General features: G+C 46.1%; 1 protein-coding gene across 1 annotated transcript; it reads right to left on the bottom strand.

The window, feature by feature from the left end:
- Positions 1 to 73845: 73845 nt before the first annotated feature.
- Positions 73846 to 138278, bottom strand: lactb2 (lactamase, beta 2). The gene is made up of 7 exons (XM_070891253.1): positions 137941 to 138278; positions 130504 to 130664; positions 117505 to 117628; positions 99319 to 99497; positions 89137 to 89285; positions 77858 to 77939; positions 73846 to 74344 (listed from the first exon to the last, which is right to left on the bottom strand). Exons 1-7 carry the CDS (start codon positions 138060 to 138062, stop codon positions 74304 to 74306), a joined length of 858 nt encoding a protein of 285 aa, XP_070747354.1. The 5' UTR covers positions 138063 to 138278; the 3' UTR covers positions 73846 to 74303.
- Positions 138279 to 144179: the final 5901 nt, after the last annotated feature.

Genomic DNA, 144179 nt, shown 5'->3' with positions numbered 1-144179 from the left:
GGGTAGCATTAGGGAAACGAAAACCAGAGTGTGACAGGAAGGGACAGAATCTATAAACATAAGAGTGTATTAGAAACTGGGGTCATAGCAGGAGAAAATGGTAAGAAAACACATTTAAAAGCTCTTTATCTGAATGTACGCAGCATTCGTAACAAATTAGATGAGCTGTTGGCACAAGTAGTTACAAATGGCTATGATCTGGTAGCCATAACAGAGAAATGGTTGCAAGGTGACCAAGACTGGGAACTAAACATTCAGGGGTATTTGACAATTTGGAAGGACAGACAGAAAGGAAAAGGAGGTGGGGTAGCTCTGTTGATAAAGGATGGAACCACTGGAATAGTGAGAAACGATATTGGCTCAAATGATCATGATGTTGAAAGAGTTTGGGTGGAGATAAGGAATAATAAGGGGAAAAAGTCACTGGTAGTCTATAGGCCCCCTAACAGTAGCAACTCTGTTGGTCGGAGTATAAACCAAGAAATAGTGGGGGCTTGTAAAAAGGGAACAGCAATAATCATGGGTGATTTTAACCTCCATATTGATTAGACAAATCAAATTGGTCAGGGTAGCCTTGAGGAAGAGTTCACAGAGTGCATGGATGGTTTCCTTGAGCAGCATGTAACGGAACCAACCAGGGGCAGGCTATCGTAGATCTGGTCCTGTGTAATGAGACAGGATTAATGAACAATCTCCTAGTAAAGATTCCTATCAAATGTGTGACCACAGCATGGTTGAATTTCAAATTCAGATGGAGGGTAAGAAAATTGGATCTCAAACCAGCGTACTAAGCTTAAATAAAGGAGACTACAAAGGTATGAGGGCAGAGTTGGCTAAAGTGGACTGGGAAAATAGATTAAAGTGTAGGACGGTTGATAAACAGTGGCGTACATTTAAGGAGATATTTCATAACTCTCAAGAAAAATATATTCCAGTGAGGAGGAAAGGGTGTAAAAGAAAAGATAACTGTCTGTGGCTAACTAAAGAAATAAATAATGGTATCCAATTAAAAACAAGGGTATACAAAGTGGCCAAAACTAGTGGGAACACAGAAGATTGGGAAACTTTTAAAAGCCAGCAAAGAATGACTAAAAAATGATTAAGAAAGGGAAGATAGACCATGAAAATAAACTAGCAAAAATATAAAAACAGATAGCAAGAGTTTTTACAGGTATATAAAAAGGAAAAGAATGGCTAAAGTAAATGTTGGTCCCTTAGAGGACGAGTCCGGGGAATTAGTGATGGGGAACATGGAAATGGCAGAAACTCTGAACAAATATTTCGTATCAGTTTTTATGGTAGAGGACACTAAAAATATCCCAACAGTGGATAGTCAAGGGGCTATGGAGAGGGGGGAGGAACTCAGTAAGATAATGGGACTAAAGGTGGATAAATCCCCTGGGTCTGATGGCTTGCATCCTAGGGTCTTAAGAGAAGTAACAGCAGGGATTGTGGATGTATTGGTTGTAATTTACCAAAATTCCCTGGATTCTGGGGAGGTCCCAGCAGATTGGAAAACTGCAAATGTAATGCCCCTATTAAAAAAAGGCGGCAGACAAAATGCAAGGAACTATAGACCAGTTAGACTAACATCTGTGGTTGGGAAAATGTTGGAGTCCATTATTAAAGAAGCAGTAGCAGGACATTTGGAAAAGCAAAATTTGGTCAGGCAGAGTCAGCATGGATTTATAAAGGGGAAGTCATGTTTGACAAATTTTCTGGAGTTCTTTGAGGATGTAACGAACAGGGTGGATAAAGGGGAACCAGTGGATGTGGTGTGTTTGGACTTCCAGAAGGCATTTGACAAGGTGCCAATAAAAGGTTACTGTACAAGATAAAAGTTCATGGGGTTGGGGGTAATATGTTAGCATGGATAGAGGATTGGCTAATGAACAGAGAGCAGAGAGTCAGGATAAATGGTTCATTCTCTGGTTGGTAACCAGTAACTAGTGGGGTGCTGCAGGGATCAGTGCTGGGACCCCAACTATTTACAACCTATATAAACAACTTGGAAGAAGGGACTGAGTGTAACGTAGCCAAGTTTGCTGATGATACAAAGATGGGAGGAAAAGCAATGTGTGAAGAGGACACCAAAAAATCTGCAAAAGGACATCGACAGGCTAAATGAGTGGGCAAAAATTTGGCCGATGGAGTATAATGTTGGAAAGTGTAAGGTCAAGCACTTCGGCAGAAAAAAAATCCAAGAGCAAGTTATTATTTAAATGGAGAAAGACTGCAAAGTGCTGCAGTACAGCAGGACCTGGGATACTTGTGCATGAAACACAAAAGGATAGTCTGCAGGTACAGCAAGTGATTAGGAAGGCCAATGGAATCTTGGCCTTTATTGCAAAGGGGATGGAGTACAAAAGCAGGGAAGTCTTGCTACATTTATACATGGTATTGGTGAGGCCACACCTAGAATACTGCATACAGTTTTGGTTTCCATATTTAAGAAAGGATATACTTTCTTTGGAGGCAGCTCAGGGAAGGTTCACTGGGTTGATTCCGGAGATGAGGGGATTGACTTATGAGGAAAGGTTGAGCAGATTGGGCCTCTACTCACTGGAATTCAGAAGAATGAAAGGTGATCTTATCGAAACGTATAAGATTATGAGGGGGCTTGACAAGGTGGATGCAGAGAGGATGTTTCCACTGATAGGGGAGACTAGAACTAGGGGACATAATCTTAGAATAAGGGACCGCCCATTTAAAACGAAGATGAGTAGGAATTTCTTCTCTCAGAGGATTGTAAATCTGTGCAATTCGCTGCCTCAGTGAACTGTGGAAGCTGGGTCATTGAATAAATTTAAGACAGCGATAGACCATTTCTGAACTGATAAGGGAATAAGGGGTTATGGGGAGCGGGCAGGGAAGTGGACCTGAGTACAAGATCGGATCAGCCGTGACCGTATTAAATGGTGGAGCAGGCTCGAGGGGCCGTATGGCCCACTCCTGCTACTATTTCTTATGTTCTTATGTTTGGCTAGCTGCTGTTTCTCTGTTGAACTAGGTTTACCGTTCTACTGGTTTTTCAGTCTTGTTGGCTGCTGGCTAGTGGTTTTACATTTCTCCGCCGCTTCTACAGTGACTTCCAACTTCGCCATCATCTTTCTGCACCGCAACCAATTCTCATGGCAATAACTTCCATCCTCCAATTCTCTACCCTTAAATAGCTTCTGGATTTCACTCGCCCGCTACACCTGTCTCCAAACTTGGACAAAAGTTTGTCAATGCTCCATGTTGACTTCATCCTACCTATGTCAACTTTATCCTTCCATGGGACCTCTGACTTTAACTCTGGATTCCCTTCTATTGTCTCCAACCTATCCCGTTACTACCAGGAAATACGTATCCCAATAATTGGTACATAACCAGGTCTATATCTATGTAACTTGAGTTTTCCATGTGCCCATTCACATCTGCATTTTGGCTGCTGCTCCCCCTTTTTCTTTCCCTCTATCCCTCTCTGAATACTCTCTCCTGTTGTCATGTCCCCTTTCATTTTGCCCTCCCAAATCCCTACCCTTCATTAATCTTCGAACTTCCTATTCCCTTGCCGCCATCCCAGGTTTGACTCCCTCTTAGATAAGCCTACAGCTTCCCTCTGTGCCTCTCTTGGCATCCTCCGAAAGGCTCACCATGGCACTTGTCACTGCCTCCTCACGAGCAGCAACTCCAACTGTCCCATCCTATAATCTCGCCAACCTTTGCGCCCAGCTTTGGGCTATTCTTGCCAATCTCTGCCCCGTCCAACTCACCATTCCGAGTGCTGATCCTGTGGATGCTGGCAGTGGATCAGCCATCACCGACCCTCCCCGCATCTCCCTCCAGAATGTCCGTTCACTAGCGAACAAGGCTCTTGCCAGCCATAAGCTTATTGTGGATGATTGCATCGACATCAAGGCCCTAATAGCAACTTGATTGAGGGGTGATGACATACTACTGCTAAATGAAGCCTCCCCGTCTGACTATACCTTCCACCACTTGCCCTGCCAGACTGCTGTGGTTCTCATCAACAAATCACAATGTGGTCTGTACTCCTCTGGCACCTTCTCCTCCTTTTAGTATCTCACCTTGTTCCACTCCTCTCACCTCTGATTTAAAATTCTCATTCTCTACCACTCACCTAAGCACCATAACATTTTTATCACCGAGATATCTTCATTGCTTTCCTCACTCAGCCTCTGCACCGAGCGACATCTCAACCTTCATCTCAATTCATCATGCTCTTTCTTCTCTGAGTTCACTACCATCCTGTCCTCCCTTGACCTCTCCCTCCATGTAAACTCCTCAACCCATATTCACAGCCACCTCTCGATCTTGCCATCTCTCGTGGCCTCACTACTCCCATCGTGTCAATCGCAGATAAGGCCATCTCTGACCATTTCCTTGTATCGCTCTCCACCCACATCCCCCTTCCCCCTCCCCGCGCCCCCACCACCCCCGGTCAATCCTACCTACTTCTGTATCCACCCCAGGAAAAAACTCTCTCCCAACTCTCTTACAACTGCTCTTATGAAATCCCAACTGTCCAGCCTTTGGCCCTCCATTCAACACGACATTTCAGCAGCTGCCAATCTGCTCAACCACACCCTCACCACCACCTTCAATGCCCTAGTCCCTATTAAAACCATTACTCTCTAACCTTGGCTGTTACTCCTGGTATGTCCCTCATCTTTCAAGGGACGTAGACTTGAATGGATGTGGCGGGCAACTGTTTAGCCATTCACTACCAAATCTGGCTGGTCCGCGTAAAGCATTATCGGGTCCTGCTCTCTATTCCATGATCATTCTGGAATTCAAAGACAACCCCTGGCTCCTATTCTCTACTGCAAACAGTCTACTTAAACCTCTCTCCCCTGTCTCTTGCACCCTCACCTCCAACAAGTGCGAGGAGCTCATAGACTTCTTTGTCTCTAAGATTGTGACCATTCGATTAGCTGCCTCTGCCACCTCCTGCCTTCCCGTAGCCCACAGGGCCAAACTTCCTCTAAGTTTCCCCTCTGTGCTAGCCCCGAGCTCGCATCTTTCTCTAATTTCTCTCCGATCTCCCCTCTTGACCTCTCCACGCTCACCTTGTGCCTGAGACCCACTTCCTGCTCCCTCGACCCTATTCCCACTTAACTGCTGACCACCCAACTTCCTTTTCTAGCTCACGTGTTAGCTGACATTATTAATGGTTCTCTCTCTTCAGGTGCTGTCCCCCTCTGCTTCAAATCTGCCGTCATCGCCGCTCTCCTTAAAAAAACAACTCTCGACCCCGCCATCGTTTCAAACCAGTGCGCCATCTCCAACCTCCCTTTCCTCTCCAAAGCTCTCAAACATGTTGTCGCCTCCATAATCCATGACCATCGCTCCCGGAATTCCATGTTTGAATCCTTCCAATCAGATTTCCGCTCCTGCCACAGTACCAAAATGGTTCTTATCAAAGTCACAAATCACATCCTTTGTTACTCTGACAAAGGTAACCTATCCCTCCTCGTCCTTCTTGACCCATTTGCAGCTTTTGATACAGTTGACCACTCCATCCTCCTTCAACGCCCCTCCACCGTCGTCCAGCTGGGTGGGACTGCATTCCCCTGATTCCATTCTTATCTATCTAATCGTAACTAGAGAATCACCTGCAATGGCTTCTCTTCCCACTCTTGCATCGTTACCTCTGGTGTCCCCCAAAAACCTATCCTTGACCCTCTCCTATTTTCCATCTTCATGGTGCACAACATCCAAAAACACAGTGTAGTTTCCACACGTATGCTGATGGCTTCCAGTTCTACCTCACCACCACTTCTCTTGACCCCTCCATGGTCTCTAAATTGTCAGACTGCTTGTCCGACATCCAACACTGGATGAGCAGAAATTTCCTCTGTTACGTTTAGAATAACTCCACAAAACTGTATAGCTTAAGCTCAAACTGTTGTGTCCTTGGTCTCTTTATTGTAACTCCAGAGTGAGGAGGCAGCATGCTAGACTGCCTTTTATACCTGCTTGCCCAGGGTGTGCAGGTGACCCTTGGGTCTCCTACAGGTGCGCTCCCTGGTGGCAAGTCTTACACATTGGTAATGTTTACATACATAACATAATTTCCCCCGCCCCCCCCAAAGTCTTATGTACAAGTTATTTACAAGTTGAGGCGATCCGGCACTCTGCGTTCCTGGGTTGATCGCCGTAGTTGAAGTCCTGGCATGGGTGAGTCGGTCAGATCATCGCTGCACTGCAGCGCAGCTGGTGTGATCGGACTGTCGGGCATGGTGGGTTCATTCTCGTGGTTGACCGCGAGGTCGATTGCTGGTTGGGTGTGTGTGGGTGGATCAATGATGGTAATGTCCTCTTCAAACTGTTTTTGGTTGTCAGTGAACCGCAGTTTGGTCTGATCCAAGTGCTTTCTGCACGTTTGTCCATTCAAAAGTTAACAACAAACACTCTATTCCCCTCCTTGGTTAACACAGTGCCAGCAACCCATTTGGGACCATGTCCATAAGTAAGAACAAACACAGGGTCATTAACTTCAATGTCGCATGATACAGCCGCGCGATCGTGGTACATGTTATGCTGGTACATGTTATGCCAGTTTCTACATGATCATTGAGATCCGGGTGGACTAAGGAGAGCCTTGTTTTGAGTGCTCTCTTCATTAGCAATTCTGCAGGGCGAACCCCGGTAAGCGAGTGGGATCGCGTGTGGTAGCGAAGCAGAACCCAAGATAGCCGGATCTGCAAGGAACTGTCTGTCATGCGTTTCAAGCTCTGTTTGATGGTTTGGACTGTCCGTTCCGCTTGACCATTGGATGCGGGCTTAAATGGCGCAGACCTGACATGCTTGATGCCATTGCGGGTCATGAACTCATTGAATTCCGAGCTGGTGAAGCATGGTCCATTGTCACTAACAAGGATGTCGGGCAAACCATGGGTGTTGAATAATGACGGGAATTTGCTTAGCACTTGGGCGCACGAGGCGTCATCCTCCGAAGACAGTGCTTTGATGTCATCCCAGTTCCATCAGATCTTTCCTAGCCAGCTTCTGCCGAACAGTTATCGTTCGTGGACATAAAAGCCTGGGCTATCGTGATGGCCTTGCTCAGATCTAGGGATTCGGTAGACAGCAGTTTGCGAAGAATGACCTCGTGGCCCATTCCAAGCACGGAAAAGTCCCGCAACACTTCCCCCAAAAATCTGGCAAATATGCACGGTCCCGCAAGGCATCTTAGGTCGGCGACATAGCTCGCCGTGTCCTGGTCCTCGGAGCGATGGTGCGTATAAAAGCAATACCTGGCCATCAAGATACTCTCCTTCGGCTTGAGGTGTTCCCGAACCAGCGTGCACAACTCTTCCTATGTTGGTTTCATCGGTGCTAGCAGATTTTTGATGAGGCCGTATACCGTGGACCCACAAACGGTGAGGAGAATCACCCTGCGCTTGATCGTGGTTTGTGTCTTTTCCAGCTCGTTGGCCACGAGGTACTAGTCAAGACGCTCAACAAAGACTTCCCAATCATCACCCTCAACAAATCTCTCAAGAATACCAACGGCAGCCATAACTGCATGAAAGTGCGTGATCTGTTACTCGTCGCCAATTGTTACGTTTAGAATAACACCACAAGACTCTATATCTTAAGCTCAAGCTGTTGTGACCTTGGTCTCTTTATTGTAACTCCAGAGTGAGGAAGCAGCATGGTAGACTGCCTTTTGTACCTACTTGCCCAGGGTGTGCAGGTGTCCCTTGGGTCTCCCACAGGTGCGTCCCCTGGTGGCAAAACTTACACATTGGTAATGCTTACATAAATAAAATCCTCCAATTAAATATTGTGAAGACTGAAATCACTGTCTTCGATCCCCACCACAAACATAGTTTCCTAGCCACTGACACCATCCCTTTCCCTAGCATCTGTCTGAGGCTGAACCAGACTGTTCGCAAACTTGGTGTCATATTTGACCCTGAAATGAGCTTCCGACTACATATCCGCGCCATAACTAAGACTGCCTATTTCCACCTCTGTAACATTGCCTATCTCAGCCCCTGCCTCAGGTCACCTGCTGCTGTAACCCTCATCCATGCCTTTGTTACATCTAGACTTGACTATTCCAATGCACTCCTCTCCGGCCTCCCACATTCTACCCTACATAAACTTGAGGTCATCCAAACTTCGCTGCCTGTGATCTAACTCACACCAAGTCCCAGTCACCCATCACCCCTGTGCTCGCTGACCAACATTGGCTCCCGGTTAAGCAATGGCACAATTTAAAAATTCTCATGCTTGTTTTCAAATCCCTCCATGGCCTTGCCCCTTCCTATCTCTGTAATCTCCTCCAGCCCCACAACGCCTGGAGATATCCGTGCTCCTTAAATTCTGGCCTCTTGAGCACCCTGATTTTAATTGCTCCACCATTGGTGGCCGTGCCTTCAGCTGCCTAGGCCTTAAGCTCTGGAATTCTCTCCCTAAACCTCTACGCCTCTCTACATCTCTTTCCTCCTTTTAAGAAGCTCCTTAAAACCTACCTCTTTGACCAAGCTTTTGATCATCTGTCCTAATTTCTCCTTATGTGGCTTGGTGTCACATTTTTATTTTTTGCCTTTTAACACTCCTGTGAAGCACCTTGGGTCTTTTACTGCGCTATATCAATACAAGTTGTTGTTTTTGAAGTGGTTGTTGATAATCCACATTCAAAAAACGTGAAAGTGGGTCAGGATAAATAAGACAAGGTAAAGAAAGACATTACAAATAACAACTCCACACCATGGTCTATGTCCTGTTCCAGATCCAGCTCATCCAAGAATGCTGTGTGCTCTCCTTAAATCTTTTTTATTTATTCAGCTAGGTATCTGACACACATGGAAACCCCTCACCTTGCTTAAGAGTCTATGAAGCAAGCTACTGAGAAAATCACAAGGGTGGAGTTTTGTTTTTTCTGATATGAAGTGCACACGCACCACCCATAGAGACACACTCCACTTAGCTGATTCCAGACAGCTTAAGCAGAGGTTACTATCAGCTGAGGATTAGGAACTACCAAGTGTACATAGAAGTACTGTTAAGAGTTTAACTGCATAGCTTACCAGCACTGAGTGTTTACAAGCTTCCTGCTGTTTGTCCGGATATATGACCCTATCTATTATGTTCAGAATAACTCCACAAGACTGTATACTGTAAGCTCAAACTGTTGTGACCTTGGTCTCTTTCATGTAACTCTAGAGTGAGGAAACAGCATGGTAGACTGCCTTTTATACCTGCTTGCCCGGGGTGTACAGGTGACCCTTGGGTCTCCAACAGGTGCGCCCCCTGGTGGCAAGTCTTACACACTAGTAAAGTTTACATACATAACATCACTTCCCCCCAAAGTCTTAGATACGTTATTTACAAGTTGAGGTGATCTGGGGCTCTATGTTCCCAGGTTGATCGCCTGAGTTGAAGTCCTGGCATGGGTGAGTTGGTCGGATCATTGCTGCACTGCAGCGCAGCTGGTCTGATCGGACTGTCGGCATGGTGGGTTCATCCACATGGTTGATAACGAGATCGATTGCTGGTTGGGTGTGTATTGGTGGATCAATGATCGTAATGTCCTCTTCAAACTGTTCTTAGTTATCAGTGAATCGCAGTTTGGTCTGATCCAAATGCTTTCTGCATGTTTGTCCATTCAAACGTTTGACAACAAACACTGTATTCCCCTCCTTGGCTAAAACAGTGCCAGCAACTCATTTTGGACCATGACCGTAATTAAGAACAAACACAGGGTCATTAACCTCAATGTCACGCGATACAGCCGCGCGATCGCGGTACACATTATGCCGGTGACGCCGGGTTTCTACATAATCATTGAGATCCGGGTGGATTAAGGAGAGCCTGGTTTTGAGTGCCCTCTTCATTAATAATTCTGCAGCGGGAACACCAATAAGCGAGTGGGGTTGCGTCCGGTAGCTGAGCAGAACCCGAGATAACTGAGTCTGCAGGGAACCGTCCATCAGGGGTTTCAAGCTCTGCTTTATAGTTTAGATTGCCTGTTCCACTTGACCATTGGAAGCGGGCTTAAACGGGGCAGACCTGACATGCTTGATGTCATTGCGGGTCATGAACTCGTTGATTTCTGTGCTGGTGAAACATGGTCCATTGTCACTAACAAGGACATCGGGCAAACCATGGGTGGCGAACATGGCCCGGAGGCTTTCAATGGTGGCAGTGGACGTACATGATGACATTATTATACATTCAGTCCATTTAGAGTAAGCGTCCACTGCTACTAGGAACATCTTTCCTAGAAAAGGACCAGCAAAATCTGCGTGGACCCTGGACCATGGTTTGGAGGGCAATGACCACAGACTCAGTGGGGCCTCCCTTGTTGCATTGCTCAACTGTGAGCAAGTGTTACATTGGTATACGCATGACTCCAACTCCGAGTCAATGCCGGGCCACCAAACGTGCGACCTGGCGATAGCCTTCATCATGACTATGCCTGGGTGGGTACTGTGTAGGTCACGAATATACATTTCCCTGCTTTTTTTTGGCAAAATCACGCGATTCCCCCATAGGAGACAATCTGAATGGATGGACTGTTCATCCTTGCATCGGTACAATGGCTTAATTTCATCTTGCATTTCCCTGGGAACAGTCGACCAGCTCCCATTTAAGATGCAGCTTTTTACTAGTGATAGCACAGGGTCCAGGCTAGTCCAGGTCCTGATCTGGCGAGCCATGACGGGTGTCCCCTCACTCTCAAAAACATCCATTACAAGGAGCAAGTCTGCGGGTTGTGCCATTTCCACCCCAGTGGTGGACAATGGTAGCTGACTGAGGGCATCAGCATAGATCTCAGTGTCTGGTCTGTGGCGGACTACATAGTCATACGTAGATAATGTTAGTGCCCATCATTGGATGCGGGACGAAGCATTGGTCTTAATACCTTTGCTTTCTGAGAACAGCGAAATGAGCGGTTTGTGGTCCGTTTCGAGCTCGAACCAGAGTCCAAATAGGTATTGGTGCATTTTCTTAACCCCGTATATGCATGCTAATGCTTCTTTCTCAACCATACTGTAGGCTCCTTCAGCCTTAGATAAACCTCTGGACGCATATGCAACCGGTTGCAGTTTGCCTGACCCATTGGTTTGCTATAACACACAACCGACCCCGTACGAAGATGCGTCACAAGCTAGTACTAAACGTTTCCACGGGTCATACAATACAAGTAACTTGTTGGAACATGGCAGGTTTCTGGTCTTATTAAAGGCTGTCTCTTGAGCTTTACCCCAAATCCAGTCGTCACCTTTGCGTAGCAATAAATGCAAAGGTTCCAGCAAAGTGCTCAACCCCGGTAGAAAGTTACCAAAATAGTTGAGGAGTCCCAGGAACGAACGCAGCTCCATCACATTCTGTGGTCTATGTGCATTCTTGATGGTCTCCGTCTTGGAGTCTGTGGGTCTGATGCCGTCCACCGCAATCTTTCTCCCCCAAAATTCGACCTCTGGTGCCAGGAAAACACATTTGGAGCATTTCAGCCTGAGTCCCACTCTGTCCAGTTGCTTTAGAACCTCTTCCAGATTGTGCAAGTGTTCGGTTGCGACCAGTGATCAGGATGTCGTCTTGAAACACCCCGGTGCGCGGAACCGACTTCAGCAGACTCTCCATGTTCCTCTGGAAGATGGCAGCAGCCGAGCGAATCCCAAAAGAGCATCTGTGGTGTATGAACAGTCCTTTGTGCGTGTTGATGCAAGTCAATTTTTCGAAGGTTCTGCCAGCTCCTGTGTCATGTAAGCAGAGATTAGATCGAGCTTGGTGAACGACTTCCCCCCTGCTTGCGTTGTGAACAGGTCATCCACTTTGGGTAGTGGCTACTGGTCCTGTAACGAGACTCAGTTGATCATTACCTTGTAGTCCCCGCAGATTCTGACCGTTCCATCGCTTTTCAACATCTGAACAATTGGACTGGCCCACTTGTTCAACTCGACTGGCGATATGATTCCCTCTCGTTGAAGTCTGTCCAGCTCGATCTTCCCATTACTTATCTCATGGTTTTTATCGTCGGAGTATCCTCTCGTTGAGCGGATGCAACCCAGGCAAAAGAGCCCCATTTTTAAGATGGAAGGACCACTTGCACTCATCGGACATAAGTATTCCTGCTGGACAACAACCCAATATTGAGTGCTCTAATCTCAGCTTGCTGAGGCTGTCTGAAGTGGGGGCCAGAAGCAGGAATACTTCCACGGAGGCTCGGTCTGGATGTCAGTACAGTACTTAGAGATAAAATTTCAGTCTCCACTTACCGAGGCTATCTGGATTGGAGTCATGCTCAAACCCTTCATCTTCTGACTGAGAGGTGGAATGAAACCAGTAAGCCAAATGTTCACTAAGGATGCTCTTTTATGGATGGGAATTTTATTAGATCAAGTACATTAGATTTAGATCTAGTATTGTGTAATGAGACAGGGTTGATTAATAACCTTGTAGTAAAGGAGCCTCTGGAGAGCAGTGACATGATATGATAGAATTTTATATTCCGTTTGAGAGTGATTTAGTTAAGTCCGAAACTAGGGTCTTGAATCTGAACAAAGTAAACTATGTAGTTATGAGTGGCAAGTTGGCTAAGGTAGGTTGAGAAACTAGATTAAACGATATGATGGAAGATAAGTAATGGCAAACATTTAAATCAATAATTCATAATTCACAATGAATATACATTCCCTTAAGGAACAAAAAACATGGGAAAAATGGTCCAACTGTGGCTAACAAGAGAAGTTAAAAATAGTATTAGATTAAAGGAAAAAGGCTTATAATGTTGCCAAGAAGAGTAGCAAGCCTGAGGATTGGAAAGATTTTAGAATTCAGCAAAGGATGACCAAGAATTTGATAAAGGGAAAATAGAATATGAAAGTAAACTATGAAGAGACATAAAAACAGAGGAACTTAAAGAAATTACTATTCGGAATGAACTAGTACTGGAGAAATTAATGAGACTAAAAGACAACAAATCCCCTGGACCTGATTGATGGCCTGCAACCTATGGTTTTAAAAGAGTTGGCTACAGAGATAGTGGATGCATTGGTTTTGATCTTCCAAAATTCCCTAGATTCTAGAGCGATCTCCACAGATTAGAAGCTAGTAAATGTAACCCCGCTATTCAAGAAAGAAAGGAGAGAGACAACAGGGAACCATAGACCAGTTAGCTTGACATCAGTAACAGGGAAAATGCTAGAATCTATTATTAGGGACGTGGCAACAGGGCACTTAGAAAATCAAAATATGATTGAACATAAGAAATAGGAGCAGGAGTAGGACATTTGCCCCCTCGAGCCTGCTCTGCATTCAATAAGATCATGGCTGATTTGATCCTGGCCTCAACTCCACTTCCCCGCCCGCTCCCCATAACCCTTGACTCCCTTATCATTCAAAAATCTGTCTATCTCCACCTTAAATATATTCAAATACCCAGCCTCCACAGCTCTCTGGGGTAGAGAATTCCAAAGATTCATGACCCTCTAAGAGAAGAAATTCCTCCTCATTTGTGTTTTAAATGTGCGACCCCTTATTCTGAAACTATGCCCCCTAGTTCTAGATTCCCCCATGAGGGGAAACATCCTCTCTGCATTTACCCTGTCAAGCCCCTTCAAAATCTTATATATTTCAATAAGATCACCTCTCATTCTTCAAAACTCCAGTGAGTATAGGGCCAATCTGCTCAACTTTTCTTCATATGACAACCCCTTCATCTCAGGAATCAACCTCATGAACCTTCTCTGAACTGCCTCCAATGCAAGTATATCCTTCCTTAAATAAGGAGACCAAAACTGTACGCAGTACTCCAGATGTGGTCTTACCAAAGCCCTGTACATTGGGGTAGGATATTCCTACTTTTATACTGCATCCCCCTTGCAATAAAGACCAACATTCCATTGAGCAGAGTCAACATGGATTTATGAAAGGGAAATCGGGTTTGACGAATCTAATACAGTTTTTTGAGGTTGGAACTAGCAGGGCAGATAAAGGGGAACCAGTGGATGCGGTTTATTTGGATTTTCAGAAAGCATTCGATAAGGTGCCACACAAGGTTATTACAAAAAATTTGGGCTCATGGGATTGGGGGTAATATATCAGCATGGAATGAGAATTGATTAATGGTCAGAAAACTGAGAGTAGGAATAAACGGGTTATTTTCGGGTTTGCAGTTTGTAACTAGTGAGATACCACAAGGATCAGTGCTTGGCCTCTGGGTTAGATTCTGGGAGCATATTTTCCCTGGCTGAGGAGTCTAGAATTAGGATGTTATGTATGAATAAAGAGTCTGACTGGATACTATGAGCTCAAAGTAAAGTGTGACCGTAGTCTTTTATTGCAGGCCTCCAGAGTGCCTCTCCAGCCTGTGAGGCCCCCTTAAGTACTGTGCTCCCAAGGGATTGCGGGATCCCTTGGGACTCCAGGGGATGAGCCCACTGGTGGCTTTACAAGGTATATACGAGTTTACATATATAGCAACACCTCCCCGCCTCCCGCCCCCCCCCCCCAAAGTCAACAGTGCAACTATTTACAAGGTGAGTCGATCTGGGGCCTTTCTTTCCCTGGTTGATCGTCTTGGTGCAAATGCTGGCTTTGGTGAATCGTTTGTTGGGCCCTCGCTGTGCAGCTGGCTTTGCTGGGCTGCCTGGTGTGGTGAGTCCTTCTGGACTGCTGCGGGTGATGGATTCTGCTTCGTGGCCAATCGCGGTGTCGGTTGCCATTGGTGTGTATGTTGGGGGGGGTCAAAGAAGGTAGGGTCCAAAGTGGGTTGCTCAGGATAGTCTGTGAATCTGAGTTTGATTTGGTCCAAGTGTTTCCGGTGAATGAGTCCATTTGAAAGTTTGACCCGAAATACCCTGCCCCCCGGTTTGGCCATGATAGTGCCGGGAAGCCACTTGGGACCTTGTCCATAATTCAATACAAATACAGGATCATTGATTTCAATTTTGTGTGACACATTTGCGCTATCATGATATGTACTTTGTTGAAGCCGCCTGCTCTCTACCTGTTCATGTAGATCAGGGTGAACTAACGAGAGCCTTGTCTTGAGTGCCCTTTTCATGAGCAGTTCAGCAGGTGGAATCCCAGTGAGTGAGTGGCGTCTCGAGCAGCAGCTAAGCAGGACTCGGGATAGGCGAGTCTGCAGTGAGCCTTCAGTTACCCTCTTCAAGCCCTGCTTGATAGTTTGCACTGCTCTCGCTGCCTGACCATTGAATGCTGGTTTGAACGGGGCAGATGTAACATGTTTGATCCCGTTACGGGCCATGAACTCTTTGAACTCGGCACTGGTAAAATATTGGCTGTTGTCGCTCACAAGGACATCAGGTAGTCTATGCGTGCCAAACATGGCCCGCAGGCTTTCAGTGGAGGCAGCGGACTTGCTAGCCGACATTATCTCACATTCAATCCATTTGGAGTACGCATCTACAACCACAAGGAACATTTTACCCAAAAACGGGCCTGCATAGTCGACGTGGACCCTAGACCACGGTTTGCAGGGCTAAGACCATAAACTTAGTGGCGCCTCCCTGGGTGCATTGCTTAACTGCGAGCATGTGTTACATCTGTGCACGCAGGACTCTAAGTCCGCATTGATACCGGGCCACCACATCTGGAATCTGGCTATTGCTTTCATCATTACGATGCCTGGGTGGATACTGTGGAGGTCACGGATAAAAGTGTCTCTGCCCTTCTTGGGGACCACTACCCCACAGAAGGCAGTCTGCCTGTATAGACATTTCATCTTTGCGCCACTGGTACGGCTTTATCTCTTCCTGCATTTCCACTGGGCCACTGGACCAACTCCCGTGAAGCACACAATTTTTTACTAGAGACAGTAAGGGGTCCTGGCTCATCCAGGTCCTAATCTGTCGGGCTGCGACAGGTGATTGCTCACTCTCGAATGCTTCCATAAGCATGACTAAATCTGCGGGCTGTGCCATTTCCACCCCCGTGGTGGGCAAGGGCAGCCTACTGAGAGCATCGGCACAGTTTTCTGTGCCTGGCCTGTGGCGGATGGCGTAGTTGTATGCGGACAATGTGAGTGCCCATCTCTGGATGCGGGCTGATGCATTCGTATTTATCCCTTTACTCTCGGAAAACAAGGATATTAGTGGCTTATGGTCAGTTTTCAATTCAAATTTTAGCCCAAACAGATATTGATGCATTTTCTTTACCCCATTTACACACACTAATGCTTCTTTTTCAATCATGCTGTAGGCTCTCTCAGCCTTAGACAGACTCCTGGATGCATAAGCCACCAGTTGCAATTTCTCAGAATCATTAACTTGTTGCAATACACACCCGACGCCGTACGACGACGCATCACATGCTAACATGGATCATACAACACAAGCAATTTGTTTGAGCATAACAATTTTCACCCTTTTACAAAGGCATTTTCTTGGCTTTTGCCCCATACCCATTCGTCTCCTTTATGCAGTAAGGAGTGCAATGGTTCCAACAGTGTGCTGACACCCGGTAAAAAGTTACCAAAGTAGTTCAGGAGTCCTAGAAATGACCGCAGCTCCATCACGTTCTGTGGTCTCGGTGCGTTCTCCATTGCCTCCGTCTTCGAATCGGTGGGTCTGATGCCGTCCGCCGCGATTCTTCTCCCCAGGAACTCCACTTCAGGCGCCAGGAAAACGCACTTCAAGTGTTTTAACCTGAACCCCACGCGGTTGAGTCGACTAAAAACTCCTCCAGGTTCTGCAGATGCTCGACTGTGTCCCGACCTGTAACCAAGATGTTTCCTGGAAGACCACCGTGCACGGGACCGACTTCAGTAAGCTTTCCATGTTTCTCTGGAATATTGCCGCGGCTGATCGAATTCCAAACGGGCATCTGTTATAAATGAAGAGACCTTTATGCGTGTTGATGCAGATGAGGTCCTTCGATGATTCCTCCAGCTCCTGCGTCATGTAGGCCGAGGTCAAGTCCAGCTTCGTGAATGTCTTTCCTCCCACCAGCTTAGCAAAAAGGTCATCAGCCTTTGGTAGTGGGTATTGATCCTGCAGGGAGAAATGATTGATAGTTACTTTGTAATCACCACAGATTCTGATGGTGCCGTCTCTCTTGAGGACTGGAACAATTGGACTGGCCCACTCGTTGAATTCGATCGGCGAAATGATGCCCTCTCTTTGCAGCTGGTCTAGCTCGGCCTCTACCCTTTCTCTCGCCTTGTGATGGATGGGTAGCGCCCCCGGATTTAGGTGGATCTGCACTTTTGCTCCTTGGAACTTCCCGATTCCTGGTTCAAATAGCAAAGGGAACTTGTTTAAGACCTGGGAACACGAAGTGTCATCAGTGGACGAGAGCACTCGGACGTCGTCCCAGTTCCAGCGTATCTTTCTCAGCCAGCTCCTGCCGAGCAGCGTGGGACCATCGCCCGGTACCATCCAAAGTGGTAGCTTATGTACTGCTCCATTGTGGGAGACCTTTACAGTAGCACTGCTGATTATGGGAATCAATTCCTTTGTGTAAGTTCTCAGTTTTGTGCGAATGGGAGTCAAGACTGGCCTTGAGGCCTTGATGTACCACAATTTTTCGAAAGTCTTTTTGCTCATAATGGACTGGCTCGCACCCGTGTCCAGCTCCATTGACACCGGGAGTCCATTTAATTCAACCTTCAGCATTATCGGGGGCACTTTGTGGTAAATGTGTGCACCCCATATACCTCTGCCTCCTCGGTCTAAGGCTCTGGTTCCTCGTGATCTGCCGTGGATCTGTCTTCCTCTGCAACATTGTGGTTTGCAGGATTAACAGGGTTAGCAGCTCACCTGCACATAAGTTGGAAGTGTCCCATTGTTCCACAGCCCTTGCAAACGTACCCTTTGAAGAGGCATGAATGGAAATGAAGATCACCCCCACAGCGCCAACAAGATGTTAATGGCCTTGCATTCATCACCCTTGATGGTGGACTCTGAGACATTTGCGGACGTGCAGCTGCAGGCATGTGGGGCCTGCCCTGTACGTTGCGATTTGAAAACAACATCACTTTGTTCACAGTACTTGTAGCAGCACTCGTGTGCTGAGAGATTTGCTTAGTATTGTCACTGGTGGCAATGAACGTCTGGGCTATCGCTATGGCCTTACTCAAGGTTGGGGTCTCTACAGTCAAAAGTTTGCGAAGTATTATTTCATGGCCAATGTCAAGTACGAAAAAATCTCTGAGCATGTGCTCCAAATGTCCTTCAAATTCGCAATGTCTTGCAAGGCGTCTTAGCTCGGCAACATAACTCGCCACTTCCTGGCTTTAATACCTTTTGTAGGTGTAGAACCGGTACCTCGCCATCAGAACGCTTTCCTTCAGGTTCAGATGCTCCCGGACCAGTGTGCACAAATCATTGTATGAATTCTCTGCGGGTTTCGCTGGAGTAAGCAGAATTTTCATGAGGCCATATGTTGGTGCCCCGCAGACGGTGAGGAGAATCGCCCTTCGTTTGGCAGCGTTCGCTTCTCCTTCCAGCTTGTTGGCCACTAAGTATTGGTTGAGTCGCTCCACGAAGGTTTCTCAACCATCTCCCTCCGAGAATTTCTGCAGGATGCCCACTGTTCTCTGCATCGTTGGGTTCGTCATCTGTATCTCATCGCCAGTTGTTAAGTATGAATAAAGAGTCTGACTGGATACTGTGAGCTCAAAGTAAAGTGTGACAGTAGTTTTTTATTACAGGTCTCCAGAGTGCCTCTCCAGCCTGTGAGGCCCCCTTAAGTACTTGTGCTCCCAAGGGATTGTGGGATCTCTTAGGACTCCAGGGGATGAGCCCTCTGGTGGTTGTATAAGGTATATACGAGTTTACATGTATAACAGTCTCAGTCTCAGAATAAGGAGTCAGTCATTCAGGACTGAGGTGAGGAGAAATTTCTTCACTTAAAGCATTGTGAATCTTTTGGAATTCTCTATCCCAGAAGGCTGTGGATGCTCAGACATTTGGGTATATTCAAGACAGAGATCAATAGATTTTTGGATATTAAGGGAATCAAGGGATATGGGGATAGTGCTGGAAAGTGGAGTTGAGGTCGAAGATCAGTCATGATCTTGTTGAATCGCAGAGAAGGCTCGAAGGGCCAAATGGCCTACTCTTGCTCCTTTTTCTTATATTCTTATTAGAGGATGAGGCTGTTATCTCTACAGATGGTTGTCACATGGTCAGAACAGTGGGGGTGGGGAGGGGGATGGGTTAGTAGTGCATGTCATTGAAAGCATCTGTGTTGGCAGCATTGTTCTAGGAGATTTTAATTACCCACTTATTGATTGGGACCGGGAAGGAGTAAATTAAGAAAAGAGAACGGAATTCCTAAAATTCTAGTGGAAGGATATGTAGGGTTAGAAGAAGTAGGGTGGGAGGAGGCTCACGTGGAGTATAAACTCCAGGATTGACGTTGGGCCGAATGGCCTGTTTCTGTGCTGTAATTTCTATGTAATGTCATTCTATGTAAAATGTGTGGACTCATTCCTCCAGCAGTATGTTGATATGCCTACAAGGCAGAGTGATGCTAGATTAAGTTATGTAACACAATAGATAAGGTAGATAAGGTAAATATGGGTGAGCATCTCGGGAGTAATGAAATTAATATATGGTTTGAGGTCCAATTAGAAAGGGAAAATGCAACTACCTAATCAAGGGCCCCAGATTGGAATTGGGCTAATTTAACAAAAGTGAGAAGTGAGCTAGCTGAGGTGAGGTGGAAAGATAAATTGGCACACGGGACTGTAGATCAACAATGAGGTACTTTTAAAAGGAGATTGCAAAAGTACAGAATAAATATATGGTATTAAAAAAGGAGATTACTTTAACTTTCAAGGGGCTCAATTTTCCCTAACCCCTTTTTTCATAATCTCCTTTTTTAATACCATATATTTATTCTGTACTTTTGCAATCTCCTTTTAAAAATACCTCATTGTTGATCTACAGTCTCGTGTGCCAATTTCTCTTTCCAAGCTCACTTCTCACTTTTGTTAAATCTCACTATTCCAATCTGGGGCCCTTGATTAGGTAGTTGCATTTTCCCTTTCTAGTTGGACCTCAAACCATATATTATGGTCATTACTTACCCTAGATATGCCGACTTTGTGCGCTGGAAACAGCGCGTAAAACATGTGCCCCCATCCTGGCCGCTCTGTCGAATGTCCCGGATCCTGGCGCGGCGTATATAGTGCAGTGGGGGGTGGAGCTACAGCCCTGCGCCGAAAACAGTGCCGGCAGCTGCCCGCATGCGCAGTGGTATTGGGTCCGATGTGTGTGCGTGCTCAGTAGTGCCGAAACTTGGCATTCGGCCATTTGTAAAGGTAACCGCAGCTGGTTTTGTTTTCGTGCCAGAGGAGAGCTCTGAACCGAATTAACTGCTGAATACAAGCAGCAGTGTCCTGCCTGAGTTGGTTCCTCAAATTAAATGCTGCATGCCTGGAAAAGTGACAGAAGGTGCTGTTTGTATGCAAATTATGGACTGCGTTTGGGATCATTGCAAAAGTGCTGTTAGTGTCTCAGAGCATTGCAAAAGCGCTGTAAGTGCCTCAGAGGACTGTGTGTTTTGAAAAATCACTGTGCCTAAGTGCAGTGGAAAAGTGTCTCAGAGCATTGCAAAAGTGCTGTTAATGTCTCAGAGCAGCTGCAGCAATAATGCAGCAACGGACACCAAGAACAAAGAATTTCTTGCATGACAAAGTCGAGTCACTAGTTACTGTCATTGAGAACAGATGGCAGGAGTTGGATACCAGCAGAGGTCACACAAAAGTGCCACCCAAAGAGATGAAGAAACGCTGGAACCAAGTTGCAGAAGAATTCTGTACATTGGTGAACACCAAGAGATCTGGAAGTCAGTGTAAAAAGAAGTGGAAGGACCTTGGTCAAGTAGTTAGTGTAAGTAATATTTCCATTTATTCAATGCAATTTTAATTGTAAATGTGACCAGCTGTATATGTCCCACCCAGCAGAAAGACAACCTCTCTAAAATGTTGCATTTTCATCTTTGCAGCAGAAACTGTCCCACAACAAAAGGGAAACAACTCGAACAGGAGGAGGACCGGCAAATCTGCACCCACTGACACCCTTGGAAGAGAGGGTCGCTGCTTTGATGGGTCCTGCCTGGAGAAAAGCCATCAGTACTGCACAAGCTGGGCCCACACGCAAGGGAGAGGGTAAATCATGAAAATTCATTGTGGCCATTTAAATCAACCTGCTGCCTGGCCTGCGATGTGTGAGCCTACTCATGCCACCCATCCTGTTCCCTCCTCTGCTGCTAACCACTTGACTGTTCAGTTATATTTTGCAGAACTTGAGGACAATCTTGATGATCCAAAACAAGATTCAGACGTGGACGAGCCTGAAGAGGAGATCAACCCCCCAGACGAACATGAGCGTGAGGGGCAATTTGAGTGGATGGGGGAAGGGTTCGATGATAGGAGAGTTCTACTGAATCTTGAGGTCAATATATCTGACTTGCCAGGCCCTTCCGTGATTAGTAGTTTGACATTCTATGGTTTCCCAGCGTCCGAAGGTGCAGGTTCCAGTGGTGGTGGTGATGTTGTGCCGCAGCATAGCACACCCGTGGCCCCACCGTCCGAGGTTGCAGGTCCCAGTGGTGGTGGTGGTGGTGTTGTGCTGCAGCATTGCACACCCGTGGCCCCATCGTCCAAGGTTGCAGGTCCCAGTGGTGGTGGTGGTGGTGGAAATCAGCAGGGAACACCCAGGGTCCCAACGTCCCAGTCTGCGCCTCCCCCTGGGGTGCCGCGAGCCAGATCCAGGGGAAGGAGAAATCGACCAGGCTCTCCTGAGATGCAGGATGCAACAGATGTGGTTCAGATCATGGCATTGGGTGGGGAGGGCATTGGATGGGGAGAGCATTAACCTTACCCGATCACTCCTGGACACCATAACTGGGGTGAGTGAGGAGGTAGCTGGACTGTCGGGAGAATAACAGTAATGGCACGGGAAATGGGAACCATGTCCGCTAACATCAGTGAGGGAATAGTGTCTATCAGTGAGGGAATGGTGGCCATGAGGGATGGAATGTCAGAGGTAGTGGAAAAGACGACACTGACAATGACTAAGGCCATGAGGGAGGGAATGTTTCAGACCGCTGAGACACTGTCAGGATGCATGAGGGAGGGCATGTGTGAGCTAGCTGCTGCAATAAGGGAATACACCCAGACCCCGTGCCCATTGACAGAATCAGCTGCCACTCCCACTCCATTCCCCGCACCAAGCTCTGAACAGCCCAAAGCCGTGCCCTCCAACTTGCCGCCTGGGCTCTCCAACTTGCTGACGTCACCCCCCCCCCCACCCTCAAGAGGTGCCCAGCGGCCGAGATGTTAGAAAGAAGAATCTTGGTGTGTACCCCAGAAACACTGCCCCACTGCCTGCGGGTAGGGGTGGTGGTGTCCAAGACCAAGCGCAGCGGGCGGTGTTAGACTAAGGGGATGAGAGATGGGTGCAGCCTTCCTTTGCTGCTGCTGTTGGTTTTGTTTTTGTTATTTATGTCACTTCACTCACTGTTCTAACTGTTCTCACATTGGATTTTTTTTGTAAGTTATATAAATTTACAAGTTTATGGGCCCAAGTTTCCACAGGATAAAAAACGGGCGCCCCTCCGAGCTGTCGCCCGTTTTTCGCGCCTAAAATGGCGCCAGAAAAAAAACGCGCTATTCTCGAGCGCTTTGCAGCTCCTTGTCTGTTTGGCGCGGCGCCCAGGGGGGCGGAGCCTACACTCGTGCCGATTTTGTAAGTGGGAGGGGGCGGGTACTATTTAAATTAGTTTTTCTCCTGCCGGCAACATTGGCACTCGGCCATTTTTGTAGTTCTTTGTAGCTGTTTAATTTTTGAACATTTTTTAATAAAAGCACATTGCCATCAGCACATCAGCACTGAGGCTTCTTACAGCCTTCTCACTGTCTGCTTTCCCTCCCCACCCTCCACGGCAACAAACCGCTGTCTCCTTCCCCTCCCTCCCCTCCGCGGCAACAAACTGCTGTCTCCTTCCCCTCCCTCCCCTCCAGGGCAACAAACCACTGTCTCCTTCCCCTCCCTTCCCTCCACGGCAACAAACGCCGGTTTCCTTCCCCACCCCCCGCGGCAACGAACGATGGCTGAAGCACTTTCACACAGGTAGGAAGATGGTTTATTTAATCTTTTCTTTGCTTATAAATGTTTATTCAGGTTGGATTTATTTGTATAATATTTGTAGAAGTATAAATAAGGATTGATTGTAGAATTTAATGACTTCCCTCCCCCCCCCCTCCCCCCCACCTCGTTCTGGACGCCTAATTTGTAACCTGCGCCTGATTTTTTAATGTGTAGAACAGGTTTTTTCAGTTCTACAAAAATCTTCACTTGCTCCATTCTACTTTAGTTTGGAGTACGTTTTCACTGTGGAAACTTTCAAATCAGGCGTCAGTGGCCGGACACGCCCCCTTTTGAAGAAAAAATTCTGTTCCAAAGTAGAACTGTTCTACCTGACTAGAACTGCAGAAAAAAAAATGTGGAGAATTGCGATTTCTAAGATAGTCCGTTCTCCACCAGTTGCTCCTAAAAATCAGGCGCAAATCATGTGGAAACTTGGGCCCTATAAGTGAACTTAAAGTTTAAGTGATCTTAGATTGTAAATGTTCTCACGTTGGATTTTTGTTGTAAGTTATGTAACTTTAGAAGTTTATAAGTGATCTTAACGTTTAAGTGATCTTAGATTATAAATGTTCTCATGTTAGATTTTTTTAATAAGTTATGTAACTTTACATTTTTAAGTGATCTTCAAGTTAAGTGATCTTAAAGAGTAAAGTTTGATACAAGAATAATTTTATTACATTAAAGTTAAGTACATTGCAAAGTTTTGAATAAAATCTATTTTACATTAAAACTGAATCATGTTCCATTAACACAACTCAACATTATGGAACAGCTCCAAAAAGTAAACATGTCCATGCGGAATAGTTGTCGTTAAGCCCATCAGCAAAGTGTTCACGGATGAGCTGCTGGCGCAAGGCTCGAGCAATCGTTAAGGGGGCCCGATGGCCCGCCCTCCTCCGCCATCATGCTCCGGCCTCAGGCACTTACATGGTTCCCTCATCCTCGTCATCATCCTCCTCCTCGCCACCTGCATCTTCCACATCATCATCATCAGCCACTCTCACCGCAGGTGGGTCTTCTTCCACTAGCAGCTGCTGCTGCCTCATGATGGCAAAGTTATGCAGCATGCAGCACACAACAGTGAACTGACCGACAATCTCAGGGGAGTATAGCAAGTAGCCTCCGGAATGGTCCAGGCATCGGAAATGCTGAATCAAGATGCCAATGGTCCTCTCTATAATGCTGCATGTCGCAATGTGCGACATGTTGTATTCACGGTCAGCTTCCGTCCGGGTTACGCGTAGGGGCGTCATGAACCAGGTGGTGAGGCTGTACCCTTTGTCTCCCAGTAGCCAGTTCTTCCCTTCTGGCTGCTGCTCAAACATTTCAGATCTAAAGCTGTCGGACAGGATGAACACATCATGGGTGCTGCCAGGGTATCTTGCATCGACTGACATGATGTGATGCATGTCTTCACACACGAGCTGCACCTTAATGGAGTGGAAGCCTTTTCTATTCCTGTACATCTCGGCATCCTCTGAAGGTGTTCGCAAAATGATGTGGGTACAATCAATGCAGCCCTGCACCTTTGGGAAGCCAGCAATCCTTGAGAACCCCACAGCCCGCTCATACATTGCTTGGCTGGTCATTGGGAACTTTATGAAGTCATTCCTCTGCGCATACAGTGCAGCCGTGACTTGGCGAATGGAAACATGTGTTGCATGTTGAGAGATGGCACACACATCCCCAGTTGTGGCTTGAAACGATCTGGAGGCATAGAAGAAAAGTGCAGCTGTAACCTTCACTTCAACTGACAAAACAGTCCATCTGCCGCTTCCCGGCTATAAGTCTGGGCTCAGCTACTCACAGATCTCACGGACAACTTCTGTGCGGAAACGCAGCCTTCTGATACATTTAGCATCACTCAGATGCAGGTACGAACGCCTGACTCGAAATTGCCAATGTGGGTAAGGCCTCCTGCCCAGCAGCCTACGGGTTCTGATGTTCCTGATGTGATGAGCTCTAATCAATTGTCTCCTACGTAGCACAATGATGCAGAACTCTCGCAAAAGGTATGGCATTGTGAGTATTGCCTCTTTACTTAAAGTTAAACTTTCAAAGAAGGTCAAAGCAGGCAGCACAGCACAGGTTTGCAGTTCTCTCTCTCGCTCTCTCTCCTGATGGACCACACCAAAGGCCCTTTGTCCTCTCCTCTCCCCCCCCCTTGGGTCTTGTGACCTCCCTCCCCCCTCCCCCCTCGGGTCTTGTGACCTGCCTCCCTCCTCTCTCCCCCCCTCCCCCCTATCGATGCCACGTTCGGTCGCTCTGCTTCACCAACCCCCCCCCCCCCCACCCTGTTGATTTAAAGGGCAGCATCTCTTTCTCTCCCCCCCACCGCCCCCCCCACCATATCGCGTCAGTCACTCTGCTTCGTGCGCATCCCCCCCCACCCCTCCCGTTGATATCGAGGCCAGCATCTCTCGCTCTCTCTCTCCGCCCCCCCCAACCCACCGATGCCGCGTTCGGTCGCTCTGCTTCCACACCCTCCCCGTTCATTGCAGCCGCCCCTAGCCCTGGACGACTGGACTCCCGGTGCGCGTCTTGCCTCCACTATCCCAGGCCGAATGGCCTCATGCACAGGCCGGCCCGCTGCCTTCCCAAACCGACTTTAAAGATTAAGGTAGGATTTACTTGATTTCTATTAGTATTTTAATTGTTTGAGCTTTTCCTTGCAATGTTTGGTGCTTGGTTGTTTAGTTTCAGGTCCTCTCAGGTTCCCTTCCCTCCCTTTTCCCTGGCTTATTGTCCACAGATGTACTAATGTGCACCGCTTTCTTAACTGCCCGCAAGGTTTTTCAGAGCTGGCCACATACGCTGACCGAAGTCGATTTGGAGTAAGTTTTAGCTGGCCAAAGTGGCATAAATGGCCATAACTGAAAATCAACTAAAAAAAATCGTACCTAACTGATTTACTCTGGAGCAAGTTTATTGTGGAAAGTGGCGTTTTTTAACTTACGACAGAAAAAACAACTTACTCCAAAAAAATTGGAGCAAGTCATGGCCAAAATTGAGCTCAAGGAGACTACTTCAACTTTCAAGATGATGTGGATAAATAAAATTAGAATCAAATTAAAATTGAAGAGGTCATATAGAGCCTATGGATAAGATATAAATGACAAAATAAGATTATGACAAAATGAGGAAAGAGATTAAGAGACAGATAAGGAAAGCAAAGAGAGAGTATTAGGAACAAATTTCAAAATATTAAAAGGTATTGTACAAATATATCAGTAAAAAGAGAATTGTTCAGTGTGAGCTGGGACTCTGAGAGGAGGGGATAGCGAGCTAATAGAGGATAAATGGAAACTGGCAGGGATACTTAATAAATACTTTGCTTCAGTGTTTACAAAATAGGATATTGGGGAGGAGATGAATCTTGAATTGGTTAAAAGGGATTGAGAGTTATAAATAAAAGGAAAGTTTTAGAGAAATTAGTTAAGCAAAAGGAAGAAAAAGTGCCAGGACTTGACAGCATACACCCAAGGATTCTGAGGGAATTAGGGAGAGATAAATGACTAATGAATCTGTTTTGGTGGTGCAGGGTGAGGGATAATAGTTGGTTAGCTCATCATGAGAACTCCCCAGTGCTTCTTGTGAATAACGGCATGGAATCTTTTACATTCAGATAAGGTTTCAGTTTGTCACCTCATCGGAAAGACAGCATCTCTAATAGTGCAGTATTCCCTCAATGCTGCACTGAACTGCCCAGATTATGTGCTCAAGTTTCTGGAGTGGGCCTTGACTCACAACTGTCTGACTCAGAGTGCTACCACTGAGCCAAGGCTGACTCAAAGAAGAATTTACCCCATGAAGCTTAAAGGCTCATAAGGTAGTCGAACCCAAAACTGTGCACATTAACTTCAAACACTAACCGATTGAGTTAACAGGCCCGTTGTAACCAACAGGGAAGTAGACAGATTAGTGGAGGCCCAAGAAATTATATTTTGTGTTTCTCTTGAAAGTGGATGTGTGCTGGAGGACTGGAGAGTGACCAATGTCATATCCGTTTTCAAAAAGAGAGACAGAGCTAATCTGGACGCCAGTTAGTTTAACATCTGTGGTAGGGAAAATTTTTGAATCTTTAATTACAGATAAAATTACTGAATATCTAGAAGACAACAATGTATTTAGCAGCCAACATGGATTAGAGAAAGGAAGGTTGTTCTGGATAAACCTGATAGAGTTCTTTGAGGAATTAACAGATATGGTGGATGGAGTAAATACAGTGGATATGGTGTACAGGGACTTTCAAAAAGTCTTTAACAAAGTACCACACAGGAGACTACTGGAGAAGATTAAGGAGTATGGAATTAGGTGAAGAGTAGCAAATCGGATTAAAAAGTGGTTACCGGGTAGGAACAGTGAGTAGGAGTTAAAGGCAATTTGTAAGTGGCTGCAGGTATTTGGTGGTGTCCCACAAAGTGCTGTTCTGGGACGTGCTCCAGTTCATTGTGTCCATCAATGATTTGGATATAGGTCGAGAGAGACGGTGTCCAACTTTGCAGACAATACTAAAATAGGAGGCATAGTAAATCATTCGGAGGATTAAAGGAAGTTGGAAGATGGTGGATTTCTAAACAAAATAGCAGATTGAATTCAAAGTCAGTAAATCGGGGGTGGTAAAAATATAAAATTGTTATACTTTGAATGGTGGGTGAGGTGGAAGGGTGTTTTAAGAGTTCAGGTTCACAAGACATTAAAAGCAGCACCTCAGGTAGGCAACGTAATAAAGAAAGCTGATGGAATACTGGGTTTATGTGTAAGATGTAAAAAATATAAAAATTGAGATGTACTGATGCCTCTATATAAAATCTTAGTAAGACCACAGTTAGAGTAGTGTGTGCAGTCATCATCATCATCGTCATAAACAGTCCCTCGAAATTGAGGAAGACTGGGATCGGGAAAGGTGTTGAGACTAAAGAGAGGGTACAGCACAAATTCACGAAGATACTGTCTGGTATGAGGAAATACAAAAACGAAGAAAGACTTAATAAATGGCCTGTTAAAAACAGAAGCGATTGAAGGATGATTTGGTCAAGATGTTTAAAATTATGAAGGGATGGGACTGAATAACGGACTGCTTCCAGTAGTTGAGTGGTCTAGAATAAGGGGACATAGATACATGATTAACTGTAAAAGATTTTTATTGCAGAGCAGGAGAAACTTTTTACACAGAGGATTGTGAGGCTGTGGAATGCACCACTAGAGTTACTGCTTGAAACAGAGAGCACGTCAATATTGAAGAATTTGTTGACGAAGAGCGGAGGTCGGAAGTGGCGAGGAACGGAGGTGGGAAGTGGCGAGGAACGGAGGTCGGAAGCGGCGAGGAGCGGAGAGAGGGACCGACGAGTAGTGGAGGTCGAAAGCGATGAGGAGCGGAGGGAGGGACTGATAAGGAGCGGAGGTCGGAAGTGGCGAGGAGCGGAGGTCGGAAGTGGTGAGGAGCAGAGGTCGGAAGTGGCGAGGAGTGGAGGTCGGAAGTGGCGAGGAGTGGAGGTCGGAAGTGGTGAGGAGCAGAGGTAGGAAGTGGTGAGGAGCAGAGGTCGGAAGTGGCGAGGAGTGGAGGTAGGAAGCGGTGAGGAGCAGAGGTCGGAAGTGGTGAGGAGCGGAGGTCGGAAGCGGCGAGGAGCGGAGGTCGGAAGTGGTGAGGAGCAGAGGTCGGAAGTGGCGAGGAGTGGAGGTCGGAAGTGGTGAGGAGCAGAGGTAGGAAGTGGTGAGGAGCAGAGGTCGGAAGTGGCGAGGAGTGGAGGTCGGAAGTGGTGAGGAGCAGAGGTAGGAAGTGGTGAGGAGCAGAGGTAGGAAGTGGTGAGGAGCGGAGGTCGGAAGCGGCAAGGAGTGGAGATCGGAATCGGGGAGGAGCGAAGGGAGGGACCGACGAGGAGCGGAGGTCGGAAGTGGCGTGAAGGGGAGGTTGGAAGCAACGAGGAGCAGAGGGAGGGACTGATGAGGTCCGAAGGTCGGGACCGGCGAGGTCCGGAGATTGGAAGCAGAGAGGGGAGGACGGACAAGGCATGGAAGAGCAGAGAGGTCAGAGCCCAGAGGTAGAGTAGTGTGGACAAGACCAAGGGAAGGCGCAGCACAGGCCAATAGCGAGGCTGTGAGACTCACATTGCATACTATGAATTCCATGTAGAGAGAGGTCTTGTGGGAAGGAGGAAGGAAGGAGGACAGTAGGAGTATGTTTGAGTTTGTGTGTATGTATTGGCACATGCGGTGGAGCCTGGTCTCCAGTCGTCCTGGATCCCCTTGCCACTGGACAAAGACCTTGCTCTGTCAAGCCCGTGTCGTGGCTGGTGTGCAACGGCCACCCCACGTTAAAAGAATTCACGCACGGGCATCTTCCACCGTTTAAAATGAGTTAATCAGTCACCTGAGTACTCATTTTTAGTGTGGAAGCAAGTCATCCTCGACCCCGAGGCACTGCCTATGATGATGATGATTGAAGAATAGGTTAGATAGGCCGCTGAAGGAAAGCGGGACAAAGAGATATGGTAACAGAGCAGGCACCTGGGATTAGTACTCTTGCTCATATGGAGGATAAACACCAACTTAGATTGGGTTGGACCAAACACCCGTTTCCATGTTGTAACTTCAATGCAATTGCCTTGGTGTAAGAGACCTCACCAGATATGCCAAGGTTGGTGACCCACTGTAACCTTATATTAATGGTATCTATTAAATATACATGGCATGCATCGTGTCCTCCCTCTCAGTCTTGCAGTTCTTTTATCACCTTCCCACGGTTACCCATTATACACCGCAATACAATTCACGGTAGCTCCCTTTCCCACTAATAGCTCCTTTCCTAATATCAACTGCTGCTCTTACCATTTGTTATGTATTGATGTGTGTATCGTCCTGGTACCTTAAATGTAATGTAAGCACAATGCTACAGAGGGCGCTGTGGTGGGAAACCTGGAAGTACCTGCTACAGGCACTATAAAAGGCTGACCACCACATCTGAGAGGCACTCTGGAGCTAAACAATAAAGGACGAAGGTCACAGCAGTTAGATTTACACCAGACCGTGTGGAGTCAGTGATTTGTGTGCTACATACACCACATTGGCGACAAGGAAGTGGACGAACTCCACGCAACCATCGCTACTCTGGGCTCGCTGAAGGATTTTACCGTGGGCAATGATTGGGAGGCCTTCACGGAAAGGCTCGAGCACTACTTCACAGCAAACGACCTGACGGAGGACACGGACGCAATGAGAGATAAGCGTAAGGCGATATTGCTCTCCAGTTGTGGAGATGAGGTTTACTGTCTCGTCAGGGATTTGCGTGCTACATACACCACACCATTTACTGTAGGCTTCAGTAATCTCAATGCTGTTAGCGTGTTTGCTATCATGTAGATCAGTGGGTGTGTTAAGATGGTGCCCAGGAGCAGCTATAAGATATCATGAACATGGATGAGCTATCTCTCAGCACACTTCTATCATCCCTATCTAACAACTGTAAATACCGTAGGATCCCTATTTAAATATGATAACGAGGGCTTTAAATGAAACTGGCTCTTGTCCTGTATGCCTACAGAGGAACCCGATCCAATTTACGGCATGGTGCAATCGAATTTCTGGACCATAACCGGCAAGGATCGTGCATGGAAAATGGTATAAGAACATATACCATTTGAAGAAAAATAAGATCTTACAAGGAGATAACAAATTTTTCTTCTTCTTCAAGCATCTTGCAACACAGCCACAGTTGAAGCCTGTTTGATCCTTAATAATTGGCACGGGAATATTCTTGGCGAGCCCACTGGCTGACTGGGGTCCATGACATACTGCAGGGTATATCAGATCCTGGAGGAGGAACATAGGAACAGGAGTAGGCCATTGAATCCCTCGAGCCTGTTCCGCCATTAAATGAGATCATGGCTGATCTGTGACCTAACTCCATATACCCATATGCCTTTGCCCCATATCCCTTAATACCTTTGGTGAACAAAAAATTTTCAATCTTCGATTTAAAATTAATAATTGATCTAGCATCAATTGCCATTTGCGGAAGAGAGTTCCAAACTTCTACCACCCTTTGCATGTAGAAGTGTTTCCTAATTTCACTCCTAAAAGGTCTGGCTCTAATTTTTAGACTATGCCCCCAGTCCTAGAATCCCTAGCCAGCAGAAATAATTTCTCTCTATCTACCCTATCTGTTCCCCTTAATATCTTGAAATGTTTGATCAGATCACCCATTAACCTTCTAAATTCTAGGAATACTGCCCTAATTTGTGTAATCTCTCCTCGTAACTTAACCTTTGAAGTCTGGGTATCATTCTGGTAAACCTACACTATACTCCCTCCAATGCCAATATATCCTTCCGAAGGTGTGGTGCCCAAAACTGCTCACAGTACTCCAGGTGTGGTCTAACCAAGGTTTTGTACAGCTATAGCATATCTTCTACCCCTTGTATTCTCTCCCTCTAGATATAAAGGCCAGTATTCTGTTAGTCTTTTTGATTACTTTCTGTACCTGTTCATGACATTTTAATGATCTATGTACCTGGACCGCCCCCCCACCCCCCGCCCATCCCCACGTCTCTTTGGATCACCACTGTTATTAGCTTTTCACCATTTACATAGTACCCTGTTCTATGCAGGTCGGGGCCTCCACGCTGCTCCCAGGCACCACACCTCCACTCCTTTTATGGCCCCAACCTGCCGCTGGTGTTCTCACGCAGGTCGGGGCCTCCACGCTGCTCCCAGGCACCACACCTCCGCTCCTTTTATGGCCCCAACCTGCCGCTGGTGTTCTCACGCAGGTCGGGGCCTCCACGCTGCTCCCAGGCACCACACCTCCACTCCTTTTATGGCCCCTTTTTAGGTTCAAAGTGGATGAGCTCACATTTGCCTACATTGAAATCCATTTGCACAGTTGTGCACATTCACTTAATCTGTTCATGTCCCTTTGTAATGTTATACTTTCATCTACACGACCTACAATGCAACCTATCATTGTGTCATCGGCAAATTTGGATTATATGACTTTCTATGCCATCATCTAGGTCATTAATAAATACTGTGAATATTGGTAGACTGGTCTAAAGACACAACAACATTTTGCTGGATAGTTCAAAATAACATTCTTAAGATGAGGATTTTTGTAGGTTGTACCTGGTACTTTCAAACCCAGCTCCTGGACTACAGTTAGTACCTGCTGTATGGTTTTGCAGGCAGACCCCAGCATGAAGCTCTAATGAGCTGATTCTCCAGATGCAGAACTGTTGCATTCTCAGATGCATTACAACCACAGTTCCTATAAATGGTGCCTTTCCTTATGTCCACCTCTCTAGGGTAGCAATTCACCTCCGCCCGAAATGGGGCTTTTTGCCGGTCATTACCACCGCAATGGTTGCGGCGGCCATTTGATCTAAATTCAGCATTTTTGCTGGAAAAATGGAGCGGAGCGGATTTGGTGGGAATCAGCAGTTTGCAACGGTGAGGGTGCAGAGTGGCGGGCAGTGACTGGTGGGGTGCCGCGGGGCTCAGTGCTGGGACCCCAACTCTTTGCAATGTACATTGACGATTTGGATGAAGGAATTGAGTGTAATATCTCCAAGTTTGCAGATGACACTAAACTGGGTGGCGGTGTGAGCTGTGAGGGGGACACTAAGAGGCTGCAGGGTGACTTGGACAGGTTAGGTGAGTGGGCAAATGCATGGCAGATGCAGTATAATGTGGATAAATGTGAGGTTATCCATTTTGGGGGCAAAAACACAAAGGCAGAATATTATCTGAATGGCGGCAGATTAGGAAAAGGGGAGGTGCAACGACACCTGGGGGTCATGGTTTATCAGTCATTGAAGGTTGGCATGCAGGTACAACAGGCGGTGAAGAAGGCAAATGGTATGTTGGCCTTCATCGCTAGGGGATTTGAGTATAGGAGCAGGGAGGTCTTACTGCAGTTGTACAGGGCTTTAGTGAGGCCTCACCTGGAATATTGTGTTCAGTTTTGTTCTCCTAATCTGAAGGAGGATGTTCTTGCTATTGAGGGAGTGCAGCGAAGGTTCACCAGACTAATTCCAGGGATGGCTGGACTGTCATATGAGGAGAGACTAGATCAACTGGGCCTTTATTCACTGGAGTTTAGAAGGATGAATGGGGATCTCATAGAAACATATAAGATTCTGACGGGACTGGACAGGTTAGATGCGGGAAGAATGTTCCCGATGTTGAGGAAGTCCAGAACCAGGGGACATACTCTTAGGATAAGGGGTAGGCCATTTAGGACTGAGATGAGGAGAAACTTCTTCACTCAGAGAGTTGTTAACCTGTGGAATTCCCTACCGCAGAGAGTTGTTGATGCCAGTTCATTGGATATATTCAAGATGGAGTTAGATATGGCCCTTACGGCTAAGGGGATCAAGGGGTATGGAGAGAAAGCAGGAAAGGGGTACTGAGGGAATGATCAGCCATGATTTTATTGAATGGCGGTGCAGGCTTGAAGGGCCGTATGGCCTACTCCTGCACCTATTTTCTAAGTTTCTATGATTGGACCGTAAAATTCACCTACTGCTGATTTTCTGCTAATAAGCCAACTGCTCCCTGGCATTCTTAAAGGGTAGGGTTTGCAGCTAGGCCCTGAGCATGAAAGCCGTTTGAGTCAAGGACATGGCTAATGCATCAGTATCAAGGAGGGCAACCAGATTTTCCGACACTGAACTGGAGACTCTCATGGAGGCTGTGGAGGGAAGGAGGCACATCCTGCACCCTGATATAGGCAGATCGACTCGCAAAATTTTCACAAATACCTGGAGATTGTCAAGGAGCTCTCCGGGACCTTCATTCATGATTGGACCGTGACCCAATGCCGCAAAAGGCTGAACGACATCATTTGCCTGATGAAAGTGAGTACATGTTCCCCGAACTCCTGACCTTCCATCTGCGAGCCTCTCCTTCATCCTTCTCTTATTTCTCACCTTCACTATATAGTCACCGAAGCATTTGATTGTCGAGGCCTGTATATATATGTGTGTGTGTACTCGCAATGGAGGTTCCCTTTCATGTCACAGTTATAGCTGCATGTCAGGGACACACATTTGCGCACTCATTGCTGAGGCCTCATGACACTGCTACTCAACAAGCCTTCTTTGTTTTGCAGGCGAAGGTTGCTCACAACCGAGTGGAGCAACAGAGGACTGGTGGTGGCGAGGCTGACATACAGGAAAAACAGGCTGACATGAGGAAATGAGTGTTCGAAGACCAGGCCTTCAAATCTGCCACCAAGCTCATGGTCCAAAGGGCTGTAGTAATACTCGCCCTTCTGTATGGCTCAGAGACATGGACCATGTACAGTAGACACCTCAAGTCGCTGGAGAAATACCACCAACGATGTCTCCGCAAGATCCTACAAATCCCCTGGGAGGACAGACGCACCAACATTAAGCGTCCTCAACCAGGCCAACATCCCCAGCATTGAAGCACTGACCACACTTTATCAGCTCCGCTGGGCAGGCCACACTGTCCACATGCCAGACACGAGACTCCCAAAGCAAGCGCTCTACTCGGAACTCCTTCACGGCAATTGAGCCAAAGGTGGGCAGAGGAAACGTTACAAGGACACCCTCAAAGCCTCCCTGATAAAATGCAACATCCACACTAACACCTGGGAGTCCCTGGCCAAAGACCGCCCTAAGTGGAGGAAGCGCATCCGGGAGGGCGCTGAGCACCTCGAGTCTCATCGCCGAGAGCATTCAGAAATCAAGCGCAGGCAGCGGAAAGAGTGTGCGGCAAACCTGTCCCACGCACTCTTACGCTCAACAACTATCTGTCCCACCTGTGACAGGGACTGTGGCTCTCGTATTGGACTGTTCAGCCACCTAAGGACTCATGTTAAGAGTGGAAGCAAGTCTCCCTTGATTCCGAGGGCCTGCCTATGATGATGATGATACAGCAGCTCACTCCACTGGAAGAAAGGGTCTAGATGTTAGTGGCCCCACATGATGCTATCCCTGTGGCTGCTAGTCGTGCCGATCTCGCTGTGGGCAGCATGGGTAAGTGAAGGCCTTCCTTCTATGTCATCTCTCCCTGAAAGCGCCAGCTGTGCGTTTGCTTATTGTTATGTTTCAAATAAAGCAATATGACTGAGTACTGTAGACATGAGTAAGTGTGACCTTAGTCTCTTTATTCTGACTCCAGAGTGCTGGCACAGAGTGCTTATATGCAGTGCTCAACTCCAACAGATGCATCCTCTGGTGGCGGTAGAATGCTGGTTACAACATGTTGCCTACATAACATCACACACCCCCAAAGTCAATAGTACACTTATTTACAGGGTGAGACGATCTGGGGCTTTCCGCTCTCTAGTCGATCGTCTCGGTACAAACACAGGGGCAGGTGAGTTGGTTGGGCCTTCGCTGGGCTGCTGGGGATGATGAGTTCAGCTTCGTGGTCAACCGTGATGTCGGTCTCCACTTGTGTGTGTATCAGAGGGTCGAAGTTGGTGGTGTTCTCTTCAGGTTGCTCGTGGCTGTCTGTGAATCGAAGTTTGGTTTGGTCCAAATGCTTTCTGCAAGTTAATCCATTTGTAAGTTTGACCTCAAACACCCTACTCCCTTCTTTGGCTACGACAGTGCCAGCAAGCCATTTGGGACCATGTCTATAGTTGAGTACAAATACAGGGTCATTGACTTCAATATCGTGTGACAAATTTGCGCGATCATGGTACATGCTTTGTTGATACCGCCTGCCCTCGACATGATCATGGAGATCAGGGTGGACTAGAGAGAGCCTTGTTTTGAGTGCCCTTTTCATGAGCAGTTCGGTAGGGGGAACCCCGGTGAGCGAGTGGGGTCTTGTGCGGTAGCTGAGCAGGATTCGGGACAGGCAGGGGAGCCTTCCGACACTCGTTTCAAGCTTTGCTTGATGGTTTGTACTGCCCGTTCTGCCTGGCCATTAGATGCGGGCTTGAACGGAGCAGATGTGTCGTGCTTGATCCCATTGTGGATCATGAATTCCTTGAATTCAGCGCAGGTGAAGCACGGCCCATTGTTGCTGACAGGGACATCAGGCAGGCCGTGCGTGGCAAACATGGCTTGTAGGCTTTCGATGGTGGCAGTGGACATGCTTACAGACATTATTACACACTCAATCCATTTTGAATAAGCATCCACAACAACCAAAAACATTTTGCCTAGAAACGGGCCAGCGAAGTCAATGTGGATCCTAGACCACGGTTTGGAGGGCCATGACTACAAACTTAACGGTGCCTCCTTGGGTACATTGCTCAGTTGAGAGCAAGTGTTGCATTTGCGTATGCAAGACTCCAAATCTGAGTCGATGCCGGGCCACCACTCATAGGATCTGGCTATGGCTTTCATCATTACTATGCCTGGGTGGGTACTGTGTAGGTGGCGTATGAACGTTTCCCTGCCTTTCTTAGGCAAAACGATGCGATTACCCCACAAAAGACAGTCCATCTATATAGACATTTCGTCTTTGCGCCGCTGGAATGGCTTGATCTCTCCATGCATCTCCGCTGAGATGCTGGACCAGCTCCCATGGAGGACACTGTTTTTTTACAACGGACAGTAAAGGATCCTGGCTGGTCCAGGTCCTGATCTGGCAGGCGGTAATGGGTGACTTTTCGTTTTCAAGCGCAACCATCACCAAGAGCAAGTCTGCAGGCTGTGCCATTTCCACCCCGGTGGTGGGTAATGGTAGTCGACTGAGAGCATCAGTGCAGTTCTCTGTGCCTGGCCTAGTTATATGCAGACAGCGTGAGCACCCACCTTTGGATAAGAGCAGAGGCATTGGTATTAATACCTTTGTTCTCTGAGAATAGCGCTATGAGCGACTTATGGTCAGGTTCTAACTCGAACTTAAGCCCAAACTGATACTGATGCATTTTTTTCACCCCGTAAACGCATGCCATAACTTATTTTTCAATCATGCTATGGGCCCTTTCGGCCTTGGACAAACTCCTGGACACATAAGCGACCGGTTGCAATGTTCCCGATTCGTTTGCTTGTTGTAACACACACCCGACCCCGTACGAAGACGCATCGCAAGCTAGCACTAAACTTTTACATGGGTCATTTGGAACAAGCAGTTTGTTAGAACATAACAGATTTCTGGCTTTCTCAAAAGCCGTCTCTTGTGATTTCCCCCATACTCAGTCATCTCCCTTGCGTAGTAGCACATGTAAGGGTTCGAGCAAGGTACTTAACCCGGGTAGGAAATTACCAAAATAATTGAGGAGTCCCAGGAATGACCGCAGCTCCGTCACGTTCTGTGGTCTTGGCGCGTTCTTGATGGCCTCCGTCTTGGCGTCGGTGGGTCTGATGCCGTCTGCCGCGATTCTTCTCCCTAAGAACTCGACCTCTGGTGCCAGGAAAACACACTTTGAGCGTTTCAACCTGAGTCCCACATGATCTAGCTGACTTAGAACCTCTTCCAGGTTCTGCAAGTGTTCGATGGTGTCCCGACCTATGATCAATATGTCGCCCTGGAAAACCACGGTGTGCGGAACCAACTTTAGCAGGCTCTCCATGTTCCTTTGAAAAATAGCCGCGGCCAATCAAATCCCAAACGAGCATCTATTGTAGATGAACAGACCTTTGTGCGTGTTGATGCAGGTGAGGCCTTTCGAAGATTCTGCCAGCTCCTGCGTCATGTAGGCCAAGGTCAGGTCCAACTTGGTGAATGTCTTACCTCTTGCCAGCGTTGCAAATAGGTCATCTGCCTTGGCTGGCGGGTACTAGTCCTGCAGCGAAAAACGGTTAATCGTTATTTTATAGTCCCCGCAAATTCTGACCGTGCCATCACCCTTGAGAACTGGAACAATCGGACTGGCCCACTCGTTGAACTCAGCCGGCGCAATGATGCCCTCTCGTTGCAGCCTGTCTAGCTCGATCTCCACTTTCTCTTGCATCATATATGGCATGGCATGTGCCTTGTGGTGGATGGGTCGTGTACCGGGAAACAAGTGGATCTGCACGTTCGCCCCTGAGAAACTTCCGATGCCTGGTTCAAACAACGACGGAAACTTGTTCAGAACCTGGGCACGAGGCGTCGTTGATGGATGAAAGAGCTCGGATGTCGTCCCAGTTCCAACGGATTTTTCCCAGCCAGCTTCTGCCGAACAGTGTGGGGCCATTTCCTGGTACAATCCATAGTGGTAGTTCGTGCACAGCTCCATCATAGGAGACTTTTACTGCTGCAATGTCAATTACAGGGATCAGCTCTTTAGTGTAAGTTCTCAGCTTGGTATGAATAGGGCTCAGCTTGGGCCTTTGTGCCTTGTTGCACCACAGCCTCTCGAAGGCCTTTTTGCTCATGATGGACTGACTCGCACCCATGTCCAATTCCATGGATACTGGAATTCCGTTCAGTTCAACTTTTAACATGATCGGTGGACATTTCGTGGTGAAGGTGTGTATCCCGTACACTTCTGCCTCCTCGGTTCGAGTCTCTAGTTCAGTTTGATCCGCCATGGATCGGTCTTCCTCTGCAACGTGGTGGTTTGCAGGGTTTGCAGCTCGTCTGCACATTCGCTGGAGGTGTCCCATTGTTCCACAGCCTTTGTACGCATGGTGTTTGAAGCGGCATTGATGAGCTCGATGATCATCTCCGCAGCGTCAACAAGGTGTTAATTGCCTCGCATTTACACTTGATGGCGGACTCTGAGTCATCTGAGGTCGTGCAGCTGCAGGCGTGTACGTTCTGCCATATGTATTCCTGCCTAAAAATGATGTTACTTTGTGTACAGTACTTGCCGATACATCTTTATGCTGCAAAATTTGTTTGGTGTTATCGCTGGTGGACATAAATGCCTGGGCTATCGTTATGGCTTTGCTCAGGTTCGGTTTTTGCGAAGGATAACCTCATGGCCAATGCCAAGCACGAAAAAGTCTCTTAGCATTTACTCCAGGAATCCACTGAATTTTTAATGTCCTGCAAGGCGCCTTAGTTCGGCGACGTAGCTCGCCACTTCCTGGCCTTCAGACCGTTGACATGTATAAAATCGATACCTTGCCATCAGAATGCTCTCCTTCGGATTTATGTGCTCCTAGACCAGCGTACACAGTTCTTCATACGAGTTGGTTATTGATTTCACCGGCGCAAGAAGATTAGAAACATAGAAACATAGAAATAGGTGCAGGAGTAGGCCATTCGGCCCTTCCAGCCTGCACCGCCATTTGATAAGATAATGGCTGATCATTCCCTCAGAACCCCTTTCCTGCTTTCTCTCCATAACCCTTGATCCCTTTAGCCGTAAGGGCCTTATCTAACTCCCTCTTGAATATATCCAATGAACTGGCATCAACAACTCTCTGCGACAGGGAATTCCTCAGGTTAACAACTCTCTGAGTGAAGAAGTTTCTCCTCATCTCAGTCCTAACTGGCCTACCCCTTATCCTAAGACTGTGTCCCCTGGTTCTGGACTTCCCTAACATCGGGAACAATCTACCCGCATCTAACCTGACAAGTCCGTCAGAATCTTGTATGTTTCTATGAGATCCCCTCTCATCCTTCTAAACTCCAATGTATAAAGGCCCAGTTGATCCAGTCTCTCCTCATATGTCAGTCCGAACATCCCGGGAATCAGTCTGGTGAACCTTCGTTGCACTCCCTCAATAGCAAGAACGTCCTTCCTCAGATTAGGAGACCAAAATTGAATACAATATTCCAGGTGAGGCCTCACCAAGGCCCTGTACAACTGCAGTAAGACCTCCTTGCTCCTATACTCAAATCCCCTAGCTATGAAGGCCAACATACCATTTGCCTTCTTTACCGCCTGCTCTTAATGAGGCCATTGGTTGTTGCCCTGCACAGACGGTGAGGAGGATCGCCCTTTGTTTCCAGCGTTCTCATTCCCTTCCAGCTGGTTAACCACGAAGTATTGGTCAAGTCGCTCCACAAAGGCTTCCCAATCATCACCTTCTGAGAATTTCTCCAGGATACCAACTGTCATGTTTGTAACCTTCACATAACTGTAACCTTTATATAACAACACTGTACACTGTATACACCTAAGAAATGCACACCTTGACTACAGGGGGTGAACTTGTGGGAGACACTCATCACCTGGTCATCCAGGTATATAAAGGGAGGTCCCACGCAGTGTCATCACTTCTTGGTCCTGGGAATAAAGGTTCAGGTCACGTAGTGACCTTGTCTGCAGTACATGCCTCATGTGCTTCGATAGTAAGGAGTAAGGACACTACATTTGGCGACGAGAAACGGGAATCAACGACCCACGAGGATGGCCACCAGTAGCACAGAGGAACGGTACTGTGTTGGTGAGGACTGGGACGATTTCATTGAGAGGCTCCAGCAGAGCTTTGTCATGAAGGACTGGCTGGGGAGAGGAAGCGGCTGACAAGCGGAGGGCGTATCTACTGACCAGCTGTGGATCCAAGATGTATGCGCTGATGAAAGACCTGCTCGCACCCGAGAAGCCAGCGGACAAGTCCTTTGAAGAGCTCAGCACACTGATCGGTGAGCACCTCAAACCGTCGAGCAGTATACACATGGCCCGGCACCAGTTCTATACACACCGGCGTCGGGAGGGACAAAGCATCTCGGATTTCGTTGCGGACCTTTGGCGTTTGGCCAGCCTCTGTAAGTTCACAGACGCCTGCAGGGGGAGATGTTAAGGGATTTCTTCATTGAGGGCATTGGTCATGCCGGGATTTTCAGGAAGCTTATTGAGACCAAGGACTTGACTTTGGAAAGGGCAGCATTGATAGCTCAGACCTTCATGGCAGGGGAAGAGTAGACTAAGATAATTTACGCGCGCAGCCCTGGTTCCAACGTGGCGATGGACCAGGGAGTTAACATTGTAAATGCGACTCAGAACCCCGCAGGCAGGCAAGGGCAATTCGACACCGCCCAGGCAGCAACAGACTCTAGGGTGGGCCAGCAACAGAGACAATGGCAGGGGGATCGGCAATTCATGCCATCACAAGGGACAATGCGTCCCGGGATGGGACCATTGACACTCACCAACAGAGTGCTCAGGAGTAATCAAAGAGACAATCAGAGAGGAATGCCTGGTAACAGTTCCTTTGTTCACAACAATCTCAGCTCATGCTGGAGGTGCGGTGGCAGACATGCTGCGAAAAGCTGTCGGTTTCAGCAATTTATCTGCAGAAACTGTAACTTCAGTGGACATCTGGCCAGAATGTGCAGAAAACCTGTAGTGAGGCTAGTTTACGAGGCAGAGGAACCAGACAAGAGGTCTGCAAGGCAGGTTGATGCTTGGGGCAAAGCTATGGACGCTGAAGTCCAGCGGGTTCATGTGGCAGACATCCACAGCTCGTATACCAAAACGCCACCTATGATGATGAAAGTCCGATTAAATGGCATCCCGGTACGCATGGAGCTGGACACAGGAGCCAGCCAGTCACTTATGAGTGCCCAACAATTTGAAAAACTATGGCCACTCAAAGCTAACAGGCCCAAACTGGAAGACATTGACACGCAGTTACGGACGTACACCAGAGAGATCATCCCAGTACTAGACAGTGCAAACTTGGTGGTCACACACAATGGATCGGAGAACCGGCTGCCACTCTGGATTGTCCCGGGGAATGGTCCCGCGCTCTTGGGGAGGAGCTGGTCAGCCGAGATGAACTGGAAATGGGGGGATGTGCACGCCATTTCATCTGTGGAGCGAAGTTCATGCTCATAGCTCCTACAGAAATTCTAGTCACTTTTTCAACCAGGTGTCGGGACTTTTAAGGGCACCAAAGTAGTGATACGCATCACCCCGGATGCCAGACCAGTGCACCACAAAGCCAGAGCCGTGCCGTATGTGATGCGTGAGAGAATTGAGAGTGAGTTGGACAGGCTGCTAAGAGAGGGCATAATTTTGCCTGTTGAATTCAGTGACTGGGCAAGCCCCATCGTTCCTGTCCTTAAAGCGGATGGCTCGGTCAGGATTTGTGGCGACTACAAGGCCACCATCAACCGAGTGTCACTACAGGACCAATACCCGCTTCTGAGAGCGGAGGATCTTTTTGCCACGCTGGCAGGTGGCAAGCTGTTCACCAAGTTGGACCTCACTTCAACCTACATGACTCAGGAACTGGCTGAAGAATCCAAGCTTCTGACCACCATCACTACGCACAAAGGGCTATTCGTTTACAACAGGTGTCCGTTTGGCATTCGTTCAGCGGCAGCTATCTTCCAGAGGAACATGGAAAGCTTGCTTAAATCCATTCCTGGAACAATCGTATTCCAAGATGACATCCGAATCACGGGTCGAAACACCGAGGAACACCTCCACAACCTGGAGGGTTGCCGTAGACGGGATCCGGCCTACCGAATCCAAAACGGAGGTGATCCGTTGTGCGCCCAGGCCCGGCAACACATCGGAGTTGCGGTCATTCCTGGGACCCTTGAACATTGTTGGAGCCGCTACACGTACTCCTGTGTAAGGGTTGTGAATGGTTTTGGGGGGACTGTCAAGAACGGGCTTTCAATCGGGCGTGGAACCTGCTTTGTTCTAACAAGCTATTGACCTTGTACAACCCCTGTAAGAAACTGGTTTTAACGTGTGATGCATCATCCTATGGGGTTGGGTGCGTGTTGCAGCAGAGTAATGATGAGGGCCAACTCCAACCTGTGGCTTATGCCTCCAGATCGCTCTCCCAGGCAGAACGGGGATATGGGATGGTTGAAAAGGAAGCACTCGCATGTGTCTACGGGGTGAAAAAGATGCACCAGTACCTTTTCGGCAAAAGGTTCAAGTTAGAAACGGACCACAAGCCGTTAACATCCCTGTTGTCCGACAGCAAGGCTGTCAATGCCAATGTGTCAGCTCGCATACAGCGGTGGGCCCTCACGCTGGCTACGAATGACTACACCATACGGCACCGGCCAGGCACCGAAAATTGTGCTGACGCGCTCAGCAGGTTCCCACTGGCGACCACTGAGGGGGCGTCGGAGCAAAGCGCGGAAATGGTCATGGCCGTTAAGGCTTTCGACACCGCAGGCTCCCCCATCACAGCCCGCCAGATCAAAATCTGGACCAACAGAGATCACCCCTATCCCTGATAAAGAAATGTGTCCTGACTGGGGATTGGGCGCCCGCACACGGAGCGTGTCCCGAGGAGGTCAGACCGTTTCACAGACGCATGGACGAGCTCTCCATTCAAGCCGACTGCCTGCTATGGGGCAGCTGGGTAGTCATGCCCCAGAAAGGAAGGGAAGCATTCATCAGGGAACTCCACAGCGAGCACCCAGGCATCGTGCTAATGAAGGCCATTGCCCGGTCACATGTATGGTGGCCGGGAATTGACTCAGACCTGGAACATTGGGTTCGCAGGTGCATGACGTGTGCTCAGCTGGGAAATGCCCCCGACGTGTGCTCAGCTGGGAAATGCCCCCAGGGAGGCCCCACTCAGCCCGTGGCCCTGGCCCACCAGGCCATGGTCACGTATTCACGTAGACTACGCGGGCCGGTTCATGGGAAAAATGTTCCTGATTGTTGTCGATGCATTCTCGAAATGGATCGAGTGCATCATTTTGAATTCGTGCACGACATCCACCACCGTGGAGAGTCTGCGTACGGTCTTTGCGACCCACGGCTTGCCGGACATCCTGGTTATCGATAATGGCCCGTGTTTCACTAGCTATGAATTCCAGGAGTTTATGTCGGCTAATGGTATCAAACACGTCAGGACAGCACCGTTCAAGCCGGCTTCCAATGGCCAGGCGGAACATGCGGTTCAAATCATAAAACAGGGCATGCTCCGGATTCAAGGACCCTCCCTTCAGTACCGCCTATCGCGCCTCCTGCTGGCCTATAGGTCCCGCCCGCATTCGCTCACGGGAGTCCCGCCCGCGGAACTACTCATGAAACGCACGCTTAAAACACGGCTGTCCCTCATTCATCCAGCCCTGTCAGACATTGTTGAGGGCAAGCGCCAGTCCCAAATCGAGTGCCATGATCGCAACTCAGTGGGGAGATGCATAGAAATCGATGACCCTGTATTCGTTTTCAATCATGGGTTGGGACCCAAGTGGCTTGAGGGTACTGTAATTGGCAAAGAGGGGAACAGGGTCATAGTGGTCAGACTTAACAATGGGCATATATGCCGCAAACATCTAGACCAAGTAAAGAAAAGGTTCAGCATGGACACTGAGGAACCTGAGGAAGATCACGAGATGCTACCCAAACCACTGCCAGTGAATGAGCAACAAGGACATTCACCAGCATGCACAGTCCCTGCGGCCAGCCCGGACAGGCCGGAATCACCTCAGGCAACAGAGACACATGCCAAGGCTCAACCACCAGAGCCCCAACTGTAGCACTCCACGAGAGAGCGTCGACCGCCTGAAAGACTCAATCTTTGACCCAAAGACGTTGGGAGGAGGTGATGTCATGTTTGTAACCTTCACATAACTGTAATCTTTATGTAATAACACTGTACACTGTATACACCTGAGAAATGCACACCTTGACCACAGGGGGTGAACTTGTGGGAGACACTCCTCACCTGGTCACCCAGGTATATAAAGGGAGGTCCCACGCAGGATCATCACTTCTTGGTTCTGGGAATAAAGGTTCAGGTCACGTAGTGACCTTGTCTGCAGTACGTGCCTCGTGTGATTCTATAGTAAGGAGTAAGGACACTACACCAACAGTTCTCTGCATTTTCATGTGATGGTTCGTTATCTATTACTTGTCGCCAGTTGCTATGTCTCAAATAAAGCACTATAGGCTTGAGTAAGTGTGATCTTAGTCTCTGTATTCTGACTCCAGAGTGCTGGCACAGCATGGGAAGCCTGCTTATATGCAGTGCTCCCAAGCGATGCTGGGATCTCTTGGGACTCCAACAGATGTGCCCTCTGGTGGCGGTAGAATGCTGGTTTCAAGGTGTTGCATACATAACACTTATGATAGTGTGCAATTTGCAGCCTGCATGCGTCAATGCCCTACCTACCCCTCACGGCAGCCCTTGTGCCATTTATGCTTGCAGATGAGAGCCCGAGTGTGAGCCAAGGCCAGGGACATAGCGCTGAGGTGAGTGGGATGGCAAGCCAGGATGACAGCCTTGAGGGCACTGAGAGCCGAGGCCAAAGAGAGGCTCATGGGAACTGTGGGCTCAATTTCTCGGGTCATTTGGTCTTTTTGGCGCGTTTCATTTTTTCTGGCGTAATTATTTTTTTCAAAGATTCCCCCTGCAATCTGCGGCGGCATAACTAAATTAGTTACAATTTTTCTAGGTCAGGTTTTTTTGACATAATAGGGGGTTCCCTCATGTCTGCGCCAGTTTTCATAATTTTTCGCAGTTTGGCCAAAAGGTTTTCCTCCTTGGTCAGTGTATCTGGCCACTCCTGAAAAACCTTCTGGTGAGTTAGCAGAAAGCAGCACACGTTAACAAATTGGCGCTGAAAGACGCCATTGTTTTTAATCGAAGATTTTGGAGGGAGTCAAGAACTCTCTAAAAATCAATAATAAAGTTCAACTTTTTTTACCTGCCAACGTAGTATATGGAAGTTTTTTGGATTTCAGAAGTTTTCATTTTTTTTCTTACTTACACGCCACCATCGAACGTCTTCAAGCAGGGCTGGAGAATCGTAGCTTTGGCCGGCAGAATCGGCCCCATGCCCGGACACAGGGGCTCGGCTGGAAAACAAGCCCGGTGGGGAAGAGAGGGAAGTGCCGACCGATCGGAAGCCTTCTGCACTGAGCCCAGGAGTGAGGTGCCGATCGCAAGGCTTCTGAAGACTGCAATAAGTTTGGGGGGGGGGGGGGGGGGGGCGGGGGGAGGAGAAGTCACAAGACCTGGGTGTGGTCCGTTTTTACAGACCTTGGTGAGAAAGAACAAAGAACCTGTCCTGCCTGCCTTCCTGCCGTTTTGAGCTTCTTGCAAAGGTAAAACTATGCGGGCAATACTGACAATGTCATACCTTGTGCAAGCCTTCTGCACGATGGTGCTATGTAGGAGACAATTGATTCGACGTCATCGCATGATGAACACCAGAGCCCATAGGGTGCTGGGCAGGAGGCCTTATCCATGTCGGGTATATCGACACAAGCGTTCGTACCTGCACCTGAGTGATGCAGACTGTATCAGAAGGTTGCGTTTCTGCAAAGAAATTGTAACTGAGATCTGTGAGTTGGTGAAAGCAGACCTGCAACCTAAAAGCGTCAGGAGGATTACTTTGTCAGTTGAAGTGAAGGTTACAGCTGCATTTTCATTCTATACCTCCGGATCGTTTCAAGCTACAACTGGGGATGTGTGCGCCGTTTCTCAACATGTAACACATGTCTGAATTCGACAGGTGACAGCTGCACTATATACCCGCAGGAATGACTTCATAAAGTTCCCCATGACCATCCAGGCAATGCGTGACAGGGCTGTGGGCTTCTCCAGGATTGCTTGCTTCCCAAAGGTACAGGGCTGTATTGGTTGTACGCACATCGCCTTGCGAGCACCTTTATATAGAAACATAGAAAATAGGTGCAGGATTAGGCCATTCGGCCCTTCGAGCCTGCACCGCCATTCAATGAGTTCATGGCTGAACATGCAACTTAAGTACCCCATTCCTGCTTTCTCGCCATACCCCTTGATCCCCTTAGTAGTACGGACTACATCTAACTTCTTTTTGAATATATTTAGTGAATTGGCCTCAACAACTGTCTGTGGCAGAGAATTCCACAGGTTCACCACTCTCTGGATGAAGAAATCTCTCCTCATCTCGGTCCTAAATGGCTTACCCCTTATCCTTAGACTGTGACACCTAATTCTGGACTTCCCCAACATTAATAAGAACATAAGAATTAGGAACAGCAGTAGGCCATCTAGCCCCTCGAGCCTGCTCCGCCATTCAACAAGATCATGGCTGATCTGGCCGTGGACTCAGCTCCACTTACCCGCCCGCTCCCCATAACCCTTAATTCCCTTATTGGTTAAAAATCTATCTATCTGTGATTTGAATATATTCAATGAACTAGCCTCAACTGCTTCCTTGGGCAGAGAATTCCACAGATTCACAACCCTCTGGGAGAAGAAATTCCTTCTCAACTCGGTTTTAAATTGGCTCCCCCCGTATTTTGAGGCTGTGCCCCCTAGTTCTAGTCTCCCCGACAGTGGAAACAACCTCTCTGCCTCTATCCTGTCTATCCTTTTCATTATTTTTAATGTTTCTATAAGATCACCCCTCATCCTTATGAACTCCAACGAGTAAAGACCTAGTCTACTCAATCTATCATCATAAAGCAACCCCCTCATCTCCGGAATCAGCCTAGTGAATCGTCTCTGTACCCCCTCCAAAGCCAGTATATCCTTCCTTAAGTAAGGTGACCAAAACTGCACGCAGTACTCCAGGTGCGGCCTCACCAATACCCTGTACAGTTGCAGCAGAACCTCCTTGCTTTTGTACGCCATCCCTCTCGCAATGAAGGCCAACATTCCATTCACCTTCCTGATTACCTGCTGCACCTGCAAACTAACTTTTTGGGATTCAAGCACAAGAACCCCCAGGTCTCTCTGCACCGCAGCATGTTGTAATTTCTCCACATTCAAATAATATTCCCTTTTACTGTGTTTTTTTCCAAGGTGGATGACCTCACATTTTCCGACATTGTATTCCATCTTCCAAACCTTAACTCATTCGCTTAACCTATCTAAATCTCTCTGTGTCCTCTACACAACCCGCTTTCCCACTAATCTTTGTGCCATCTGCAAATTTTGTTACACTACACTCTGTCCTCTCTTCCAGGTCATCTATGTATATTGTAAACAGTTGTGGTCCCAGCACCGATCCCTGTGGCACACCACTAACCACCGATTTCCAACCCAAAAAGGACCCATTTATCCCGACTCTCTGCTTTCTGCTAGCCAGCCAATTCTCGATCCATGCTAATACATTTCCTCTGACTCCGTGTACCTTCATCTTCTGCAGTAACCTTTTGTGTGGCACCTTATCGAATGCCTTTTGGAAATCTAAATCTTTAGAGGATTCCAAGATGTACAGGAACAGAAAGCCTTCCACTCCATTAATGTACAGCTCATGTGTGATGACATGCATTGCATCATGTCAGTCGATGCAAGAAACCCTGGGAGCCCCATGATGCGCTCATCCTATGCAAGAGCATTATATCTGCCATGTTTCAGCAGAAGCCAGAAGGGCAGAGCTGGCTACTGGGAGACAAAGGGTACGGCCTCGCCACCTAGCTCATGGATCATAGAGAGGACCACTGGCATCTTGAAACAGTGTTTCCGATACCTGGACCATTCCTGAGATTGTCGTTCAGTTCACTATTGTGTGCTGCATGCTGCATCACTTAGCCATCATGAGGCAGCAGCACCTGGTAGTGGAAGACCCACCTGCGTTGAGAGTGGCTGATGATAATGATGAGGAAGATGCAGATGACGAGGAGGAGGATGAGGACGAGGAAGCCATGCAAGTACTTGAACCCGAAGCACGACGGCGGAGTAGGGCAGGCCATCGTGCCCCTTTACTGATTGCTCGAGCCTTATGCCAGCAGCTCATCCATGAACGCTTTTGTTATACTCATAATAAATGGTGAAACTGAGTACTGTGTACAATGAGCAAATGTGACCTTAGCTCTTTTATTAAGGTTCCAGAGTGCAGGTACCTCGTGGGTGGCCTGCTTATATACTGTGCTCCCAAGGGATGCTGGGATCCCTTGGGACTCCAACATGTGGGCCCTCTGGTGGTCAGGTGTAATGCAAGTTACAAAGGGTTAAATACATAACATCACTCCCCCGTGAAGTCAACAGTACACTTATTTACAAGGTGAGACGATATGGGGCTTTGCGCTCCCTTGTCGATCGTCTCGATACAAATGCTGGTGTGGGTGGGTTGGTCAATTCGTCACTGGGCTGTTGAGCAGCCGGCCCTGCCGGGCTGCTGGGAATGATGAGTTCGGTTTCTTGGTCAACTATGATGTCAGTTGCCACTTGTGTGTGTTGGTGGTGTCCTCTTCGGGTTGTTCGTAGCTGTTGGTGAACCGCAATTTGATTTGGTCCAAATGTTTTCTGTGCATTTGTCCACTGGTCAGTTTGACCTGAAACACCCTACTCCCCTCTTTGGCTGTGACCATGCCCGCGAGCCATTTGGGACCATGTCCATAACTGAGCACAAACACAGGATCATTGATCTCCATATCGCGTGACAAATTTACGTGGTCATGGTACATACTTTGTTGATGCCGCTTGCCCTCCACGTGATCATGGAGATCAGAGTAGACAAGAGAGAGCCTTGTTTTAAGCGCCCTTTTCATGAGCAGCTCAGCTGGGGGAATCCCAATGAGTGAGTGGAGTCTGCTGCAGTAGCAGAACAGCACTCGGGATAACCGGGTCTGCAGGGAGCTTTCCGACACATGTTTCAAGCTTTGCTTGATGGTCTGAACGGCCCATTCTGCCTGGCCATTGGATGCGGGCTTGAACGGGGCAGATGTGACATGTTTGATCCCGTTGTGGGTCATGAACTCCTTGAATTCAGCACTGGTGAAGCACGGCCCATTATCGCTGACTAGGACATCAAGCAAACTGTGCGTGGAAAACATGGCTTGCAGGCTTTCAATGGTGGCAGTGGATGTGCTTACAGACATTATTGCACATTCAACCCATTTTGAGTAAGCGTCCACGACAACCAAAAACATTTTGCCTAGGAATGGGCCCGCATAGTTTACATGGATCCTCGACCATGGTTTGGATGGCCATGACCACAAACCTAGCGGTGCCTCTCTGGGTGCATAGCACAACTGAAAGCAAGTGTTGCACTGGCACACTCATGACTCTAAATCTAAGTCGATGCCAGACCACCACATGTGAGATCTGGTTTTGGCTTTCATCATTACGATGCCTGGGTGGGTGTTGTGCAGTTCGCAAATAAATTTGTCTCTGCCTTTCTTGGGCAAGACCACGTGATTGCCCCACAAAAGACAGTCCGCCTGCAGGGAAAACTCATCTTTGCGTCTGTGGAACGGCTTAATCGCTTCCTGCATCTCCACTGGGATACTGGACCAGCTCCCATGGAGGACACAGTTTTTTTTTTAACTAAGAACAGTAAAGGATCCTGGCTGGTCCAGGTCCTGATCTGGCAGGCCTTAACGGGGGACTTCTCGTTCTCAAATACCTCCATGACCATAAGCAAGTCCGCTGGCTGTGCCATTTCCACCCCGGTGGTGGGCAATGGTAGCCGACTGAGAGCATCTGCGCAGTTCTCTGTGCCCGGTCTGTGGCGGATTATATAGTTGTATGCAGACAGCGTGAGCGCCAAACTTTGGATGTGGGCAGAGACATTGGTATTAATCCCTTTGCTCTCAGAGAACAGCGATATGAGCGGCTTGTGGTCAGTTTCAAGCTCGAACTTGAGGCCAAATAAGTACTGGTACATTTTTTTTACCCCGTAAACGCATGCCAGAGCCTCTTTTTCAACCATGTTATAGGCTCTTTCAGCTTTGGACAAACTCCTGGATGCATACGCAACCGGTTGCAAAATCCCCGAATCATTAGCCTGTTGTAACACACAGCTGACCCCATATGACGACGCATCGCAAGCTAACACTAATCGTTTACGTGGATTATACAGGACAAGCAGTTTGTTAGAATACAATAAATTTCTGGCTTTCTTAAAAAGCAGCCTCTTGTGAATTCCTCCATACCCAGTCATCTCTCTTGCGCAGTAGCGCATGTAGGGGTTCTAGCAGGATGCTTAACCGAGGTAGGAAATAAACAAAATAGTTAAGGATCCCAGGAATGACCGCAGCTCCATCACGTTCTGTGGTCGCGGTGCATTCTGGATGGCTTCCGTTTTGGCATCGGTGGGTCTGATGCCGTTTGCTGTGATTCTCCTTCGATGCCCTGTGCCAGGAAAACACACTTCGAGCATTTCAACCTGAGCACCATGCAATCCAACCGACTAAGAACCTCCTCCAGATTCTTCAAATGCTCCATGGTGTCCCAACCTGTAACCAATATTTCGTCCTGGGAGACCACTGTGCAAGGAACTGACTTTAGCAGGCTTTCCATGTTCCGTTGGAAGATCGCCGCGGCCGACCGAATCCCAAACGGGCACCGGTTGTAGATAAACAGACCTTTTTGCGTGTTGATGCAGATGAGGCCTTTCGAAGACTGCTGCGTCATGTAGGCCGAGGTCAGGTCCAGCTTGATGAACGTCTTCCCACCAGCCAGGGTTGCAAATAGGTCGTCTGCCTTGGATAGCGGGTACTGGTCCTGCAGCGAGAAACGGTTAATCGTTACTTTATAATCCCTGCAAATTCTAACCGTACCGTCCTCCTTGAGTACCGGAACAATCGGACTGGCCCAGTCGTTGAATTCCACAGGTGCGATGATGCCTTCACGTTGCAGCCTGTCCAGCTCAATTTCCACTTTTTCACGCATCATGCACCGTACCGACTGAGCCTTGTGGTGGATGGGTCGCGTACCGGGAACCAAGTGGATCTGCACTTTTGCCCCCGAGAAGCTTCCAATGCCTGGCTCGAATAACGATGGGAACTTGCTTAGAACCTGAGTACATGAGGCGTTGTTGACAGATGAAAGCGCTCGGATGTCGTCCCAGTTCCAGCGTATTTTCCTCAGCCAGCTTCTGCCAAACAACATGGGGTCATCCCCTGGCACAATCCACAGCCGGAGTTCGTGTACTGCTCCATCATAGGAGACTTTGACTTCTGCACTGCCAATTACAGGGATTAGTTCCTTGGTGTAAGTCCTTAGTTTAGTGTGAATGGGGCTGAGCTTGGGCCTGTGTGCCTTCTTTCCCCACAGCCTGTCGAAGGCCTTTTTACTCATTATGGACTGACTTGCCCCCATGTCCAGCTCCATAGATACTGGAATGCTGTTCAGTTCAACGTTCAACATTATTGGTGGGCATTTCGTGCTTAAAGCAACATTGATGGGGCCGATGATCACCTCTGCAGCGCCATCAGGGTGTTAACTGCCTCGCATGAACAGATGATGGCGGACTCTGGGTGAATTGAGGTCGGGCCATAGCAGCCGGCATGTACGTTCTGCCATGTACATTTCTGCTCAAAACCGACGTTACTTTATGCACAGTATTGGCTGAAACTTCTTTGTTCTGCGATCACTGTTTGGTGTTGTCGCTGGTGGACATAAATGCCTGGGCTATTGTCATGGCTTTACTCAGATTCGGAGTTTCTACAATCAACAGTTTGCGAAGGATTGTCTCATGTCCGATGCCCAGTGGAAAAAAGCCTCTGAGCATTTGTTCTAGGAATCCCTCAAACTCACAATTTCCTGCGAGGTGCCTTAGTTCGGCGACGTAGCTCGCCACTTCCTGGCCCTCTGATCGTTGACACATGTAGAACCTATATCTCGCCATCAAAACGCTCTCCTTAGGATTTAGGTGCTCCCGGACCAGCGTACACAATTCTTCATAGGATTTCTCTGTTGGTTTTGCCAGGACCAGGAGATTCTTCATGAGGCCATAGGTTGTTGCCCCACAGACAGTTAGGAGGATCGCCCTTCGTTTGATGGCATTCTCGTCCCCTTCCAGCTCGTTGGCCAACAAAGTATTGGTCGAGTCTCTCCACGAAGGCCTCCCAATCGTCCCCTTCTGAGAACTTCTCCAGGGTGCCGACTGTTCTTTGCATTTTCGCGTGGTTGTTCGTTACCTCGTTGCCAATTATTATACTCATAATAAATGGTGAGACTGAGTACTGTGTGTAATGAGCACGTGTGACCTTAGCTCCTTTATTAAGGTTCCAGAGTGCAGGTACCTTATGGGTGACCTGCTTATATACTGTGCTCCCAAGGGATGCTGGGATCCCTTGCGACTCCAACAGGTGGGCCCTTTGGTGGTCAGGTGTAATGCAAGTTACAAAGGGTTAAATACATAACAGCTTTGCTGCCTGAAGGCTCAGCGATAACTATTCTACATGGACCATGTTTACTGTTTGGACCTGTTCCGTAATGTTGTGTTGTGTTGTGTTAATGGAACAAATGATGGAAATGATTCTTGTTTACTTCAAAAGTTGTGTTAATAATCGAACAAATGATGGAAATGATTCAGATGTAAAATATATTTTATTCAAAAGTTTAACAGTTCTTTGTACTTACAAGAATAATTTTATTGAAGTTATCTAACTTTAAAGTTTTCAGTTATGATCACTTACAAACTTTAAAATCACTTACTAACTTTTAAACTTGTAAATTTACATAACTTACAAAAATCTTTTAATTTGAGAACAGTTACAACAGTAACAGTAATAATAACAGCAGCAAAGAAAGGCTGCATCCATCTCTCCTTCACCTTATTCTAAGACCATCCACCACGCTTGTTCTCGGTGACTCCACCACCCCTGCCCGGAGGCGGTGGTGCAGTGTTTCTGGGCTTGGTACCAAGCTTATTCTTTCTAAGATCTTGGGTAATGCACACCTGTTGAGGGGGGGTGAGGGTGGAGGATGGCAGGCGGCAATGTGGAGGGCCCGCCTTGGGGCTCTTCAGAGCTGGTGTAGGGATTGGAGTGGGAGTGACAGTTGATTCTGTCAAGGGGCGCAGGGTCTGGGCATGTTCCCTTATTGCAACAGCTAACTCCAACATGCCGTCCCTCATGAGCCCTGACTGTGTCTCAATGACCTGCAACATTCCCTCCACAGAAGGAGGAACTGAAGGATATCCTTATAAAGCAGGAAATTGTGTTCGGGAAATTGATGGGATTGAAGGGCGCTAAATCCACAGGCCTGATAGTCTGCATCCCAGAGTACTTAAGGAAGTGGCCATAGAAATAGTGGATGCATTGGTGATCATTTTCCAACAGTCTATCGACTCTGGATCAGTTCCTATGGACTGGAGGGTAGCTAATGTAACACCACTGTTTAAAAAAGGAGGGAGAGAGAAAACGGGTAATTATCGACCAGTTAGCTTGACATCAGTAGTGGGGAAAATGTTGGAATCAATTATTAAAGATGAAATAGCAGCGCATTTGGAAAGCAGTGACAGGATCGGTCCAAGTCAACATGGATTTATGAAAGGAAAATCATGCTTGACAAATCTTCTGGAATTTTTTGAGGATGTAACTAGTAGAGTGGACAAAGGAAAACCAGTGGATGTGGTGTATTTGGACTTTCAAAAGACTTTTGACAAGGTCCTACACAATTCCTTCATCTGAATCATTAATGTATATTGTAAAGAGCTGGGGTCCCAGCACTGAGCCCTGTGGCACTCCACTAGTCACTGCCTGCCATTCTGAAAAGGACCAGTTTATCCCGACTCTCTGCTTCCTGTCTGCCAAAAAGTTCTCCATCCATGTCAGTACATTACCCCCAATACTATGTGCTTTGATTTTGCACACCAACCTCTTGTGTGGGACCTTGTCAAAAGCCTTTTGAAAGTCCAAATACACCACATCATTCCCATTTCTCGTGAGATTGCTATTACTTCTCCCGACAGTCTTGCTACCTCATCACCCACCCCACTGATGGTGTCCAGGAGTGATCACGTAAGGTCAGTGTTCTCCCCACTCTTTGCCATCATCTGAAGCATATCTGTTAGATCCTACACCTCAGGAAAGTGCGGTCAAGCTATCCTTCCCCTCCTACGCACCTCAGCACTGGGACCCGCAGCCTGGGACGGTGGGGCCCTGGGTGTGCCTTGCTGCACCCTCCCCACTGGGACCCGCAGCCTCGGAAGGTGGGGCCGTGTGTGTGCCCTGCTGCACCACACCACTGGGACCTGCAGCCTTGGACATTTGGAAACTATGGAATGTCCCATCAGCACTCAAACCACGAGTCATGGAAGGGGCTGTCACCGCAATGAGCGGCACCTCCTCCAAAGTCAGTAAAACAGTGGGGGCTTTATCCAGCTCCATCCCCTCCCCCTCACCCCCATATCCTTGGTCTGGAGAGTTGGATTCGAAGGTCTTCTCCTGTTCAGGCTGGTCCTCCTCTGAATTTTCTTCTACATCATCAGGGTTGGCCTCGAGTTCTGCAAAATATAACAGAACAGACAAATGGTTAGCAGCAGAGGAGGGGTCAGGGTGGGTGGCATGACTAGGCTCACATAGTGCAGACCAGGCAGCAGGCTGATTTGAAGGACCACATTGCATCAACTGAAGCGTAGCTGGCGGAGACATCCCAGGAACCGAAGCATAGCTAGCCCGCGCAGTACTTAACATTTAGCAAAGCCAGTCTCTGGAATTTGCAGGACTTACCCTGTCCCTTGAGTGTGGGCTCAGCTTGTGAAGTGATGTTTGCTTTTCTCCAGGCAGGACCCATCAAAGCAGCGACCCTCTCTTCCAAGGGTATCAGTGGCTGCAGATTTGCCGGGCCACCTCCTGTTCAGGTTCTTTCTTGTTTATTGTGTGCCACCTTCCTCTGCAAAGATGAAAACATAACTTTTTAGAGAGGGTGTCTTTCTGCTGGGTGGGACATATACAGCTCGTCACACTTACAATTGCAATTGCATTGAATAAATGAAAATATTACTTACACTAACTACTTGACCAAAGTCCTGCCACTTCTTTTAACACTGGCCTCCAGATCTCGTGGTGGTCACCATTGCGCAATAATCTTACATAAGAACATAAGAAATAGGAGCAGGAGAAGGCCATATGGCTCCTCGAGCCTGCTCCGCCATTTAATACAATCATGGCTGATCTGATCATGGACTCAAGTCCACTCCCCTGCCAGCTCTCCATAACCCCTTATTCCCTTTCTAAAACTTGGTTCCAGCGTTTCTTCATTTCTTTGGGTGGAACTTTTATGTCACCTCTGCTGGTGTCCAGCTCCTGCCATCTGGTCTCAATCACAGTAACTAGTGCCTCCACTTCATCCTGCAAGAAATTCTTGGGCCCTTGCACTGCGTTGTATCTTGTATTGCTGCAGCTGCGATTTTTCCAATGCTCTCACACAGTACTCCTTCTCACACACACAACTGGCTCTTTAAAAATGGCCGATTGACAACTCAGAGCTGTACAGAGCATGCGCGTCCATTGTCACTTCTTTTGTCATGCATGCGCAGAAGGTGCGGCATCGTTTATTTGGCAAAGACAGCAGGTTCCATCCCCCGAGGCGTCGGGACACACTGTGCGGCGCCAAATTCAAATTATAGATCGGGGAAACTTTGGCAAAATATATCCGGCACATTTCTGGCCTAGAAAAACGGGCATAACTCTGGCAACACGCCAGAAAACGGGCTTGGGAAAAATTACGCCCATTGTGAGGCCAAGCTAGGAAGACAACCTTGAGGGCAGCGGCAGCCGTGGCTAAGAGGAGGCTGATGAGAACATTGGGAGCAAAAGCCTGGACAAGAGCCAAGAGGGCATTGGCAGCTATGGCCATGCATACACCTTGGAGGCCATTGACAGCGTGAGCCTGGATGACACCCTAGAGGCCAGTGCATATGTTGGCGCCATGTCCGTTGAGGCGGAAAAAGAGGGGTCACTGCTGGCAGCACCATGTCACCGCTTCCTACAATCACATGCACTAGCTCATATTCGGGGAATACGCGGTCTGATCAGTTAGAGAGAGCAGAGGGTTCTGCACTGGGGCATAGCGGGCTGCAGCATGGTGAGGGGAAAAGGGAACCTCGGGTGCCATCTCACCGGGGATTGAGTGCGCATGCAAGTTCTGCTGAAGAGGACTCAGGCGAGCCCATCGATGTTAGGGCTTATGAAAGAAGGGTGGAGGCCATGCATTCCCAGATGTTGGGGCCAATGGCAAAGGTGCAGGAGATCCTGTCGCAACTGCTCAAGAACGTGGAGGAGTCCAACTCCCGCGTAGTCGACAGCTCTGCGCATACCTTGGAGCTCATCATTACCAGTGTGCAGACAGTGTGGACTCCCAGAGAGACCATGCGGATCCAGCTGTGATGCCGTGACTCGTTGGGGATGTGGCAGCTGCCATTACAGCACAGGCGCAAGGGAACAAATGTATCAGTGCTGCTTTGGAGAGGATGGCTGCAGCCCTGGAAGCTCAGACTGCTCTTGTACACTCAGGGCAAAGTCATCATCATAGGCAGTCCCTCAAAATCGAGGAAGACTTGCTTCCACTCTAAAAATGAGTTCTTGGGTGACTGAACAGTCCAATGTGGGAATTACACTCTCTGTAACAGGTGGGACAGACAGTTGTTGAAGGAAAGGGTGGGTGGGGAGTCTGGTTTGCCGCATGCTCCTTCCGCTGCCTGTGCCTGTTTTTTGCGTGCTCTCGGCGACGAGACTCGAGGTGCTCGATGCTCTTCCTCCACTTAGGGCGGTCTTTGGCCAGGGACTCCCAGGTGTCGGTGGGGATGTTGAATTTTATCAAGGAGGCTTTGCGGGTGTCCTTGAAACGTTTCCTCTGCCCACCTGGGGCACGGTTACCATATATGAGTTCCGAGTAGAGCGCTTGCTTTTGGAGTCTTGTGTCAGGCATGCGAACAATGTGGCCCGCCCAACGGAGCTGGTCGAGTGTGGTCAGTGCTTCGATGCTGGGGATGTTGGCCTGATAGAGGACACTAACATTGGTGCGCCTGTCCTCTCAGGGGATCTGCAGGATCTTGCGGAACATCGTTGGCGGTATTTCTCCAGTGATTTGAAGTGTCTACTGTATATGGTCCACGTCTCTAAGCCATACAGGAGGGCGGGCATCACTACAGCTCTGTAGACCATAAGCTTGGTGCCAGATTTGAGGGTCTGATCTTTGAACACTCTTTTCCTCAGGCATCCGAAGGATGACGCGCAGGGGCGGTGTTGAACCTCGTCAATGTTCTCTCCGGTGGCAGAGACTGTGTCTGCTCTCAGGGTTTGGATGGAGACGACGTCTCCTGGGTGGCTGCAGACCCGCATCTGGGTCCTCCTCCTCCTCCTCAGGTGCTACTGCTGGCTCATCATGCAATGGTTGTGTCCTCATGATTGCAAGGTTGTGAAGCAAGCAGCAGCCGACCATGAATAGGGAAACCCGCTCAACTGCAACACTCCACCAGAGCGGACCAGGCAACAGAACCTCTCCTGAAGGATTTTGATGCACTGCTCGCTTAAGCACCCGGTGGCTGAATGAGTCATTGTAGGCTTGCTGCGCAGCAGTCCTGGGGTTGCGAAGGGCAGTCAGAGGCCAAGTGCACAGTGGATAGTCCTTGTCACCAGGCAGCCAGCTGCAATTTTGGTTTGGCCTGGAAAACACACCGGGCAAACCGATCTGACGGAGGATGAAGACATCGTGGCTGCTGCCAGAATACCGGGCATCAACTGCCATGATCTTGCGCTGGTGGTCGCACACCTACTGCATGTTGAGGGAGTGAAATCCATTTTGGTTGGTGAACATCTCCGCATTGGTTTGTGGCGCCCTCAGTGCGAGTTGGCTGCAGTCTATGGCGCCCTGAACCCTGGGGAAGCCCGCAATGTGTACAAATCCGGTCTGCCGCTCCATCTGCTGCTCCCTGCTCATCGGGAAAGAAATGTTTTCACCCCTTCTCTTATACAGAGCATCTGTCACTTGATGGATGGAGCAATGGGCAGACAACTGAGAAATATTTGAAATGTCTGCAGTGGCAGGTTGGAAAGAACCAGTGGCATAGAAATTTAGTGCTGTGGTCACTTTGGTTGCCTTTTCTGAGGCTGCAGCTCTGGCTGCCATCTGCAACAGCTCCAGAGGCAGCGGGCAAGGGAGGCAGCAGACATGGATGCCCAACATAGAGAAGGACCTGGAAATGGCAACAGACCTCAATGCAGAGAGGTTGCCAGGAAGGACCTGGCGTGAGGAAGAAGGTCAGGTACACTGACCCACACACCAGATAGTGGGTGAGATAGAAAGAAGGCAAGATGCACAGGAGGTCGATGCTTGGACAGCTCCCTGACGATGTCCTTCCTGAATCTAAGCCTGTGGAGACGTTGGTCATCCATAAGGTCAATGAAAGAAAACTACTGCCTGTAGACCCTTGCATGTTAGGGTCATCTTCTCCCAACTCTATGGTCGGCTCTTCCTGTGGCAGCTGGCTCATTGCCTTCTCCCTCATGTTCTTTGGCCTCTGCAGCCTGCTGCTGGCAAGCATCTATCCCCTGTGCACTTGCCTTCTTTCTATCTCGAGCACTATCTGGTGTGTGGGTCAGCGTACCTGACCCTCCTCCTCACGCCAGGTCCTTCCTGACAACCTCTCTGCATTGAGGTCTGTTGCCATTTCCAGGTCCTTCTCTATGTTGGGCAGCCATGTCTGCTGCATCCCTTGCCCACTGCCTCTGGAGCCATTGCAGATAGCGCCGCCTTCTCCTGCGTACCTCCCTTCAGCGCACATTGTGCAGGAGGTGTTCTGCTGCCAGCATTGAGCCCATTGGCTCTGCAAGCTCAACCTCCACAACGAGGCCACTGTGGAGTACAGATTGAGCCCCCCCCCCAGCATTCAATGCCGCTATGAAAAGGGCAAGTGAGAAAGTTTGGAGAACTCCAGAAAATTTTCGGACAAAAAAAATGGAGATGCACACAGCACGCCTTTGAAGTCCGCTGGCGGTCTTGAGCCGGCACAGTACGCCGACACAAAAAACTGTCGGCCGGTTGACTTTTAAAAATGAATTTAGATTCTGGGGTGGAGGCCATGGTGCGTGCTCTAATGATGTCTTTAACGATGCACCTGCAGGAGCGGGCGGAAGTGGGGGGAGCAGGGTGGATCTTCCCCGAGGAGAATTTTAAAATTGACAGCTAATCAACCACAAATCAGTGGCTACATGACACCGCTGCGGCCTGCCACTTTCCGGCGGTAACAGGCCTTTTTGAGAGGCTGAATTTCAGCCCCTCTATCTTTAAAAAAACTCTCAAAACCCAGCTCCTCAATCAAGCTTCCTATTCTGCAGGTTGAGGATATAAATAGAGCTGGAGCGCGGGGCCCTGGAACATCGTGGGTGAGGGTACAGGGCCCAGAAGAGCCGAGGGCCCAGGGGCAATGTGTGTGTGCACTATGTCAGTGCAGCAGAGCCGGTCTCCAGTCATCCTGGTTCAACCCTTGCCACTGGATAAAGGCCTAGCTCTGGCGAGCCCATGTGATGGCTGATGTGCAACACTCACCACACGCAAAAAAAAATCCACGCATAGACATCTTCCACACCTTCAGCTGGAATTCAGGACTGGTACATCGGGTCCTTCATTGAAACATTTGTGAACTCTTGTGGAAGCAAGTCATCCTCGTTAGAGGGACCACCTATGATGATCTCTCCTCCCTGGATCAGCATTTGTTTACTTTAGTCATTGTTATTTATGAGTCACCTTGGGACATTTCTTGCCTTGAAAGCACTATATAAAATGCAAGTTGTTGACCCAATCACTCCATAGAAACCCAGGAGTATGATCATAAAATGAATGGGGTGGTCTTGTCTGGTATTTCAAAAATCAACATATTTAGAATGATTCTTCCAAATATGGCACTTTGATAAAAGTGCCACATAATAAGCTTGCCAAAAAAGTTGAAGCCCATGAAATAAAAAGGACAATGGCAGCATGGATACGAAATTGGCTAAGTGACAGGAAGCAGAGAGTAGTGGTGAACGTTTGTTTTTTCGGATTGGAGGAAGGTATACAGTGATGTTCCCCAGGGGTCTGTACTAGGACCACGGCTTTTCTTGATATATGTTAATGACTTGGACTTGGACTTGGGTGTTCAGGGCACAATTTCAATCTTTGCAGATGACACAAAACTTGGAAGTAGAGTGAACAGTGAGGAGGAGTGTTAGACTTCAGGAAGACATAGAAATGGACAGATAAGTGGCAGATGGTGAAATGGACAGATAAGTGGCAGATGAAATTATATACAGAAAAGTGTGAAGTAATACATTTTGGTAGGAGAACAAGGAGAGGCAATATAAACGAAAGGGTACAATTCTAAATGGGGTGCATGAACAGAGACCTGGGGGTATATGTGAATAAATTGTTGAAGGTGGCAGGGCAGGTTGAGAAAGTGGTTAAAAAAGCATACGGGATCCTGAGCTTCATAGAAACATAGAAACATAGAAAATAGGTGCAGGAGAAGGCCATTCGGCCCTTCAAGCCTGCACCGCCATTCAATAAGATCATGGTTGATCATTCCCTCAGTAGCCCTTTTCTGCTTTCTCTCCATATCCTTTGATCCCTTTAGCCATAAGGGCCATATCTAACTCCCTCTTGAATATATCCAATGATCTGGCATCAACAACTCTCTGCGGCAGGGAATCATAAATAGAAGCAGAGAGTACAAAAGCAAGGAAGTTATGAAGAACCTTTATAAAACACTGGTTCGACCTCAGCTGCATAATTGTGTCCAATTCTGGGCATTGCACTTTAGGATGGATGTGAAAACCTTAGACAGGGTGTAAAATATTTTTTTTACAAGCGTGGTTCTAGGGATGAGGGACTTCAATTATGTGGATAGACAGGAGAAGCTGGAGTTGTTCTCCTTAGAGCCCAGAAGGTCGAGAGGAGATTTGATAGAGGTGTTCAAAATCATGAGGGGTCTAGACAGAGTAGACAGAAATATAGAAATCCACAGCACAGGAGGCGGTCATTTTAGCCCATTGTATCTGCGCCGGCCGACAAAGAGCCACACGGCCCACGATCAGCAGTCCCGAAAGTTACATATAAACCTATGAACAACGAACAATGGCAGAAAGATAAAGAGCACCCAGGCCAACCAGTCTGCCCCACACAACTGCAACACCCCTTGCACTGAAACATTCTACACTCCACCTCGACCTGAGCCATGTGATCTCCTGGGAGAGACACAAACCAGATAAAAATCCAGACCAATTGGGGGGAAAAAAATTGGGAAAATTCCTCTCCGACCCATCCCCGCGATCGAAACTAGTCCAGGAGATCACCCTGGCCGTATTCAATTCCCTGCAGTACTTACCATTATATCTGCGGCAGCCAACAAAAGGTTATCCAGTTTAATCGCACTTACCAGCCCCAGGTCCGTAACCCTGCAGGTTACGACACTTCAAGTGCCCATCCAAGCACCTTTTAAATGTGGTGAGGGTTTCTGCATCCACCACCCTTCCAGGCAGCAAGTTCCAGACCCCCACAACCCTCTATGTGAAGGAGTCTCCCCTCAAATCTCCTCTGAACCTTCCACCAACCACCTTAAAACTATGTCCCCTCATAATTGACCCCGCCACCAAGGCCCTTGTTATCTACTATATCCAGGTCCCTCAAAATTTTGTACACTTCAATGAGGTCTCCTCTCAGCCTCCTCTGTTCCAATGAGAACAAACCCAGCCTATCCAATCTGTCCTCATAGCTAAGATTCTGTATTCCAGGCAGCATCCTAGTAAATCTCCTCTGCACCCTCTCCAGTGCAATCACATCCTTCCTATAATATGGCAACCAGAACTGCATGCAGTACTTCAGCTATGGCCTAACCAGAGTATTATACAATTTAAGCATAACCTCTCTGCTCTTGTATTCTATGCCTCGGCCAATAAAGGCAAGCATTCCGTATGCCTTCTTAACCGCCTTATCCACCTGGCCTGCTACTTTCAGGGATCTGTGGACAAGCACTTCAAGGTCCCTTTGTTCATCTACACTTTTAAGTGGCCTACCGTCTAATGTGTATAGCCTTCCCAAAGTGCATCACCTCACACTTCTCTGAATTAAATTCCATTTGCCACTGCTCTGCCCACCTGACCAGTAGATTAATATCCTCTTGCAGTCCATGACTTTCCTCTTCATTATCAACTACACAGCCAATTTTAATGTCGTCTGCAAATTTCTTAATCATACTCCCTATATTCAAATCTAGATCATTGATGTATTACCTCAAAAAGAGACCCAGTTCTGAACCCTGCGGAACCCCACTGGAAACATCCTTCCAGTCACAAAAACATCCATCAACCATTACCCTTTGCTTCCTACCTCTAAGCCAATTTAAAGAAAATTGGCAGAAGGATCGATAACCAGAGGATACAGATTTAAGGTGATTGACAGAAGAACCAAAGGCGACATGAGGAAAAACCTTTTTACGTATTGAGTGATTAGGATTTGGAATGCACTGCCTGAGAGGGTGGTGGAGGCAGATTCAAACTGTGGCTTTCAAAAGGGAATTGGATAAGCACCTGAAGGAACAAAAAAAATTGCAGGACTACGGGGAAAGGGCGGGAGAGTGGGAGAGCCGGCACGGGCTCAATGGCCTCCTCATGTGCTGTAACCATTCTATGATTCTATGAAACAAACACAAATTTCTTCAGCAATCCCCTTGGAAATTTTCCTACACTCCCTCACAGCCTCTTGTGGTTTTTTTCTCACCCTACATGCCATTCTTACCGCTAGGATCAAGCATGCGACAGAAAGCCTGAAGTCTGGGAATGCAACCCCCAGCCTGACTATTAAGTGAGAAGGAATAGAATAGCAAAGAGAGTCATAACATAAACATTGCTACCTGTAACAGAATGTACTTCACTCATGATCCACAAATTCCACCCCTCATACCACATGACTGCTGGAGGGACTGCAGCTAGAAAGGCACCCTCATGCACATATTCTGGTCATGGTCCGCATCTTGCTATAATGGACAGGAATCCTGAAGATCATTATGAACATGACTGTTTTCAGGATCCGAGAGGACCCAGCTCAGTACTTGGACTGACCCAATGCAGAAAAGGCCCATCTTTCCCCCATCAATAAGCAGTGTAGCAGGATTCTTGCTACCAGATGCATCCCCCCCCCACCCCCCCTCCTCTGTATGGTGCACCCCACCAACAAACATGTGGGACATTTGTCAAACAGATTGAGTGATGATTGATCTATGGACAAATACCAGGCAATCTGAGGCCTATCCCCTCAGCACATAAACCCACTAATTTCCCAGAAACATGACCAATAGTACACAGGAATCCACCCCACTATCCCCAACCCTAACTACCCCCACAACTTGGGGCCAAACAAGCTACCCCAATCCCCCAACCTCCATTGCCCTAGTGCAAACAGCTTAATATGGCGATATATGGTTGCAAGGTGATCAAGGCTGGGAACTGAATATTCAAGGGGTATTTGCCATTTCAGAAGGATAGGTAGAAAGGAAAAGGAAGTGGGTAGCTTTGTCAATAAAGGATGAGATCAGTGCAGTACTGAGAAATTATATTGGCATAGAAGATCAAGATGTAGAATCAGTATGGGTGGAGATAAGAAATAATAAGTGAACTAAGTCAATAGAAACATAGAAAATAGGTGCAGGAGTAGGCCATTCGGCCCGTCGAGCCTGCACCACCATTCAATAAGATCATGGCTGATCATTCACCTCAGTACCTCTTTCCTGCTTTCTCTCCATTCCCCTTGATCCCTTTAACCGTAAGGGCCATATCTAACTCCCTCTTGAATATATCTAACGAACTGGCATCAACAACTCTCTGCGGTAGAGAATTCCACAGGTTAACAACTCTCTGAGTGAAGAAGTTTCTCCTCATCTCCTAAGTGGCTTACTCCTTATCCTTAGACTGTGACCTCTGGTTCTGGACTTCCCCAACATCGAGAACATTCTTCCTGCATCTAACCTGTCCAGTCCCATCAGAATTTTATACGTTTCTATGAGATCCCCTCTCATTCTTCTAAATTCCAGTGAATACAGGCCCAGTTGATCCAGTCTCTCCTCATATGTCATTGGTGGGAGTCGTCTATATGCCCCCTAATAGCAGCTACACTGTAGGACAGAATATAAATCAAGAAATAATGGAGGCTTGTAAGAAATGTAGGACAATAATCATGGGTGATTTTAATCTTCATATTGATTGGACAAATCAAATTGGCAAGGTAGCATTGACTAAGAGTTCATAGAGTGTATTCAGGGTGGTTTCTTAAGAGTACATTGTGGAATCAATCAGGGAGCAAACTATTTTAGATCTGGTAATGTGTAATGACACTGGATTAATTCATGATCTCACAGTAAAAGATCCTCTTGGGAAGAGTGATCATAGCATGGTAGAATTTCAAATTGTTTGAGGGTGAGAAAGCTAGGTCTCAAACTAGAGTCCTGAACTTAAATAAAGGCAATTACAAAGGTATGAAGGCAGAGTTGGCTAAATTGGACTGGGAAAATAGATTAAAGGGTAAGACGGTAGATGAGCAGTGGCAAACATTTAAGAAGACATTTCATAACACTCAGCAAAGATATATTCCAGTGAGAAAGGCTAAGAGAAGGATGAACCATCCATGGTTAACTAAGGAAGTAAAAGATGGTATCAAATTGAAAACAAAGGCATACAATGTTGCAAAATATGGTGGAAGGCTAGAAGATTGGGAAATTTTAGAAACCAGCACAGGACTAAAAAAATAAGAGGATAGTTTATGAGAGTAAACTAGCAAGAAATATAAGTGCTACTACATGTATATAAAAAGGAAGAGAGTAGCTAAAATAAACATTGTCCCTTAAAGGATGAGACTGTGGAATAAATAATGTGAAACAGGGAAACGGCAGAGACTTTGGATACATATTTTGTATCGGTCTTCATGGTAGAAGACACTAAAAACATCCCAATAATGGATAATAAGTGGGGCTATTGGGAGGGGGGAACTTCAAACAATCACTAGAGAAAAAGTACTAGGCAAACTAATGGGACTAGAGGTGGACAAGTCCCCTGAAATGGATGGCCTGCATCATTGGGTCTTAAAAGAAGTGGCTGCAGAGATAGTGAATGCTTTGGTTATAATCTACCAAAATTCCCCAGATTCTGGAGAGGTCCCAGCAGATTGGAAAACTGCAAATGTAACTCCCCTATTTAAGAAAGGTGACAGAAAGCAGGAAACTATAGACCAGTTAGCCTAACATTTGTCATTGGGAAAATGATGGAGTCCATTATTAAGGAAGTAGTAGCAGGACATTTAGAAAATCATAATACAGTCAAGCAGAGTCAGCATAGTTTTATGAATGGGAAATCATTTTTGAGCAGGGTGGATAAAGGGGAACCAGTAGATGTGTATTTGGATTTCCAGAAGGCAACCGATAAGGTGCCACATAAAAGGTTACTGCACAAGATAAGTCCTCACGGGGTTGAGGGTAATATATGAGCATGGTTAGAGGATTGGCTAACTAACAGAAAACAGAGTTGGGATAAATGGGTCATTTTCAGGTTGGATAACTGCAACTAGTGGGGTGCCACAGGGATCAGTGCTGGGGCTTCAACTATTTACAATCTATATTAATGACTTGGATGAAGGGACCCAGTGTAATGTGGCCACATTTGCTGGTGATACAAAGATAGATGGGAAAGCAAGTTGTGAGAAGGATGCAAAGAGTCTGCAGAGGGATATAGGCCCCAATTTTCACCAAAGGAAAAAAAAAGGCAACTTACCTGGATGCCCGTTTTTTTAGGGCCCTCAGCACTGAAAATAAAAATTCGTAGTTTTTTCGCCATATGCGCACCCTTTGGCACCAGCGCTACCCGATCCAATTCTCCTGGAATGAGCCTCCAATGTGCACTGAAATGGCACAGCTCACTTGAGGGGAAAAAAAATTCTAACCGACTGCGCATGCGCAAATAAAAAACATTAAAAAAAAAATCCCACTGCGCATGAACACTGCGCATACGCACAAAAAAAAGACCCATCTGCACATGCGCAGTAGAAAGTATTAAAAAAAAAAGCACATGTGGAGACTGGATCACCACTGAGAATCCATTGGTGGCAGAGGTAATACAGCTTCGTTCATGAGATGGCTGCAATAGAAGGGTGCAGAGAAGACGAAAGGGCCAGGGACGGAGAAGGGGAAACCGTAAGGGCGAAGAGATTTTGTGTGGATGAAATTGAGCACCTGGTAGACTTAAATCGAGAGTAGATGGAGAGTTCTTGAGAACACGGGAGGCTTCAGAAAATATAAGCTGAAACTGTCTGCACTCGCAAAAGTTTGGGACCAGGTCGCAGTCGAGTTTAATGGAATGTCCCTGACCCAGAGAACCGGTGCACAGCTGAAAAAGTGACAGGACCTCGGACAAGCAGTAATACGTTAAAGCCCAAATAAATATAAGTTTAAAATATATGTATATTTATGCACTGCAACAACATCTGTAAATGTGATCTGTGTGCGTGTGTGCGCGCGTGTGTGTTCAGAAGGACCCCCTCTTAAAATGTTGCATTTGCATCTTTGCAGAAGATGGTGTCACAGATCAACCAAGAGCGGTCACAAACTGGTCCGCCAAGTAGAATGCAACTAACAGCCCTGGAGCAGAGGATCGCGTCAATGATTAAATGTCACAGGAGAAGACCAACAATTAATGTGGAAGCTGGGCACAGTTTTCCATTAGAGGGTAAGCCCTGCAAATGGCACAGTCTGGGTTGGCTAAATGTTATGTACTGGGTGTGCTTCCTACACTTCTCCTTCCTCAATGCTGCTAACCAAGCATCTAGCTTTTGTTTCACAGAGATTGAGCATCAGGAGGAAACTGAAGATGCACCTGAAGTTGTAGGCGAGAATGTTCAAGAAAACAGCACGTCAGATATTACAACTCAGGACAATGATGGGCAGCAAGAAGTCAGAGACGATGAGATGGTTACCCTGGATTTGGAGGTGCTGAACCCGAGGATTCCAAGCCCTTTCACGAGTGAATCAAGCGAGAGGACTTTTCTAGGTGTGACGTCTGAGGCTGCGGGTACAAGTGTGTCGCAGCAAGCCACACCTGCGTGGGGGAGTGAACTCCAGACCTGATCTAGAAACACTGGACTCTGAGAACTTAGGACATCTTGTGGGGATGAGCGGGGAGAACATCGAGCAATCTCGATTGCTCCTGGAAGCCGTTGGTGGAGTGAGGGCAAAGTTGGAGGGACTGTCAAGACAGGTTGAAAGACTTTCAGGACGATTGAACGAGGTAGTATTGGCAACAGGGGGGCTCACCCAGGCTGTCCTTAATGTGAGGAGTGTTTTCCACTCTACACCAAATTCAAGTGCTGATCCTGAGAATGAGGATAACGACGAAGAGATACCCGGGCATTTAGCCACGACACATTTTGGTGCTGTCCCTGTTGTAGTCCAGCATCAAGAAACGCCGCACCGGAAAAGGAACAGACTACTCCTGGGGGTACGGAGGGCAACGAAGCAGAAATCTGCAACGCGCAGGGGTAGTGGCATCTACTGGGGCAGGATTGGCGCACAGCGCTAATGAAGAGGATAGATGTCTTGTTTGTTTTTTGGTTGATTGTTCTTTGTAAAGTTTGACATAGCTCTGAATAAAATTTTTAAAGTTTTGAAGGTTTAAGCATAAGTAAATTCATGCTAATTACAACTGTGCTGTACAAATGTTTAATAAACATTTTAACTTTGGACTTTTAACCTGACTCCTGCACTTCATTTTTTAATGCTGCACGAATAAATATTGCAGGATAACTGGACTGAAAATGTAAAATGGCATCACCCTTTGCAACCTATTGGTTTAAATGATACAGGAGCAGGTTCCAGTGCTAAGGTGTTCATGGATCCTGCCTTGTTCTGGGTCACTGATGCATGCAACAAAGTACCATGGTGCATATATCAGATGACCCTCACCCAGTCTGAATCCATGAACAACTTAGTGTTATTGTCCACCTAAGCACTCCACCACACCCAAATTTCAGTTGAACATTCAAGATTTGTGGAGGGAATATTTAATAGCCATTCTGTGATGTCCACCTAAGCACTCCCAACAAAATATTTAAAAATTATGATGGTAACATTTAATATAAATTATATATTTTCCACTTAAGCACTCCAACACTACATAAAAACCTAAAAGATTTGTGGTGGGGTTATGTTTTTTCTTCAATTTAAGGTTCCACCTTTAATAGAGATCACTGCTGCTTGCTTTTGAGCCCGGAGTGTCTTGAACTGTCCTTTGTGTGCATACCTTCGGCCTGGATTAGCAGCGGCCCACAGGGAAGGAGGATCTTCGGCCGGGGGCTAGCAGCGGCTCCATTTGACATCCAGGAGAGTGGGGAAAAGGCTGCACTGCATTGCAGAAGAGGTGTGGTATGCTGATTCTACATTTTTGCAACTTTTTAATGTTTTTCTTCAACTATTTGTATTATTTTGGGCTGTGAGGACATCGATGGAAAAAGGTAAGGATTTAAAAATGTTTTATGCCATCATTCATTTTTCATTACAGGAGCATCAGTATGGTTAAGTTTTTATTTATACCTGCTTATAGTTTAAATTTGGTCTTTAACTTACCTTAGAGTTTATTTGTAAACTAAATGGAAGTCTCTGGCCAGTGATAGCAGCGGGCCAGTGCAGATTCTCTAACTGCAAGTAAGGGTTTTTCCGACGGTGTTTCTAGGGTCTCTGCGCCAGTTTAAAACATTTTGTAGTTGGGGAAAGTTTCCCTTATGTGAAAAAATGGCGCGGAACCTTTTTTTGCAGGTACACCAGCGCCAGAATGTATAATGGCAAACATTCTGGCGTCATAGTTGATGCCAGGGTCCCGACATTGGAGAATCTTTGAACTAAGCCTTACCGCCAAAAAATTCACTGGATGCTGGAAAGACGGCACCCAGTGATGGGCAAAATTGGGGCCATAGCCAGGCAAGTGAGTGGGCCAAAATTTGGCAGATGGAGTATAATGTGGGAAAAAGTGAGGTTATCCACTTCGGTAGGAAAAATAAAAAAGCAAATTATTTTTAAAATAGGGTGAGATTGCAAAATGCTGAGGTCGAGAGGGATCTGGGGGCCCTTGTACATGAAACACGAAAAGTTAGTAGGCAGGTACAGCAATTATGAAGGCAAATGGAATGTTGGCCTTTATTGCAAGGGGGGGAGGGGGTGAAGCATAAAAGTAGGAAGTCTTGTTACAACTGTACAGGGCGTTGATGAGACCACACTTAGAGTACTGCATACAGTTTTGGTCTCCTTATTTAACATAGAAAATAGGTGCAGGACTTCTCCAACATCGGGAACATTCTTCCTGCATCTAACCTGTCTAGTCCCGTCAGAATTTTATGTTTCTATGTGATCCTCTCTCATCCTTCTAAACTCCAGTGAATAAAGGCCCAGTCATAGAAACATAGAAAATAGGTGCAGGAGTAGGCCATTCGGCCCTTTGAGCCTGCACCAATGAGTTCATGGCTGACCATGCAACTTCAGTACCCCATTCCTGCTGTCTCGCCATACCCCTAGATCCCCCTAGTAGTAAGGACGACATCTAACTCCTTTTTGAATATATTTAGTGAATTGGCCTCAACAACTTTCTGTGGTAGAGAATTCCACAGGTTCACCACTCTCTGGGTGAAGAAGTTTCTCCTCATCTTGGTCCTAAATGGCTTACCCCTTATCCTTAGATTGTGACCTCTGGTTCTGGACTTCCCCAACATTGGGAACGTTCTTCCTGCATCTAACCTGTCTAAACCCATCAAAATTTTAAACATTTCTATGAGATCCCCTCTCATTCTTCTGAACTCCAATGAATACAAGTCCAGTTGATCCAGTCTTTCTTGATATGTCAGTCCCACCATCCTGGGAATCAGTCTGGTGAACCTTCGCTGCATTCCCTCAATAGCAAGAATGTCCTTCCTCAAGTTAGGAGACCAAAACTGTACACAATACTCCAGATGTGGCCTCACCAAGGCCTTGTACAACTGTAGTAACACCCCCCTGCCCCTGTACTCAAATCCCCTCGCTATGAAGGCCAACATGCCATTTGCTTTCTTAACCACCTGCTATACCTGCATGCCAACCTTCAATGACTGATGTACCATGACACCCAGGTCTCGTTGCACCTCTCCTTTTCCTAATCTGTCACCATTCAGATAATAGTCTGTCTCTCTGTTTTTACCACCAAAGTGGATAACCTCACATTTATCCACATTATACTTCATCTGCCATGCATTTGCCCACTCACCTAACCTATCCAAGTCACTCTGCAGCCTCATAGCATCCTCCTCGCAGCTCACACTGCCACCCAACTTAGTGTCATCCACAAATTTGGAGATACTACATTTAATCCCCTCATCTAAATCATTAATGTACAATGTAAACAGCTGGGGCATCAGCACAGAACCTTGCGGTACCCCACTAGTCACTGCCTGCCATTCTGAAAAGTACCCATTTACTCCTCCTCTTTGCTGCCAACCAGTTCTGAATCCACATCAGCACACTACCCCATATCCCATGAGCTTTAACTTTGCACATTAATCTCTTGTGTGGGACCTTGTCGAAAGCCTTCTGAAAGTTCAAATACACCACATCAACTGGTTCTCCCTTGTCCACTCTACTGGAAACATCCTCAAAAAATTCCAGAAGATTTGTCAAGCATGATTTCCCTTTCACAAATCCATGCTGACTTGGACCTATTATGTCACCTCTTTCCAAATGCGCTGCTATGACATCCTTAATAATTGATTCCATCATTTTACCCACTACTGATGTCAGGCTGACCGGTCTATAATTCCCTGTTTTCTCTCTCCCTCCTTTTCTAAAAAGTGGGGTTACATTGGCTATCCTCCACTCCATAGGAACTGATCCAGAGTCGATAGACTGTTGGAAAATGATCACCAATGCATCCACTATTTCTCGGGCCACTTCCTTAAGTACTCTGGGATGCAGACTATCAGGCCCTTCAATCCCATCAATTTCCCGCCTAATAAGGATATCCTTCAGTTCCTCCTTCTCACTAGACCCTCTGTCCCCTAGTACTTCCGGAAGGTTATATGTGTCTTCCTTCGTGAAGACAGAACCAAAAATATTTATTCAACTGGTCTGCCATTTCTTTGTTCCCCATTATAAATTCACCTGAATCTGACTGCAAGGGACCTACGTTTGTCTTCACTAATCTTTTTCTCTTCACATATCTATAGACGCTTTTGCAGTCAGTTTTTATGTTCCCAGCAAGCTTCCTCTCATACTCTATTTTCCCCTTCCTAATTAAACCCTTTGTCCCCCTCTGCTGTATTCTAAATTTCTCCCAGTCCTCAGGTTTGTGGCTTTTTCTGGCTAATTTATATGCCCCTTCCTTGGATTTAACACTATCCTTAATTTCCCTTGTTAGCCACGGTTGAACCACCTTCCGTGTTTTATTTTTACTCCAGACAGGGATGTACAGTTATTGAAGTTCATCCATGTGATCTTTAAATGTTTGCCATTGCCTATCCACCAACCCTCTAAGTATCATTTGCCAGTCTATTCTAGCCAATTCAGGTCTCATACCATCGAAGATACCTTTCCTTAAGTTCAGGACCCTAGACTCTGAATTAACTGTGTCACTCTCCATCTTAATGAAGAATTTTACCATATTATGGTCACTCTTCCCCAAGGGGTCTCACACAAGATTGCTAATTAGTCCTTTCTCATTATACATCACCCAGTCTAGGATGGCCAGCCCTCTAGTTGGTTCCTCGACATATTGGTCCAGAAAACCATCCCTAATACACACCAGGAAATCCTCTTCCATCGTATTGTTACCAATTTGGTTAGCCCAATCTATATGTAGATTAAAGTCCCCCATGATAGCTGCTGTACCTTTATTGCACGCATCTCTAATTTCTTGTTTGATGCTGTCCCCAACCTCACTACTACTGTTTGGTGTTCGATAAACAACTCCCACTAGCGTTTTCTGCCCTTTGGTATTCCGCAGCTCCACCCATACAGATTTCACATCATTCAAGCTAATGTCCTTTCTTACTATTGCGTTAAGGAGGGATATACTTGTATTGGAGGCAATTCAGAGTTCACTAGGTTGATTCCTGAGATGAAGGCATTATCTTATGAAGAAAGGTGTAGCAAGTTGGGCCTATACTCATTGGAGTTTAGATGAGAAGTGATCTTATTGAAACGTGTAAAAGAGTGTGAAGGGGCTTGACAAGGTAGGTGCAGAGAGGATGTTTCCCCTTGTGGAAAATCTAGAACTAGGGGGCATAGTTTCAGAATAAGGGAACACCCATTTAAAACGGAATTGAGGAGGAATTTCTTCTCTCAGAGGGTCGTGAATCTTTGGAATTCTCTACCCCAGAGAGCTGTGGAGGCTGGGTCTTTCAATATATTTAAGGTGGAGATAGACAGATTTTTGAACGATAAGGGAGTCAAGGGTTATGGGGAGCGGGCAGGGAAGTGGAGTTGAGGCCAAAATCAGATCAGCCATGATCTTGAATGGCGGAGCAGACTCAAGGGACCAAATGGTCTACTCCTGCTCCTATTTCTTATGTTCTTATGACCATACATATATAGCAGTCTAAAGGTTGAATTCTGTTAGCCAGACCAGACAGATGTGATAATGAGCAGTAAAACACAAGTGTGGTAGACAAAAATAACATGCCTTTTGTGATGATGCTCACAATGAGTTAGAGGAATGGTGTTTTGTAATAATAGAGTGGTGACACAATTACCAGTACTGCCAGTGTGTGTACAGTTGACACTGGAAACCAGATCTCAATTCCTCCACCTGCTCCAAAGAATGTTTTTCTGTTTTCTTCTCGACTCCTACTAGTCCCTTTCTTGTTGCTTTATTTCCTCTGCTCCCCTAATTTTCCTCTTCCTGGTCTTCTCTCGTTTTATAGTTTATCTTTACCTTCTCTCCATGTTTCTGTTATGCCAAGTGATTTTCTTCACCCATTCGACAATCCAACTCTCCTTGGCCAGTATGATAAATATATTTAATCCTGTTTTGGTAGCTGTCACTTTAAAACTCAGTCATTGTGCAAAGGGAGTTTTCTTTGTAAAGCATTTTGAGAAACATTGTGTTTTAACAGTGCTCTATAAAATAAACTGATTATGTTACTTATATATTTCTGCCGGGTCAGAAGTAAAAATGGCATTTGTCTCACTTTGAAAATTAAATTCAGTGCTATGATTAGTTGAAATTTCAGCCTTTCAAAAAGAATTGTGTTCCTACGAGTTCTATAATTCAGCAAGACAGTACTGTTAAATTGCTTAGTTTAGCTATTAAGAAAAATGTGACACCTGATTTTATCTGTTACAGGTAGATTTAATGAGTAATGCATTATACGCAAGACTTTTAATGATACAGATGCTAGATTGAAGGCTTATAAGAGTTATGATCAATTAATATAATCACTTGTAAACTGACATACAATGAACTAGAAAAATACAATGTTCAAGGCACTACTAGAATTCTCATTTGGCATCATTAGTAAATCACAGTGGGGTAGAAGTTACAAGGATGTTCTCCTTATTTCCCATTCTAATTTCTGTGGAAACCCCAAAGAAATAACGCAGTCGTTTACTCCATTTCTCCAGGTTAACTAAAGTTACAACAGATGATAGGGAGAATCCCTGAGGAAATGATATGACATACTTATTTTTACATCTTTGATACCAAACCCAGCAAACCAGAATCCTCATGACCTTATTTGAAAAAGAAATGCAAGTCCATTTTATCCATTTAAAAAGGACGGCAATGCATTACAAATTACTTTTCCATTTCAGAGTTGTCTCATCGTGGACTGCAAGACAAAATGATAGGTATTTTGATTATTGCCATTTACAACATTGAAAAATACTGCACTGAATCCAAGTTGAAAAATGCAGAATTAAATATGGCCAGTAATTCAAATAACAAACAGCAAAACATTGCTTCCCTGAATCATTTCCTGAAGATAGTTACTGAGGTTATTACACCAATTACTATACCAATTTCTAAATTATTGATTGAAAATCATTTTCGTTTTTCTGCCAGTTTCCCTCCAGCCCCCTTGCCAAGTCATCGACTTCTTGCTGTGAAGAGTTTAGAAGAATGAGGGGGGATCTCACTGAAGCGTATAAAATTCTGACTGGGTTGGATAGACTGGATGCAGGGAGGATATTTCCCCTGCCTGTCTAGAACAAGGGGTCACAGTCCCAGGATACAGGGTAGGAAATTTAGGACTGAGATTTTTTCAGAGGGTGGTGAACCTGTGGAATTCTCTACCACAGAAAGCTGTGGAGGCCAAGTCACTGAATATATTTGAGAGAGAAATAGATAGATTTCTAGAAACAAAAGGCATCAAGGGATATGGGGGAAAAGCAGGAATTATGGTGTTGAGATAGAGGATCAGCCATGATCATACTGAATGGCGGTGCAGACTCGAAGGGCCGAATGGCCTACTACTGCTCCTATTTTCTATGTTTCTATGCAGTCACTTTCCATTATTTTGCCCAAGTGACTTCTTCATGATTGAACCTATACAAGTCGATTCAACTTGTGGCCAATGTAGTTTTCATCTGAAATCTGTGCACACACACCTTCAGCAGAAGATTAGAAGTGGGAACACTCACCAATTTTCTCCTCCCTTACAAATGGCACAAAGGTAAATTGTAGTACACCATTGCCAGCCCAGCTTAGATCAGTCAATTTAGCACAGATCAGAGATTGAACATGGAATCATCTTAGTCTATATGGCTCAGCTTTTGTCTCAGTCACAATAAACAAGACAAATCATGGTCCAAACAAAGTAATAAAAGTTCTAAACATTAAAATTGTTTTACTGTTTATGATAATGACCATTTTGTTTAGAAATATTCAGCACTGTAAAACCTAGACTATCTGTTAAGGTGAAATCCTGAGTGCAACAATGACAGGATGCCCTTTGTGCTTGTCAAAAATGGAATTGGATAATTACACCACATCTTCTGGGTCTGCTTAATTTTAATTATCCTGACTGGGAGCTTGCCAGTTGGGGATCAGGAAGTTCTGTGCTGCTGAGGATTAAAGGGACCAATATACCAAAACCCTTGTGGCAACATTGAATGCCAGTAAAGCTGCAAAATCATCCGGGGAAGCAATGACCGTGCTTCTCCATGGAAAGACGCAACCCGAGAGTAACACAACTACAAATGGTAGGAAGTGGCAGGGCAGTCAGCAGAAATACAACCACACTTTTTGTTTTTGGGATGTAGGCTGTGCTCATTGTCTATGACTAGTTACACTGTGAAGGTGGTGGTGGGTCTTCTTGAATGGCTGCAGTTTTGGTGACAATTAAAATTCCACAATGAAGTTCGGTAAGGATTTCTAGGATTTTAACACAGTGACAATGAAGGAGCAAGAGTTTATGTCCAAGTCAGGATGATGTGTGACTTGGAGGTGATGGTGTTCCCATGGCTTTGCTGTTCTCATCTTTCTGAATGTTAGCTATCAGAGGCTAGGAGCTGCAGTCGAAGTAAGTGTTCAAAATCTTGAGAGATCAAGACAGAGTAGATATTGTTCCCATTGCCGGAAGGATCGAGAACCAGAGGACACAGATTTAAGGTGATTGGCAGAAGAATCAAAGATGACATGAGGAAAAACTTTTTTTTTTTTTTACACAGCGAATGATTAAGATCTGGAATGCACTGCTCGAGAGGGTGGGTGGGGGCAGATTCAATCGTAGCTTTCAAAAGGGAATTGGATAAGCACCTGAAGAAAAACATTCGCAGGGCTACGGGGAAAGGGCGGGGAAGTGGGACCAGCTGAAGTGCTCGTGAGCCGGCACGGGCTCGACGGGCCGAATGGTCTCCTTCTGCGCTGTAACCATCCTATGATTCTATGCTTGTTGAGTTACTGCGGTGCATCCTGCAGACATGCTTAATGCAGTCAGTGTGTTAGTGGAGGAGGAAATGGGTACCGAGTGTAGTGGCAGGGGTGCCGATCAAGTGATTTGCTGTCTTGTATGTGGAATGTCACAAAACTATAAAGGACATTACCAGGGCAAGCAAGGCACGGATCAGCAGCATCTTGCAAGAGTGCATTTTACACAGCATATCAGGTCAGTGACCTTCCTTCACTCTGTGCTAAAGTGAATGTGATTGAATTGCTTACCATCAATACCCAGGATGCTTTTATAGCCTCAAACTGTTCCTTCTCTCAGTCCTACATTCAATCACCCTACTAAAAGCTTCATATTGAATCTAATTGCATAGTGGATGTTCCTATCATCATGCTAGTTATAGGCTGCTTGCCGACATTTCATCTTTTGCAGTCTCTCACAGTATCCAAAGGTAATTTAAACTTTTTGCTTTTTTTTCATAGACAGGACAGCATCTAATAACAGCACAAGAAAAGCCTAAGGTAGTGGATGCTCGGACCTCGAACTGTATGTGGAGGAAGCCCTTGGAGTCGTGAGAAAGAGATTATAAAGTGTCGACTGGCAAGTGTCAGTTGCAGGTCCCGTTATGGAATTCTGCTTCTCCTTCTCAAGCTATTGTACCATACATTACCTGCTTGCAAGCTACATCATAAAACCCTCATGCGATTCCGACTGCAAGTCTCATGTGAAATCTTCAATAACCCAACAATTGGTGCAGCAATTCACCAAATCTTCTTCGGCTGCATCTCAAAAACCCACAACCTCTACCATCTAGAAGGACAGGGGCAGCAGGCGCATGGGGACATCATCGCCTGCAAGTTTGCTTCCAAATCACACCATTCTGACAATGGGAGTGTCAATTTAATATCTAATCATATAGTCGATCCTGGTTTGTCAGAAAACAGAGTGGGGGATTCGCATTAGAGTCTTAACAAATTATTTTTCCTGAGACATTGCTGGGTCAGTAATTATTTTTTCTAATTCATTCATGGGATGTGGGCATCACTGACAATGCCAACATTTATTGGAAATATACCGCCGTTCATTAATCATCACTGGGTCAAAATCCTGGAACTCCCTCCCTAACAGCACTGTGGGAGTATCTTCACCTCGAGGACTGCAGCAGTTCAAGAAAGTGGCTCACAACCACCATCTCAAGGGCAACTGGAGATGGGCAATAAATGCTGGCCTTGTATACAGTGCACATGTGCAGAAGCCTGTAAATGTGTTTGTGCAAATAATCATAGCGTCAGCAATATCCTTCTTGTAGTATTTTGTATTTGTATCCATTTCCTTTAGCAGTCACCCTTTGTCCTGAAGGTTGTAATGTAAATGGATCCCCATGCCACATTGGAACAAAGGTGCAATTATTGCAATATTTCCAGTATTTAATAATTCATTGTTGAAAATACTCACTTAATTTTCCTTCTTTTCCCAACTTTTTCAGGTGCTGGGTAAGATTAACTTCAGCTGCTTGATACAAGTGTGGAGGAATATCCTATTTGAGAAGAAAACCATATATATTATATATTGTGTTACTCTAAGAATAGACGACAATGTTTTTTGACTGAAATCAAGGGTTGGTGTATTTAGATTTCCAAAAGGCATTCGATAAGGTGCCACACAAAAGGTTACTGCAGAAGATAGAGGTACGCGGAGTCAGAGGAAATGTATTAGCATGGATAGAGAATTGGCTGGCGAACAAAAAGCAGAGAGTCGGGATAAATGGGTCCTTTTTGGGTTGGAAATCGGTGGTTAGTGGTGTGCCACAGGGATCGGTGCTGGGACCACAACTGTTTATAATATACATAGATGACCTGGAAGAGGGGACAGAGTGTAGTGTAACAACATTTGCAGATGACACAAAGATTAGTGGGAAAGCGGGTTGTGTAGAGGACACAGAGAGGCTGAAAAGAGATTTAGATAGGTTAAGCGAATGGGCTAAGGTTTGGCAGATGGAATACAATGTCGGAAAGTGTGAGGTCATCCACTTTGGGGAAAAAAAACAAAAAAAGAGAATATTATTTGAATGGGGTGAAATTACAACATGCTGAGGTGCAGAGGGACCTGGGGGTCCTTGTGCATGAATCCCAAAAAGTTAGTTTGCAGGTGCAGCAGGTAATCAGGAAGGCGAATGGAATGTTGGCCTTCATTGCAAGAGGGATGGAGTACAAAAGCAGGGAGGTCCTGCTGCAACTGTATAGGGTATTGGGAAGGCCGCATCTGGAGTATTGCGTGCAGTTTTGGTCACCTTACTTAAGGAAGGATATACTGGCTTTGGAGGGGGTACAGAGATGATTCACTAGGCTGATTCCGGAGATGAGGGGGTTACCTTATGATGATAGATTGAGTAGACTGGGTCTTTACTCGTTGGAGTTCAGAAGGATGAGGGGTGATCTTATAGAAACATTTAAAATAATGAAAGGGATAGACAAGATAGAGGCAGAGAGGTTGTTTCCACTGGTCGGGGAGACTAGAACTAGGGGGCACAGCCTCAAAATACGGGGGAGCCAATTTAAAACCGAGTTGAGAAGGAATTTCTTCTCCCAGAGGGTTGTGAATCTGTGGAATTCTCTGCCCAAGGAAGCAGTTGAGGCTAGCTCATTGAATGTATTCAAGTCACAGATAGATAGATTTTTTAACCAATAAGGGAATTAAGGGTTACGGGGAGCGGGCGGGCAAGTGGAGCTGAGTCCACGTCCAGATCAGCCATGATCTTATTGAATGGCGGAGCAGGCTCGAGGGGCTAGATGGCCTACTCCTGTTCCTAATTAATATGTTCTTATGTTGAAAATAATTTTGGCTCTTGTATTTATTGTTTATGTCGGGCATATAAAGCTGGCTTTATTTTGAAGACATTGCCAACATGGAACACAAATTAATAAATTCTAATTTGAAATTATTAGTCTGAGCAATCTCAATTCCCAGTAGATAAAGGAAGAAACAAAAAGAGAACTTGCATTTATATAGCGCCTTTCACAACCTCAGGATGTTCCAAAGTGCTTTGCAGCCAATTAAATACTTTTGACATGTAGTCACTGTTGTAATGTAGGAAGCACAGCTGCTAATTTGTGCACAGCAAGGTCCCACAGCAATGTGATAACCAGATAGTGGGCTCAATTTTCCCCAAAGCTTTTTTTTGGCGTACTTGAAGAGTTACGCCTGTTTTCTTGGGGCCCAAGTACACCAAAAAACATTTTTCTAAGTTTCCCCGTTGGATTTCTTCATTTTGGCGTGGCCTAACCTGTCCTTTAGTTTTGGGGGTGGAGCCTTGATCTGCGGCAAAAAGATCAGGTTGCCATGGTAACCAGGGACACAATGTGAGCTGAGGCTGCAAAGTCAAACATAAGCCAGCTTTCAACACATTAAAACACATTGATTGCATCAATTTAAAAACACATTAAAATATATTGCAGCAACTTACCTCCAATTATTAAAGCTGATCCTGCTCCCCCGTCCCTAGCCCTGGCCGAAGAGCTTGCCGGTCTGCTTGCTTAGCCTGCCCCAAGCCCCTTACCGGTACCGGTCCTGCTCCCCCAGCCCCGAGTGCCTCCCCCTGCCCCTAGCCCTGGCCATGCCGGTCCACTCCCCCCCGCCAAAGTGCCTTGCCGGTTCCCTGCCCTGGCCGAAGGCCTTGCCGGTCCGCTTTCCACACTCTCTCTCTCGCTCTCTCTCTCTTTCTCTCTCCTCCCCCCCCACTCCCCCGAGCCCCGAGTGCCTTACCGATTCCCCCGCCCCTAGCCCTGGCTGAAGGGCTTGCCGGTCCGCTCCTCCACCCCTAGCCTTGGCCAAGTGGCCTCCCGATCCGCTCCCCCCCCCCCAGGCCAAGTAGCCTCCTGCCCTGCTCCCCCGCCCCTAGCCCGAGTGGCCTCCCGGTCCGCTCCCCCGCCCCTAGCCCAGGCCGAATGGCCTCCCGGTCCACTCCCCGGCCCCTATCCCAAGGGAATGGCCTCCTCCCTCCTGCACCCAACTACACCCGAAAGACCCCCCCACCTCTCTCTTCCCCTCTCTCTTATCGTTCCTGCTGCTGCTGTGCGGGCATCTGCTGCACTTACCTGCGCCGATTTCTTTAACTCTCCAGAAGATTTTTCTGCAGAAGCCACATATGCTGGCCTAAGCACAACTGGAGTAACTCACGGCTGGCCAAACTTACCTAAATGGCCAGAATTGGCGCGGGTGGCAGGTTACACCCCCTTTGGCTGAAAAAAAAACGTTTCTAAAAAAAATCGTAACTAACTGAGTTACGCTGGTGCAAATTGATTGGGGAAACTGTTTTTTTAAAAATTTAGGCCAAAAAAAGCAGCCTGCTCAAAAAAAACGCCGCAAATCACTGGGGAAAATTGAGTCCAGTATCTTTTAGTGGCATTGGTTGAGGGATAAATATGGCCGCGTCGATTTGCAACACCAGTTTTCTGATTGGTCCTCTCGGAGGACAAGACACACCCAGCAGTTTATCTGGAATATGTAATTAGATCCTGCCTGTCTAAGTAATCAAATACTTTGCAATGTGTAATTTGAGCCATTCATTCTGACTGCCAGGCTCCAGACACAGCTCAGAACAGACCATCGCGGGTTAGAAACTTCTCCTCCCACCCTCAAACAAGATCCTGCCACCTCCCCACGGGTCCTGAACTTCCCTCCCCCTGGGTTGCTGACCTTTCCCCCCCCCCCCACCCATGGATTCCTGACCCCCTCCTCCTCCCCACCCCCCGCAAGTTTCTGACCTTTCCTCTCCACAAGTTGCTGACCTTACCCACCTCCCCCACATAGATGGGGTATTATTGTGGGTCACAGATTGTTACAGGCTTATTGTTATGAAGTGAATAGTGAGTGATTCCTGATCTTCGCCCACCCGCCTTTTCCCGGTTCCTGACCTCCTCTTCCCCTCCGATCTCTTCTCTACCGCCCAGTCTCTTTCTCGCCGTGCCTTTTTTTCTCTCTCCAAAGACTCCTCCCCTCTCCCCCAGTCTCTTTCTCCCCACCTCCCGGCCCCTCCCAGTCTCTCTCTCTCTCTCCCCGCTTTCGATACTCGATCTTCTGAACACTGGCCACCAATGGATCCCCTGATCATCTCCCACGGAGTTGAGGAAAGCATGGCCCATGCCACAACTGGATATTGCGCATGTGCGGCTCCAGTATGCCACGCACATGCGCAAAAGGCTGCGAATAATCACAGCGGACAGACATTGGTCATGACACTGGGGAGAACTTCCCTGAGGTTAACTGCAGGTAGGTTGCAATCAACTCACATTGTTGGGAGTCAGTGAAAGATTTACTCTGTACATAATTCTGCTTTACCTAACCTGGGCTGATAAGGCAAGGCTACATTTATTGATCATTATTTTAAAAAAAAATCATTCTTTAGATATGGGCGAAGTTGGCATGCTAGCATTTATTGTCCATTCCTAGTTGCTCTTGAGAAGGTGTTGGTGAATCTTCTGCTGCAGTCTGTGTGGTGAAGGTGCTCCAACAGTGCTGTTATGAAGGGAATTCCAGGATTTTGACACAGCAATGATGAAGGAACAGTGATATATGTCCATGTCAGGATGGTATGTAACTTGGAAGTGCTGGGGTTCCCACATACTTGCTGTTATGTCCTTCTAGGTGGTGGAGGTCGTGGATTTAGGAGATGAAGCCAAAGCTGCCTTGACAAGTTGCTTCAGTATATCCTGTAGAGAGCACATACTGTAGCAACATTAGACCAGAGGTGGAGGAGGTGGACATTTATGTTACAATCAAGCGGACTGCTTTGTTCTGGAAGGTATTGAGCTTCTTGAGTGGTACTACAGCTGCACCCATCCAGGCAAGTGGAGAGTATTCCATCACACTCCTGACTTGTGCCTTACAGTTGGTGGACACACTTTAGGGAATCATGAGGTAAGTCACTCACCACAGAATACCCAGCCTCTGACCTGTTCTCATAGCTAGGTGGTCCAGTTGAGTTTCTGCTCAATGGCGACCCCAAGATGTTGATGGTGGAAGATTCAGCAATGGTAATGCCATTAAATGTCACAGGGAAGTGGTTACGCTCCCTCTTGTTGGAGGTGGTCATTGCCTGGCACTTGTGTGGCATGAATGTTACCTGTCATTATCAGCCCAAGTCTGGATGTTGTCCAGGTCTTGTTGCATATGGACATGGACTGCTTCATTAGCTGAGGAATTGCAAATGGAGCTGAACACTCCAATCATCAGCAAACAGCTCCACTTCTGATCTTATAAAGAGAGAGAAATCCATTAATGAAGATGGTCGCAGGACGCTGCCTTCAGGAACTCCTACAGCAATATCCTGGGGCCGTGAAGATGACCTCCAAAAACCACCTTCCTTTGTGTCAGGTAAGACAACAGCCACTGGAGAATTTTCCTCCTTAATCCCAATTGACTTCAGTTTTACTAGGGTTCCTTGTTGCTACTTTCGGTCAAATGTTGGCCTTGATGTTAAGGACAGTCATTCTCATCTCACCTCATCTCATCTCTGGTATTAAGCTTGTGTCCATGGTTGGACCAAGGCTGTAACAAGGTCTAGAGCTGAGTGGTCCTGGCGGAACCATAACAGAGCAGGTTACTGGTAAGTTTTGTGTAATACCAGTTAACAATTCTGTCCATTGCTTTGTTGATATTTGGGAATAGTCTGATAGGACGGTAATTGCCTGGATTGGTACTGTCCTGCTTTTTCCGTTGCCCTAAACATGTGTTGTTGGGTCTTCTTAATTGGCTGCATTCCTTATGATGATTGTGGAAAGAATGTCAGAAGAAATTACCTTAATTGTGTACTGAAAATGGAGTCAGTATGATTGGGGGCGGGGGGGGGGAAGCGAGATTAAATCTCCGGGGGGGGGGGGGGGGGGAGATTGGATTTCCGGGGGTGTTATGTATGTAATAACTCGATAGACTGAATACTGTAAACTAACAGGTACAAACCTGGCTCTGCTTTATTACAGCCCAAAGTGATTACATTACATGATGGCTTGCCTTTTATACCTGGGCCGCACACGTGCGTACAGCCCAATGACCTCCGACAGTGGCGTCACCTGGTGGCTAGTAACCCCAAGCATACACACATGACAATATGCCCTTTATGATTTTAGTAACAGTCTTTTTACAAATTGAGACGGTCCGGGGCTTTCCGCTCCCGAGTTGATCATCTCAGTTCAACTCCAGCCTTGGGCAAGCGTTCTGAATCTATGACTGGGTAGCTGATCTGATCGGAGTGACAATGACCATTCTAGGGATTGAAAGTCCAGATTCATTGATGACAGCGGAGTGCTCTGATGACTGAGGGTAGGTTGTTTGGTCATTGATTGTTCAAATAAAGCTGTGGCACACATATGAACCGGATCAAAATGTTTCCTGCATGTTTGCCCATTCTTAAGCTTGACAATAAACACTGTTACCCTCCTTGGCTGTAACAGTACCAGCGATCCACTTGGGACCTTGACCATAATTTAGTACATACACAGGATCGTTAACAGAGATGTCGCGTGACACAGCAGCACGATCATGATACCACTGCTGACTTTGACGTCTGTATTCAACATGATCGTTCAAGTCAGGGTGGACATGAAAGACCTTGGTCTTGAGACCTCTCCATCAATAGTTTAGCAGGGGGGGACCCCGGTAAGCGTGTGAGGTCTTGTCCTGTAACTAAGAAAATGCATGACAAGCGAGTCTGCAGTGAACCTTGAGTTACACGTTTCATACTCTGCTTGATGGTTTGGACTCTCTGCTTGACCATTAGATGCGGGTTTGAATGGTGCTGACCTCACATGTTTGATACCATTGAGTTTCATGAACTCTTGAAACTCCAGACTAATGACGCAAGGTCCGTTGTCGCTTACAACGATGCCGGGCAGACCATGAGTGGCAAACATAAAGGCTCTCAATGGTAGTTGTGGATGTACTGGATGATACGATTATACACTCTATCCACTTGGAATATGTATCCACCACAACTAAAAACATCTTTCTCAGAAAGGGACCTGAAAATTCGATATGGATCCTGGACCATGGTTTAGATGGCCATGACCACAGACTTAATAGCAATTCTGCTGGTGCCTTACTTAGCTGCATACAAGTGTTGCACTGATGCACACATGATTCCAGGTCAGAGTTAATTCCAGGCCACCAAACATGAGACCTGGCAATGGCTTTCATCATAATACTGGAATGAGTGCTATGTAGATCATGTACAAATTTCTCTCTGCCTTTCTTAGGCACAACAACACGATTACCCCACAGTAAACAATCTGACGGAAGGGATAGTTCATCTTTGCGACGGTTGTAAGGTTTGGTCTCATCGTCCATTTGCTTGAGTATGGGAGACCAATCACCACTAAGAACACAACGTTTCACAATCGATAATATTGGATACTGGATGGTCCAGGTCTTAACTTGTTGAGCCGTGACAGGAGTTCCTTCATTTTCAAAAGCATGCATAACTAACAGTAGGTCTGCAGGTTGCGGCGTCTTTACCTTCGGTGTCAGCAACAGCAGACGGCTCAGTGCATCGGCACAATTCTTGGTGCCAGGTCTATGGCGAATGATAATCATAGGCAGATAATGTCAGCGCCCACCTCTGGATGCGGGACGATGCATTGGTATTGATACCTTTGTTTTCCGAAAACAATGAAATGATTAGCTTGTGATTGGTCTTCGGTTTGAACTGGAAACCAAACAGGTACTGATGCATCTTTATAACCCCATACACACAGGCTAATGCTTCTTTTTCTACCATGCTGTAGGCTCTTTCCGTCTTTTGACAAACTTTTAGAAGCAAACACAACAGATTGTAGTTTACCCGACTCATTAGCTTGTTGGAGCACGGAACCAACTCCATATGCTGAAGTATCACAGGCCAATACTAGACGCTTACACAGATCATAATGTACCAGCAGTTTGTTAGAGCAAAGCAGATTAGTAGCTTGCTCAAAAGCTCTATCTTGAGACACACCCCAAACCCAGTTGTCGTCTTTTCTTAGCAGCATATGCAGTGGCTCTAATAAAGTGCTCAATCTAGGTAGGAAATGACTGAAGTAGTTGAGTAGACCAAGGAACGAACGCAGCTCCGTCACATTCTGAGGCTTGGGTGCATTTTTGATGGCCTTAGTTTTAGAGTCCTTAGGCCTGATGCCATCAGCAGCAATTTTGCTCCCCAGGAATTGGACTTCCAGTGCCATGAAGACGCACTTCGAACGTTTCGGTCAGAATCCCACTTTGTCCAGACGATGTAGAACCTCTTCCAGCTTGTTCAGATGTTCAGCAGTGTCACGACTTGTGACCAGGATGTCATTTGGAACACGACGGTCCTCGGGATGGACTTCAGTAGACTCTCCATGTTCCTCTGAAACATGACTGCAGCCAAGCGAATTCCGAAAGGACACCTGTTGTAGATAAACAGTCCTTTGAGTGTTAATGCATGTAAGTTTCTTCGACATCTTGGCCATGTAGGCCGACGTCAGATCCAGTTTAGTGAACGACTTTCCCCGACTATTGTTGCAAACAGGTCATCGGCCTTCTATAACAGGTATTGATCCGGTTTCAAAACTCGGTTGATCGTAACCTTGTAGTCTCCACAAATCCTGACAGTGCCACTCTTCAACACAGGAACAATGGGGCTGGCCCATTCGTTAAATTTGACCAGTGATATGACCCCTTCACGCTGGAGTCTGTCCAGTTCGATTTTGACCTTCTGCTTCATCATGTACGGAACTGCCCGAGCTTTATGATGGACGGGTCTTGCATCAGAGTCCACGTGGATCTGCACCTTGGCTCCTTTGAAATTGCCGATGCCTGGTTCAAACAGCAAGGGGAACTTGCTCAGCACTTGAGCACATGGAGTATCATCCTCAGACGACAATACTTTGATATTGTTCCAATTCCATTTGATTTTTTTCTAGCCAATTCCTGCCGAACAGCATTGGACCATTGCCTGGAACAATCCATAATGGTAAATCATGAATCGCACCATCATATGACACCTTGACTAGTGCACTGCCAATCACCATTGAGTTCTTTAGTGTATGTACACAACTTAGCATTGACTGGACTCAGCTAAGGCCTCACAGCCTTAGTGTCCCACAGCTTGTCGAATGTCCTCTGGCTCATTATTGACTGACTTGCACCCGTGTCCAATTTCATCGGTACCAGCGCACCGATAATGATTAATGTGAAACTTATCGGTTGGCTCTTTGTTAGGAACGAATAAAGTCCATACACTTCCTCTCTGGTATCCCGGATTGCATGATGATGCCTTCTTCTGGTTTGAGATGGTCACGTACCAGAGCACACAATTTCTCATAGTCCTTGTCTGTTGGATTTGCAGGCAAGAGAAGATTCTTTATGAGTCCATAGATTTTTGGACCGCAAACCGTGAGGAAGACCGCCCTGCGCCTAATTGTGTCAGTGGGTTTCTCCATTTTGTTGGCCACGAAGTACTGGTCCAGGCGAGCTACAAAATCTGCCCAGTCCTCTCCCTCCAAGAATCTCTCCAGAATTCCAATTGAGCTCATTTTTGCATGCGAAGGTTCTTAAGTTACCTTGTCGCCAAATGTTATGTATGTAATAACTCGATAGACTGAATACTGTAAACTAACAAGGTACGAACCTGGCTCTGCTTTATTAGGGCTCAAACTGATTATACTACATGATGGTTTGCCTTTTATACCTGGGTCGCACACCCGTGCGTACAGCCCAATGACCTCAGACAGTGGCACCACCTGGTGGCTAGTAACTAAGCATACATACATGACAGGGGAGGTGTGGTGGAGATTGGCTCTCCTGGGGGGGGGGGGGGGGAAACACACAATTAGATCTCGGGGGGAGGGGAGAAAGAGAGGAACATTGTAATTTACATATCGCCGACATTCCATCGGCATAAAACCGTCTTTTTTCAGACGGTGTGCAGCTCTGATGGTATGTCGGTGGTATGCTACCAATGTTAGACTTTTGGGTGCTCCCTATGGGCGGACGGTATGCATAAATCCCCTAGACCTGATGGCTTGCAGCTTAGGGTCTTAAGAGAAGTAACAGCAGGGATAGTGAATACATTAGTTGTAATTTACCAAAATTCCCTGTGTTCTGGGGAGGTGCCAGCAGATTGGAAAACTGCAAATCTAATGCCCCTATTTAAAAAAGGAGGCAGATTAAAAGCAGGAAACTAAAGACCAGTTAGCCTAACATCTGTAGTTGGGAAGATGTAGGAGTCCATTATTAAAGAAGCAGTAGCAGGACATTTGGAAAAGCAAAATTCAGTCAGGCAGAGTCAGCATGGATTTATGAAGGGGAAGTCATGTTCGACAAATTTGCTAGAATTTTTTGAGGATGTAACGAATAGGGTGAATAAAGGGGAACCAGTGGATGTAGTGTATTTGGACTTCCAGAAGGCATTTGACAAGGTGCCACATAAAAGGTTACTGCACAAGATAAAAGATCACGGGATTGGGGGTAATATATTAGCATGGATAGAGGATTGGCTAACGAACAGAAAACAGAGTCAGGATAAATGGTTCATTCTCGGGTTGGCAATCAGTAACTAGTGGGGTGCCGCAGGGATCAGTGCTGGGACGCCAACTATTTACAATCTATATTAACGACTTGGAGAAAGGGACCGAGTGTAAGGTAGCCAAGTTTGCCGATGATACAAACATGGGAGGAAAAGCAACGTGTGAGGAGGACTCTCAAAATCTGCAAAAGGACATAGTGAGAGGGCAAAAATTTGGCAGATGGAGTATAATGCTGGAAAGTGTGAGGTCATGCACTTTGGCAGAAAAAAATCGAAGAGCAAAATGGAGAAAGATTGCAAAGTGCTGCAGTACAGCGGGATCTGGGGGTACTTGTGCTTGAAACACAAAAGGATAGTATGCAGGTACAGCAAGTGATCAGGAAGGCCAATGGAATCTTGGCCTTTATTGCAAAGGGAATGGAGTATAAAAGCAGGGAAGTCTTGCTACAGTTACACAGGGTATTGGTGAGGCCACACCTGCAGTTTTGGTTTCCATATTTACGAAAGGATATACTTGCTTTGGAGGCAGTTCAGAGAAGGTTCACAAGGTTGATTCCGGCGATGAGGGGGTTGACTTATGAGGAAAGGTTGAGTAGTTTGAGCCTCTACTCATTGGAATTCAGAAGAATGAGGTGATCTTATTGAAATGTACAAGATTATAAGGGGGCTTGACAAGGTGGATGCAGAGAGGATGTTTCCGCTGATAGGGGAGTCTGGAACTAGAGGGCATAATCTTAGAATAAAGGGTCATCCATTTAAAACTGAGATGAGGAGAAATTTCTTCTGAGTGCTGTGGATCTGTGGAATTCACTGCCTCAGAGAGCTGTGGAAGCTGGGACATTGAATAAATTTAAGACAGAAATAGACAGTTTCTTAAACGATAAGGGAATAAGGAGTTATGGAGAACAAGCAGGGAAGTGGACCTGAATCCATGATTGGATCTGCCATGATCGTATCTGCCATGATCGTATTAAATGGCAGAGCAGACGCAAGGGGCTGTATGGCCTTGTCCTGCTCCTATTTCTTATGTTCTTAAACTGCCCGGCGGTATGTCGCTGAGGAATTTCCCGTGGGGTGGTATGTAGGTATTTTTTGATCGATTTCACGATTGTGGGCGGTACGTCCATCAATTTCAGCCGCATACACTTGTAACAATTAAGGACACTATTGTTCATATATAAATAAAAATAAAGTTTACCTTATAAACACTTTTAACAAGCTCCATTGGGGTGAAATACTTCTCAGCATGCTCCTGAAAAACCGTTAAAATCTGTTGTTCCCTCAAGTTTCTGTGAGATATGTAATCTCTAATTTTATCTGATGAATGTTGCACAACTGGGCCATGTCCTGGAATTCAAAGTAAATAGACATAGATCAGGAGGGGAATTTTAAGGCGGTACAAGTTGAACCTCCCTTATCCGGCACCCTCGGGACCTGTCCTGTGCCGGATGAGGGATTTTGCTGGATGGGTGAGGGGTGGGGGTGGGTTTGGTGGCCCGAGCAGGCCCCAAAGAGTCGGCGCGGCCCCAAAGAATCGGCGGGATCTCGAAGTGTTGGCGCAGCCCAAGCGGGCCTAAGGATATAGCCCGCCGGCCCGACCCCCCGGAGGGAAAACTGAGCGGAGGGCACAGCCCGCCAGCCCGACCCCCTAGAGGGAGAGCTGAGCGGAGAAGCGGACGGCCCGACCCCCCAAAGGGAACGCTGAGTGGAGGAACGGCCGGCCAGAAGACTTTGGCTGCAGGAGTTCCAGCAGGGCAACGAGTAGATCTCAGACATCGAGTAGATAGATTATATTGGTGAGTACACTGTAAAAATTGTTTTTTAAATATATGTTCTGAGACCAGCCGCGTTCTGCGCATGCGCCATCCGGCGGCCAGGAATGGTGCCGGACGAGGGGTGGTGCCGGATAAGGGAGGTTCAACCTGTATTGTGAGCGGACATCCAGGAAATACCAAGACATTTATGAAATCCAAAATACCTGAGACTTGGATGACTAGCTTTCTGTAACATATAAAATGGTTGAGTTTATTGTTCTACCAAGCTAGAAAACTTAAGGTTGTTATGGTGTTAAAATAGAGGATCAGCCATGATCATGTTGAATGGCAGTGCAGGCTGGAAGGGCCAAATGGCCAACTCCTGCTCCTATTTTCTATGTTTCTGTTCTGTATAGATCTGAACAATATATAGGCCCCAAGTTTCGCCATGATTTGCTCCTGATTTTTTAGGAGCAACTGGTGTAGAACGGAGTTTCTTAGAAATCGGAATTCTCGCCATTTAGTTTGCTCCAGTTCTAGTCAGTTAGAACAGTTTCACTTTGGAACAGAATTTTTTTTTCAAAAGGGGGCGTGTCCGGCCACTTACGCCTGTTTTCAAAGTTTTGTCAGTGAAAACTTACTCCAAACTAACTTAGAATGGAGTAAGTGAAGATTTTTGTACGCTCGAAAAAACCTTGTCGACACTTTAGAAAATCAGGCGTAGATTACAAATCAGGCGTAGGGAATGGGGGGGGGAGGTTGAAAGGGAAGTTTACAAACATTAAACACTTCAGTTTTACAAATAAAGAGCCATCATCAATAATAAATGATAAAAACATCAATAAATCAAGCAATAAAATTAAAAAAAATTAATAAGAAATAATTTTTTTTTTAAATCAATAAATAAAACATTTTCTACTTACCGACTGCAGCACCGGGATCGACCCACCCACCCCCACCAGTGTGTCTCTGTCAGTGTCTCTATCTTTCTGTCTGTCTGTGTATGTCTCTTATTCTCTGTCTGTCAGTGTCTGTGTTTCTGACAGCGAGGAGAGAGGGAGGAGGGGGGTAGAGGGAGAGAGGGGGGGAACAGAGGGAGGGAAGGGGGAGAAGCAGAAGGGGGAAGGAGAGGAGGAGGAGAAGGGGGAGGTGGGGAAGGAGGAGAAGGGGGGGGAAAGGAAGAGAAGGGGGGGGAAAGGAGGAGAAGGGGGGGGAAAGGAGGAGAAGGGGGGGGAAAGGAGGAGAAGGGGGGGGAAAGGAGGAGAAGGGGGGGAAAGGAGGAGAAGGGGGGGAAAGGAGGAGAAGGGGGGGAAAGGAGGAGAAGGGGGGGGAAAGGAGGAGAAGGGGGGGAAAGGAGGAGAAGGGGGGAAAGGAGGAGAAGGGGGGAAAGGAGGAGAAGGGGGGGAAAGGAGGAGAAGGGGGGGAAAGGAGGAGAAGGGGGGGAAAGGAGGAGAAGGGGGGAAAGGAGGAGAAGGGGGGAAAGGAGGAGAAGGGAGGGAAAGGAGGAGAAGGGAGGGGAAAGGAGGAGAAGGGGGGGAAAGGAGGAGAAGGGGGGAAAGGAGGAGAAGGGGGGGGAAAGGAGGAGAAGGGGGGGAAAGGAGGAGAAGGGGGGGAAAGGAGGAGAAGGGGGGAAAGGAGGAGAAGGGGGGGAAAGGAGGAAGGGGGAAAGGAGGAGAAGGGGGGAAAGGAGGAGAAGGGGGGGGAAAGGAGGAGAAGGGGGGGAAGGAGGAGAAGGGGGGGGAAAGGAGGAGAAGGGGGGGAAAGGAGGAGAAGGGGGGGAAGGAGGAGAAGGGGGGGGAAAGGAGGAGAAGGGGGGGAAAGGAGGAGAAGGGGGGGGAAAGGAGGAGAAGGGGGGGGAAAGGAGGAGAGGGGGGGAAGGAGGAGAAGGGGGGGGAAAGGAGGAGAATGGGGGGGGAAAGGAGAATGGGGGGAAAGGAGAATGGGGGGGAAAAGGAGAATGGGGGGGAAAGGAGAATGGGGGGGAAGGAGAATGGGGGAGGAAAGGAGAATGGGGGGGAAAGGAGAATGGGGGGGGAAAGGAGAATGGGGGGGGAAAGGAGATGGGGGGGGAAAGGAGAATGGGGGGGAAAGGAGAATGGGGGGGAAAGGAGAATGGGGGGAAAGGAGAATGGGGGGAAAGGAGAATGGGGGGGGGAAAGGAGAATGGGGGGGAAAGGAGAATGGGGGGAAAGGAGAATGGGGGGAAAGGAGAATGGGGGGAAAGGAGAATGGGGGGAAGGAGAATGGGGGGGGAAAGGAGAATGGGGGGGAAAAGGAGAATGGGGAGGGAGGCTGAACGGGCCGGGCCCGAGACTTCGGGCAGGGCCCAAGACTTCGGGCAGGGCCCGTCCCCAGCACCAGTTTTACAGGTAGGTGGCGTTGGGTCGGGTCTGGATCGCGGGTCGGGTCGGGGGGAGCGCGGGTCGGGGTCGGGGGGGGGGGGGGGGGGGGGGGGGTGGTGGGAGGGAGGGAGGGAGGGAGAGGGAGGTCAGGTCGGGGGGAGGGAGGTCAGGTCGGGTCCAGTCGGGGGGGGGAGGTGGTGGGGGAAGTGGGAGTCGGGTCGGTGTCGTGGTTGGGTCCGGTTCAGGGGCGGGGGGGGGAAGCGGGAGTCGGGTCGGTGTCGGGTCCGGAGGCGGGGGGCGGGGAGTAGAGTCGGGTCGGGAGGAAGCAGGAGCTGGCCGTAGGAGGAACCTTATTCATGCAGCCCCAGTGAGGCCATTCGGCCAGGGCTAGGGGCTGCGTGCTTCGGCCCCTCCCACACAGTTTTTGGCACCTGGAGCTACTGCACATGCGTGCCCACTGTTGCGCGCATGTGCAGAGGTCCCGGCACTGTTTTCAGTGCAGGGACCTGGCTCCGCCCCCTTACAGCTCGTGCTGCGCTGCGCCGAGCTGCAAACGACCTGCAGGGAGCTGGAGAATCTGGAAATTTTTTTTAGGCGCACTTTGTGGCGCGAAAAACGGGCGTCCAGGTCGGGACTGCACTGTTCTAGGCACGGCTCGAAACTTGGACCTATAGAAACTAAGACATGCAACTAGTTGAAAAAAAGAACAATGAAGAGTTTGATTTCAGGCGTTCAAATACGTTCATAGTATTATTGAAGGTACTTCTGAGAGATTTTCTGGGTTTAAAAAAGTGTCTCCCTCAGCACTTCACTAATTTAGGTTTCTAAGTTGCTCCTGTTTCATGTTTTCCTAATTCCAGCTTAATGATTTATAGCTCAAAGTACAGGCTGCAAAGAAATATTCAGCAACGGTACTTATAGTAGTGCAGAATGATTACTTGACTCCGTTGCTCCTTACAATATACATTTTGTTTAGTTTGACTGGAAATGCTTCAGCTGGATGTATTTTTCTTCTCAGCTGCTTCCATATAATAATAGTGATAGTTACATAGGAGTAGGTCATTCAGGCCTTCAAGCGTGTTCCGCCATTCAATTAGATCATGGCTGATCTGTACCAAAACTCCATTTACCCAGCTTTGCTCCATATCCTGCTTTTATAATACAACCTTACATTAACTTGTACAATATAATGCAGGTATTTATGTTGCCATAAAGCAGTGATTTACGTCAAAATGCTTCAGTTTCAGACCTGTGTGTTCCTGAATAAAATGGCCACAACTATAGCCTATTAAAATATACTCGTCTGGATCATGACTTCCTGCTTTCATATTTTTGTCATACATTATATGAATTGTTTCCCATTATAATTTATTATGTCCACATCTACAATGAGTTTTGCCTATGTAAACTTGTCACGCTGTAATTACAGTCTGACTGCTTGGTGACTTTCTGCCCAGGCTGTGAACATTCTCACAGTGCCTCACTGTAAAATTCAGAGCCCCAGAATGCCATCTGATATTATCGCTAGGTAAGGTTTGTTTAAAAGTTTGAGGTTTTTTCTCTGTTCTTTCAGCTCAGTTTTAAATTCTATGACTTTTCTCATTATTTGTAGTCTCTCAGTTTTAAACATGATACTTCCCATTTGAATTTAAAATGTAAACAGTTTTTTAAGCCTCCATTACAAACCTTTGTACATATTGCAGTATTAGTAACCGCCTTATAATTAAAACCCCAATATAAATGCCACAGCTAATGCAGAAACCTACAGTGTAAAATTTATTGGAAATAATTTAGAAGCAATTTTCAAACTTTTACTCGTGTCTCACAGTGAAGGCCTATCCACATCCATGACCCTTGTTTTAACCAGATATCAGTTGACACCCTCACTGTGACACACAGATGGAGCACAACAATGCTGAAGGAAGTGCTCATTCGAGTATTTGCCACTTCTCTGAGAACATTTGCGACTGTGATTAAGGAAAAAAATAATTGACTTGCTCTAATCTCCATCACAGAGAAACATATGAACTCCTCCATCCAAATATTTACAGATTACTATATTATAATGAAAACAAAATAATGAATGTTAAAGGTAAGTAATTAAGGACAATCTACTAGGAACATAGTACCACCCAGATGGAATACCCTAATAAATGAACAATGCCTGCACCTCACAAAACACCCTTGCAAATACACTGAACTGAATATTCACTCCGAGAATTTCATGCCTCCCCACAAAGCAGCATATGCACATATTCAGCTGCTGGAACCACCCCAACACAATCAAGCAACGTTTACAAGACGACCCTGATATCTGTTGATTATGTAGGTCTTTAAGTTGGCTACAACAAATACCACAGGAATAGTTAATCATAGGAAAATATAAATTTTTGTTACATTGCATTAATTCTTACACCAGAAACACTTCAACATGCAAAATGGATCTTTTTAAAAAAAAAGTTTGTTCTTGGGATATGGGCAGCCTTGCCAAGGTCACAGTTAGTGCCCATCCCTGGTTGCCCTGTGAAAGTGGTGGTGGGCATTCTTCTAGCTACTGTTTGGAATGGAGTTATTTGCTAGGCGACTTCAGAGAGCATGAAGTGTCAACCACTAATGAATGGACCAGTTAGAGATGCCAGCACATTAGTGAACCAGTTGGGTTTTTACAGCAATCTGGAAGCTTTCATGGTTCTGCTAGTCCTCAAATTACCAGATCTATTACATTCCATTTCACAACTTATGGTGAGAATTGAACTCAACCTCTAATCCAGTACCATAACCACAAGACTACCGAGATTACTGTACCCATCTGAATATGAACCATTAATGTGTGTGTATTGGAATAGTAAAAGCTTCATGCAAATAATTATTTCATTTATGTTCTCTCTTTTGTCATAACGTCTCAACTTTTCCCAGGGTCTGATTCCACCACATCACTGGTACCTTGCTCAAATGGCCATTCTCTTAGAATATATGAGTTGCTGCAGGCTAGTCCAACATGAAAACACTACAGTTAAGTCCAATCCTTATCTTGCCTGATAGACACAAACAAGTTCCCCAGTAGAGGACACAGAATGCAGATCAGGCACAGGAATCCTGGTTGATTTTTCCCACATCACTAACCCAGAGGCACGGAGGCTAACTGCAGCATTCCAACTACTGCCTTGGATTAGATTAGCTAAACAAGTACAGACCAGGGAATGAACATGGGTATGTTCAGTACTAACTTGCCATCAGGGGAGCAAGATTCATTAATACTTTAAAAAAAAAGAAAAATACATTTGGGGAAACTAGCAGTGTTAATTTCCATTCCATCGGAATCATAAACAAATATTTCGAGATTACTGTATGACAATGAAAACAAAGCAATGAATGATAAAAGTAAGTAATTAAGGACAATCTACTAGGAACATAGGAACAGGAATAAGCCATTTAGCCCCTTGAGCTGTTTTGCCATTCAATGGGTTTGTGGCTGATCTGCGACCTAACTCCATATACCCGACTTTGCCTCATATCCCTTAATACCTTTGGTTAACAAAAATCTTTCAATCTCAGACTTAAAATTAACTGATCTAGCATCAATTGCCATTTGCAGAAGAGAGTTCCAAACTTCTATCACCCTTTGCATGTAGAAGTGTTTCCTAATTTCACTCCTGAAAAGGTCTGGCTCTAATTTTAAGACTATGCCCCTTAGTCCTAGATTCCCCAATCAGCAAAAATACTTTCTTGCTATCTACCCTATCTACTCCCCTTAATATTGTGAAAACTTCGATCAGAGCACCCCTTAACCTACTAAATTCTAGGGATTACAGCCCTAATTTGTGTAAGCTCTCCTCGTAATTTCACCCTTTTGGAGTTCAGGCATCATTCTGGTAAACCCACGCTACACTCCCTCCAAGGCCAATATATCCTTCCTACAGTGTGGTGCCCAAAACTGCTCACAGTACTCCATGTGTGGTCTAACCAGGGCTTTGTATATCTGCAGCATAACTTCTACCCCCTTGCATTCAAGTCCTCTAACCTGGATAAAGGGGAACCAGTGAATGTGCTGTATTTGGACTTCCAGAAGGCATTTGACAAGGTGCCACGTAAAAGGTCACTGCACAAGATTAAAGTTCACGGGGTTAGGGGGTAATATATTAGCATGGATAGAGGATTGGCTAACTAACAGAGAACAGAGAGTCGGGATAAATGGTTCATTCACGGGTTGGCAATCAGTAACTAATGGGGTGCCGCAGGGATCAGTGCTGGGACCCCAACTATTTACAATCAATATTAATGACTTGGAAGAAGGGACTGAGTGTAACGTAGCCAAGTTTGCTGACGATACAAAGGGAGGAAAAGCAATGTGCGAGGAGGGCACAAAAAAATCTACAAAAGGACATAGACAGGCTAAGTGAGTGGGCAAAAATTTGACAGATGGAGTATAATGTTCCAAAGTGTGAGGTCATGCAGTTTGGCAGAAAAAAAATCAAGGAGCAAGTTATTATTTAAATGGAGAAAGATTGCAAAGTGCTGCAGTACAACAGGACCTGGGGGTACTTGTGCATGAAACACAAAAGGTACAGCAAGGCCAATGGAAACTTGACCTTTATTGCAAAGGGGATGGAGTATAAAAGCAGGAAGTCTTGCTACAGTTATATTGGTGAGGCCACACCTGGAATATTGCGTGCAGTTTTGGTTTCCATATTTACGAAAGGATATACTTGCTTTGGAGGCAGTTCAGAGAAGGTTGATTCCAGAGATGAGGGAGTTGACTTATGAGGAAAGGTTGAGTAGGTTGGAGCTCTACTCATTGGAATTTAGAAGAATGAGAGGTGATCTTATTGAAACGTATAACGTAGAAACATAGATAATTGGTGCAGGAGTAGGCCATTCGGCCCTTCGAGCCTGCACCACCATTCAATAAGATCATGGCTGATCATTCACCTCAGTACCCCTTTCTTGCTTTCTCTCCATACCCCTTGATCCCATACCCCTTGACCCCTTAGCCGTAAGGGCCATATCTAACTCCCTCTTGAATATATCCAATGAACTGGCATCAACAACTCTCTGCGGTAGGGAATTCCACAGGTTAACAACTCTTTGAGTGAAGAAGTTTCTTCTCATCTCAGATTATGAGGGGGCTTGACAAGGTGGATACAGAGAGGATGTTACCGCTGATAGGGGAGACTCGCACTAGAGGGCATAATCTTAGAATAACGGGCCGCCCATTTAAAACTGAGATGAGGAGAAATTTCTTCTCAGAGGGTTGTGGATCTGTGGAATTCGCTGCCTCAGAGAGCTGTGGAAGCTGGGACATTGAATAAATTTAAGATATAGACAGTTTCTTCAATGATAAGGGGAGCGGGCAGGGAAGTGGACCCGAGACCATGATCGGATCAGCCATGATCGAGGGGCCATATGGTCTACTCCTGCTCCTATTTCTTATGTTATTATTCTATTAGTCCTTTTGATTATTTTCTGTACATTTTCATGACATTTTAATTATCTATGTACCTGGACCCCCAAGTCTCTTTGGACCTCAACTGTTCTTAGTTTTTCACCATTTAAAAAGTACCTTATTCTGTCCTTTTTAGGTCCAAAGTGGATGACCTCGCATTTGCCGACACTGAAATCCATTTGACACAATTTTGCCCATTCCCTTAATCTATCAATATCACTTTGTACTTTTATGCTTTCATCTGCACTGCCTACAATGCCACCTATCTGTGTCATCGACAAATTTGGATATGTGGCTTTCTTTCTCATCATCTAAGTCGTTAATAAATATGGTGAATAGTTGAGGCCCGAACACAGATCCCTGCGGGCACCACTAGTTACATCCTGCCAATAAGAATACTCTCCTGCCTTCTACCCAGGTCAATAATTTGCCTTCAATTCCATGTATTTCAACTTTAGTTAACTGTCTCTTATGAGGGACTTTATGAAATGCCTTCGGGAAGTCCATATAAATAACATACATAGACATTCCCCTGTCCAGTACTTTAGTCACCTCTTCAAAAAATTCAATCAGGTTTGTCAGGCTTGTCAGATGTGTCAGAGACTGAACTCCAAGTCATAGTCAACATCTTCACTGAGGCGTACGAAAGCATGGGCCTTACACTAAACATCCGTAAGACAAAGGTCCTCCCACCAACCTGACCCTGCCACACAGCACGGCTTCCCAGTCATCAAGATCCACGGTGCGGCCCTGGACAACGTGGACCACTTTCCATACCTCGGGAGCCTATTATCAGCAAGGGCAGACATCGACAATGAGGTTCAACACCACCTCCAGTGCACCAGCCTTCGGCCGCCTGAGGAAGAGAGTGTTCGAAGATCAGGCCCTCAAATCTGCCACCAAACTCATGGTCTACAGGGCTGTAGTGATACCCGCCCTCCTGTATGGCTCAGAGATGTGGACCATATACAGTAGACACCTCAAATCGCTGGAGAAATGCCACCAATGATGGCTCCAACGTTAGCGTCCTCGATCAAGCCAACATCCCCAGCATTGAAGCACTGACCTCACTCGACCAGCTTCGTTGGGCAGGCCACATTGTTTGCATGCCTGACAAGACTCCCAAAGCAAGCGCTCTACTCGGAACTCTTACACGGCACGCGAGCCCCAAGTGGGCAGACGAAACGTTTCAAGGACACCCTCAAAGCCTCCTTGATAAAATACAACATCCCCACCGACACCTGGGAGTCCCTGGCCAAAGACCACCCTCAGTGGAGGAAGAGCATCCGGGAGGGCGCTGAGCACTTTGAGTCTCGTCGCCGAGAGCATGCAGAAAACAAGAGCAGGCAGCGGAAGGAGCATGCGGCAAACCAGTCCCATTCACCCTTTCCTTCAACAACTGTATGTCCCACCTGTGAGAGACTGTAATTCCCGTATTTGGACTGTTCAGTCACCTAAGAACTCACTTTTTGAGTGGAAGCAAGTCTCCCTCGATTTCGAGGGACTGTCTGTGATGATGACCTTTTACAAATTCATCCTGCATCTCTCTGATCAGCTGAAAATGTTCAGGGTATAGATTCTAATAATTTCCCACCAACAGATGATAGGCTAACTGGTCTATAATTTCCTGATAGCCTTCTCTCACCATTCTTAATAGCAGAGTGACATGTGCAATTTTCCAATTTAAAGGAAAGGCTCCTGAATCAAAATAACTTTGACGATTATTGTTAGAGCATCTGCAATGTGCTCACCTACTTCCTTTAAAACCCTGGGAGGGAAACTAGCTGGTCCTGTGAATTTGTCACTCTTTAGTGCTATTATTTTCTTAATTAATTACTTACCAGGATATATTAGTTCAGCGTTAAAAGTTAGCAGCTTTTCCAAAGAAAGCATATAATTATACAGGTCCTCAAAGACTGCTGTCCCTTCTCCCAGAATGCAGTCTCCAGAAAAGATTGCATTTTCCTCTTGCAGTAATAATGCCATGTGATCACTGGTGTGTCCAGGTGTGTAAATAACCCTGGTAGCAAAAATAAAGATGCAATTCACTCTTCCATATAAAAGAGAACTTCATATACAGAACTATTGTACAGAACATTGATTTGTCACAGATATGCTAAATAGTTTAAAATGCTTGGATGAATAAGCACAAGTCAGAGTTGAAATGATACTAAACCTCCACTTCCCAGTTCTCCAGTTTTGAGTACATATAGTCAGTGTTAACATTAATTGCCCCCCAAGTTTTCTCTTGCCCTGAAAGCAATGGCCTAGAAATTCAATCATGCCCAAAAACGGGAACGCAGGAGGCATACGCCTGTTGGTATTGTCCCAGGCAGCACATAACAGTGGAGGCATTGCTCTCGTTGTAGGTCAGCTCTGTAGCTGTGCCTGAATTTCTGACAGGACTCATGAGCCATGTCCAGAGGAGCCCCTTGGTGCCCAGCAGCAAGCCTGTAACTGGACAGCCTGCTTAATATAAAAGGTGGAACAGAAGACTGGCACAGGATGGAAGAGTCATTCCTGCTATCAGGTGACCGGGCATGGACATGCATGATGCACTGTCTGTGGTTGAAAACGGCTGTACATTGTGGGAGTGTAATCTCTTTCTATTGGTAAAGATACCAGGCTGATGTTGGGGGGGGGGGGGGGGAGGTGGGGGGTTTGGTACGCAAGGCAATGTGGGTGCAGTCTACGACCTTAGACCTTGGAGAAGCCTGCAATGTGGGTGAAGCTTAGTGCACTCTTGTTGTGTTTCGCTCTTACCGAAGAATGAGATGTAGATGCTCCTTCTGGTGTAGAGAGCCTCAGTGAGCTCCCTGATACATCCGAGGACTGAGAGTTGTGAGATGTTGCTGATGTCACTTGCTGTAGCCTGAAAGGAGCCATTGGCAGTGCTGTCTGTGCCCTGGAGCATGGCTGCAGTAGGTGACATAGCTCAGTGACAGCCTCCTTTGTGCAGCAAAGGCTTCTCAGTTAAGTTCATGTAGAAGTGCTTCCTGAATACCCGCTGTGGATTTGGTGCAGTGCCCTCCCCTCCTTCTTGAGACAGGGGCTCCGGCTCTCTTCTCTCTTCCTTGGTGCACCCCTTGTCCTTCAGTGCCAAATGCAGCCTTGCCAGACCAGTCAAAATGTTTATAAGGCAGCCAACAACATTGCAACATCAACAAAATCGTCTTAGCAGTCAAACATAACTTTCCAGAGTCAAAAAACAATCCAAAAAGTGCCTGGTCAGTAACCAGCAGCCGGAAATGACAAACCAGCAACTAACCTGTAAGTACTGCATGATCCCTTTAAATAACAGTGAAGGGTCCTTCCTGCCTATTAGCGCTATGAGTTGGTGAGTTTAACGTGTGGTCAGACGTTGGATATATGCACAGTGGAGGAAGTGCATCCGGGAGGGCGCTGAGCACCTCGAGTCTCGTCGCCGAGAGCATGCAGAAAACAAGCGCAGACAGCGGAAGGAGCATGTGGCAAACCAGTCCCACCCACCCTTTCCTTCAACGGCTGTCTGTCCCACCTGTGACAGAGACTGTAATTCCTGTATTGGAATGTTCAGTCACCTAAGAACTCACATTTAGAGTGGAAGCAAGTCTTCCTCGATTTTGAGGGACTGTCTATAATGATGGGTATACCAAAACCAGAAAAAGGTCCTTCAACTGCAGCAGGACCCTAATTTTAATAATTTATTCAATGCACTCCATAGATCTGGCGTGAACTCTGGACACCTACGGAGAACCTTGATCCAATATGACGGGCGGCGCACTTCTAGCTCGCAATGAGTGTCTACTTCCTACCCGCCATATTAGAGGCTTATATGCCCGTTTAGTGCCCAACGTGGTGCCAGTGAATTTCTAGGCCAATGAATCTTGCTGCAGTGGAATTGGTGTCAAACATGTATATGGTATGTTGCCCAAGTAGCCATTCTTCATGTGTGAAGAATGACTGTCATCAAGCTACATCACTACAGGGACATCAAGCCAAGCCAAATTCTGTCCTCACCTGATTATCATTCACAAAAACTTTCAACCAGGGTCACTGGATAACGATCAGAAGGGAGAATTGTAGGCGATTTTGTATTCCCCAGGTCAGGCATTGAAACTAATTATTGCACATCTATAGCAACTCAGCTGAGATTAATTAAATCAGATTTGTAATGTTTAAATACATAGCACATGCGGTATTGGCATTTACAGAAGATATGAATGAGTGATTTCAGGCTTCCACGGGGGGAATTCCAAGTGCACAAAACAATCCCTTTGGTTACAAACCAAACATTTTTTGCATTTACTCAATACCTTGTTTCTGTATGTACATTGTTAGGCAAGTACAGTTTTTGTTTGTTTCTCATTTTATTACTCTATCCTTTATCGTTCTCTCTGTACTAAGCTATACTAACCACAATCCTACACACCTGATTCCAAATCGATCCAAAATCAACTGTGCACCAACAAAAGTGATATATTTGTACAATAGCAGCATTAGTTTCAAATTCTACAGGATGAATTCATTACTTTAATACATGAAAAATTGGGTGGATCATTCATGCCAGTGATTTCCAGATATGCACTTCTAGCAGGCCAGGCTCCGCACCAGGAATGCACATTCAAAAAACTGGCCCTCGTTAGCTATACTGGTCACTCTCTTTGAATATTCTTCCATGCACCAATTCTCTGCTGGGGAGAAGGAATTCAAAATTGTCCACAATATTCAAGATGGGGCTTTACTAATAAATTTTAAAGGTTTCAAAAAAATGTTTTCAGTTTATAATGAAATACCTTTCAAATGCAAGATTACTTGATTAGCCTGGCAGAAAATATCTTCACACAATAGGTATTCAATAATCCAAGTCAAATCTTTTGACCTTTTCTATCTTTGTTGAGGTACATCCATTCATTGTGCACATTATATACTTTCTGTACCAATCTGCATTATCTTTCATTTATCCACGTTAAAATCCAGTTGACACTCATTCCGGATCTCCTTAAATAATATACAGCAGTATTCCAGTCAACTTGTTTAGTGCCAATAGTCAATTTTACATTACGAGACCAGAAGTACCCGTCTCTTTTTGTGAGCAGCAAGGGAACGAGAATAGATACCCAGGAAACTTCACTAATCCTATCTGTCTCCAAGAGCACCTCCATTTATTTCCATCGTCTGCTTTCTATTGGCAAGGCTATTAGCAATCCAAGTGGCAAATAGTCAATCAGTAATTGAAAATCCAAGTAAATTACAACTACAACATTAAAAATTTGCAGTAGATTGGCAAGGTATAAACTACTGCACCCACAACTATATTGGCACCTCCTTAAGGCAACTATACTTTTTAAAATAAATATGGATAGTGACCCAGGATACACACAAACTTTTTTCTAGTACTGACAGACTGACTAATCTGTAATTTTATGATTACTCAAGAACTGTTCTTCAGGAACAGTGTCTTATGTTTTTCCTCTGGCTTGAACACCATCTTCAACAATATCCTCCATTTCCTTTACAGCAAAGAGTGATGTGAGAAGGATCAATTAGTTTCTGGGGGAGGGGTGGTTTACATAGAAAATAGGTGCAGGAGTAGGCCATTTGGCCCTTAGCGCCTGCATCACTATTCAATAAGATCATGGTTGATCATTCACCTCAGTACCCCTTTCCTGCTTTCTCTCCATACCCCTTGATCCCTTTAGCCGTGAGGGCCATATCGAACTCCCTCTTGAATATATCCAATGAACTGGCATCAACAACTCTCTGTGGTAGGAAATTCTACAGGTTAACAACTCTCGGAGTGAAGAGGTTTCTCCTCATCTCAGTCCTAAATGGCTTACCCCTTATCCTTAGACTATGACCCCTGGTTCTGGACTTCCCAACATCGGGAATATTCTTCCTGCATCTAACCTGTCCAGTCCCATCAGAATTTTATATGTTTCTATGAGATCCCCTCTCATCCTTCTAAACTCCAGTGAATAAAGGCCCAGTTGATCCAGTCTCTCCTCATATGTCAATCCTGCCATCCCGGGAATCAGTCTGGTGAACCTTCGCTGCACTCCCTCAATAGCAAGAACGTCCTTCCTCAGATTTGGAGACCAAAACTGAACACTATATTCCAGGTGAGGCCTCACCAAGGCCCTGTACAACTGCAGTAAGACCTCCCTGCTCCAATACTCAAATCCCCTAGCTATGAAGGCCAACATGCCATTTGCCTTCTTCACCGTCTGCTGTACCTGCATGGCAACTTTCAATGACTGATGTACCATGACACCCAGGTCTTGTTGCACCTCCCTTTTTCCTAATCTGCGCCATTCAGATAATATTCTGCCTTCGTGTTTTTGCCACCAAAGTGGATAACCTCACATTTATCCACATTATACTGCATGCATTTGCCCACTCACCTAACCTGTCCAAGTCACCCTGCAGCCTCTTAGCATACTCCTCACAGCTCACACCACCCAGCTTAGTGTCATCTGCAAACTTGGAGATATTACACTTAATTCCTTCATCTAAATCATAGATGTATATTGTAAATAGCTGGGGTCCCAGCACTGAGCCCTGCGGCACCCCACTAGTCACTGCCTGCCATTCTGAAAAGGACCCGTTTATCCCGACACTCTGCTTCCTGTCTGCCAATCAGTTCTCTCTCCACGTCAGAGTCGGAGAGGCGGGAGTCCAGGGCAGCGTCGGAGGCCTATAAAAAGACCCAGCAGGAGTTCATGAGACAGTCGGTGCAGTTGCAGCAGGGGCAGAAGGTAAACAAAGAAGCAGAAAGAAATCGAAAGGTGACATCACAGCCAAGGGGGTAAGTGATTGGTGAGTAGTTTCTCTTTTCTTTTTTTATCGTTAGGTAACCTTTATCATTGTTGTTGCCAAATTAAGTTAATCTCGGAGTTAAGTCATGGCAGAAAAGCTCGGACACGTGGTATGCTCCTCCTGTACGATGTGGGAACTCCTACATGTGCGGGAAGTATGTCCTGCTGCAGCTCCTGACAGACCGCATTGTGGCACTGGAGCTGCGGGTGGATTCACTCTGGAGCATCCACGATGCTGAAGATATCGTGAATAGCATGTTTAGTGAGTTGGTCAGACCGTAGGCAAAGGTGACACAGACAGATAGGGAATGGATGACCAATAGGAAGAGCAGTGGAAGGTAGTGTAGAAGTCCCCTGCGGTCATCCCCCTCCAAAACAGATACACCGTTTTGGGTATTGTTTGGGGGGGGGATGACTCATCAGGGGAAGGCAGCAGCAGCCAAGTCAATGGCACCGTGGGTGGCTCTGCTGCACAGGAGGGCAGGAAAAAGAGTGGGAGAGCTATAGTGGTAGGGGATTCTATTGTAAGGGGAAGAGACGCACGCTTCTGCGGCCGTAAACGAGACTCCAGGATGGTATGTTGCCTCCCTGGTGCAAGGGTCAAGGATGTCTCGGAGTGGTTGCAGGGCATTTTGGAGCGGAGGGTGAACAGCCAGTTGTCGTGGTGCATATAGGTGCCTAACAATATAGGTAAAAAACGGGATGAGGTCCTACAAGATGAATTTAGGGAGCTAGGAGTTAAATTAAAAAGTAGGACCTCAAAAGATAGTAATCTCAGGATTGCTACCAGTGCCACGTGCTAGTCAGAGTAGGAATCGCAGGATAGCTCAGATGAATATGTAGCTTGAGGAGTGGTGCAGAAGGGAGGGATTCAAATTCCTGGGACATTGGAACCGGTTCTGGGGGAGGTGGGACCAGTACAAACCGGACGGTCTGCATCTGGGCAGGACCGGAACCAATGTCCTAGGGGGAGCGTTTGCTAGTGCTGTTGGGGAGGAGTTAAAACTAATATGGTAGGGAGATGGGAACCCATGCGGGGAGGCAGAGGGAAGTAGAATGGGGGCAGAAGCAAAAGATAGAAAGAAGAAAAGTAAGTGGAGGGCAGAGAAACCCAAGACAAAAATCAAAAAGGGCCACATTACAGCAAAATTCCAAAAGGGCAAAGTGTGTTAAAAAGACAAGCCTGAAGGCTTTGTGCCTCAATGCGAGGAGTATTCGTAATAAGGTGGACGAATTAACTGCACAGGCAGCAATTAATGATTATGATATAATTGGCATCACAGAGACATGGCTCCAGGGTGACCAAGGCTGGGAACTCAACATCCAGGGGTATTCAACATTCAGGAAGGATAGACAGAAAGGAAAAGGAGGTGGGGTAGCATTGCTGGTTAAAGAGGAAATTAATGCAATAGTAAGAAAGGACATTAGCTTGGATGATGTGGAATCTGTATGGGTGGAGCTGCAAAATAGCAAAGGGCAGAAAATGCTAGTGGGAGTTGTGTACAGACCACCAAATAGTTGTAAGTGAGGTTGGGGACAGCATGCTGGGAGATCTCAGAGATGCAGTGATCATAACCATCTTTAAAAAAGGGGACAAGTCCGACTGCGGCAACTACAGAGGAATCTCCCTGCTATCAGCCACTGGGAAAGTCGTCGCTAGAGTCCTCCTCAACCGTCTTCTTCCTGTGGCTGAGGAGCTCCTCCAGGAGTCACAATGCGGATTTCATCCCCAACGGGGCACAACGGACATGATTTTTGCAGCGCGACAGCTACAGGAAAAATGCAGGGAACAGCGCCAGCCCTTATACATGCCTTCTTCAACCTTACAAAGGACTTTGATACTGTCAACCACGAGGGTCTATGGAGCGTCCTCCTCTGTTTTGGATGCCCCCAAAAGTTCGTCACCATCCTCCACCTGCTCCACGACGACATGCAGGCCGTGATCGTACGAACATAAAAAATAGGAACAGGAGTAGGCCATACGGCCCCTCGAGCCTGCTCCGCCATTCAACATGATCATGGACTCAGATCCACTTCCCTGCCCGCTCTCCATAACCCCTTATTCCCTTATCGTTTAAGAAACTGTCTATTCTGTCTTAAATTTATTCAATGTCCAAGCTTCCACAGCTCTCTCAGGCAGCGAATTCCACAGATCCACAACCATCAGAAGAAATTTCTCATCTCAGTTTTAAATGGGCAGCCCCTTATTCTAAGATTATGTGCTCTCGTTCTAGTCTCCCCTATCAGTGGAGATATCCCCTCTGCATCCACCTTGTCAAGCCCCCTCATAATCTTATACGTTTTGATAAGATCACCTCTCATTCTTCTGAATTCCAATGAGTAGAGGCCCAACCTACTCAACCTTTCCTCATAAGTCAAACCCCTCATCGCCAGAATCAGCCTTGTGAACCTTCTCTGAACTGCCACCAAAAGCAAGTATATCCTTTCATAAATATGGAAAGCAAAACTGCACGCAGTATTCTAGATGTGGCCTTACCAATACCCTGTACAACTGTAGCAAGACTTCCCTGCTTTTATACTCGATCCCCTTTGCATTAAAGGCCAAGATTCCATTGGCTTTCCTGATCATTTGCTGTATCTGCATACTAACTTTTTGAGTTTCATGCACAAGTACCCCCAGGTTCCACTGTACTGCAGCACTTTGCAATCTTTCTCCATTTAAATAATAACGTGCTCTTTGATTTTTTTTCTGCCAAAGTGCATGACCTCACACTTTCCAACATTATACTCCTTCTGCCAAATTTTTGCCCACTCACTTAGCCTATCTATGTCCTTTTGCAGATTTTGTGTGTCCTCACACATTCTCCCATCTTTGTTTCATCAGCAAACTTGGCTATGTTACACTTGGTCCTTTCTTCCAAGTCATTAATATAAGATTGTAAATAGTTGGGGTCCCAGCACTGATCCCTGCGGCACCCCACTCGTTACTGATTGCCAACCCGAGAGTGAACCATTTATCCCGACTCTCTGGCTGACGAACAGAAAACAATCCTCTATCCATGCTAATATATTCTAATATATTACCCCCAACCCCGTGAACTTTTATCTTGTGCAGTAACCTTTTATGTGGCATCTTGTTAAATGCCTTCTGGAAGTCCAAATACACTACGCCCACTAGTTCCCCTTTATCCACCCGGTTCGTTGCATCCTCAAAGAATTCCAGCAAATTTGCCAAACATGACTGCCCCTTCATAAATCCATGCTGACTCTGCCTGACCGAATTTTGCTTTTCCAAATGTCCTGCTACTGCTTCTTTAATAATGAACTCCAACATTTTCCAACCACAGATGTTAGGCTAACTGGTCTATAGTTTCCTGCTTTTTGTCTGTCTCCTTTCTTAAGGATCCTTACCAATGGGTCCATCACAGACCCAATCCATGCCCGGACCGGGGTCAAACAGGGCTGTCTCATCACCCCAAGCCTCTTCTGAATCTTCCTCGCCGCCATGCTCCACCTCACAGTCAATAAGGTCCCCACTGGAGTGGAACTAAACTACAGAACCAGTGGGAACCTGTTCAACCGTTGCCGTCTCCTGCCAGGTCCAAGACTACCCCAACCTCTGTCGTCAAGCTACAGTACGTGGGCGACGCCTGCGTCTGCGCACACAGAGAAGCTGAACTCCAGGACATAGGTGACTTATTCACAGAGGCGTACGAAAGCATGGACCTTACGCTAAACATCCATAAGACAATGGAAGTCCACCAGCCTATCCTCGTCGCACAGCACTACCCTCCAGCCATCAAGATCCATGGCGCGGCCGTGGACAACATAGACCACTTGCCATATCTCAGGAGCCTTCTATCAACAGGAGCAGGCATTGATGACGAGATCCAACACTGCCTCCAGTGCGCCAGTGCAGCCTTCGGCCGCCTGAGAAAAAGTGTGTTTGAAGACCAGACCCTCAAAACTGCTACCAAGCTCATGCTCTACAGGGCTGTAGTAATACCCACCCTCCTGTATGGCTCAGAGACATGGACCATGTACAATAGATACCTCAAGTGGCTGGAGAAATACCAACGATCATACAAATCCCCTGGGAGAACAGGCGCACCAACATGAGCGTCCTCGTCCAGGCCAATATCCTCAGCATTGAATCACTGACCACACTTGATCTGCTCCGCTGGGCAGGCCACATAGTTTGTATGCCAGACACGAGACTCCCAAAGCAAGTGCTCTACTCGGAACTCCTTCACGGTAAAAGAGCCAAAGATGGGCAGCGGAACGTTACAAGGACACCCTCAAAGTCTCCCTGATAAAGTGCGACATCCCCACTGACACCTGGGAGTCCCTAACCAAAGACCGCCCCAAGTGGAGGAAGTGCATCCAGGAGGGCGCTGAGCACCTCGAGTCTCATCGCCGAGAGCATGCAGAAATCAAGCACAGGCAGCGGAAAGAGCGTGTGGCAATCCAGTCCCACCCACCCCTTCCCTCTGTCTCACCTGTGACAGAGTCTGTGGCTCTCGTATTTGGTTCAGCCACCAAAGGGCTTATTTTAAGCGTGGAAGCAAGTCTTCCTCGATTCCGAGGGACTGCCTACGATGATGATTGTTTATAGGACTTTGCTGTGTGCAAATTGGCCACCACTTTCCCCCACATAACAGTGACTACACGTCGAAAGTTATTCATTGGCAGTAAACTGCTTTGGGACGTTCCCGAGGCTGTGAAAGGCGCTATATAAATACAGGTTAATTCTTTCTTTCTCAGGCTATTGTGAATTTAAATTTATACTCTTCGCTAAATTGTTCAACCCATGAGATAGCACCCATCAGCTATAATTTTCAAAACTATATAATTTCTTGATTCAATATTTGCTTCATCCATTTACAAAAGAAAATCGTATTAAATGGCACTACTCCCAGCAACCACAATGCTATTAGTTAGTTATAATAACTGCTGTAGCAATGAATTTTCACCCTCCATTTTGAGCAGATATCAATATCATAATATGCTACAGTACCTTAATCAACACCTTACTTTTATTCCTACTTCCTGACTTCTAAGCTTAACAAAAATAATTTCTGTATGTACCTGTAATGTAAAGTGAAAATATATCAATGACCTGAATACAAGACCTAAAGGGCAAGAGCTCTACTTGTGTAATTAAACATCTTGATCAACAAAAGAGGAGAGAGATAGTATAAAACTAAAAGGGCTTACACAAATGTAAAGAATAGTGGAGATCCCACAGACTGGGAGAGATATGTAGAACAGTAAAGGGATACAAAGAAAGGATACAAAAAGGAAATACAAGAAAAAACTTGCGAGAAATATCAAGAACATTAAAGTCTTTACAAGCATATTTAAAGAGAGTGGTTTAGGGTAATGTAGGCCCCTTAAAGACAGATGCAGGTGAAATTGTAATTGAAAATAAGGAAATGGCAGATTTGTTAAACGATTATTTTGTATCCGCCTTCACAATGGAGGAAGAAGAGAAAGTACCAGAGATACGAGGAAAACCAAAAATAAATCATAGGGAGGAACTTACTAGATTTAATACAAGTTTAAAAAATGCTATTGGAGAACATAATGTGACTAAAGATAAACAAATCTTCAGGATCTGATAGCATCCACCCCAGGGTATTAAAAGAAGTAAGTGAGGAAATTGGAGATGCTTTAGTCATGATCTTCCAAAGCTCTGATTCAGGAATTCTCCCCTGTATTGAAAAATTACAAACGTCACTCCATTATTTAAAAAGGGTGGGAGAAAGAAACCAGGAAATTATAGACCTTTTAATCTAACATCTGTTGTGGGGAAGTTACTTTAATCAGTCATTAGGGACAGAGTGATTGAGCACTTGGACAAATGCAAACTGATCAGACAGCCAGCATGGATTTGTATGGGTAAGTCATGTCTAACTAACCTAGTTTAATTTTTTTGAGGAAGTCACAAACATGGTAGATAAGCGAGTACCTATGGAGGCTATTTACATGGACTTCCAGAAGGCATTCGATAAGGTTTTACACAAGAGACGGTTAGCAAAAATGAAAGTGCATAGAGTTGGCAACCTATTGACATGAGTAGGGAAGTGGATACAAGGTAGAGTGTAGAGATAATAGATATGTACATCAATTGGCAGGATGTGATGCCCTCCACCCCCAGATCTATACTGGGGCCTCAGTTTTTCACTATATTTATCAATGACTTAGATGACGGAAGAGAGCGCTATATATCCAAGTTTGCTGATGACACTGTTTGGTGGCACAGAAAGTAGTTGGGAGCAGAAACTTGCAAAGGGACATTGATGGGATTAAATGAGTGGGCAAAACTGGCAAATGGAGTTCAGTGTGGGGATATCAGAGTTCATCCACTTTGGACCCAAGAAAGATAAATCATAGTATTTTCTAAACGGTGAGTAACTAGGAACTGTGGGGGAGCAAAGATTACAGATCCATGTACAGAAATAATTAAAAACTAGCAGACAGGTTCAAAAAATAATCAAAAAAGGATAATTGAATGTTAACCGTAGCTCTAGGGGGCTAGAATACAAAGGGGTAAAAGTTATGCTACAGTTGGATAAAGCTCTGGTTAGATTGCATCTAGAATACTGCATTCTCTTCTGGGCATGGCACCTCAAACGATAGATTGGCTTTGACAGGGGTGCAGTGCAGATTCATCAGAATTATTACATAGAATTTACAGCATAGAAACAAGCCATTTGGCCCAACAGGTCTAGGCTGATGTTTATGCTCCACATGAGCCTCCTCCCACCTTACTATCAACATATCCTTCAATTCCTTTCTCCCTCAAGTATTTATCTAGCTTCCCCTTAAATGTATCTATGCTATTCGTCTTAACTACTCCTTGTTGGGAGTGAGTTCCATGCTCTCACCACTCTAAGTATCTACTGATTCTTTTTTGGATTTAACAGTAATTATCTTATATCTATGGCTCTTAGTTTTGGACTAAGTGGGAACATCTTTTCTACATCTACTCTTTCGAACTTGTTCATAATTTTAAAAACCACTATCAGGTCATCTTTTCTGGAGAAAAAAGCCCCAGTCTGTTCAGTCTTTCCTGATGGTTGTACCCTCTCAGTTCTGGTATCAGCCTTGTATGTTTTTTTAAAAACACGTTCTCCAGTGCTTTTATCCTTTTTGTAAGTGCAAAGTACTTCTCAGCTTTTGAATTCTATTCCTCTAGAAATGTTGTTTTGTTTGCATTTTTTATGGCTTTGGTATCCTGCATTGCTACTTTAATGATTTGTGAATCTGTATCCTAGATCCCAAGATTTTTTTAGGCAAGGGTATTAAGGGATGTGGAACCGAGGCGGGTAAACAGAGTTAAGATACAGATCAGCTATGACTTAATTGAATGGCAAAATAGGCTCGAGGGGCTGAATGGCCTATTCCTGTCTTATGGTGACGACAGGTCACCAACAGGTGGACTGTATCATCATACATTATCCAGCAAGGAAAGGAAAGTCTGACATCCCCATTAAAATACCATGTCACTTAATACAGCATAGCTCTCTCTTGCACTTATCCATATTGACTCATAAGCTATTGTAATCTCTCAAATCACAATATCCTGCTATCTGGTCACTAATTTGGCTCCCCAGGAGAAATTAGTCAGCTTAGGAGGTTTCTTTCTTATGTGCCAGAAATGCAGCAATTTTCAATTCGAACTCAGCAGAGGAGGACTAAGGGTTTAATTAGGAGGGGGAAAATAGAGTATGAGATTAAGCTTGCAAAGGAACATAAAAACTGACTGCAAATGCTTCTACAGATATGTGAAGAGAAAAAAATTAGTGAAGACTAATGTAGGTCAGAATCAGGAATTCATAATGGGGAACAAGGAAATTGAAGACCAATTGAACAAATACTTTGGTTCTGTCTTCATTCCTCCCGAAAATACTAGGGGACCGAGGGTCTAGTGAGAAGAAGATACTGAGGGAACTGAGGGAAATCCTTATCAGTCAGAAAATGGTGTTAGGGAAATTGATGGGATTGAAGGCCGATAAATCCCCAGGGCCTGATAGTCTGCATCCCAGAGTACTTAAGGAAGTGGCCCTAGAAATAGTAGATGCATTGGCGGTCATTTTCCAACATTCCATGGACTCTGGATCAGTTCCTATGGATTGGAGGGTGGCTAATGTAACACCACTTTTTAAAAATGGAGGGAGAGAGAAAACAGGGAATTATAGACCAGTTAACCTGACATCGGTAGTGGGGAAAATGCTAGAATCAATTATTAAAGATGTAATAGCAGCGCATTTGGAAAGCAGTGACAGGATCGGTCCAAGTCAGCATGGATTTATGAAAGGGAAATCAGGCTTGACAAATCTTCTAGAATTTTTTGAGGATGTAACTAGTAGTGTGGACAAGGGAGAACCAGTGGATGTGGTCTATTTGGACTTTCAAAAGGCTTTTGACAAGGTCCCACACAAGAGATTGGTGTGCAAAATTAAAGCACATGGTATTGGGGGTAATGTATTGACTTGGATAGTGAACTGGTTGGCAGACAGGAAGCAAAGAGTGGGAAAAAAACAGGTCCTTTTCAGAATGGCAGGCAGTGACTAGTGGGGTACCGCAAGGTTCAATGCTGGAACCCCAGCTATTTACAATATATATTAATGATTTAGACAAAGGAATTGAATATAATATCTCCAAGTTTGCAGATGACACTAAGCTGGGTGGCAGTGTGAGCTGTGAGGAGGATGCCAAGAGGCTGCAGGGTGACTTGGACAGGTTTGGTGAGCGGGCAAATGCATGGCAGATGCAGTATAATGTGGATAAGTGTGAGGTTATCCACTTGGATGGCAAAAACAGGAAGGCAGATTATCTGAATGGTGACAGATTAGTAAAAGGGGAGGTGCAACGAGACCTGGGTGTCATGATACATCAGTCATTGAAGGTAGGCATACAGGCACAGCAGGCAGTAAAGAAAGCAAATGGCATGTTGGCCTTCATAGCAAGAGGATTTGAGTATAGGAGCAGGGAGGTCTTATTGTAGTTGTACAGGGTCTTGGCGCGACCATACCTTGAGTATTGTGTACCGTTTTGGTCTCCTAATTTGAGGAAGGACATTCTTGCTATTGAGGGAGTGTAGCGAAGGTTCACCAGACTGATTCCCGGGATGGCAGGACTGACATATGAAGAAAGACTGGATTGACTAGGCTTATATTCACTGGAATTTAGAAGAATGAGAAAGGATTTCATAGAAGCATATAATATTCTGACAGGATTGGACAGGTTAGATGCAGGAAGAATGTTCCTGATGTTGGGGAAGACCAGAACCAAGGGTCACAGTCTAAGGATAAGGGGTAAGCCATCTAGGACCGAGATGAGGAGAAACTTCTTCACCCAGAGAATTGTGAACCTGTGGAATTCTCTACCACAGAAAGTTGTTGAGTCCAGTTCGTTGGATATATTCAAAAGGGAGTTAAAGGGATCAGGGGGTATGGAGAGAAGGTAGAGTGGGATACTGAAGTTGCATGATCATATTGAATCAGGCTCGAATGACCTGCTCCTGCACCTATTTTCTATGTTTCTATGACATAGTGTACAACTATATCAAATTCCAAAAGAACAAAAAGTTCCATTATCACAGATATCTGTATATGTAGAAGTTGATCACATTTGAAGTATCAAATTTCACGCATGATGTGGAACTATTAAATCAGATTAAACAGCAGGGTATAAAATTGTTTTACCAATTTCACAAGATAATTACAAATGAGGATGGCCATTCAGTCCATCTTAGTTCATCAATCCAAAATGATCATAAAGTCCTCCACTGCATGGTCCAATTGTTTATTATAACGATCTCAGGATTTTCATGTCCACTACCTTATCATTCATGTAATGGTCACTCTTTGTGTATTTCCTGATATCATATATTTGCTTTCTGATAGTTTGAATCTGTGTCCCCTTGCACTATTAAAAATTTGAAGCAATAATTTTATTACGTTAAATATACTCTATAAAATCACAGCTCAGGCATTTCCCTTCCCGTCATTCCTCATAACTCAAACCTTTGATACTCGGGTTCAGCTTTGTAGTTCCCTATACTTCTGCTAATGCTTGAATGTATGTATTCCCTTATGTATTCACAACCAGAACTGGATACCGTACACAAGATGAAGTCTGACCAACAATGTAGTTTAATCATGACTTCCTGTAACTGTATTATTCTCATCATAGGCGGTCCGTCGAACGAGGATGACTTGCTTCCATGAGTTCTCAGGTGTTTCAATGAAGGACCCGATGTTCCAGTCCTGAACTCCAAATGAGGGGGTAGAAGGTGCCTGTGCGGGAATTTTTTTTTTTTTAAACGTGTGGTGACCGTTGCACACCAGCCACCACATGGGCTTGACAGAGCTAGGCCTTTATCCAGTGGCAAGGGTTAATCAGGACATATTATTCTACTGCTTTGATGACTGCTGTTCTGCATTGGTTAGACATGATGGGGCCATAGAATAATAGACGTTTATGGCACAGGAGATGACCATTCGACCCATGGTGTCCATGCCGGCCAAAAAAATGAGTTTTCCAGCCTAATCCCATTTTCCACCTCTTGGTCTATACTCTTGTAGGTTACAGCAACTCAAGTGCATATCTAAGTACTTTTAAATGCAATGAGGGTTTCTGCCTCTATGATCCTTTCAGGCAATGAGTTCCAATCCCTCATCAACCTCTAGGTGAAAAAAGTTCTCCTCAACTCCCCTCTCATCCTTCTACCAATTACTTTATATCTATGTCCTTGGTTATTCTGCTCGGGAGAAATAGGTCCTTCCTATCCACTCTATCGAGGCCCCTTATAATGTTATACACCTCAATCAAGTCTCCCCACAGCCTCCTCTGTTCCAAAGAAAACAATCCTAGCCTATCCAAGCTTTCCTCAGTGAAAATTCTCCAATTCTGGCAACATCCTCGTAAATTTTTACTTTTGAGTGGCCAGACGGTGGAGTGCATTGGCTGGCCACTCGTTTGGCAGGAAAGAGACGGCTGCGATTTTGAGGCCCGAGCCTCATTTGAATTTGGCAGACTGCAAACAAGCGTCCTACATAGAAAATAGGTGCAGGAGTAGGCCATTCGGCCCTTTGAGCCTGCACCACCATTCAATATGATCATGGCTGAACATGCGACTTCAGTACCCCATTGCTGCTTTCTCTCCATACCCCTTGATCCCTTTAGCCGCAAGGGCCACATCTAACTCCCTTTTGAATATATCTAATGAACTGGCCTCAACAACTTTCTGTAGTAGAGATTCCAGATTCACAATTTTCTGAGTGAAGAAGTTTCTCCTCATCTCGGTCCTAAATGGCTTATCCCTTATCCTTAGACTGTGACCCCTGGTTCTGGACTTCCCCAACATCGGGAACATTCTTCCTGCATCTAACCTGTCCAATCCCATCAGAATTTTATATGTTTCTTTGAGATCCCCTCTCATTCTTCTAAATTCCAGTGAATATAAGCCTAGTCGATCCAGTCTTTCTTCATATGTCTTCCCGATGTATCTTGCGCTCTGCATCCTCAGGAATGTCAGCCAACTAGAATGCCGGCAGAGGCCCGCAAGTAGGTGCTCAGAGGGGATGGATACGATGCGAAGGCGGGGCGAGACCGGTCAGGCAGTGACCTACATTTTAAAAAATCATTCAGGGGATGTGGATATTGCCCATCCGTAATTGCCCTCGAGAAGGTGGCAATAAGCCGGCTTCTTGAACCACTGCAGTGCTGTTAGGGAGGGAGTTCCAGGATTTTAACTCAGCGACGATGGAGGAAAAGTGGTATATTTCTAAGTCAGGATGGTGTGTGACTTGGAGGGGTAGTGTTCCAATGCGCCTGCTGCCCTTGACCTTCAAGATAGTAGAGATACTAGATTTGGGAGATGCTGTCGAACAAGTCTTGGTGAGTTGCTGCATTGCATCTTGTAGATAGTACACACAGCAGCCACGGTACGACGGTGATGGAGGGAGTGTTAAGGTGGTGGATGGGCTGCTTTGTCCTGGATGATGTTGAGCTTCAAGTGTTGTTGGAGCTGCACTCATCTAGGCAAATGGAGAGAATTCCATCACACTCCTGACTTGTAGATGGTGGAAAGGCTTTGGGGAGTCAGGTGGTGATTCACTCGCTGCAGAATACCCAGCCTCTGACCTGCTCTTCTGGCCACTATATTTATGTTGCTGGTCCAGTTAACTTTCTGGTCAATGGTGACGCCCCCCCCCACCCCAGGATTTTGATGGCGGGGGATTAAACGATGGTAATGTCAAGGGCAGGTGTTTGATTCTCTCTTGTTAGAGATTGTCATTGCCTGGCACTTGTGTGGTGTGAATGTTACTTGATACTAAGCCTAAATGTTGTCCAGGTTTTGCTGCATGTGGGCACAAACTACTTTATTATCTGAGGAATTGCGAATGGAACTGAACACTGTGCAACCATCAGAGAACATCCTCACTTCTGACCATATGATGGAGGGAAGGCCATTGATGAAGAAGCTGAAGATGGTTGGGCCTAGGACACTGTCCTGAGGAACTTCTCCAGCAATGTCCTGAGAGCAAGATGATTGGACTCCAATAACCACAACTATCTTCCTTTGTGTTAGATATAATTTCAGCCAATGAAGAGTTTTTCCCCGATCCCCATTGATTCAATTTTCTTAGGGTCCCTTGGTGGCACTCGGTCAAATGCTGCCTTGATGTCAAGGCAGTCACTTTCACCTCACCTTTAAGTGGAGTCAGAAGTAGCACTTCCAGCTCCATTAAATGTTTTTTTTTAATTTCCAGCCAATTCCTGATCAGAACGCAGTACACATGGGCGGAAGGTTGGTCTTGCAAGCTCTACCCATGTTTTCCTTACAATTACAATCAGAGTTCTAACTATGTCATTAGGGCCCTGATTTGCATGGGAAAGAGGCCTACTGCTTATTTCAGGCAGGCAATTCAGATGGCCAACAGCAAACCCATGTGAAAGTAGCATATGGCCGATTGCCAAGTTTAATGGGGCGATAAGGATACTGACCCTATTTCAAGGCCCATACCGCCAATTTTCCCCAGGCCCTGTAAAGTGTTGAGTCTATTGCGATTCCTACGTCTCTTTCAACTTCATCCTTTTAATTACTGCATTTTGCAATGATTTATATATTACTGTATGCAGTTAATTCAGACTCAAATAATTCCTTGATTTCTATCAGATGTAATAGGCATACATTTACAGATATAACAAGAATCAAAAACTTGCTCATTAAAAAGGCAACATTATGTCCAATACCTCAGTGTGGCTCCCTCAGTCTTCAACACATCTCCATCCTTTAGATATGTGTACTGCTTTTCACCTTTTCCGATTGTCTCTTTTTGAGGTGGTCTGTGTGAAAGTTTGCTAATTTGAACATCGCCTTATAAAATTCAAACAGGCACATTAATAAACAGCAATGGTTTAATTTATTTACAATCTTAGAAGATATCATAGTCCTAGTTAAGAAAATGTAGACCATTTACAAATCTGAAAACACTCAAGGAATTAGATACAGTGGGCCCAAGTTTCCACATGATTCGCGCCTGATTTTTAGGAGCAATTGGTGGAGAACGGACTATTTTAGAAATCGCAATTCTCCACATTTTTTTTTCTGCAGTTCTAGTCAGGTAGAACAGTTCTAGTTTAGAACAGAATTTTTTCTTCAAAAGGGGGCGTGTCCGGCCACTGACGCCTGATTTGAAAGTTTCCACAGTGAAAATGTACTCCAAACTAAAGTAGAATGGAGCCAGTGAAGATTTTTGTAGAACTGAAAAAACCTGTTCTACACATTAAAAAATCAGGCGCAGGTTACAAATTAGGTGTCCAGAACGAGGTGGGGGGGAGGGGGGGGGGGAAGGGAACTCATTAAATTCGACAATAAATCCTTATTTATACTTCTACAAATATTATACAAATAAATCCAACCTGAATAAACATTTATAAGCCAAGAAAAGATTAAATAAACCATCTTCCTACCTGTGTGAAAGTGCTTCAGCCAGGGAGAATTCTGCAGCCGTTCGTGCCGCTGAGCGGGAGGGGGAGAGAGAGAGAGAGAGAGGGAGGGAGAGAGAGAGAGAGAGTGGGGGGGGGGGAGGGAGGGAGAGAGAGGGGGGGGAGGGAGGGAGAGAGAGGGGGGGAGGGAGGGAGAGAGAGGGGGGGGAGGGAGGGAGAGAGAGGGGGGGAGGGAGGGAGAGAGAGGGGGGGGAGGGAGGGAGAGAGAGGGGGGGGAGGGAGGGAGAGAGAGGGGGGGGAGGGAGGGAGAGAGAGGGGGGGAGGGAGGGAGAGAGAGGGGGGGAGGGAGGGAGAGAGAGAGAGAGAAAGAGGGAGGGAGAGAGAGAGGGGGAGGGAAGGAGAGAGAGAGAGGGGGAGGGAGGGAGAGAGAGAGAGGGGGAGGGAGGGAGAGAGAGAGAGAGAGAGGGAGGGAGGGAGGAGAGAGAGAGAGGGGAGGGAGGGAGAGAGAGAGAGGGGGAGGGAGGGAGAGAGAGAGAGAGAGGGGTAGGGAGGGAGAGAGAGAGAGAGGGGGAGGGAGGGAGAGAGAGAGAGAGCGGGGGGGGGGGGGGTGAGAGAGAGAGAGGGGGTAGGCGTGGGAGAGGTCAGGTCGGATCGGATCCAGTCCGGGAGCGGGTGTCGGGTCTGGTCGGCGGGGGAGGGGAGCGGGTGTCGGGTCTTGTCGGGGGCGGGGAGCAGGAGCTGGCCGTGGGAGGAGCCTTATTCACGCAGCCCCAGTGAGGCCATTCAGCCAGGGCTAGGGGCTGCGTGCTTCGGGCCCCTCCCACACAGTTCGGCGCCTGGAGCTACTGCACTTGCGTTTTCAGCGCCGGGACCTGGCTCCGCCCCCCCCACAGCTCGTGCTGGCTGCGCCGAGGGCCAGAGGACCTGTAAGTAGGTGGAGAATACCAAGGATTTTTTTAGGCGCCGTTTTAGGCGCGAAAAACGGACGCCCAGCTCGGAGGGGCGCCCGTTTTTTTCTTGTGGAAACTTGGGCCCAGTATGTACAAACTAACTAATCTCTAGATATATAGACAACAGCACTATATTTATTAATCTTTTCAGATTAAAAAAAACATTGGCCCAGAAATCCCAGTCAGCTGCTTCCTGCGGGCGAATAGATAAAAAACTTTAAAAAATTGCGAACTTACCTGAAGCTGCTGTGCCCACGCGAGTTCCTGGTCCTAAGGCCTCCACTGACTGCATGTCGCAGCACGTGCAGGACGTGCACAGGGCTGGAGCTGCAGTCACATGACTCTGGGCAGCCAATCAGTTAAAGTATGTTCTCATTCATAATAATGGGAACTCCGTAAGTTGGAGTTCCCATTATTATGAATGAGAACCCCCCCCGCCCCCAAGCACACAAAACATTCAATAGAAAAAATACACTACATATTTAACATTAATTTAAATTAGTTATTTATGTATTATTAAAAGATATTTTTCCAATTTTTAAAAAAGTTTTAAAAATTATGCTTTAAAATAAATTTAACGCAGTGGGCAGAGTTTTAAAAAATAAAACATGTTCTTTAAATTTTATTTTGTATTTTTTTTTTAAAGTGTGTTTTAAAACTCTTACGCCTATGCTTTTATCAGGCGCAAGCGTTTTCAGGACATTGTGGAAATGTATTTTTTATCTAAGCTGATACCACACGGTATTTGTGTGCCCTTTGCAATATATATATATAACAAAATGGAGTCCTGGTCCTTCCAGAACTTTCTGCATAAAAGCAGTCGGCTTGCATAAACAGCTAAACCTGGTTTGAGATGGCTGATGGCCATCAGACAGCTAGGAGACAAGTCATGCTGAGATAAGTACCCCACCCCCTCCCCCCCCATGGTGCTCTCCTATTGTCTATACGACACCAGTTCTATGCCACCCCACCCTTTTCGAAGTACCCAAACCACCAGCCATTATCTCTTGCAGAGACCTCATCCATTTGATGCAAAAAGATAACTGACTAGGAAACTGAACAATCCTGACACAATGCAAGACAGGTAATAGCTCATTACCACACTCTCATGGAGTAATGGCCGGCTGGCCAACTAATAACCCTGACAAAAGGAAATATCTGGAAACCATGTCAGGACAAAGATGTAGTAATGAACTCTTTATCTGTATTCACTGACTGCGAGACAGAGCCAATGCACAGGGAGAGGTCATAACTTGGGTTTTACTGTATAAATGTCTCGTGAAACTGTACCATTTCGGAGGTGTTCACTTAGCCATTGACTGAGTGTGACCTGCCCCTTGCTAGCAAGTAAATCAAAGAAACTTCTGCCGGAGCTGAAAGTGTCGGAGTCATTTTTTTCGGAGGTCGAGATTTCGACAGTTACTTCTTGGAGGTTCCACCGAGATGCATACTCTCTGTCCTGTGAGTAAAACGGATACAGGCATAGTGCCTCTCCAGTGAAAGGCTTCAGTAGCCAAAACAAGGTGAGCCTTTTGCTCACAAGAAGGTTTCTTCACTGTTGAATCGCATATGTAATCTGTCGTCCACAGGGGAGGTACTGCAATCTACAAGACTCGACATTTAAAAGCTAAAGTTATTTTTTTTTTTAACCATTTCTTTCTCAGCTTGCAAGCAGAAGAGAACGGGTTCTGGAAAAATCTCGAAAAAGCCCGGGGAAGGTTTCAGTAGGTAAGGTAGAAACAGCGCTAGTCGATCGAAAAAGGTTCCTGAAGGTTCTTATGTGATAAGATTAGGAAAAAAAAGCGCTAATCGATCGAAGGTTCTTATGTGATAAGAGTTAATTGTTTTTAATTAGGAAAAGGTTCTTATGTGATAAGAGTAGGGAAAAAAAAAGAAGCGCAATCGATCGAAGGTTCTTATGTGATAAGAGTTAGGGTAATGGAACCATAAGTTTTATAAGTTTTATTAGGATAAGTTAAGGACTCGGTCTGTAGTGGCGTACAACGCAGACTGAGAATTGATTATTTGTTTAGATAGAGTTTAAAGGTTATGATTTGTGTACTCGCGTGAATATTGTTTGTCCTAGTTGTCCTTGTTATACTGCTGTGTGCAATACCTTTGTGCGACATTGCCATTAGAGAAACGGGAAGAGTCACTAGGGAAAATTGTGATTCGAAAAAAAAAACAAGGATTGATTAAGAAAAGAAACAGTAACTGATTGATCAACTACGGTTGGTTCGTGTCAACATATCTCACACACCCAGACTGAGCCCGAATTAAGAGCTTTTTCAGGCCACGTAACGGCCAGGAGAAGTGGGCGTAGAGAACTCGGTTGGCCGAAAGGATTGTGAGATCAGAAACTGTGGAAAATCTTAATCATCCAGAATGGGGGCTGGAGTAAGTAAACCACCACCAAAAGGGATCCCAGCCCATTTTATGCTCCAGAATTGTGGTCAGTCTTCAACTGACCACCTAAGAGAATGGGTAAAGTGGACTAAGGGTGAAAACAGGCCATTTCCACCCGATGGTTCATTCAATTTAGAGAGAATAACATGTCTAGAAGAATGCCTTATAGACAGAGACCCAGGTAGAAGAGGTAAAAAGAAAGTGAATTGGTCAGCGTTGGAGATTGGAAAAGGGAAGCTGAGGAACGACACGAGAAGAGCCTAAGAGTTAGCAAGCAGTGTATTAGAGGGAGAAAGCAGGTGGATGAACGAGTAGAGCAGGTGAATCGCCCTCAACATAGCAAACATCCATCTGTTATGGTTGATAAAGAGACAAAGGCACACTCACCAAGTGCCCCTAAGGGTTGGGAAAAAGATGAGGATGAGGACTGGGACGAGGATTGGACTCCTTACAGCCATCAACCACCGCCGTATGTTCCACCCCCCGGGGGGGCGCTCCAGGCCAACAAGGAGGAGACGATCCTCGGGCCGGAGCACAGGGAAATGGGGTAACACCCGCTCCCAACGATGCAGGTGCGGCTGCAGGAAAAATAGATCAGTCACAAGGGAATCAATACCATGATGGCCCTGCAGGTGGCACACGAAGTCTTACCCATGGACAAGGGCCCAGTGCCCTGGAGCCATCATCATCTGCATACCCAGTAAGACTTTTTCCCAGTCCACTCTCTGGGGGGGCTCCGGTCTCTATTTATCGACCATGGTCACCAAGTGAGTTAAGAATAATTGTGGAAGGATTGGCAGACCCTAAAACCAATATTGAAAAGGCCATAGACCAGTTAAAAGTGATCATCTTGTGCCACGAACCCAGTATATTAGATGGTCAAATCTTACTGAAAGCATGGTTTAAAGGACATGAAATTTGCCGAACTTGAGATAAAATTCAAAAATTTTAAAACCCATCGAGAGGCTCCAGATGCAGATCCCAGCACGAAGCCAGGAGACGGGTTCTGGGAAAGATGTTTTACATTCGGTGTTCCCAAGAAAAACGAATTGGTCCAAAATTATGGAAACTACACAAAGAAAGGAGGAGGATGTTGAGGATTATGTAGAAAGAGTGCGAGAGATCATGAACCAATGTTCAGGCATGAAAATAGAGGAGGTAGAAGCTCCTATGATCAGCGCCGTGGTAAACGGGCTACGACCCGAACTCAGAGATCCCTTTAAACTAGCTTGTCTCGGATGGCGACAGGAATCGCTATCCAAGGTTGTATCTATGTTAAAGGACATACAAGAGCGAAATAGAGAATCTAAAAGCAAGGTCACCGTGTTTGTGGAACAAGCAGCTCCAACAGCACCCACCCCGGTGACACCGTCCTATGGCCCTCCCCAGGGTAGAGGAAGAGGGCGAGGCAGAGGAGGAAATTTCAGGGGAAGAGGGAGAGGAGGTGCAGGGCGGGAACAATATGATACCTGTTACAATTGCGGTCAGATTGGACACTGGGCTAGAAATTGCCGGGCAAAACAGCAACAACTAAATTATGATTGGACTCAACAGGCAGGTAATAGAGCACCCCCTCCCCCTCCAGGACCCAACCCGTATGCGACCCAAGTCCAGGTACATGCTAGACCTCAGACTAATTTCTATGTTCAAGATCCATTTGGATCACAGAATCAAAAGCGATTCGGCCAACAATCAAATTGCCCGTATAATGATCAATGACGCCCAATCCCAGACCCGAGTGCTGCGAACAAACAGCTACCCGTCGTTTCGTTAAATGCCATAGGAGAACCTGAAGTAAAAATACGAATACAAGGAAAGGATATCCCATTCCTAGTGGATACTGGTGCCACCTATTCGGTCCTTTCAAGGGAGGATACGAGGGGAATTCCCACTTCCACTAATCAAACCTCAGTGATTGGACTATCTGGACACACGCAGCAAATGTTTTTCTCCAACCCTATCAATGTACAATTAGAAGATTACGAAGATAGTCATTCATTCTTACTGTCTAATGAGGTTCCAGTGAATCTGTGTGGACGTGACCTATTATGTAAAATGAGTGCCACGATCCTCTGTTCCCCAGCTGGAATGGAGGTTCGAGTCCCCATAGATAAAAGTGGCGCATATCGACTACTTCAACCCACAACTCCCATATTGTATACCTGGAAAAATTTGGACCCCCCACTAAGCAAAACCCTATCCTATTTGGTTGGTTCATATTGGTGCGCATCAAGGTTAATCACAGACTACCTTAAATCTCAAACCTTGGGAAATTGGTACGAAACATTACACTGCACAGCATATTGTGACAACACGGGATCAGACGCTACAGCACAAATCTTTTATCAACCATTCCTGCACCAGAAACATCAATTGATGATCGAACAAATTTTTATCGGACCTGAAGGCATAGCGGCAGGGGTTGAATTATCCTCCCAGTCAGAGCTTGTTTAGGGTTAAAGGGAGCATTCCACACTGCACCCTTGCGGTTGCAGGCACACATAAACCCCAGGATTTGGGAAGAATGCAAGGATCCCCAGTGCAAGAAGAATGGCACACACTTAATGGAACTTTGGGGCAACATGAAAGGGGGGGGAGGCTATTCTGTCAAGTTGAATGGGAAAATATACTTCGATGCTTTCTTAGAAGAAAGGATGCTTTCAGCCACTAGCTTCCCATTACAACAAAGCACAGTAGAACTTCTTGCTAAGATTTCAGAGCAACTATGGTCAACACACGCTAATGAAGTAGGAAAGATGCTCACCGCCCAACCATATAAGGTAGCGATCAATTCAACCGTCCCACTCCCCAAGAAGCCCCAATACCCCTTGTCCCCAGCCGCAGAACAAGGTACCGAGCCAGTCATTAAGTCCCTGCTGGCCCAGGGAATAATCGTTCCAACTAGAAGTCCATGTAACACACCGATCTTTCCGGTGCAGAAGCCCAATAGTGACAAATGGAGTTTTGTCCATGACCTACGAGCTGTGAATCATTCTGTATTCCCAACTTATCCGGTGGTACCCAACCCGGCAATTATACTTGCCAGTATTCTGGCATCTTCAACGTATTACACAGTAATTGATCTGTCTTCAGCATTTTTCTCAATACCCATTCACCCAGAGTCTCAATTCCTGTTTGCCTTCACGTATAAAGGACGCCAATATACGTGGACAAGACTCCCGCAGGGATTTATCGAGAGCCCTACTATATTCTCACAATGCCTAAAGAGGGATCTGGAAAATGTAATTTTACCAGCAGGTTCTATACTTGTGCAGTATGTTGATGACTTATTGCTCGCCTCACCCTCCAAATTGGCCTGCGAAACAGACTCCCTTGTGTTATTAAAAGCCCTGGCCTCGAAAAGACACAAGGTGTCAAAGGCAAAGTTACAATTTGTCTCAGAAAAGGTTCAGTATCTAGGGCACGAATTGGTCAGAGATACGAGACAATTGACACAAGACCGAGTAAAAGCAATCTGCTCTGCCCCACTACCAGTAACCAAGAGAGAAATGAAACACCTCCTCGGCATGACAGGATACTGCCAGCAATGGGTTATGAGTTATTTTGAGATCGTTAGACCACTGTTAGACATGTCCATGCCCGCACTACCAGAGAAGTTGATTTGGAATGAGGTATCCCGGAATGCTTTCCAGAACCTTAAACAGTCCCTCACTTCAGCACCCGCCTTGGGATTACCAGATTACACTAAGCTATTCAACTTATTTGTGCATCACAAGTCGGGTTTTGCACAATCTGTTTTGACTCAGTTACATGGGGACAGGCAGCAGCCGGTAGCGTATTTCAGTACCCAACTAGACCCAGTGGCACGCGGACTACCAGGATGTCTTTCTTCGTTGGCAGCAGCTTATTATGCTATGCAACAGGCTCAGACAATAACTAAATCATCAGACCATTTTGTATATCCCACACTCTGTTGAGATTTTACTTACTAAGTGTGCCACCCAACACCTAACCTCCGCAAGAACCACTAAATATGAGGTCGAACTGTTATCAAATCCGAACCTTATCATCAAAAGATGCACTATCTTAAATCCAGCCACTCTACTCACCACGGAAGAAGACGGCGAACCCCATTCATGTGAAATGGTAAACGAATTAGTGACTAAACCACGTATCAATCTAACAGATGTACCAATGTGTAACCCTGATCTAGTGTACTATGTTGACGGATCAGCCCTACGAAATGATAGGGGCCAACCTAGAGCGGCTTATGCAATTGTAACCCAGTTTAATGTTGTCGAAACAGCCACTCACTTAACCTATCCAAGTCATTCTGCAGCCTCATAGCATCCTCCTCGCAGCTCACACTGCCACCCAACTTGGTGTCATCCGCAAATTTTGAGATACTACATTTAATCCCCTCGTCTAAATCATTAATGTACAGTGTAAACAGCTGGGGCCCCAGCACAGAACCTTGTGGTACCCCACTAGTCACTGCCTGCCATTCTGAAAAGTCCCCATTTACTCCTACTCTTTGCTTCCTGTCTGACAACCAGTTCTCTCAATCCATGTCAGCACACTACCCCCAATCCCATGTGCTTTAACTTTGTACATTAATCTCTTGTGTGGGACCTTGTCGAAAGCCTTCTGAAAGTCCAAATATACCACATCAACTGGTTCTTCCTTGTCCACTCTACTGGAAACATCCTCAAAAAATTCCAGAAGATTTGTCAAGCATGATTTCCCTTTCACAAATCCATGCTGACTTGGACCTATCATGTCACCTCTTTCCAAATGCACTGCTATGACATCCTTAATAATTGATTCCATCATTTTACCCACTACCGATGTCAGGCTGACCGGTCTATAATTCCCTGTTTTCTCTCTCCCTCCTTTTTTAAGACAGGTAATAGCTCATTACCACACTCTCATGGAGTAATGGCCGGCTGGCCAACTAATAACCCTGACAAAAGGAAATATCTGGAAACCATGTCAGGACAAGGATGTAGTAATTAACTCTTTATCTGTATTCACTGACTGCGAGACAGAGTCAATACACAGGGAGAGGCCATAACTTGGGTTTTACTGTATAAATGTCTCGTGAAACTGTACCATTGCGGAGGTGTTCACTTAGCCATTGACTGAGTGTGACCTGCCCCTTGCTAGCAAGTAAATCAAAGAAACTTCTGCCGGAGCTGAAAGTGTCGGAGTCATTTTTTTCGGAGGTCGAGATTTCGACAACATTTACTGGGTAAGATATGGGGTAAATACTGCAATTTTGCCCATGCAAATGTCCTGGCTGCTGAGATATGGAAGATTTGTCAAGCTCCAGTTTGACAGATTGTAAAAGCCAGTTTTCAGCACATGTGCATTGTGTGCTGAAAACCGGCTTTTGCGATGCCTTTCTGGGTGCATACACACTCCGTACGGACCCGGGAGGTCGGAATTTCTGCTCCATTCTATATTAAGATTCACTAATGGTGTTTAACCAGCAAGCCACGTACTTGTACAAATAAGTCTTGAATGCTCAAACAGAAAACAAAAGTATCAGTAATTTGCAGTTTTCTTCAGTTTCAGTTACCAGCACTCCACAATTTTTATTTATTTATTGCGGGATGTGGGCATCACTGGCAAGGCCAGCATTTACTGCCCATCCCTAATTGCTGTTGAGGTGGTGGTGGTGAGCCGCCTTCTTGAACCGCTGCAGTTCGTGTGGCGAAGGTACTCCCTCAGTACTGTTAGGGAGGGAGTTCCAGAATTTTGAACCAGCGATGAATCAGGATAGTGTGTAACTTGCAAGCGATGGTGCTCCCATGCGCTTGCTGCGTTTGTTCTTCTAGGTGATAAAGGTCGCGGTTCGGAGCAGGTGATAAAGGTTGGGAGGTGCTGCTGAAGAAGTTGCTGCAGTGCAGCTTATAGATTATAGAATTTGCTGGAATCTCATTATAGAACGGATATAGAAAATACACCACAGGAGTCCATCATTTGGCCCATAGTGCCTGTGTCGATTCAGCTGCACTTTGGAGCTATTCACAGAACTTGGATTTATATAGTGCCTTGAATGTAAAAAAAACATTCCAAGGCGTTACACAGAGGTATAATCCAAAACGGATGACGAACCAATGGAGGAGGCATGTCTCATGCGTGAGATGAGCTTGGACAAGGCATAAGGGGAGGCAGGAGAGAAACGAGTGAAAGGCAAAGAACATTACATAACATTACTGTTACTCTTTGCAATGAGTTTTATGTGCCACTTTTAAAGAGATCTTTAAAGTCCAGATATTCCCCATTGTCTATTCATTTAGTAGTCTTCTTTAAAAACTTCTAATGGCCTGGATTTTGCATGGTAATGACGGCAAACTGTCAGCATTCGCCATCATTAACCCTCTGAAACTCACCGTAACTTCAGGATTTAGTGCATATGCAGCTTAAGCATAAATCTTGAAGTTGCAGTCAATCATTCCTTGTTCCGCCACAGGACGTGCTGTAGAATCAGTGAAATCAGTTGAACTGATAAAAACGTGCTTTTTTTTTCATTGTAATGTCACTGTTAAACACCCCATAAAAAGTTACGCCTTGTTGGCAAAGTGTAACTGGGGTTTTAATGACATATTGACTGCTGAACAACTGTCCTTGCCCTGAAAAACAAATTTTATATTTTGGAATGTCAAATATCTCCATTATGATAGAAAATTGTCAGATTTAAAAACATATATATATATATATTTTTATAAAAGATTGTTTACAATTTTTCAGCTTCTACCTTAAGCTCATATTAGGTCCCAATCTTTAGTTCGCTCTCTGTAAAAAGTTTTTAAAAAGTGACTCGATAATCATTGATTTTTATTTCCTGGTTTGCTGTGTGAAAATTCTTCAATGTGATTGGCTGCTTAGACAGCTTGATGACATCAATGCTTTTCTATGCCAGGGATCCCCTTTTGATAGGGTTACAATCAATTTAACATCGAGAAACCTCAAGTTTTCGCCATGGAGATCACAAGATCTTTGTGGACAGCTTTCTTTGTGGTCAGCGGTGATTACCATCGCTTCGTCGCTGACCGCAAATTCCGGGCCATTAAATTACTCGAGTGACCTGCCCTTTACAAATCAGTTCTGACAAATAAAAACTTAATCGTTGCCTTGTCTCCATTCTGCAAGCTGTTTACAAAAAGGTTTTGCAAAAATGTTATAAAGGAACAGATCCAAACAGAAAAACAGGTTACTTTACTTAATTAAATTTGATTTAAACCAATACACACTCATTTTGACTTCAAGTAAGCTTTCTGATCATCACTGTTATGGCTCCTAAATTCTCAAGCTTCACTATTGAAATCAATGACATTTGAGAAATGGGGGAAGGGGTAGGTGGAGAAAAGTTCTGAATGCAGTTTTGCTTCATTTGACTTTTTTCATATTATACAGAAAATAGAGCAGTATTGCCCCTAGTTCTGCTATATTGGGCCTGCACACATATATTTAAACCAGCTACATCCAATCCGTTAAATTCTAACAATCTTGAATTACATAGTGACAAACAAATTCCTGCTAGCATTACAAATTAATTATCTGGTGTTAATTTTTATAATATTGCATTACAAATGTACTGTAAAATCCATTGTTTTGAACCCCCTCCAGTTTACAGCTGTCGTTTTAGTAAACCACCCATAAAAGTTACTTGGCATCTAAGCCACTGCTGTTCCTGGAGGATATAAAAACATTTATTTAGCGCCGTTAATGTAGTAAAATGTCGCAGGGTTCTTCACAGGAGTGTTATCAAACAAAATTTGACACCGAGCCAAGGACATATTAGGATAGATGACCAAAACCTTGGTCAGTGGTAGGTTTTAAGTCTTAAAGGAGAAAAGAGGTTAAGAGAGGTAGGTTTAGGGAGGGGATTCCAGAGCTTAGGGCCTTGGCTGCTGAAAGCACGACCAATGGTGGTGCGATTAAAATTGGGGAAGAGCAAGAGGCTGGAACTGGATGAGCGCAAAGATCTCAAAGGGTTGTAGGGCTAAAGGAGGTTAGAGATAGGGAGGGACAAGGCCATGGAGGGATTTGAAAACAATGATGAGAATTTTAAAAAATCGAGGTGTTGCTTAACTGGGAGCCAATATTGGTCAGCAAGCACAGGGGTGATGGGTGAACGGGACTTGGTGCAAATCAGGGCATGTGCAAAGTTTTGGATGACCTCAAGTTTACAGAAGGTGGAAGATGGGAGGCCGGCTAGGAGTGCATTGGAATAATCAAGTCCAGAAGTAACAAAGGCATGGATGAGGGTTTCAACAGCAGATGAGCTGAGACAGGGGCAGATATGGGCGATGTTATGGAGATTGAAATATGTGGTCTTAGTGATAGCGCAGATATGTGATTGGAGGTTCATCTCGGGGTCAACTACGTCACAAAGGTTGGTTCAGCCTCAGACTGTTGCCAGGGAGAGGGATGGCGTCGGTGGCTAGGGAACGGAGTTTGTGGAGGGGACCAAAGACAATGGTTTCAGTCATCCCAATATTTAGTTAGAGGAAATTTCAGCTCATTTAGTACTGGATGTTGGACAAACAAACAGTTAGACAATTTAGAGATAGTGGGGGGGCCGAGAAAGGTAGGTACAGTTCGATGTTGTCAGCATACATGTGGAAACTGATGCTGCATTTTTGGATGATGTCGCTGAAGGGCAGCATGCAGATGAGAAATAAGAGGGGCCAAGGATTGATCATGTTCAAGGGCACATTGGTGCTTCGACATATACTACCAGAGTTCTGCATCTGCGAATCCAGATAGTGAGCTTCTCAGCAAGATGCTAATCACCATCTAGAACTACAGGCAAAATGTTAATAGCACAGTCCCCCCCCTTTCCCATTAAAAGCACATAGCAATATAGTTGGCATTTATTTCAGCATGAAAGTTTATTCAGCACAAAGCTGGAAATACATATGGCTATATTTTCAATTACTAGTGACTGGGAGATCATTTACCTCAGCATACTCACCAACAACATTTTGTAATACATCTGGTATGCCTCCAACATGATCCATGTGCCAGTGCGTCACCAGAATTTCTTGAATACTAGCATTCAATTGGGTCAAAGTTTCTTTTAAACAGCTGATGTATTCAGGTACTGCTGGTTCGCCTGTGTCAATCAAGAATCGTCTGCAGGAAAAATATTAAGGTATTCAATATCAACTTGAAATTTATTTTTTACTTTACATTGACTGGTTGACTTTTTCTACCTCTTATACTAACTGTAGGACCATTTCCTAAAAACATGTTGGAATATAAATACGCTATATTGTTTAAAAAGACAGAAGGAAAGATTAACTTCATTGTGGCTCCCTTTTTATTCTTTGAAGATCATCTTCCACTCAGTGCTGGCACTGAATCAGGTCTGGACCACATTCTAGGGATACCAAGTGGGCACCCGGTTATCACGTTTTATTTCAGATTCCAGCATCCGCAGTATTTTGCTTTTGTATCACGTTGTGGTGTGTGCTGAAGTCAGCTAATGCTGACCCTCAGTGCCGTACATGAAATGAATCAGCAATTTATTTTGATCAACGCTAACTATTATACAATTACTGCATGCACTCCCCACAAGCCCCGAGGGGACAGTCAGTTAGGATTGCATTGTGTGGGCAATGCATGCTTGAAGAAAGAAGACCTTCATTCAGTTTTCTCACACACCACAGAAAGCTAACTTCATAGGATGTGGAGGAGGAAGAGCTCTGGGGGGTAGAGACCAAGTCCAAACAGCAGTGCTTGGTGAAAGTATATGAATTACTTCATGCAATAGCTTTGCAGATACAGTACTATGTGCAGAAATTTGTCTTAAAAATGCACAAGCATCACCTGTGGAATAGGTCGTGTGAGCTCCAAGATCCACTGGTTCAACAACAAGATAGATGGTACAGTGCAGAATGCATTCCACTATCTAGCGGTTTGATGGAGTTGGGGGTGGAATATAATAGTTGCTGCAAAATTAAGATCCCGATTTGGTGCTTCCTTTTCAAAATGCCTTTGTGAAATAAGACAAGCAAACGGTCTCCTAATGAGCCTACACAAAAAAAACTTGCATTTAGATAGCGCTTTTCATTTGCTCAGGACATGCCAAAGTACTCTGAAGCCAATGAATTGCTATTGGCGTACTACTGCTGTTTGTCAATATTTGATGTCTCCAAGATAAGAGGAGACTAACTGATGCCTTATTACTGACTGCTCCATTTTTGATCGGGGCAGAGGAGTGGTGAGAGATCTGGGCCCAGCAGAGGTGAGGGCACAGGGGTAGCACAGGCCAGCCCACATTGCGATCTATGGATAGTAGGAGCATTAGGTCCGTGCAGCAGAGCTTGGTCTCCAGTCGTCTTGGTTAACCCTTGCCACTGGATCAAGACTTAGCTCTGTCAAGCCTGTGTGGTGGCTGGTGTGCAACAACCAACCCATGTTAAAAGAATCCATGCACAGGCATCTTCCACCCTTCAATATGTAGTTCAGGACCTAGAATGTCAGGTCCCTCATTGAAACACCTGTGAACTCATCCCTTTTTGGTGTGGAAGCGAGTCATCCTCGATAGGAGGGACTGCCTAATACTATATTATACTGTTATGTAGGTAAACACAGCATCCAATTTGCACACAAGGTCCCACATATACAGCCATGAGATGATGATTAGTTAAATTATGTTTTCTGGCATTAGTTGGGGATAAATGCTAGCCATGATACCAGGAGAATTTTTCTGTTCTTCTTCGAATGGCTCCATGGGATCTTTTATGTCCACCTGAGTAAGTCAATGGGACCGCAATTCATCGTCTCAGCTGTCAGACAGCATTTTCACAATGCAACACTCCACAGTACTCCACTAAAGTGTTAACCAAGATTATGTGCCCTAGAGTGGGGTTAGGGTCAAGATGATTTTGCATGCCAACCTAGGAAATTAACAAAAGCTGACTAACAGTTTCAAAAAAGCTGGCACAGTTGCAAAAATGCTGACTACTCAAGAACATCCTTGACATATAAAAACAAGTAGTTGCACAGGCTTTGTAATTTAAGTTGTAGATGAGCACAATATTTTCCACTTATATTGGATGAATACATCCTTGTATGTGAAAGATTGAAGGAGCAATCTGAGTGTTGAAGGCACAAAGTTGATTGCACATTTCTAGAGGATTGGAGACATGCTCCCTTGATTTTGAATGCATTATGGTTCCTTTTAAGCACTTTTATATACAGCAATTTGGATTTTCAACAGACCAACCAGACCGTCACATCTCCAAATTTTACCTCAAATGATCATTCCTTGCATCCAAAACCCCTTCCATTGTTCTGGTTCACAAAGATGCTCTTGGCGGAATTTTAACTTTGCCCAAAATGGGCATGAAATCGGTAATTTATCTATTGGAGGCCTCTGTAAATTTGTACGACCTGGAGGAACACTCCTACTTCTGAGACCGAAAATAATCTCCTCCCAAAAAACTTCCATACTGTTTTTGTTGTGTCCTCCAGTGGTCCCTTTAAGGACTGCTGGTTCGGCCCCTCAACACTTGGTACAACTGCGCTTAGAATGCAATGTGGATTCTCCACCCATTTGTACATGAAAATGGCAACTGGGGTCCCATAACCAGTGTAGGATCCTGATTCGTATACTTGAACAGCCTCCCGAGTCTCCTGTTTTGGGCAGGAGAACTTGGTGTCCATTTAAAGGCCCATCTGAAAATTGAATCAGACAAGCCTTGGGAATGAAAGGGGTCTCCAATGTGCCCATCCGATCTTCCTCTGCCAGATGGCCGTTTTCCAAACAAGAAACGGGCGAGTGGCAGTTGAAAATCGCCTTCTCAATCTCTTTTAGATCCAGTTCACAGAGACAATGCATCACACAAACTTTCCAACATCTCAGATACACTCTCTTCTTCAACTTTTCTAGGTCACAATGGCACTCTTCTAACTCTGCTGTCAATTCAATATTTATTCCACGCTTCTTCATTCAAGTTGATATTCTTCCTCCATCATCTCCCCTAGAATTCAGGCTGGTACTCTTGTCTCTCTACCCATTTCATTCATGATGGCTCTCCCTCTCCATACATCCACTCAGTTACTGCTGGCACTTTCTTTCTTCCCCCACCCCAAAATGCCGATAAGTTTCTGCCCTTGTCCCTCTCCCTTTTCTTTTTCACAGCCGTCCATTCCCCTTTCTCCTCCAACTCTTTACGAGTTAGGCAAGAAGTGCGAATGCTTTCACCTACTTACAGAAACAGCAATGCTGGCCAATAGCACTGGATGCCTGCTGAGAGAGCAGGATCAACTAGACTCAAAGAGGGGTCGGAGTGGGTGGGGGCATGGTCAAGAGGGGCCGGAGTGGGTGGGGCATGGTCAAGAGGGGCCGGACGGGCTGTAGTAATACCCGCCCTCCTGTATGGCTCAGTAACATGGACCATGAACAGTAGACTCCTCAAGTCGCTGAAGAAATACCACCAATGATGTCTTCGCAAGATTCTACAAATCTCCTACCAACATTAGCGTCCTCGACCAGGCCAACATCCCCAGCACTGAACACACTTGATCAGCTCCGCTGGGCAGGCCACATAGTTTGCATGCCAGACACGAGACTCCCAAAGCAAGCGCTCTACTCAGAACTCCTTCACGGCAAACAAGCCAAAGGTGGGCAGCGGAAACATTACAGTAACATCCTCAAAGCCTCCCTGATAAAGTGCAACATTCCCACTGACACCTGGGAGTCCCGGGCCAAAGACCGCCTAAGTGGAGGAAGCGCATCCGGGAGGATGCTGAGCACCTAGAGTCTCGTCGCCGAGAGCATGCAGAAATCAAGCGCAGGCAGCGGAAAGAATGTGCGGCAAACCAGTCCCACCCACCCCTTCCCTCAACGACTATCTGCCCCACCTGTGACAGAAACTGTGATTCTCGTATTGGACTGTACAGCCACCCAAGACAGCACGCCTTCCTTGATTCCGAGGGACTGCCGATGATGATGGTCAAGAGGGGCCGGAGTGGGCGGGGCCAGAGTGGGTGCGGACATGGTCAAGGGGGGCCAGAGTGGAGAGGGACATGGTCAAGAGGGGCCGGAGTGGAGGGGGACATGGTCAAGACGGGCCAGAGTGGAGGGGGACATGGTCAAGAGGGGCTAGAGTGGAGGGGGACATGTTCAAGAGAGGCCAGAGTGGAGGGGGCATGGTCAAGAGGGGCCAGAGTGGAGGGGGACATGGTCAAGAGGGGCTAGAGCGGAGGGGGACATGTTCAAGAGTGGCCAGAGTGGAGGGGGACATGGTCAAGAGGGGCTAGAGCGGAGGGGGACATGTTCAAGAGGGGCCAGAGTGGAGGGGGACATGGTCAAGAGGAGCCGGAGTGGAGGGGGACATGGTCAAAAGGGGCTAGAGTGGAGGGGGACATAGTCAAAAGGGGCCGGAGTGGAGGGGGGCATGGTTAAGAGGCCAGAGTGGAGGGGGACATGTTCAAGAGGGGCCAGAATGGGTGGGAGCATGGTCAAGAGGGGCCGGAGTGGAGCATGAGCGGGAGGGGCCGGAATGGGTGGGGACATGGTCAAGAGGGGTCGAAGTGGAGGGGGACAAGACAAGACGGGCCGGAGTGGAGGGGGACACGGTCAAGGGGGGGCCGGAGTGGAGGGGGACACGGTCAAGGGGGGCCGGAGTGGAGGGGGACACGGTCAAGGGGGACCAGGGTCAAGAGGGGCCAGAGTGGAGGGGGACATGGTCAAGAGGGGCCAGAGTGGAGGGGGACATGGTTAAGAAGGGCCAGAATGGGTGGGAGTATGGTCAAGAGGGGATGGTGGAGGGGGGACATGGTCAAGAAGGGCCAGAATGGGTGGGAGCTTGGTCAAGGGCCGGAGTGGAGGGGGACATGGTCAAGAGGGGCCGGAGTGGAGGGGGACACGGTCAAGAGGGGCTGGAGTGGAGGGGGACACGGTCAAGAGGGGCCGGAGTGGAGGGGGTATAGTCAAGAGGGGCCGGAATGGAGGAGGACATGGTCAAGAGGGGCCAGAGTGGAGGGGGACATGGTCAAGAGGGGCCAGAGTGGAGGGGGACATGGTCAAGAGGGGCCGGAGTGGAGGGGGACATGGTCAAGAGGGGCCGGAGTGGAGGGGAGGGGAGGGAAAAGCAAGACACGCAATTTTTGAGTGAAATAAAACATCACTCGTGATGGAACTCCCAAACCTTTGGTTTTTTTTTGGATTTGTGTCGAATGCCTGAGGACCTCAATTCACCGATTTAAATATGCCGAAAGTGCAGGGCTCTGCAAATTGACACTGGCTGAATTCTATTTTTTTTTTGGTAGTTCTTTTGTTGATGAAAGGCATTGAGAAAGATTCCAGTTTATTTTAACAGTTTTGGCAGTATATTATACACAGGTACTACATTTATTGAAGATACGTGGTGCAAAGTGTGAGGATGGTATATTGCATGGAGGTGTATTATATTCAAAAATTTATGGTAATACTCAGTGTGTGATACAGTAAAAGATAAATTCAAGTGTCCTTTGTATTACTGAGGTGGGTTGAGCGCGGAGCTCAGTCTGCTGACTTCAATCACTGCAGGTGATGTTCTGGACCTGTTGGAAAGCTCGGCCATGGCATCAGCATTTCTACTTCAAAAGTTAGAGTGCATGTTCGCTCATAATTTTGTGTTTCAAGGGATCTAGGAGTGACATAATAGAGGGAACTTTGAATCCAGATGTTTCTGTAATGTCTGCCCGTAGCTTGGAACACTGCACAGTTCTATTTTATATCTTATTGCATCCAGCAGGTTCCCTGCAGCCTTTACATAAAGCCCACAGGAGGAGAGATCGGAGTGTTCAGGATTATACTGGAGAAGGTTAAGTTCCGGAAAGAGAAATGGAAGCAGAGCGAGGTCTGCCTGCGAATGATGTGACAGCAAGGCCACTGATCCACCTACAGTTTGCATGGATTTTAGCAAGGCTTTTGACAAAGTCCCACATGGTAGGCTGATCAAAAAAGTAATAGGGGAGTTTTTGTGACTGGTAGCCTGCTTCCAGTGGGGTTCCACAGGGCTCAGTTCACAGCCCCTTAATATTTGTAGTATATATTAAATGATTGAGACTTAAATGTAGGGTCATGATAAAAAAAATTTGTAGATGATACAAAAATTGACTGTGGTTGACAGTGAGGAGGAAAGCTCTAGACTGCAGGAAGATATTGATGAACTGGTCAGTTGGGCAGAAAAGAGAGAGATAGAATTCAATCCAGAAAAGTGTGAGGTAATGCATTTGGGGAGGAGCAACAAGGCAAGGGAATACACAATAAATGGGAGGATACCAAGGGGTGTGGAGGAACAGAGGTACCTTGGAGTATGTGTCCACAGATCAATAAGGTAGTTAAAAGGGCATACGGAATGCTTTCTTTTATTAGCTGAGGCATAGAATACAAGAGCAAGGAAGTTATGCTAGAACTGTATACAACATTAGTTAGGCCACAGCTTGAGTACTGCATGCAGTTCTGGTCACATTACAGGAAGGATGCGATTGCACTAGAAATGGTGCAGAGGAGATTTACGAGGATGCAGCCAGGACTGGAAAACTTTAGCTATGAGGAAAAATTGGATAGGCTGGGGTTGTCTTCCTTGGAAGAGAGGAGATTTAATTGAATAAAATTATGAGGGGCCTAGATAGAGTGCATAGGAAGAACCCATTTCCCTTAGCAGAGGGGTCAATAACCAGGGGGCATAGATTTAAAGTAGTTGGTAGAAGGATTAGAGAGGAGATGAGGAAACATTTCTTCACCCAGAGGGTGGTGGGAGTCTCAAACTCACTGCCTGAATGGGTGGTAGAGGCAAAAATACTCATCACATTTAAAAGGTACTTGGATGTGCACTTAAAGAGCCGTAATCTGCAGGGCTACGGATCTAGTGCTGGAAGGTGAGATTAGGCTGGGTAACTCTTTTTTGACCGGTACAGACATGATGGGCCGAATAGCCTCCTTCTGTGTCGTAATTTTCTATGACTCCGGCTACTATTTATGTTCTTACGTCAGATATCGGTTAGTGACATGCGAATGCGCTTCCTGTCTGGGAGCAAAATTCGGCGAGGGGTTACGTCAGGACACAAATAACATGATTTTTATACCAAATCTCGATTTTTCAGAGTTTATCTCTTGATTTATGAGACGGTAGAGTAGACATTACAGAACGAGGCCGGAGATTGATTGGCATGGCACTTATTTCCTTGACAGGGCTCTCAAAACAATTGAGAGACCGAGACTGACATCAGATGACCAATATGGCTTAAATATTCGACCACAAAAGGCCCATCGGGGCGAGTGTTACTGGATCAACCCCACCGAGGGGTGGGGGAGAGCGGATCCACGGTACCGCCCCTCCTCTGGGCTGAGGGCCGCCTCGTTCTACATTGCCAGAGGACTGTGCCCCCGGCGGCCTCAGGGTTTACTCACCGGGAGCCGGTCCCCACCAGATAGGTGTTAGTCCCCTGCAGCGTCATGGGGCCCGGGTTACAGCCCAGCACCCGCACCACGCGCGCAGACAGCTGCTGCACCTTCGGAAGAGCAACCGCCATCCAACCGCCAGGCCGCGCGCCCAACAGACGTCCCAGGCCCGCCGGCAGCAAAATGTAAAACACGGAGTCAAGGATCACCCTCCTGTTCGGGGAAAGGTAGGAGAGTGCAGCAAAATGTAAAACACGGAGTCAGGGACCGCCCTCCTGTTCGGGGAAAGGTAGGAGAGTGTAGCAAAATCTAAAACACGGAGTCAGGGACCGCCCTCCTGTTCCGGGAAAGGGAGGAGAGTGCAGCAAAATATAAAACACGGAGTTAGGGACCGCCCTCCTGTTCGGGGAAAGGGAGGAGAGTGCAGCAAAATGTAAAACACGGAGTCAGGGACCGCCCTCCTGTTCCGGGAAAGGTCGGAGAGTACAGCAAAATGTAAAACACGGAGTCAGGGATCGCCCTCCTGTTCCGGGAAAGGGAGGAGAGTGCAGCAAAATATAAAACACGGAGTCAGGGACCGCCCTCCTGTTCCGGGAAAGGGAGGAGAGTGCAGCAAAATATAATACACGGAGTCAGGGACCGCCCTTCTGTTCGGGGAAAGGGAGGAGAGTGCAGCAAAATATAAAACACGGAGTCAGGGGCAGGACTCCAGTTCAGGGAATAGGATGAGAGTGCAGCAAAATATAAAACATGGAGTAGGGCCTGGACTCCTGTTCGGGGAAGGGGAGGAGATTGCAGCAAAATATAAAACATGGAGTCAGGGGCAGGACTCCAATTCAGAGAATAGGATGAGAGTGCAGCAAAATATAAAACACGCAGTCAGGACCAGGTCTCCTGTTTGTGGAAAGGGAGGAGAGTGCAGTAAGAGATGAATTAATAGCGGCAAAGCGCTCAGTCAAAATTGCTAAGAGCAGCTGGTGTGCAGCAGCAGGTGGGAGGACGGGACTTATTGGAGAGAGGAGGATGTTGAAAGTGGTCGAGGAGGCAAGTGAAGGAAGTAAGAATTAAGTTTTAGGAACAATATTCTGAAGTAAAAATGTAAGTTTACAGAACTGAGAAAGGAGGAACCGAGCCACCCAAGGCCAGGAATAATGGATGTGGCAGATATAGTTTGGAGGCACAAACTAGTTGGGGGAGTCGGGGCCTGAGCGGGCGAAAAGAGAGTCGGAGTCTCAGGTCCTGCTTCTCGGCACCACGTGGAAGAAATGATGCGAGCCAGAGGGGGAATGGAGCTTGACAGGGGGCGTGGCTTCACAGACGCATGTCTGTCAAAAAAAGTGCAGTATAAATAGTTACTACCTTTTTATTCATGGGATGTGGGTGTCGCTCGCAAGGCCGACATTTATTGCCCATCCCTAATTGTCCTTGAGAAGGTGGTGTTGAGCCGACATTTCAGATGGCAGTTAAGAGTCAACCACATTGCTGTAGGTCTGGAATCACAGTATTCTTGTAATGAAAGAATTGTTATTGTTAAAAATTTTCGTTAAGTTTTGGAATGCTTCATTAAATGCAATTTATTGTTGCAGCAAAAGTATGCCACAAGTTTTTACATACCTTGCCATGTAATGCAGTACATTAAAGTTAGCACAATAAAATTATGAATATCAATTTAAAAATGGATCCTTTTGCTTTCATTTAAATTAGATTTAATTTTGTTTTAAATCTCCAAGCATGAATCAATATCTATTTATTGCACAACGTGGGCAGGCTTCAAACCTTCACACAATGTATATGCTCATAGTAAACAAAATGATAGAGATGGTGTATTGGTGAAACTAAAATATTTCATCCTAACTATTGCATTAATACTGTCAAATAAACCAGTTGCATGGATTTAACTAGCTATCAGAATGTGCCCAAATGTACAAAAATAGAAACACAGTAAAGGAAGTCAATTTCAGTGCTGCAGGCAATTATCTGTTAAAGACCAAGGTTCAATGATTGATCAAAGTGCTTTTGAATTCAGCAATACTACTCGGGTCAAGAATCTGAACCATCAACATGTATCATCTGTATAAAAAGAAACAGACCTAATTAAAGATACTGCCTGCATTGTACTGGTATACAATAATCTCAGTTATTGTATCCCATCCATAACAATAAGTTACATTTATATAGCATCTTTAACATAGAAAAAAATTCCAAGATGCTTCAAAGAGGTGTAATCAGACAAAAATGCCTATGAAGGAAATATTAGGAAGGGTGACCAAAAGTTTAAGAGGTGGTGTTAAAGGAAGTCTTAAAGGAGAGGGAGGTGAAGAGGTTTGCAGAGGGAATTCCAGATCTTAGGGCCTAGATGGCTGAAGGTACATCTGCCAGTAGTGGGGCAAAGGGAGTAGGGATGATAAGAGGCTCGAGTTAGAGGAACGCAAAGTTCTCAAAGGGTTGTAGCGCTGGAGGAGGTTACAGAGATAGAGGCGTGAGGCCATGAAGGGATCTGAACCCTAGAATAAGAGTTTGAGATATGAGAGTGAAGATGAAAGCCATACCATGGGCATTGACTGGGAAAAGAGAGAGTAAAGGTTTTGCTGGGGAAAAGGCATCAAAGATGTACAAGAAGGAATTGGAACAATGACAATATATCAACGGAGAATCCTGGGATGCATCTTTTCTCTTGTTGAATCATTTTGTCGATGGGAACTACATAAGGGAAGTGATACAAGTTCTTCAATAATTGTCGAATAAGCCAGTCTGTGATTGAAAGTACCATCTATTCTATTCTCATGCAGAAAAATTCTGCACGTAATTTGCGGGAACAACAGAAGAAGAAACGGCAGACTTTTTCAGTCAACTCAGCAGGAAGAGGAGGTAATTGAGATTTGGGATCCCACTCAGCTGAAGTGATACAGACAGAAGATGTGGGAGGTTCCGCACCCACAGTTGGGTCATGCAGAACAAGTGTTGATGTTCAAAAGTCAAGAATAGATTTTCATTTCTGAAACTCGGTGCGTTTCTCTTGTTCTTTTCTCTCCACATGAGTTGTAAGCAGGACAGAAGGAGAAAGAAAGTGACCCAATGACTGGACCCTGAACAGCAGGGGCAGCCAACAGAAATTTGCTCACACCCTCTCAAAGTCACTAGCCCAGATAGAGTTTCTCGGGATATAGATAGTTTAGATGAGAAGTGGACATTAGGTGTTGCATGATGCACAAGAAGCTAGATGAAGTAGTGGGAGAATGTTCCTAAGTGGAGACTAAGGAAATATCAGTCCATGGCTGAAGAGCATTTGAATAATAATACCAGGGATCATACTATGAAAAGAAGGATGTTAGCAGAACATCAAAGTCATATGAAGACAGTGCAAAGTCTTGCCGACCATGTGCAGCAGATGGCAGGACTGGTAATGGAGTTCAATGCTGTATTTTGCCGCAACATCAGAGAAACCTTCTTAATAAGGCAGAGCAGCCTGGAGCGAGTGGCAGCTGCAGGAATTTCTTATGTCTCACAGAGGCCTGTAGGTAAGTCAGCACCTCTAAATGCTGGTGTTGACTTGTGGCAGTGATGCAATGGACAGAAAGGAGAGAGCAATATCTACTGGATACTGAGATCTCCAGAGCACCATATTGGAGGATTTGCAAGATATTCGGTATACGCTTCTAGGGGTTAAGAGATATTAATAATTCCATAAGGTCTGTTTGCAACAGATCAGTGGAAACCAACATCCTGATTTCATGCCCAGTGGGAGACCAAGAGATCACTCAGAGGATTCTTCCTATCCTCTGGACATTATGCCAAGAATCCTCCATGGATACCTTCCCAGGTAGAAGAAAATCACAGGGCTATGGCTGTGAAGATTCCCATTTCAGAGAAGCAGTCTGTCATGGGACCATCCCAGGACTCAGCAACCCCGAGACAAGGGCCACCTGTATCCCAAGAGGTTCATAGTCACATAAAGTAGCTGTTCACATCTCTCACCCAGACCCTCAGGTTGCACTTGGAAGAAGGAATGAGGAAAAAGTGAAAAGTCACAAGGGGGAGTGCACTGACTGATTTCTCAGTTATGAAGTTCCAGCAACCTTAAATGATTGTTGTCAGAAATGTTGTTAAGTGTGGTATAGCTAGAATAAGATCAGACATTAACAGAAGTCTCTCTGCTGAGTTTGTCTTCACTAAAGTTGATAACCCTCTCAGGCAGGCTTATGTATAACCAGAGGTGGCAACTTGCTATGTCACAACTCTTTCACAGCAAATGCCTGTGATTCTGCTATGTCTTCCTCATGACTGAATTTCTTTCCCTCTTGCGGGTGGGGAGGTGGGCGGGGGGGGGGGGGTCGGGGGTGCAAATTCAGAATCTGACTCAATATCCTCCTCAGGAACTATAATTTCCAAGTCTTTTGAAGAATAAAACTATGGAGGACATAGCAGGCCTCCAAAATTCATGAGATATCATTGGGAGCATATTGGAGCGAGCTGCTGATCTATCCTGCCATCCTTACCCGATCTGGCTTATATGTGACTCCAGTAATAATCCAACATGGTTGAAATATACAAACATAGAAGACAGGTGCAGGAGTAGGCCATTTGGTCCTTCGAGCCTGCACCACCATTCAATATGATCGTGGCTGTTCATTTTTGCAACTTTAGTACCCCTTTCCTGCTTTCTCTCAATACCCCTTGATCCCTTTAGCCGTAAAGGCCACACCTAACTCACTTTTGAATATATGTAACGAACTGGCCTCAACAACTTTCTGTGGTAGAAAATTCCACAGGTTCACAATTCTCTGAGTGAAGAAGTTTCTCCTCATCTCGGTCCTAAATGGCTTACCCCTTATCCTTAGACTGTGACCTCTGGTACTGGACTTCCCCAACATCGGGAACATTCTTCCTGCATCTAACCTGTCCAATCCCGTCAGAATGTTATGTTTCTATAAGATCCCCTCTCATTCTTCTAAATTCCATTGAATATAAGTCTAGTCGATCCAGTCTTTCTTCATATGTCAGTCCTGCCATCCCGGGAATCAGTCTGGTGAACCTTTGCTGCACTGCCTCAATAGCAAGAATGTCCTTCCTCAGATTAGGAGACCAAAACTGTACACAATATTCAAGGTGAGGCCTCACCAAGGCCCTGTACAACAGCAGTAAGACCTCCATGCTCCTTTACTCAAATCCTGTTGCTATGAAGACCAACATGCCATTTGCCTTTTTCACCGCCCGCTGTACCTGCATGCCAACTTTCAATGACTAATGTACCATGACACCCAGGTCTCGTTGCCCCTCCCTTTTTCCTAATCTGTCACCATTCAGATAATATTCTGTCTTCCTGTTTTTGCCACCAAAGTGGATAACCACACATTTATCAACATTATACTTCATCTGCCATGCATTTGCCCACTCACCTAACCTGTCCAAGTCACCCTGCAGCCTCTTAGCATCCTCCTCACAGCTCACACTGCCACCCAGTGTCATCTGCAAACTTGGAAATATTACATTTAATTACTTCGTCTAAATCATTAACGTATATTGTAAATAGCTGGGGTCCCAGTACTGAACCTTGCGGTACCCCACTAGTCACTGCCTGCCATTCTGAAAAGGACCTGTTTATTCCTATTCTTTGCTTCCTGTCTGCCAACAAGTTCTCCATCCACGTCAATACATCACGTGTGCTTTAATTTTGCACATGAATCTCTTGTGTGTGACCTTGTCAAAAGCCTTTTGCGGGTCCAAATACACCATATCCACTGGTTCTGCCTTGTCCACTCTACTAGTTACATCCTCAAAAAATTCTAAAAGATTTGTCAAGCATGATTTCCCTTTCATAAATCCATGCTGACTTGGACTGATCCTGTCACTGCTTTCCAAATGCGCTGCTATTACATCTTTAATAACTGATTCAAACATTTTCCCCAGTACGATGTCAGGTTAACCGGTCTATAATTTTCTCTCTCCATCCTTTTTTAAAAAGTGGTGTTACATTAGCTACCCTCCAATCCATAGGAACTGATCCAAAGTCTATAGACTGTTGGAAAATGACCACCAATGCATTCACTATTTCTAGGTCCACTTCCTTAAGTACTCTGGGATGCAGACTATCAAACCCTGGGGGTTTATCTACCTTCAGTCCCATCAACTTCCCTAACACAATTTCCAGCCCAATAAGGATTTCCTTCAGTTCCTCTTTCTCACTAGACCCTCGGTCCCCTAGTATTTCTGGAAGGTTATTTGTGTCTTCCTTCTTGAAGATAGAATCA

This window comes from Pristiophorus japonicus, chromosome 1, assembly GCF_044704955.1.
Source record: "Pristiophorus japonicus isolate sPriJap1 chromosome 1, sPriJap1.hap1, whole genome shotgun sequence".
NCBI lineage: Eukaryota > Metazoa > Chordata > Chondrichthyes > Pristiophoridae > Pristiophorus > Pristiophorus japonicus.
Note: the sequence above shows the minus strand (reverse complement) of the source record. Positions and strands in the feature narration are given on the sequence as shown.

Excerpts from the sequence above, each read along its gene's own strand:
- lactb2 (XM_070891253.1), bottom strand. The coding sequence starts at position 138,062 with ATGGCGGTTGCTCTTCCGAAGGTGCAGCAGCTGTCTGCGCGCGTGGTG. Across the intron at positions 117,629-130,503 it reads TGTATTACAAAATGTTGTTG|GCGATGTTCAAATTAGCAAA; the intron begins GTGAGTATGCTG and ends GAATTTTATAAG. Across the intron at positions 89,286-99,318 it reads CGCTGAACTAATATATCCTG|GACATGGCCCAGTTGTGCAA; the intron begins GTAAGTAATTAA and ends TTTGAATTCCAG.